The sequence below is a fragment of the Coffea eugenioides genome, chromosome 5 (assembly GCF_003713205.1).
Source record: "Coffea eugenioides isolate CCC68of chromosome 5, Ceug_1.0, whole genome shotgun sequence".
In the NCBI taxonomy this organism is placed as follows: domain Eukaryota; kingdom Viridiplantae; phylum Streptophyta; class Magnoliopsida; order Gentianales; family Rubiaceae; genus Coffea; species Coffea eugenioides.
Window position 1 is genome coordinate 42755669 of NC_040039.1, and position 136161 is coordinate 42891829.

Consider the following 136161-nt stretch of genomic DNA (forward strand, 5'->3'; position numbering starts at 1 on the left):
GAAGAAGCACCTCATTTTTGACTTTGAGGTTTTATAACCAGCTTAGATTCTTAATCAACAAAGTCTAATGGATAAAAACAAAGTGAACATGTCATATAATTAATCATTTTGCATTCATGGGTATTGCTAAAACACGTGAAAAACAAGGTCGGTGTTGTGGAGTAGACGAATAATGCGAAGAAGGGTGGAAGCCCGCTTTGCTGCTCTTTCCTTTCCATGGTGGTTTCAGCCTGTTTTAGGAATTCTTCAATAATTGGACGCGGATTCACAAGCAGACATCTTCAGCTAGTTCTTTGCCTTGATTGAAATTTTTGCCACGGATGAGTTTTAATGATTAAATTGCACAGATTTAGATGGTGACAAATTGAGGAAGGTTTAAATTTTGGGCAATGTAACAATTCAATGTTATGTCAATTAAAAAAAAAAAAAAAAGCTCTCAAAAGTTTTACGTAAACACTAGTTAAGAGTTAACATCATGTTGATCGACATGCATATTGGATTTTAATCTTTTGTTCTTATTATTTTTTTTAAAGCTATTCTTCCTCTTGGTTATTTGCCGCTGTCTAGCTCTTGTCGCCATCATTCAATACCTTTCTCAGCTTTTTGGCCAACTTATTTCAGCACTTTTGATAAAGACAAATTATTTTCTTATAAAAAATCGTATGTTTCAATTCTCACAGTTAACAGAAGAGTGTTAGTAAGTAATCTATAAGTATCTTACAAGCGACCTATAGTCTCAAGGGTATGGAATTGAAATCACCTAAACTTTCTTCTACACATATAAAAAAAAGAAAAGAAAAGACAGTGATAGTTTTCTTAAGCTTGAGGGTTTAGAGAACATAGACATTAGTGCTACATGATTGGTCTCAATGCTTGAATTTTAATATCTTTGAACTTCAGTGTTTCAATTAACCAATTAAGCATCACTTCATGAGGACCACAAATCAAACATAGCTATTGTAGATGACTGCCTGCAGCTGCTAAAAGGATCCCCAACAAAAGCTGTCTACGATAAACGAGAATTCAATCATGCAGCTGATCTTTTGTCAAAATATGCGCTCTATCTATGTCTTTTGAAGAAGGATGTAAAATGTTTAGCATCCCTACTCCCTCTCCATGAATGTACTTTGAGGGAGCTTTTGTTGTAATCTGGTGCCTTTTGTGTTAATGAAATCTTTAGTCTCTTCGGAAAAGAAAGAAAAAAAAAAAAAGGCTGGCGTAGATAGCATCTTCTTGCTGACCACGAGATTGGAGGGGTCCTTGTCAATTAGACAAATACTTCTGCTTTTGTCTTGGAACTAAGTAATTATTTGTTGATAGAAAAATGGTTCAACTCTAAGCTGACAAATAGGAAAACAACAATCATAAAGCATGTGTTCGACGTCACATTATCATGTTGTACAACGTACGCTATTTTAATAGCCATATTCTTGAATGGTTGATGCATTATCAACATCGTGATTAAGTTTAGAAATGTGGTCACATGGAAGCATCCCTAAAAATGCAAGTGTTGTAAAGGATTATAAGTAGATCAACAAAAAAAGCATTCATTTAAACCTACTAATTGCAGATTGTCCAAGAAATTTTAATGATATAATTAATTAAGGAGCAACATTTTATGTGCAAATGTTGAAAAGATTGTGGAACTACTGCTTTATATTTTGTTATTCTTTGTGAAAATTGTATGCCACAAAAAAAAAAGGTAAATTCTTGGAAGGAAGTTCACCAGCTCCTTTCTACTTAATTAAAAGCTGCAATGAGAAGCAATTCGTATGGACCCTTCAGACTGACAAGTGGATATATCTAATACATAATGCTATTAACTTCTAAGAAAATGAATATTCTAATTGGTTTACGTAAGACTTCGAATACGTCGTCAAATGGCGAGCTAAATGATTTCGTTTACTATAAAATAGTGAGGTTTGCGTAAGATTTTGGTTCAAGAGTAGAGAGCTGAAGGTACTAGAAAAATGGGGAGAATCTCTTTCACAGACGAAAATGGAATGAAGAAAGGTGCTTGGAGCGAAGAAGAAGATAACAAGCTAAGAGCTTATGTCCAAAGATATGGTCATTGGAATTGGAGGCAGCTGCCCAAGTTTGCTGGTGAGCTATCGTTCCCTCCTCTTAGTTTGGAAAAGAAAGATGTTGCAAAAGAAAAAGGAAAAAAATGTTAAGCTTATTAAATGGAACACGTAAATCATGAACAGATTTCATCAATTAGACAAGAAATCACTTGCAATAATATCATCATGTTGCATGGTATGTTTTAATCTTGTTTACTTGGTGTATATGAATAAGTGAACTCCTATATAAACTTTAGTTTTCTTTTTTGAGTGATTATTTATATTACTTGGTGAGAAGTTAAGAACCAATGAAGCAGACCAACTAAACAAATTTAGTACAAAATAGTAATTAAATGTCTATCGGCTTACTTAGTTTACGTTTTCTTTTTATGCCTAGGGTGCAAGCATAACTTGATTGGTCGATTAAACCTATTTTTTTGTACCTTTAGAAATATTATCTAGGGTAAAATATACGAAGCCCTTTGTGGTATCACTAAAAGATACATAGTCCCACTATTCTTTAAAAATCCTTACATAATCACCTTATACTTTTAACTAAAGTGAAAAGGTGAATTTTAACCTATTATATCACTCGTAGCAGGTCATATTCTTCTTTATTAACAAAATTATAATTTATTTTCTACTTTACATTTTTTCTCTTTCTTTTCCTTTTTATTTAAAAAACAATTTATTCAAAAAAACCATTTTATTTCCTTTTTAATTAATTTTTAAATTTTCGTATCACTTCCCACCACTATCCCCTTCTATCTCAACCATCCTAACCCTCCACTATCACTCCTTATCCTTCCTTCCTCTTCTTCTTTCTCCTCTTTTCTCCTCTACATTACTCCTTTTCCATCTTCCTGGCTCCCTCCTCCTTCCTCCCCAATATTACCTCTTTCCCATCTTTCTTGCTCTTTCCTCCTTTCCCCCTCTTTCCATTTTTCTCATCTCCTTTCCCATCCTTGTCCTTCTTTCTAGTCACAACAGGAAGGAGGGGCAACTTGGAGGATGGGGAAGAAGGTGAGAAAGAGAGGAAGAAGAAGAGAGAGAGGAGAAGGGAAAAAGGAAGAGGAGAAAGATGGGAGACGGTAATGCGGAAAAGAAGGAAGAAGAGAAGAGGCTGGCAAGAGGTCATAGTGAAGGGGGAGGGAAGGGATGGAGCAGAATTGTGGCCATGAAGGAAGAAAGGAGTGATGGCTGAAGGAGTTGCAGCCATGGAGAAGATGAAAGCTTTTAAATATTTTAATTTGATCTATGAATTTTGAGTCTTAAGAAAAAGGTCCCTCAATTTAGTATGTTTCTTTTACAAAATTTTAAATTGACCCACTACTTTTGACAATTGAAGGAAGAAGGCTCTCAATTGACCTTTTTTTTTAATTTGTAAATTTTTGTGCCATTTTTACGTCACAAACCGGTTAAAAGTCAAATTTCACTTTAATTAAAAGTATAGGGTAATTATGTGAAGGGCTTTTAAATATGGGGTGTTATGTATCTTACGATACCACAAAGGGTTCCATGCATTTTGCCCTATTATTCTTCTATTTCGAAATATCTTTCTTTGTCTTTTTTTGGAATCCTGAAGAAGAAACTAATAAAGAGGCACATTAGTCGAGTTTTATTCTTAAATCCAACAAGAAATAAATAGTCTTAATGAAAGACAAAAGAGATTTGGCCCAATTTTATAGGCCCAGGATGTTAGCCCAAAACAATGATCAACCCATTTAAGGGTTTGATAATGATTAATGAATAAGATTTGAAAAAAAAAAGGACATATTTAACAAAACAATTTTGGCCTATATCTCACATAAAATAATCGGTACTTTTAAACGTATTTTACCTTGGTTCGAGTCAAAATTTTATGTCCACATAATAAAACCTGAATTTTTTTTTTTTTCATTTAGAATCTTCTTGTAACAAATACAACGCGGTTGCTTCTGTAATAGGTGTAGCAAGATGCGGGAAGAGTTGCAGGCTGCGGTGGATGAATTACCTAAGGCCAGGCTTGAAACGTGGGAAGTATACCAAAGAAGAAGAAGATCTTATACGAGAATGGCATGACAAGCTCGGGAATAAGTATGGACCAATACTCCACCACTTACCTCTAAACTTGTATTACATAATTGCTGATTACACATTTTACCTAATATTTAACAAGGTATATATTAGTACAAAATACACTTTACTCTCCTGTGATTTAGCGATTTTTCACATAACTTCCCTATAATTTCAAAAGTTATATATAATTCTCGCATAATTTGGATTAAAGTGTCAAAATGACAGAAATGATCATTTATAGCGGAACCTATAAAAATGTTGAAATTACCCTTGTTTAAAAACTGAAAATGGTTGAAGTGACCAAAATATATAAACATAATATGCATGACACTCTAACCCCGCATGATTTTATATTTTATCATATAACCCTTTATAGTTTTCAAAATACATACATAAGCTCCTTGTGGTTAATAAATAATTTTCAATTTTATATATGGGTACTTTGGACATTTTAGTTGACTCAGTTAAAATTTCGTCATTTTGACATTTTAATCCAAATCATGAGGGAATTATTTATAGACCATAGAGGGATTATGTGAAAAAGTGCTAAACCACAGGGAGATAAAGTGTATTTTGCCCTATATATTACTTAAAATGTTACATTTTGCTTTTGAACATGGATTAATATTTCTAACAAAGTGCACATCTACTAGCAACTTTTGATACTGGACAACTAATCAAAATTTGTACTTGAATATATAAATTTGTACATGTGACATGCATCTACTACTCCATTAATGTATATATTGTCAGTGCAATAAAGATTTAATTCTTTGAATGACTTTTGCAGACGAGAGAATTGAAGAAAATGGAACCTGGGACCTAACTCTTATGTTTTTGGATGTGATGAGGATCAAATCATTTTTAACGTTAGAGACTTAGAAAAACGATAATTAGCAAGCGTGCAGCTCACCTTATGCAAATTCTTTATTACAGTATAATTAGTTGTGTATTTTGAAAAGAATGCACAACAGCTTACCTGATTTGAAAAAATTGCACTAACAGCTTACCTCAATCTTATTCCACATTTCTTATGCCTTCTATTTCTTATTTTTTTGCACCAAAAACAATAGATGGTCAGCCATTGCAGCAAAATTACCAGGGAGAACTGACAATGAAATAAAAAATTATTGGCATACACAACTCAAGAAACGCATGAAAAAAATCCCACCAACAAAGAATCCTGCAGGAATGCCTACTGAAGACAGCTGCAAATCTGAAGCAAATCAGGAAGGCCAGCCTGATATTTCTCATCAAGAAGAGTTGCCTCAAGAAAATGTTGGTCCAGAAGCTTCAGTTTTACAAAGCTCAGAGAGAATTGAAACATCCATAACTCAATCTTCGAGCGAGATGTCAAGCTCAAATTCCAATTGGGTACCAGAAGATGGTATTTCCTCATGGGATCAATCATTTGCAGAAGTAGAAAGTTTCTGGAGTGAGCCGTTTGTCCTGGACACGTCTTATAACCAAAATAACTGCGATTTGTCGCCATTATTTGGGGATCAGGAAGGAGTTTTTGCTTCGTACTCCTCATGCTTGGATGATAACAATGATTTCCTTTACCAATGGATTGAAGATCATCCATAGAAAAGCTAGCTACAACGCTATCCTATGTAGTACTTGTAATTATGGATTGTTACAACTTGCAATATCACCTCTATATATATGTACAAATATCAGTTATATATACGTGTTCAAATTTTTCGAGAAATTTAGTATTTAGTTAATCTGGTTCTATTGAGATTAAGCGTGCATTTGATAAAAATAAAGTCTAAAAATTAAAATCTGAAATCTAAAGTCTTAATCCGTTAAATTATTGAATTGTTAAGTATTAAATATGATACATTTGAGTGTATATCATATTAAGCAATAAGTAAAATAGTTTATCACCTATTGTTTAAAGTAAGTTTTGCCGAGAAAATTTAATTCCACTTAATTAATTCAGATATTCTATTTTTAATTATTAAACACATCTGAGCATGTTAATATCTGAACCCCGTTAAATTTAAATTTTGAATTAGATTGTCAAACAGAGCTAAAAGCCTGGAATTTGCTTTAGCATGGTTGTACACTAGTAGTTGGTATTGTAATTGTAAACCAGGCACACGATTAATGGTGAAAATAACTTCTTAGCTACATTACTTTGCAACCTATTCTAGATAGGGCTAATCCAGGGATTAAGGGCTTGTGAATCTGCTCATCAATATGTAGCTACAAAAAATGAGCGAAAGTGAAGTAAAACAGTTTCATGGTCACGTCAAAACCTTACCAGACTAGCAATAATCAAATTGAAACTTACCAGTATATATATAATCTTATCATATATATATATATATATATATATATAGCAGCAGACTCATTCACAGACTGGGATTTGGAAGTTACTAAATCGAGTGCTTTTACGATGATTCCAGTTTCAGGCCGGCGAGAAGGAATTTCGTGGATGCATATCTCTGCAATGTAAAGAAACCGGCGTGCTTCGTGAAGCGGAAAATCAACTCTACTTTTCAGTGATGGATCCACTAGTTCGATCCACTTCCTTTTCTGCTTGAGCAAAATGCATGCCTGCAACTTATATCTTATGAGAAAGCTGTCCTGTCCATCACATACACTTAATCGTAGTAATTGATGGCAGAATTATTTTGTTATCAATACTACTACAAGTAAAAAGAGTGTTCTAAAGGAATTTTTTTGAGTGTTCTAAAGGAAATAGTAAAGTCGCAGGTCTTGAGAATTATTGACAATTCTCTATCACTAATTTTGTATTTAGATGTGACCAACTGAGGGGAGACCTAAATTAGGATAGCTTTTGAAAAGGGGGGGTCACAAATAGTGAGGATTTTGAAACAATGTATCATATGAATGCGTTATTTAAACAACGCATTTACTGAATGCATTGTGTTAAAAATAAATACATATACAAATCAAGAAGAGATTTGAGGAAATATTGCATTTACTAAATATTTTTCACTGTTGGAAAGAATTTGAAAATATCACTCTTGAAAAATTTTAATTTTTTTTCCAAAATAGTATCACTTTTTTGAAATTCACTCGTGGTCCAATAAAGTACAGAATATATCCCGGCGAATTCACTTCCTACTTCATAGATAGATATGTACACTGGCTTTAAAAATCTCAATCCTTATTCCTATGTTTCAAGCAAAATCACTCCCTATACCATAAATACTTAGGCCGGTTTCAAAACTCTCGAGCATTTGAAGATAAGGGTTGCAATTTTTGTACATGCCTTTGACATTGATAAGGATTAAAACATTTTCTACATATCCGTGACTTCCAAAATAACAACTTTTGTGATGTTACAATAATGCTATATATGAAGACACAAATAGATTATGTCCTCAGAAAATATTAAATAACAAAGGTCTTGTGTATTTGGTAAAAAAAAAATAACAAAAGACGCGATTACAACCATATTGAAGTGTATAATAAGACGAGGTGAGAGTACTACTTCTTGTTCACCTAGTTTAACCAACTATTTTATGAGTAATTGGTTACTAAAAGAACTTTAAGGCTTTACTTAGATATAGGTCAATGAATTAAATCTCTTGACCTATATTCTAAAAAATCCTAGCCACTAATAGAGTTTTAAAACTCTATTTGGATGTAGCATGCATTTTAAAAATCCAAGTTTTTCCAGAAATTTCGCTAGCAAGTGTGTAGGCATTTGTTTGGATTGGTAGCGATTCAGTCTCCTCCAAATTTTCCTTGGACTTCTCTAGATCCCCCTGCCCCTAGTATAAAGTAGGTGTAGTTCTAAAGTAGATTCTATCATGTCTGGAAGAGAGAGAGAGAGAGAGTACTACTTCTTGTTCACCTAGTTTTTTTTTTCCCTCTGCACTGTCTATCTAATAAATCTCACGCCCTTACTTTAGGGTAAAAAATATCTCAAAGTATATTCTCAGGTTATTTAGGAATACTGTCATATAAATAGCAAAATTTTTTGCATGTACAGAGAATGGATAGATTGTTGGAATTCGTCAAAAAAAAGGAGAGAGAGAGAGAGAGAGGGAGGGGCTAACGACTACTTACCCAATGAACGAGGCTATCCTGAGGAGTCGGCCTATCCGTATCCAATGCAACTCGACCAGCAATTAGCTCCAACAGGACAACACCAAAACTATATATATCACACTTGAACGTAAGCTTCCCTGAATCCAGATATTCTGGTGCACAGTACCCTTGGGATCCCAAGACTCTTGTGGTAACGTGGGATTTATCCAGGACTTTAGGAGGCTCGTATCTGGCGAGTCCGAAGTCTCCAAGCTTAGCTTGTAACTGGTTGTCCAACAAGATGTTTAAAGATTTGATGTCGCGATGGATGGATGACGGGCGGGCAGGCGCTGCAATGGAGATAGTGGAGGCCTTTGGCAGCTCCTAAAGCAATGTTGACCCCTGTTTTCCAATCCAGGGGCTGTTGTTCACCAATTCCTTCAAAATGATCGGCCAGACTTCCCCAGGCATGAATTCATGCACCAAAAACTTCTCATTTCCTTCAGATGCGTATCCATATAATTTTACCAAATTCGGATGCCTTAATGTTCGTAGAATCTCTACCTCGTTCTTGAATTCTTATTCTCTTTGTATCGATCCGTCTTGGTGAAACAGGAATTTAATTGCAGCAATCTGATGGTGATGAATCAATCCATTCAATTCAGTGGACACAAATTTTAAGTGCTAATATCAATTCAAATTTATTCAAATACTAGGAGTACTGATTTTTACTAGTAATAGAACTAGCAGTAAGTAGTAACAGGATAGAACAAATAGTTCTACTTATTTGCAGATTGGTTGACTTATCAAAACAAACAAGAAGCGTAGAGCAAACGTGCTCATTTCCCTACTATGAGTAATGCATCAAACAAAATGCCCTGAAGTTACATGTTTCATACTTTATTTCATTGATCATTTGATTCTGGAAATCTTCGTAAGTTAAGTAAGTGACGCGAACAATTTTTTTACTACTAGTAAATTAGTTGAACATGGAACAAGAAAAATTGATGTGAAAGTCAATTTGCATCAATTAATTCATGAAGAACTATGCCAAATCTTACTTGGCCAGATTCGAGGGTTCCTTTGTAAACCACTCCGTAGCCTCCCATACCAATCACATTTTCAACTGAGAGATGTCCGGTGGCAGTTTTAAGCTTACACACAGTAAATTTACCTATAACAGTACTTTGTAAGAACATTGATATAATAAAGATTTAGGTTTGAGGTCGATCATTCAAAGAACAAAATATATAAAAAAATGGAATTAATGGCAAAATTAAGCAATAATAGTAGTTACCGCTGGTTACTTGATCTTCAATTTGATTACCCTCAATCTTCTTGATGCCCTTGGGCTAATTTCTGAATAGGCAAGAACAACAACCCATTGCTTATATAAGCAACTGTATATCTCAGTGTTGCAAAGTGGAAGTTGTATAAGTACGAGAAGCATGAGAATCATTGAATATAAGCAACTGCATGTGTATCTGGTACTCCAATTATTAAGTTATTGAATTGTTAAACAGTAAATTTAGCAAATTTGAGTATATATCACATTATTTGACACAAAAAAAAAGAGTATATATTGCATTAACTGATAAGTGTATAACATTTGAATATATAACGCATAAGTGATAAGTGAATAGTTTATCAAGTGTTTTTGATAGTAAGTTTTGTTTTAAAAATTCGGTGGCAATTAATTATTTTAGATGCTCAATTTTTGGTTATCAAACACATTTGAATATGTTAAAATCTGAATCCATTAAGTTTAAGTGCTGAATTGGGTGATCAAATAGCTCCAAGATAATTCGAATTCGTCAATTCAGAGATGAACTATTTAACTATTTGTTTCAAATATCTCAGCTTGAACTTGGCTTGACATTTTTGTGAGTTACTCGAATGTGACCCAAAGTTTATATAGATTTTTAACCTATTTGATAAAGGCCAAAATTTAAGTAGATGCGGTCTTCAAAGACCCAAAGATTCAAATTGTGCCATACCACTTGGTAAAATAGTGTGGTACAATTTGGGCCATTGAATTTTTGAAAGTAAGTTTTATTCAAGTGTGAGCCTTTGATACATAGGCCATTTTTTTTATTATTCCTTGTACCTTATATGTTCAAAAAATCGTTTAATGAATGACAATTTCAAGTCCTAAAATTCATATTGGTTGACTCAAAGTTAACGTGCTTGTTAAGGTCAAACAAAATGTTAACATGCTTGTTTAATGGGCTGTTTATTTTGGGTCGAACCCATGCAGTGAGGTTTATGAGTAGGCAATTAAGTTGGGCCACATCTGTTAAAGGTGGCCGTGTAAAAATAACATGGGCTCCATTCCATTCAAATAACATGGGCCATATCTGCAATTGAAAGTGCAGCCAATAGCCCGTCATAAGATGGGATATTAAATAGAGGTATTATCCACAATCTAGTTATTGTGATCCGGTAAAGTCCGTCCATAATAAGCGGATTTAAGTATGCAATAACTTTATTTTCAAAAAAAAAAAAGAAGTATGCAATAACTTTGAATGGATTTAAATGAATATCCAATTATATCTAGTTAATTATTGATTGGTAGTGAATTAATTCGACTCATTTATTTATATCCATTTAAAAATAACTATATATTTAAACTCTATTTTAAGTGGGTGTTAAACAAATAAATTTAAATTTTCTACTAATCTAATAATAATAAAATGTCATTATTTCTCCTCAAACAACATGCAAAAAAATTATAAAAAATAAAATTTCAATTACTTGGAACCACTAATTATCCATTTAGAAGTTTCTCAAAAAGTATCCGCTTTTATTGAAACAAGAAAGTCAATAAATTCAAGAACTAATGACCTAAGATTGTAGTCGAATGGCCACTTCAATCCCTCCTTGGGAATAGCCGTATAGGTTGGGGATTCCAAACCCCCTGCTTATGCGTAAATCCAGGAAATCCTGACACTTTCTACTGTAGGAGTGGGTGCAGTTATACTTGTCTAGTTTGATATTGGTGATTTAATTTTCGTTGGCTTTTTCATGGTCCAGTTGAACCTATCTCCTTTCTTATATTTTAGGAATAGGTATAGATGGTTGTCAAAAAAAAAAAAGGAAGAAGACCTAAGAGAGAAATAATGGCACCCAATGCTTTTGATGATATTCTCCAATGACAAATAAGAAGATCCCCACCTTCCTGCCACGCTAACCTACGTTTCTCACTGATAACGCTTTAACCCTTTTCCTCACTTCACTTTCACCATCCCTGAGTTCTCTTATCCCTTTCTCAACTTGCTCAGCTCTTACTATGCCTTGATTCTTCTTTTCTTCAAAATAATCTAAGCAAATTTCCACTGGATTGCCCAACTCTTTCACCACCTGAAAAGCTGAGAAAAGCATTCAGCTGTTGCTCCGCGTGCAACGGCAATGTAGCCATTGGCACGCCACACCATATATTCTCCAAAGTTGAATTCCAACAACGAGACAAAAACCGCCCACTGCCTGGTGCGACAACACGGCTAATTGTTTAACCCAGCCTACGACTTTTACCAAGAAGATATCCACAGCCTAATTGTTGAAATCTTTGATATTTAAATAATTTGTGGGTGTCAATTGGCATCATTAATAATTGTTTTTCCTGTAAATGATTAAGGTTCGTTTGTTACAAACCTGATGCAATACTGAAAATATGCACCAAATTTTTGTTAGACGAATATTTGCCACAGCTATTTGTCAACATTTTGAATCCACATTTGTGTTTTGTAGGAGATGGCAATAATCAAGTGTGGTTAATACTCGAAAGTTCAACATATCATAGAACTTGAAGAGAAATGAATATTTAGAAATAGATTGATGTAGTTAAATTTTGTTGTTATACTTCTTATAATGTTTAAGGAACACTGGCATAAATTATTGTATTTCTCGTGACTTCTGAACTAGTAGAATAATTTTCTCGAAATTCTGCGAAAAGCTAACCAAGTCAATATCGATGTTTTACAATTTACACCTGTGGGTTGAAAAGATTAAATCAAGACACACTCTCAACAGCTCTCTAGCCACTCTACTGCAAGATATATGCAGCCTACAAATCTCATTTTACTGAATTCCTAGTAATGGTCAGAAATTGGAAAGAAATGTTGATTAATTAGCGAGATCAGTTTAACAAGATAAAGGCTGTTTTTTCACTGTTTTATTCAACTGGAACATATTCAAAAGTCTGTGGGGGCAGAATATATCAATGATTCTTAACAAGATTAGCTTAACAAGAGGAGGAGAGTGCCTTGTTCTCAAAACCTAAAGGTTTTTGAGATTCACTGAACAGATAAAATTTTTTTTCAACTGTCTCATTCAACTGCAACATATTCGAAAGACTGTGGAGCAGAATGTATCAATGATTCCACATTTGCACTTGTCCTACATTTAGTTGAATTGAACCTTGTTCATATCTCCATTAACAACAGTTTTCATAGCACCAATTGAGCTGAAGACCGTGAACAAATGTCTTGAATAAGATTCCCCAAAGCGAAATAAGATGACCCACCTTCCTTAGTAGCTAGTCTGCTTTTCTCGCTGAATTCTTTAACCCTTATCCTTACTTCATTCTCAACATCCATGATTTCCCTTATGCCTTTCTCTACTTGCTCGGCTCTCACCAGAGCTTGATTTTCCTTTTGTTGCTTGTAGTCCAAGCTAATTTCTACAGCAATTCCCAACTCTTTCACCAACTGGAACGCATTCAGCTGTTGCTCAGCTTGTACAGGCCAGGCGGCAATAGGCACCCCACAAAAGATGCTCTCCAGCGTTGAATTCCAGCCGCAGTGTGACACAAATCCCCCAACAGCCGAATGTGACAGCACGGCCAATTGTGGAACCCAACCCAGTACTTTTCCGATCGAAGCCGTTCGATCCAAGAACCCTTCGGGCAGCACAAGTTCAAGATTCTCATAATCCCTAGGAAATCCTCCTTTCGTTGCAGGGGGCTGCCTGAGAACCCATAGGAACCGATGACCACTTCTCTCAATGCCATAAGCTATTTCTTGAACTTGGTCCGGATGGAAACTTGCCAAGCTGCCAAAACAGAGAAAAACTACCGAGTTTTTAGGCTGACAATCCAGCCATTTCATCATTGCTGAATAATCTTCACTAGATTGAGTGTGGATTTGGGACCTATTTAGAATAGGCCCAACAGGAAAGATTGGTGGCAAGCTTGATTTACCATAATAAGAATCTAATGAAAAGGAACTAATAGCATTAGATTCAAGATCACTGAAAGTGTTCACTATGATTCCTTTAGCCCTTCTGTAGTCACGGGTCCATTTCAAAACGAAGGTCGACCAATATTCCTTCTGGGTTGCCATAGCTGGGAGGACGCCGATTGGAACTGGTTTTGCAAAACTAGGGAGAATTAAATGGCTTTCCCCTTTAACCAGATCAGATATGTCCTGGTTGTGCTCGTCTTCAAGGGTTTGGAAATGAAGCATCAGACCAAGAAAAGCCGCACCAGAGGTGAAGAATATGTAGGTAGGAACTCCAAGCTCGTCAGATACGTCAATCATGGTCGTGCTAACTAAGTCAATCAAAAACCCACAAAATTTTTGAGTTTTTGAGGCTATGGCTCTCACATGAGGTTTCTGATATTCTAGGAGCTTGAAAGTGAAGAGCCCTCTATGTGTGATGTTCCAATCAGAGGTGTCTTCTGGTGTTGGAAGGTGATGGAAGTGGAGGCCTTCAACATTTGTGGCAGCGATGAGGGACTGAATTCTGGCTGTGCCATGGGGATCAATTGGCAGCTCCATGATCAGGGCTATGATTGATAGTTGATTGTTTCTTGCAAGCATCAGCTTGGCCAGCTCAAGGGCCTGTACCAAGTGCCCCATAAGAGGTGAAACCATCATCAGGAGCTTAAATTTCTCCATTTGATACAGGAGAAGAAGGTTAAGAGGGGATGGAATTGTAGTTCTAGCGCAAGAAGGATGCCTTTGAGGTTAATAAGTTCACAGATTTTGCATAGAAGTTGCTTGTCAAAATTGGGATCTATGCTAGTAATTGAGAGTCCTCAAAAATATATCTTCGTCGGTCCACTTTTTAGACGACGGTTCTGTTGGATCACGTAACCTCGTAGACTTGACTTCAATGCCTCTTCATTGAATTGACTGAGCTCTGCGGCCCTTACAGATGCTGTTGAGTCGATCCGATCTCGAGCTTGAATGCTAAGAGGGCTATTGGACTTCAAGCTCGAGCTCGATCGAGCCCCAAATTTTAAATTCAAACTCGATTCGATATAGTTAAAAATAACTCGAGCTTGAATTCGTATAAGATTCGAACTCTAGTACTCGAGCTAAGTTCAAAAAATGAGCTCGAAAACCTTTGTTTTCTAGACCAAAATTCAGAAAAAATACTGTGCTTTCCTTCAACAAAATAACGACTCATATTAAAGCGTGCATTTTTCTTCATTTCAATACAAATTCCCATCATGTGATTTAAGCACTCTAAAATCCACAGTATCAAACTAGTTAATATGGCAGTTTCTCAATAGCCAAAATAGCCATGTAAGCAAAAAAATAGAGAACTTGATATTAATAGAATTTAGTTACAACACGCTAAACGTACATATTTTAGATCAAGTTCTCTATACAATATTCTATTAAGATCCATTGTCAAGATTCTATACAACAATTCATGTACAGATTTTAATCAAAAATCAAAACACAACTTGGTAGCAGCTATACAACATTCACTTGAGTAAAAAAAAAATCACCAGATTCACTGCACCTCAGATTTTGCATAGAAGTTACTTGTCAAAATTGGGATCTATGCTAGTGATTGAGAGGCCTCAAAAATATATCTTTGGCGGTCCCATATCTTGCAGAAGCATGTGTTTGTATTTGTTTGGAGAAACGTGATTCGCTGGGATATAGGATCTAGAGGACAGCTCTGTTGGATCAGGTAACTTCATTGACTTGACTTCAATGCTTCTTCAACGAACCCAAAAATGATTACCAGAAGCCCGTGACAAGGGTAAGCCAAAAATGACTTGACTAGCGCCTGACCAATTGGTTCGATAAATTGTGCTAGGCTGGTATTTAATCATTCTCTGAAGTGAAGTCTCAATGATCTAAATGAACAGTGTAATTCTTTGTCATTTAACACAAAGCTGTTGAACAATTGATAAAAATACTAGGCATCGTGCCCCGCGAGTTTCGCGGGGTGCCCATTATTGATTGTTTAAGGATAATGTAAGATTTATTTAATAATTAATGTTTAGAGTGTTTTATATGACAGTAGAGTTGGAATAATAAATAGAGGAACAATATATTGGATTAATATATTTATAAATAGATATAGTAATATTGTTGTGATTTGTATTTAATTTTTTAAGAGTAACAGGATGTAAATATTATTTAAATTAATGGAATGTAAATCATTTTTTAATAGTTGAGATAAATTAATAATTCGAAATAATTTCGATATGTTTATTTTTATATTATTAAATATAAGTGGAAGTAGAATAAAGAAAATTTAGGGAATAGATAATTGCTATGTGCAAGAAGTTATAGTGGACACGTTTAATTATGATTGTTGGATAAAGTCTCTGCTGAAGAGCTGCAGATGATAATTGTTTTCATTGAGTAGAGTGAACAGGATGACACTTCCTTCATGTAAGAAGTGTTTTTGTGCGAATATTGGCCAACCTTCTGTTATTTCTATTCCTTCTAGCTGAAAGATCCATCGAGTTTTAGCATGATAGCAATTGATAACTCCTATGTTGTTTGTTTGTATATGCGAGGGTATATCACCAATGAGTACCTGAGATAGAAAATAGGGAAAAAACGTAGTTGTATTATGAAATGAGAGTAGCAATGTAGTGCATGAATTATATTGATTGGAATGTAATTTGTATGAAACTCACCAAAGATTCAAGATCGTGTGTTAGATAGTGGAAGAGTTTAGTATTGAAAAACTAAAAGAAAAGAAATATAGTGAAGAATATAAATTCATAAATATAATATATACAAATTAATGATTTTTAACAATTTGAAATTATAAATTTAGAATCATATATTTGTATTTATTGATCGAATAATTGTTTTTTGAATCAATAAATATTGGATTGATTTAATTTTAAGTTTATATATATTAGATACATGTCAAGTACATATGATTTTCATTCATTTGTATTAATATGAAATAGTATAATCAATTTATATATATTGACTGCATACACATAGAATTTGTATTCATTTGCATATATTAGATGCACGTAGGATTTTTAGCGATTTGCATATTTTTTCATATTTAATATTTTTGCTAATATATACATTTTGGAGAAAATTAATTAAATTTATATATATTAGATACATGTTAAGTACATATGATTTTCATTGATTTGTATTAATACGAAACAGCATAATTAATTTATATATACTGATTGGATACACATAGAATTTTTATTCATCTGCATATATTAGATGTACGTAGGATTTTTAGGAATTTGCATATTTTTTCATATTTAATAGTTTTTCTAATATATATATTTTGGAGAAAATTAATAAATAAGTGAATAAATATAAAAAGAAGGCTATTTTATGTATTAGATGTGCATAGCATTTTTAGTGATTTGCGTATTTTTTTAATTGTTAATATTTTTGTCAATATACACACTTTCGACAAAATTAATAAATAAGCGTGTTAATAAATAAGCGGATAAATACAAAGAAGGAAGGAAAATTGTAAATATACAAATAGTCTCAAAATTATAATTATTTGATATAAATAACACTTATTATACATTAATACAAGGTACTATTATTAATTTATATATATTAGATATGCGTTAAACACATATAATTTTCATTGATATGCATTAATACAAAACAGCATAATCGATTTATATATATTGATTAGATACATATAGAATTTTTATTCGTTAGTATGTATTAGATATAAATAGGATTTTTAGTGACCTGCGTAATTTTTTGATAGTTAATATTTTTTTCAATACACACACTTTTGACAAAGTTAATAAATAAGTGAGTTAATAAATAAGCGGGTAAATATAAAGAAGGATGGAAAATTATAAACATATAAATAGTGTCAAAATTATAATTATTTCACATAATAACACTTATTATATGTTAATACAAAGTATTATTATTAATTTATATATATTAGATGCATGCTAAACATATATGATTTTCATTGATCTGCATTAATACAAAACACCATAATCGATTTATATATATTGATATATATTGATTAATATGTTTGTGTATATAGCAACCTGCATGTTTTTTTGATATTTAATATGTTTGTTAATATACACATTTTAGAGATGCACATAGGATTTTTAGCGATTTGCATATTTTTTTTCATATTTCATATTTTTGCTAATATATACATTTTGGAGAAAATTAATAAAATTTATATACATTAGATACATATTAAGTACATACAATTTTCATTGATTTGTATTAATACGAAATAGTATAATTGATTTATATATACTGATTGGATACACCTAGAATTTTTATTCATTTGCATATATTAGGTGTACGTAGGAATTTTAGGAATTTGCATTTTTTTCATATTTAATATTTTGCTAATATATATATTTTGGGGAAAATTAATAAATAAGCGAATAAACATAAAATGAAGGCTATTTTATGTATTAGACATGTATACCATTTTTAGTGATTTGCATATTTTTTTAATAGTTAATATTTTTGTCAATATACACACTTTTGACAAAATTAATAAATAAGCGGATAAATATAAAGAAGGAGAGAATATTATAAATATAGAAATAGTGTCGAAATTATAATTATTTCACATAAATAACACTTATTTTATGTTAATACAAAGTAGTATTATTAATTTATATATATTAGACGCATGCTAAACATATATGATTTTCATTGATCTGCATTAATACAAAACACCATAATCGATTTATATATATTGATATATATTGATTAATATGTTTGTGTATATAGCAACGTGCATGTTTTTTGATATTTAATATGTTTGTTAATATACACATTTTAGAGATGCACATAGGATTTTTAGCGATTTGCATATTTTTTTCATATTTAATATTTTTGCTAATATATACATTTTGGAGAAAATTAATTAAATTTATATACATTAGATACATATTAAGTACATACGATTTTCATTGGTTTGTATTAATACGAAACAGTATAATTGATTTATATATACTGATTGGATACACCTAGAATTTTTTATTCATTTGCATATATTAGATGTAAGTAGGATTTTTAGGAATTTGCATTTTTTTTCATATTTAATATTTTTGCTAATATATATATTTTGGGGAAAATTAATAAATAAGCGAATAAGCATAAAAAGAAGGCTATTTTATGTATTAGACGTGCATAGCATTTTTAGTGATTTACGTATTTTTTTAATAGTTAATATTTTTGTCAATACACACACTTTCGACAAAATTAATAAATAAGCGGATAAATATAAAGAAGGAGAGAAAATTATAAATATACAAATAGTCTCAAAATTATAATTATTTGATATAAATAACACTTATTATATGTTAATACAAGGTAGTATTATTAATATATATATTAGATATAGGTTAAGCACATATAATTTTCATTGATCTGCATTAATACAAAACAACATAATCGATTTATATATATTAATTAGATACATATAGAATTTTTATTCGTTAGTATGTATTAGATATACATAGGATTTTTAGTAACCTGCATAATTTTTTGATATTTAATATTTTTTTTCAATACACACACTTTTGACAAAGTTAATAAATAAGTAAGTTAATAAATAAGCGGATAAATATAAAGAAGGATGGAAAATTATAAACATAGAAATAGTGTCGAAATTATAATTATTTCACATAAATAACACTTATTATATGTTAATACAAAGTAGTATTATTAATTTATATATATTAGATGCATGCTAAACATATATGATTTTCATTGATCTGCATTAATACAAAACACCATAATCGATTTATATATATGGATATATATTCAATGAGTATTAGATCGATTGATTTGTAAGTAAATGTTCTTGGAAAAGATAATACTTGCATTAATCTTTTGGCAATTAATAAGATTATAAAATTTAAAGATAACACAATTTTGGAGAGCCGGTTTTGTCATTGATATCAAGAATTAATAATGTTTCATTGAATAGCATATATGAATAAATACTTATTTGATGATGAAGTAATTTATTTATCGATTAATCAATATCTTAGTAAAAGCCAACAAATAAATAATGTAATACATAAAAGTTATACTGTTGTGTATATATTAGGTGGATATAGAATTTTTATTGATTTGCATAATTTTTTGAAAATTAATATCTTTCTTAGTATATAAAAGAGCAAAAGAAATTATATTTTGAAAAAGGAAAGATTAATACAAAGTTAAAGAAAGAAATTATATATGTTGAAGGAAGTTAATTAATAAAATTCATAAATTAGTATCTGTAATTTTTGTGAATAGAGCCCGACAAAGATTGGAGCAACGAACGATGCACAGGAAACAAAACGATCAGATAACAGTTGGAGCGGCAAATTTTTGTCAATAGTGCCAGATAACAATTGCAGGAACGAAAGATGAACAGCAAACAAAAGCCTCGGATAACAATTGAACCAACAAAGGATGGGCAGCAAACAAAAGGACAAAATTGAACACAAAATTACAAAGAAACCAAGAGAAGGGCAGAATTGGAAGAAGAAAATAAAAGCAGAAATGAGCAAAAAGGCAGCAGCAGGCAAAACGGCTGTAGGGGAGCTGCGAAAGGACCAAAAAGGACAAAATGAGCCGCGAAACCACAGCAAAACCGGCACAATCAACTATTCATCAGGCTTCGCGGCTTTAAGTAGTTTAGATATAGGTATAGAATTTTGTGGTCTTATGAACATTAGAGAAGCAATTTAAGTTATAAGTACCTTTATCAATGATTAATTGTTCAATCCTCTAACCAAAAGTAGCTAGTTGTTTTAATTGAGAATTGGTTAGTTTCCTCTAAACTCTAATGTTTGGACAATGAATTGCAACAAGGTCGCCATATTAAAGATCTTTACATGCTAAATTCATAGCCTGAATCAAGTCTTGATGCTCCTTTCGACAGAGGTAACAACAACGTATCCTCACAACATTTATCCTCCAAAGTTTTAAGGGTAAATTACCATTTACCTCCTTGTCACATTTTGTCACATAATTCTCCTATGGTTCAATAGTATTTGCTTGACCCTGTGTTGTTTTACGTAAAATAGAAAATGAATAGAAAGCATATCCAGTTTAATGATATCTAGTTAAACTTTTTCCAATTTGACCAATACACCCTCCTGAAATGCATTTGAAATATGAAATATGGCATATGCTAACGTATGGAAAATCCACTTAACTCCTCTTGTGGCTTTGCATTTGACCATATAGTCCCATTGTAGTTTAGTAATACCCACATAGTATTAGTTTAAAATTATGATGTATATGTACATGTCCCAATATTAGTATTAGTATTATTTTGTTTCGATTCAAGAGAGATTCCAAATCTTATAATAAAGAGTAGAGAAATGAGAGAGGTTCAGAGTTGAACCTAGAATCTTATAATCACATGGCTAATGTTTCTCCTTGCTAACCCTTGGGTCATTGTTGATACTTATGTTATTTGTTAAGAGAATTCTTCTCACATTGAAAACTTATTAGAACTTTGTTTGCCAGAGGAAACAATATGTTGTATGTTGGAACAATGTTTCTCACTATTTATTGTTCCCTTGGCAAACATTGTGCTGAAACAAGATTTTTTTTTTCTTTTGTTTTTTTATCTGTAAATGGAAGGTTTTAAACCCAAAACCTTCTACTTATAATTTCTTTTATCTTAATATCTAACCCAACTCTTCTCCTGCTGAAACAAGATATGGCTACAGAGAAATTGAACTAACAATTGTTACATCAAATAATTTATGAGCACATAGTTCCACAATTTCACTCTCATATTCTCCATAGGATCTTTTCTTAGTTCACTTGACCAAAACGAAAAACTGGAATAACATTTACCAGAAAAAAAGTGTTTGATAATCCAGCAAATGTTTAAAACTAATAAATTAAGTATTTTTTTTCTATTAAACTTATTTGACAATAGAATTCTCTCATTTCTGAATATAACATGCATGTAGTATAGTACTTTAGTTCAACTCAAATGTATTGATTATCAAACGGAATGGATATGACTTTGTGATTACAGCAATTAAAACTTCAAGACTGAGATTTCAATTTCAGATTTCACACTTTAATATTTATTTTCTACCAAGGCTCCCCAATACTTGGGAAGCTTGATGGAGGCTACTGCACAGAGTCAGCATCAAATTCTCAAAGGCCACACGAGACGAACAGCCTTCCTTCATAGCTTGCCTACATTTCTTAGTAAACTCTTTGACCTTTTTCCTGGCATCATTCTCACCATCCATGACTTCCCTTATTCCTTTCTCTATTTGTTCTGCCTTCGCCAAAGGTTGATGCTTATTAGCTTCGTTGAAATCCGAACTAATTTCCCCAGCCATTCCTAACTCTTTCACCAATTGGAATGCGTTGAATTGTTGCTTTCCAAACAATGGCCATGCAGCAATTGGCACACCACACCAAATACCCTCCAATATTGAGTTCCAGCCACAATGTGGCACAAATCCACCCACGGCTGGGTGTGACAAAATGGCCATTTGTGGAATCCAGCCCACAACTTTTCCAATCAAAGCTGTTCGATCCAAGAATCCTTCGGGCAAAGCAAGTCCATGATTTCAAATTCCCCTGCAAATTCTCCATTTTTAGCGGGGAGTTGCCTAAGAACCCAAAGAAATCGGTAGCCACTTTTTCAAGGCCTACTGCTATTTCTTTCACTTGATCCAGCTTAAAACTCCCATACTACCAAAACAAAGGAAAACAACTGATTTTTCCGGCTGGATATCCATCCATTCCATCATTTCTGAATGGTCATTAGTGGATTGAGTTTGGATTTGTGACGTATTTAGAACTGGACCAATAGGGAAAATTGATGGCAATCTTGACGTACCATAAGAATATTCCATTAGAAAAGAATTAATAGCATGAGGCTCAAGATCAGCAAATGTGTTGACTAGGATGCCCTTGGCCCTTCTATACTCACGAGTAGCCTTCAAGAACCAGCAACGCCAAATTTCCTTTCTAGTTGTAAAAATTGGGAGGACGCTACTTGGAACATTGTTGGTTAAGCTAGGAATGACCAATTTCATTTCAACTTGGACTAAATCGGATATTTCCTTAGTTTGCTCATCCTCGAGTGTTTCAAAATGGAACATAAGACCAAGACTAGCAGCACCACAAGTGAAGAAAACATAGCAAGGAACATCAAATGCTTCAACTACATCGATCATTGTCATCTTATCATGTCAACTATGATCCCTGCAAAATGTTTGATTTTAGAGACGGTTTCTCGTACATTAGGTTTCTGAAACTCTATGAGCTGATTAATATAGCTTCCTCTATGTGGAAAATGCCATTGAGAGATATCTGGCGTTGGAAGGTTGCAGAAATTGAGGCGATCGACTTTGCAGGAGGTGATCAGAGACTCAATTTTGGCCATGCCTGCAGGATCAAATGGTACCTTCGTGACTAGGAGTGAAATAGATAGTTTATCAGTTTTTTGAAGCATTAGCTTGGCTAGCTCCATGAATAGTGCAAAGTGCCCGATTAGCGGTGCAACAATGATTACTACCTCAAGTTCGTCTATTAGTATTTGGTAAGGAGGGCTTGGTCCTGAGGGAAAGAGTAAAAGCCTAAGAGGGATCTTTTATGAACTCTTTTTCTCATCGAGGAAGAGTACAATGAACAATCATTCATATTAAGGCATGAATTCATGCACCAAGAACTTCTCATTTCCTTCATATGCGTATCCATATAATTTTACCAAATTCGGATGCCTTAATGTTTGTAGAATCTCTACCTCGTTCTTGAATTCTTGTTCTCTTTGTATCGATCCGTCTTGGTGAAACAGGAATTTAATTGCAGCAATTTGATGGTGATTGTTAGGTTCGAAGACAACCTAAGAGGGGGGTAAATTAGATTGATTAAAAAATTAATCAAATTATGAGTACTTTTTTGTTCAATATGAAATTTACCCTTTTTTTTAAGTGATTATACAGTGAATCAATCAATGAAGGAACAATATCACTTGAGAGAAGTAAAAGAGATATGCAATTTAAGAATCACAATATAATAATCAATAAATAAGAAGAGAAGAGTTGCAAACCAATTGACTACCAAGCTCCTCTTGAGCTTGAAGATCAATTCACAAAGCAAGTTTTTTCAAATTGATAAAATATAACTAATCTTGTGTACAAAGGAAAGTTCACTTCTTTCTTGCTCCAAGTTTCACTCGGACAAATTAGGAAATTTTACTATCCATCAGGACAATCCTTACAGAGTTACCCTATTGAAGTATTCACTCACAAATGAAAAGATTACAAGGAGCCTTACACCACCAAGAGTACAAATCTTCCTTGGAGAGTGTTTTGCCATAAAACTACTCTTAATCTTTTGTATCTTCAGTGTGTAAAAGTTGTTTGAAATTTCTGAGCATGTACTATTTATATAAGACCAAAAAAGTGCTTCATTAATACTTCTAGCAGGTAGAAAGTAGCTGAAAATCAACTAGCCGTTGGGAGTATCGGACGTCCGGTACTTCTGATGTTTGCGTTCGATAGCAGACAGAGAGTTTGAATTATCATCTCAATTCTATCAGACGTCCGGTACTTTCGATGCTTGCGTCCGATAGTAGACAGAGAGTTTGAAATATCATCTCAATTCTATCGGACGTCTGGTGAAGATGTTCTGCATCCAATATGATCTGTACTGTTTATCGGACGTCCAGTATTGTCTTTGTGAGAGTCCGACAGCTTTCGACTTCCTTTTTCTTTTTTAATTTCTTCAGAGTTGAAAAGCTTTCTTATTGAAAAGATAGTAGTATTATTTAATTATTTTGTAAACATCAAAAGACAAGGATCAATATCAACATTCTCCCCTTTTTTTATGATGACAAAATAATGGATGAAAAGAAAAAAAAAAGTAGAAACCCTCGCTTACTCATGGCATCCAAAATCATTAAATACCAACACATAGCATCTCCCTCTTACTCATATTAGAAGAACTCCTCCTTACACATAGCATCCATTCTCTCCCTTTTTGTCATCATAAAATCATAGAGTAATTGACAGCAGAAAAATACAGAGAAATAATACCAAGATCCATTAATCCATTAACAACACCAAAATCCAGCAACCATCATCAGCTAAAAAACAGAAAAATAATACTAAGATCCATCAATGTTAATCAAAATGAATTAGTCATTCAACTAACAGTCATATCAACTATCATTCATATCAAAAACATCAAAAACATCAAAAGAAAAATACAAAAGATCATGAAAAATGCATTCTAATATGAAGTGCAAATGTCCTTAGAATACCTAAAGTGTGATCACAAAATTCTAAAAAGTCACAAAATTTAAATTATGAACCATTGTCACTTCTAATTTTAACAATATTTAAACCAAACAGATTTTGAACTTTTACAAATAGAAAAATAAAATTTTTGAAAGTATCATCTTTATGAGCAAGAAAAACCACCCAAGTGTATCTAGAGTAACCATCAACAATAACTAGGCAATATCTCTTACCACTCAATCTAGCAATGTGTAGGATCGAACAAATCAAGATGTAAAAACTCCAATGATTTTGAAGTAGAAACACAATTTTTGGGTTTAAAAGAGACTTTGATTTGTTTTTCAAATTGACAAACATCACAAATTTTGTCTTTTTCGAACTTCATTTTTGACAAATCTCTAACAATATCCTTTTTGAAAATTTCTTTTAACAAATCTATATTGAAATGACAAAACTTTCTATGTCACAACCACTGATTTTTACTTGAAACTTTAAGACATTGAAAGTTAGAGAAATTAATATTTTCAAAAATCACAATATAGATGTCATTGAATCTTTTTCATTTGAAATGATGTTAAATTTTGAATTAAGAACTAAACACTCATACTTCTTGAATAAAACAAATAAATTTCTATCACATAATTGACTAACATTTAGCAAATTATAACTCAAATTATCAACCAAAACAACATTATGAACAAAAATTTTACCATTCTTACCAACATCTCCTACTTTAATTGTTTTAACTTTCATATCATTTCCAAATGTAACCTTACCACTTGATTTTAGTTTGAGTTTGATGAATTATGATAGATCACCGGTCATGTGTCTTGAGCATTCACTGTCTACGAAGCATTTTGATTTCTTAATGATATTCACCAGATTTTCCTATTCAAGAGTTCAAGAACTAATATTTGGTACCCTTTAATTTTTGGGTACTTGAGAGTTAGCATCATATCTAACTATCTACATACATTTTATGTCTTTTCTCATATTTTTCCTCACATAGTAATCACTTTTCATGTGACCTTTTTGACAACAAAAATTACACATAATCAAAGAGTTATTTATATGAACAGATTTAATAAATCTTACTTATCTTCTCTTATAAATAGTAAATTCATTTGCACCAAAATTTAATATATTCCCATGAGTGCCAAGATGAGGTTTTGATTCATTCTCTTGAAAACAGTCTTATTTTTATATTGGAACAATTCATTTAAATTATTCATTATTCTTTTCAAATCACCTAGTTCCTTTTTGAACATTTCACAAAGTCATGTTTTTCTATCAAACTCATTTTGTAGATCAATCTCACTATTTTTCAAATAATCATTTTCAGTTTTCAACTTTTTATTTTCCTAAAAAAGATGTGTATTGTCCTAAAGAAGAAAGTTAATTTTTTGTTTTAATTTTTTGTTTCTAACATAAGATTCTTTCAAGTTATCATGCAATTTTTTAATGAAAGATTCAAGATCATCATCAGTTTCATCATCACTATCAAGTTGAGGGTTATAAGTTGTTACCTCATCATCTCCAATGGCCATGAAAGTCATTTAAGCAGATTTTTTTTTCTCTTCAATTTCACCATCGGAGTTGCACTCATTCCAAATGAATTGGAAGTTGTTGAATCTTGATTTTCTTTCAACTTTCCTTTTCTTCATTGGACACTCACTCATGTAGTGTTCAATTTGGCCGCATTCATAGCATTTGTCACCTTATTTTTTGTTGGCCTCTTGATTTCCTTTGTTTCTTGCATTGTTGAATTGATTGGAATTCGAATTGTTAGGTCCTCCTATTTTGAATCTCCTTTTGTTGAGAATTCTCTTGAAACTTTTTGTGATGAGAGTAAGATCATTATCATTAACATTCATATTTTCTCCATCCAATGAAACTAAGTCATCTTCATCTTGGGATGCTTTTAGAGTAATGTTTCTTTTTTGCTTTCGCATCTTTTTCTTCTTGTATCTTGGTCTTAAATTTCAACTCATAAAAAATTAGAGAGTTTATAAGAGTTTCAATAGGCATTGAATTCAAATCTCTTGTTTCTTCAATAGCAGTTATCTTACTCTCTCAATCTTTAGATAGAACATTCAAGATTTTTCTGTTTTTCTCTCCCAATGAGTATTTCTTTTTCAGAACTTCTAAATCCTTAATAAGATCATTAAATCTACAAATACATTATTTTCATGAGATTCCATCTTAAATGACTCATATTTGGCAACTAAGATATATTTCTTTTATTTTCTAATATTCTCACTACCTTCATGAATTTCTCTCAATTTGTTCCAAATTTCTTTAGTTCACTTATAACTTTTGACCCTAATTGATTCATTTGAGTCTACAGTACTATATAATACATTTATAGCTTTTGCATTTAAGGTGAGATGAATTCTATCATTAGTAGTCAATTCATTTTTTATTTTTGGTCCAGATCTATGAGTATTTTCATCTATTATAGAGGCATCATATGGACCTTCATTAACAATAAACCACAATTCAATATTAATAGATTGTAAGAAGATGATCATTCTTTCCTTCCAATTCACATAATTTGACCCATTAAACATTGGAGGTCTAGTGATAGATTGTCTTTCAAAAAATATGGCATTGTTGGTTGTCATCTTTATTCCTAAGTCGCTTGAACTTAATCTCTAGAAGACCAAACTCTGATACTAATTGTTAGGCCCGACGACAACCTAAGAGGGGAGTGAATTAGGTTGATTAAAAAGTTAATCAAGTTATGGGCACTTTTTTGGTCAATATGAAACATACTCTCTTTTTTAAGTGATCATACAATGAATTAATCAATGAAAGAACAATATCACTTGAAAAAAGTAGAAAAGATATGCAATTTAAGGATCACAAGATAATAATCAGTAAATAAGAAGAAAAGAGTTACAAACCAATTGACTACCAAACTCCCCTTGAACTTGAAGATCAATTCACAAATCAAGTTTCTTTAAGTTGATGAAATACAAACAATCTTGTGTACAAAGGAAGGTTCACTTTCTCCTTACCCCAAGTTTCACTCGGTCAAGTTAGAAAATTTTATTATCCCTTAGGACAACCCTTACAGAGTTACCCTATTGAAGTATTCACTCACAAATGAAAAGATTACAAAGAGCCTTACACCACCAAGAGTACAAATCTTCCTTGGAGAGTGTTTTGTCATAAAACTACTCTTAATCTTTTGTATCTTCAGTGTGTAAAAGTCGTTTGAAGTTTCTGACCATGTACTATTTATATAAAAACCAAGAAGTGCTTTATTAATGCTTCTAACGGACAGAAAGTAGTTGAAAAATCAACTAGCCGTTGGGAGTATCGGACGTCCGGTACATTCGATACTTGCGTTCAATAGCAGACAGAGAGTTTGAAGTATCATCTCAATTCTATCAGACGTCTGTAACTTCCGATGCTTGCGTCCGATAACAGACAGAGAGTTTCAAATATCATCTCAATTCTATCGGACGTCTGGTGAAGATGCTCTGCATCCGATATGATCTACACTGTTTATCGGAAGTCTGGTATTGTCTTTGTGAGCGTCCGACAGCTTTTGACTTCCTTTTTCTTCTTTAATTTTTTCAGAGATGAAAAATTTTCTTATTGAAAAGATATTAGTATTATCCAATTATTTTATAAACATAAAAAAACAGGGATCAAGATCAACAATGCTCAATCAATCCATTCAATTCAGTGGAAACAAATTTTAAGTGCTAATATCAATTCAAATTTATTCAAATACTAGGAGTACTGATTTTTACTAGTAATAGAACTAGTAGTAAGTAGTAACAGGATAGAACAAATAGTTCTGCTTATTTGCTAATTGGTTGACTTATCAAAACAAACAAGAAGCATAGAGCCAACATGCTCATTTCCCTACTATGAGTAATGCATCACACAAAATGCCCTGAAGTTACATGTTTCATACTTTATGTCATTGATCATTTGATTCTTGAAATCTTCGCAAGCAAGTGACACGAAGAATGTTTTTACTACTAGTAAATTCGTTGAACGTGGGACAAGAAAAATTGATGTGAAAGTCAATTTGCATCAATTAATTCATGAAGAAATATGCCAAATCTTACTTGGCCAGATTCGAGGGTTCCTTTGTAAACCACTCCGTAGCCTCCCATACCAATCACATTTTCAACTGAGAGATGTCCGGTGGCAGTTTTAAGCTTAGACACGGTAAATTTACTTATAACAGTACTTTGTAAGAACATTGATATAATAAAGATTGAGGTTTGAGGTCGATTGTTCAAAGAACAAAATATATAAAAAAAAATGGAATTAATGGCAAAATTAAGCAGTAATAGTAGTTACCGCTGGTTGCTTGATCTTCAATTTGATTACCCTCAATCTTCTTGATGCCCTTGGGCTCATTTCCCAATAGGCAAGAACAACAGCCCATTGCCTATATAAGCAACTGTATATCTCAGTGTTGCAAAGTGGAAGTTGTATTAGTACGAGGAGCATGAGAATCATTGAATATAAGCAACTGCATGTGTATTTGGTACTCCAATTTTATGTGTAAACAAGCAAGGCAGAAGAGGATTATGATATGGGATCATGGGATTCTTGAATTTCGTTCAAATGTTCAAACTTGATAGGAAGAGATAGTGTTTGTTACCTAGTAATTTTTGCATAAGTAACAAAATGGTAATCAGCATTTTGAGGAGAGGGTTTATGGTAGCTGTAGCTAATTTTGGACTCTTACCAATCGATAAATATCGCACCCCCAACTCATGAATTTGCACCACTTATTTCTGATAGATGATTGCTGATATATAGGATTCTATAGTTCAAATCGAGCATGCTCATTGGAAAAGCCAATACTCTACTCTAAACGATATATGATTTAAATAATAGGCACATCCTAAGTTTTAGATGTTCCATATTTGTATCTGGTATATCCGTATTTTTTCAAAATCTCTTTGTATAGATAAACTCTTTTATGTTATATAAGAAAATCTCTTTTATGTTATGATAAACTCTTTTATATTATGACAAATATTAAGACTTATGTAGTATAAAATTGAAGTCCGAAAATTAAAATCTGAAATCTAAAATTTGAAGTTTGAAGTTTGAATTTATTAAGTTATTAAATTATTAAGTACTAAATCTGTCACATTTGAGTACATATCACATTATTTAACAAAAAAAAAAGAGTATATATTGCATTAATTGATAAGTGAATAACATTGGAGTATATAACGCATTAAGTGATAAGTGAATAGTTTATCACGTATTTTTTATAGTAAGTTTTGTCTTAAAAATTCAGTGGTAATTAATTATTTTAGATGTTTAATTTTTGATTATTAAACACATTTGAATATATTAAAATTTGAATCCATTAATTTTAAATATCGAATTGGGTGATCAAATAGCACCAAGAAAATTGGAATCCATCCATTCAGAGATGAACTGTTTAACTATTTGTTTCAAATATCTCAGCTTGAACTTGACCTGATATTTATGCGAGTTACTTGAATATGACTCAAAGTTTATATCCATTTTTAACCTATTTGATAAAAGCCAAAATTTAGGTAGATCCAGTCTTTAAAGACCCAATAGCCCAAATTGTGCCATACAACTTGATAAAATAGTGTGGTACAATTTGGCCCATTGAATTTTTGAAAATCAGCCTATTCAAGTGTGAGCCTTTGATGAATAGGCCATTATTTTTTTATTCCTTGTATCTTATATGTTCAAAAAATCATTTAACGATTGACAATTTCAAGTCCCAAAATTCATATTGGTTGACTCGAAGTTAACTTGCTTGTTAAGGTCAAACAAAATGTTAACATGCTGGTTTAATGGGCTGTTTTTTTTTTTTTGGGTCTCACCCATGCAGGTAGGTTTATAAGTAGGCAATTAAGTTGGGCCGGATCTGTAAAAAGTGGCCGTGTAAAAATAACATGGGCCACATCCAAATTCAACTGAAGCTTCTAACTTCAATTTTCAAAATGTGAATGGTCTAAATCCAATCGCTCTAAACCTGTCAAGGTCTGCAATTGAAAGTGCAGCCGATAGCCTGTCATAAGATGGGATATTAAATAGAGGTGTTATCCACAATCTAGTTGTTTTGATCCGGTCAAGTCCGTCCACAATAAGTGGATTTCAGTATGTAATAACTTTGAATAGATTTAAATGAATATCCAATTATATCTATTTAATTATTGATTGGTAGTGAATTGATTTGATTCATTTATTTATATCAATTTAAAAATAATTATATATTTAAACTCTCTTTTAAGTGGGTGTTAAACAAATAAATTTAAATTTTCTATCAATCTAATAATAATAAAATGTTATTATTGCTTGTCAAACAACATGCAAAAAAATTTAAAAAAATAAAATTTCAATTACTTGGAATCTCTAATTATCCATTTAGAAGTTTCTCAAAAAGTATCCATTTTTACTGAAACAAGAAAGTCAATAAATTCAAGAACTAATGACCTAAGATTGTAGTCGAATGGCCACTTCAGTCCCTCCTTGGGTATAGGTGGGGGATTTGAAACCCCCTGTTTGCATGCCTAAATCTAGAAAATCCTGACACTTTTTACCGTGGGAGCGAGTGCAGTTAGACTCGTTCAGTTTGATGGTGATTTAGTTTTCGTTGGCTTTTCCATGATCCGATTGAACATATCTCCTTCCCTATAGTTTATAAGTAGGTATAGATTGTTATCATTTGACCAAAAAAAAAAAAAAATGAAGAAGACCTAAGAGAGTAATAATGGCACCCAATGCTTTTGATGATATTCTCCAATGACAAATAAGAAGATCCACCTTCCTGCAACGCTAACCTACGTTTGTCACTGATAACTCTTTAACCCTTTTCCTCACTTCACTTTCACCATCCATGACCATGAGTTCCCTTATCCCTTTCTCAACTTGCTCAGCTCTTACCATCTCTTGATTCTTCTTTTCTTCAAAATAATCCAAGCAAATTTCCACTGCAATTCCCAACTCCTTCACCACCTGAAAAGCATCAGCTGTTGCTCCGCGTGCAAAGTTGAATTCCAAAGCATGTAGCCATTGGCACGCCACTCCATATACTATTCAAAGTTGAATTCCAACCACAATGCGACACAAAACCGCCCACAGCCGGGTGCGACCGACAACAACCAGCCTACAACTTTGACCAAGAAGATATCCACAGCCGGGTACTGTCACTTTCGTTTTTGAAATGTTTGATATTTAAATAATTTGTGGGTGTCAATTGGCATCAATACTGAATTTCGTTTTTCCTGTAAATGATTAAGGTTCGTTTGTTACAAACCTGATGCAATACTGAAAATATGCACCAAATTTTTGTTAGACGAATATTTGCCACAGCTATTTGTCAACATTTTGAATCCACATTTGTATTTTGTAGGAGATGGCAGTAATTAAGTGCGGTTAATACTCGAAAGCTCAACATATCATAGAACTTGAAGAGAAATGAATATTTAGAAATACACGGACACTGGCAGTTACATTGGAAGTGGTTAAATTTTGTTGTTATACTTCTTATAATGTTTAAGGTACACTGGCATAAATTACTGTATTTCTCGTGACTTCTGAACTAGTAGAATATTTTTCTCGAAATTCTGCGAAAAGATAACCAAGTCCCGCAAAATTATGATGAAAGAATCCTCAATATCGATGTTTTACAATTTACACCTGTGAACTTCATTTTTTTTTTTCAAAAACATTTTTGTATTTCTATCTTGGCAGCCACCTTTTGAGCTTCTTTACAAATATTTTTTCAAGTCGATCCAATGCCAGATCAAGTAGTACTACCAATGCTCAGGTTTTCAAATGCATTATATTACTTATGTCTTTTAAAAAAAAAAAAAAAAAAGTTTCCGTAATCTATGCCATTGGAGAAGACAAAGGAAGCTGGCTGGAGGAAGATTTGGTGCTATCTGAGTAATGTGTGGGTTGAAAAGATTGAATCAAGATACACTCTCAACAGCTCTCTAGCCACTCTACTGCAAGATATATGCTGCCTACAAATCTCATTTTACTGAATTCTTAGTAATGGCCAGAAATTGGAAAGAAAATGTTGCATTAATTAGTGAGACTAGTTCAACAAGATAAGGGCTGTTTTTTCACTGTTTTATTCAACTGCAACATATTCAAAAGTCTGTGGGGGCAGAATGTATCAATGATTCTTAACAAGATTAGATTAACAAGAGTAGGACAGTACCTTGTTCTCAAGAGCTCAAGGTTTTTGAGACTCACTTAACAGATAAAAGGCTTTTTTTTTTCTTTTCAACTGTTTCATTCAACTGCAACATATTCGAAAGACTGTGGAGCAGAATGTATCAATGATTCCACATTTGCACCAATTAAGCTGAAGACCTTGAACAAATGTCTTGAATAAGATTCCCCAAAGCGAAATAAGATGATCCACCTTCCTTTGTAGCTAGTCTGCTTTTCTCGCTGAATTCTTTAACCCTTATCCTTACTTCATTCTCAACATCCATGATTTCCCTTATGCCTTTCTCTACCTGCTCGGCTGGCACCAGAGCTTGATTTTCCTTTTGTTGATTGTAGTCCAAACTAATTTCCACAGCAATTCCTAACTCTCTGACCAATTGGAATGCATTCAGCTGTTGCTCAGCTTGTACGGGCCAGGTGGCAATAGGCACCCCACAAAAGATGCTCTCCAACGTTGAATTCCAGCCGCAGTGTGACACAAATCCCCCAACAGCCGAATGTGACAGCACGGCCAATTGTGGAACCCAACCCACGACTTTTCCGATCGAAGCCGTTTGATTCAAGAACCCTTCGGGCAGCGCAAGTTCAAGATTCTCATAATCCCTAGGAAATCCTCCATCCTTTGCAGGGGGCTGCCTGAGAACCCATAGGAACCGATGACCACTTCTCTCAATGCCATGAGCTATTTCTTGAACTTGGTCCGGATGGAAAGTCGCCAAGCTGCCAAAACAGAGAAAAACTACCGAGTTTTTAGGCTGACAATCCAGCCATTTCATCATTGCTGAACAATCTTCACTAGATTGAGTGTGGATTTGGGACCTATTTAGAATAGGCCCGACAGGAAAGATTGGTGGCAAGCTAGATTTACCATAATAAGAATCTAATGAAAAAGAACTAATAGCATTAGATTCAAGATCACTGAAAGTGTTCACTATGATTCCTTTAGCCCTTCTGTAGTCACGGGTCCATTTCAAAACGAAGGTCGACCAATGTTCCTTCTGGGTTGCTATAGCTGGGAGGACGCCGATTGGAACTGGTTTTGCAAAACTAGGGAGAATTAAATGGCTTACCCCTTTAACCAGATCAGATATGCCCCGGTTTTGCTCGTCTTCAAGGGTTTGGAAATGAAGCATCAGACCAAGAAAAGCCGCACCAGAGGTGAAGAATAAGTAGGTAGGAACTCCAAGCTCGTCAGCAACGTCAATCATGGTCGTGCTAACCAAGTCAATCAAAAGCCCAGATAATTTTTGAGTTTTTGAGGCTATTTCTCTCACATGAGGTTTCTGATATTCTAGGAGCTTCAAAGTGAAGAGCCCTCTATGTGTGATATTCCAATCAGAGGTGTCTTCTGGTGTTGGAAGGTGGTGGAAGTGGAGGCCTTCAACATTTGTGGCAGCGATGAGGGACTGAATTCTGGCTGTGCCATGGGGATCAATTGGCAGCTCCATGATCAGGGCTGTGATTGATAATTGATTGTTTCTTGCAAGCATCGGCTTGGCCAGCTCAAGGGCTTGTGCCAAGTGCCCCATTAGAGGTGGAACCATCATCAGGAGCTTAAATTTCTCCATTTGATACAGGAGAAGAAGGTTAAGAGGGGATGGAATTGTAGTTCTAGCACAAGAAGGATGCCACCTGAGGTTAATAAGTTCACAGATTTTGCATAGAAGTTGCTTGTCGAAATTGGGATCTATGCTAGTAATTGAGAGACCTCAAAAATATATCTTCGTCGGTCCCCTTTTTTTTTTTTCCCAAATTTTCTTATGAAAGTAAGATTTTTTTTGGCAAATAAACCTAATCCCCTTTTTAGACGACAGTTCTGTTGGATCACGTAACCTCATTGACTTGACCTCAATGCCTCTTCATTGAATTGACTGAGCTCTGTGGCCCTTACAGAGATGCTGTTGAGTCCAGCCGATCTCAAGCTTGTATGTTATGAGCGCTATTTGACTTCAAGCTCGAGCTTGATCAAGCTTGATCAAGTCTCAAATTTTAAATTCAAAGCCGACTCGATATAGTTAAAAACAATTCGAGCTCGAATTCGTATAAGATTCGAACTCCAGTACTCGATCTAAGTTCAAAAAATGAGCTCGAAAACCTTTGTTTTCTAGACCAGATTTCAGCAAAAATTGAGTGCAAAAAATCTGTGCATTCCTTCAACAAAATAGCAACTCATATTAAAACATGCATTTTTCTTCATTTCAACACAAATTCCAATCATGTGATTCAAGCACTCTAAAATCCATAGTATCAAACTAGTTAATATGACAGATTCTCAATAGCCAAAATAGCCATATAAGCAAAAGAAATAGAGAAATTGATATTAATAGAATTTAGTCACAACACGCTAAATATACAATCTATTCTATTAAGATCTATTGCCAAGATTCTATACAACAACTCATGTACAGATTATAGTCAAAAGTCAAAGCACAATTTGGTAGCAGCTATACAACATTCACTTGAGTAAAAAAAAAAAAAATCACCAGATTCACTGCAATTGTACAGATTTTGCATAGAAGTTGCTTGTCAAAATTGGGATCTATGCTAGTAATTGAGAGGCCTCAAAAATATATCTTTGGTGGTCCCATATCTTGCAGAAGCATGTGTTTGTATTTCTTTGGAGAAAGGTGATTCGCTGGGACATAGGATCCAGAGGACAACTCTGTTGGATCACGTAACTTCATTGACTTGACTTCAATGCTTCTTCAACACACCCAAAAATGATTACTAGAAGCCATAATTCGGCGAGGGTGTGCACGGGGTGGGTTGGGTCACCATTCCACGTCGGTTGATTGTGGGATCTTTTAAGGATCATGGGAGCACCTTCTTATCACCAATTGGCTGGATGGGTATGTCTTGTGAATCCTTCCTTAGATTGCTTTCAGACCGATTTAACTGTTAAATTTCGTGCTTAGTCTAACTTAACTGTGTGTAGAGTTTCTTTCAGTTTCTGAAAAAAAAGATTACCAGAAGCCCGTGACAAGGGTAAGCCAAAAATGACTTGACTAGCGCCTGACCCATTGGTTCGATAAATTGTGCTAGGCTGGTATTTTATCATTCTCTGAAGTGAAGTCTAAATGATCTAAATGAACAGAGTGTAATTCTTTGTCATTTAACACAAAGCTGTTGATAGAATATATACGTATAGAATTTTGTGGTCTTATGAACATTAGAGAAGCAATTTATGTTATAAGTACGTTTATCAATGATTAATTGTTCAATCCTCTAACCAAAAGTAGCTAGTTGTTTTAATTGAGAATTGGTTTGTTTCCTCTAAACTCTAATGTTTGCACAATGAATTGCAACAAGGTCGCCATATTAAAGATCTTTACATGCTAAATTGATAGCCTGAATCAAGTCTTGATGCTCCTTTCGCTAGAGGTAACAACAACGTATCCTCACAACAACATTTGTCCTCAAAAGTTTTAAGGGTAAATTACTATTTATCTCCTTGTCATATTTTATCGCATAATTCTCCTATGGTTCAATAGTATTTGCTTGACCCTGTGTTGTTTTACGTAAAGTAGAAAATGAATAGAAAGCAGATCCTGTTTAATGATATCTAGTTAAACTTTTTCCAATTTGACCGTACACCCTCCTGAAATGCATTTGAAATATGAAATATGGCATATGCTAACGTATGGAAAATCCACTTAACTCCTCTTGTGGCTTTGCATTTGACCATATAATCCCATTGTAGTTTAGTAATACCCACATAGTATTAGTTTAAAATTATGATGTATATGTAAATGTCCCTATATTAGTATTAGTACTATTTTTTTCGATTCAAGAGAGATTCCAAATCTTATAATAAAGAGTAGAGAAAGGAGAGAGGTTCAGAGTTGAACCAAGAATCTTATAATCACATAGCTAATGTTTCTCCTTTCTAACCTGGGTCTTGGGTCATTGTTGATACTTATTTTATTTGTTAAGAGAATTCTTCTCACATTGAAAACTTATTAGAACTTTGTTTGCCAAAGGAAACAAAATGTTGTATGTTGGAACAATGTTTCTCACTGTTTATTGTTCCCTTGGCAAACATTGTGCTGAAACAGGATTTTTTTTTCTTTTTTTTTTTTATCTGTAAGTGGAAGATTTTAAACCTAGAACCTCCTACTTATAATTTCTTTTATCTTAATATCTAACCCAACTCTTCTCCTGCTGAAACAAGATATGGCTTCAGAGAAATTGAACTAAAAAATGTTACATCAAAAAATTTATGAGCACATAGTTCCACAATTTCACTTTCATATTCTCCATAGGATCTTTTCTTAGTTCACTTGACCAAAATGAAAAACTGGAATAACATTTACCAGAAAAAAGTATTTGATAATCCAGCAAATGTTTAAAACTAATAAATTAAGTATTTTTTCTATTAAACTTATTTGACAATAGAATTCTCTCATTTCTGAATATAGCATGCATGTAGTAGAGTACTTTAGTTCAACTCAAATGTATTGATTATCAAACCGAAGGGATATGACTTTGTGATTATAGCAATTAAAACTTCAAGACTGAGATTTCAATTTCAGATTTCACACTTCAATTTTTAGTTTTTACCAAACCTCCGCAATACTTGGGAAGCTTGATGGAGGCTACTGCACAGAGTCAGCATCAAATTCTCAAAGGCCACACGAGATGAACAACCTTCCTTCATAGCTTGCCTACATTTCTCAGTAAACTTTTTGACCTTTTTCCTGACATCATTCTCACCATCCATGACTTCTCTTATTCCTTTCTCTATTTGTTCTGCCTTCACCAAAGGTTGATACTCATTAGTTTCGTTGTAATCCAAACTAATTTCCACAGCCATTGCTAACTCTTTCACCAGTTGGAATGCGCTGAATTGTTGTTCTCCAACAATGGCCATGCAGCAATTGGCACACCATACCAAATACTCTCAAATATTGAGTTCCAGCCACAGCATGGTTCGCCATATCGGCCGAGTCGTAATTGGAATGGAGGGGACCGATACGATACCGATCCCCGAATTGCGAATATCACCATATCCACAACGACTTGCTCTGACTCGGCCGATATTGACCGATTTGAATCTGTGATGCATGATATCGGCTGATATATTCGAGTTAACTCGGAGTCGACTCTGATATTTTTTTAAATTGTGTCTTTTTTTAGTATTTTCTATTTTTAGTAATTTTTTCAAAATTTTTGTAAATTTTCATGTGCTATAATGTATGTATCACCCAATATTCAACTAATATGCTGCGACGGATGTGGAATAACCGAGACCGCGATGCAATCGCGACCCGAGATAGCGAACCATGAGCCATAATGTGACACAAATCCACCCACGGCAGGGTGTGACAAAATGGCCATTTGTGGAATCCAGCCCACAACTTTTCCAATCAAAGCCGCTCGATCCAAGAATCCTTCGGGCAAAGCAAGTCCATGATTTTCAAATTCCCCTGCAAATTCTCCATTTTTAGCGGGGGATTGCCTAAGAACCCAAAGAAATTGGTAGCCACTTTTTCAAGGCCTACTGCTATTTCTTTCACTTGATCCAGCTTAAAACTTCCTATACTACCAAAACAGAGGAAAACAACTGATTTTTCCGGCTGGATATCCATCCATTCCATCATTTCTGAATGGTCATTAGTGGATTGAGTTTGGATTTGGGACGTATTTTGAACTGGACCAATAGGGAAAATTGGTGGCAAACTTGATGTACCATAAGAATATTCCATTAGAAAAGAATTAATAGCATAAGGCTCATGATCAGCAAATGTGTTCACTATGATGCCCTTGGCCCTTCTATACTCACGAGTAGCCTTCAAGAACCAGCGACGCCAAATTTCCTTTCTAGTTGTAAAAATTGGGAGGACGCTACTTGGAACATCGTTGGTTAAGCTAGGAATAACCAATTTCATTTCAGCTTGGACTAAATCGGATATTTCCTTGATTTGCTCATCCTCGTGTGTTTGAAAATGGAACATAAGACCAAGACTAGTAGCACCACAAGTGAAGAAAACATTGCAAGGAACATCAAATGCTTCAGCTACATCGATCATTGTCGTCTTATCATGTCAACTATGATCCCTGCAAAATTTTTGATTTTAGAGACGGTTTCTCGTACATTAGGTTTCTGAAACTCTATGCACTGATTAATATAGCTTCCTCTATGTGGAAAATGTAAGAAAATAATATAAAAGTACAAGACTGTATTGAGTCAAATCAGAAAAATTCAAGAGAGAATTCTATAGAAATAAGTTTACATAAATGGGGATCAAAACTTGAAGAATTCAAGGCGTGTAATCACTTTCCTTGAAGTTTGATTGCCCCCACTATCTTGCTAATCCCGTTTCTGAGCAAAAACTCTAGGATACAATGAATTCTAATTAGATAACCAAGTAGCAAGTTCTTGGATTTGTCTAGTCAAGAATAAAAATGCTTAAGTTAGTTTTCTGGTGTTCAACATATTGATTTATACACCCATAACATTCACAAAACCGTTAAAAACTATTCATATGTAACCTTTCAAAGGAACATGAAGTTTCACTGTAAAAGGTGCTTCCAAAAGGTGCAAACCATTCCTATTTTGCAAACTGCATTAACAATCCCCCACTTAGTTTGCAAAATAGAAAGTTAAACTAACACTGAAAATTCATGCATCAAGGAAAGTAACTCTCGTCTTAAACTCCCCTTGCTAAAAATTAAGTCTCGGTCTGATTTGGTAGTTCCGGATTAGACATGGGCACATCTAACTCGTAGGAAGACTTTTATTTTGTAACTGAAACTCTGATTTTTAAGTGTGATCACTTAGCGTGGGCACGCTTAACTCCTAAGGAGTCTTTTGGTCACCAAACCAAAATACACATTTAAGTGAAGCCTTTGGTGGCTAGATTGCTTAAACCAAGATTCACAAAAATAAGAAATGTTACTACATGAATCATGTAGCATTTATATATTCACAACCATCTGTAGCACTATTACCGGCCATGTGCTCATCCTATTCATGATCATATACAAGAGATCACCCAAAACTCTTGTTAGAAGCGGCACCACTTCTATGACGATTTAGGTAAACTATATTTCTAGTTTTACAAATAAAATACAAGAAATATGTTTATTAAAAGTTACTTCTCATCCTACTCACTTAAGAGTAACACATAACACTACTAATTGGAATGGTATACACATAAAAAAAAAGTAGTGTTCACTATCACTTGAAACAACTTGTTATTACCCTTTAAACCTTCCAAACTAGGGGTAGTATTAGAAGAAAGGTTGGGTTACCATTGCTAAGTGATTTTAGTATAAGGATTTTAATCTCATTCCGGATATTGTCACATTCACTAACTCTCTTGTTAGAGGTTTAATCAACGGATCCGCCAAATTTTTGTGTGTTCTTACAAACACAATACTGATAACATCATTTGCAAACATTTGTCTTATAAATGCATGTCTCAAATTTATATGTCTAGACTTACCATTGTAAACTTTATTCAATGCGTTAGACATAGTAGTTTCACTATCACAAAAGATAGTTGTTGGAGGCATTGGTCTAGGCCAAAAATCAATATCGAGTAAAAGATCTCTTAGCCACTCAGCCTCTTTACACGCTGAAGATAGTGCAACAAATTCAGCTTCCATGGTTGAATGAGTTATCACCATTTGCTTCTTTGAAGCCCATGAGATAGCTCCACCACCAAGTATAAAAATCCAACCACTAGTCGGTTTTTGCTCACTAATACTAGTAATCCAACTAGCATATGAAAACCCCACAAGAACACTAGGAAAACTATTATAAAAGAGTCCAAGATCTTTGGTTCTTTTAAGATAACCAAGCACTCTACAAATAACTTTCCAATGATCTTTACTTGGATTTTTAGTGTATCTAGCTAGTCTACAAACCGAGTATGAAATATCCGGCCTGGTGCAACTCATTGCATACATAAGACTACCAATAACACTAGCGTATTCTAGTTGAGCTATTGGTTTACCGGTATTCTCATATAGTTTAAAGTTAGGATCAAAAGGGGTGCCAACTTCTTTTACACTTTAATGTTGATACTTCTTTAATATTTTCTCAACGTAATGTGATTGAGACAAGGCAAAACCCCCACTATGTCTTTTAACTTTAATCCCCAAGATAGTATCTACTTTACCAAGATCTTTCATCTTGAACTTAGAAGACAAATACTTCTTAGTTTCTACTACACTTTTAAGTGTGGCACTAACAATTAGCATGTCATCCACATACAAACAAATAATCACACTATACTCACTATTGGATTTAGAATAAATGCACTTATTAGCTTGTTTCAAGCCATACAAAGATTTCACTAGTTTACACACCTTATGTTCATTACTCGGGAGTACAAAACCTTCCGGTTGTTCCATGTACACCTCCTCATTCAAATCACCATTTAAGAAAATTATTTTAATATCCATTTGATGCACATGTAGACTAAAAACAGAAGCTAAAGCTAGTAGTACTCTAACAGAGGTTATTCTAGCCACATGTGCATATGTGTCAAAATAGTCTATTCTTTCTTTTTGTCTATAGCCTTTAGCTACTAACCTAGCATTGTAAGTAAGAATAGATCCATCAGTGGCATATTTCTTGCGAAATACCCACTTACAACTAATAGGTTTAGAACCTTGAGGCAAGTCCACAAGAACTCAAGTATTGTTAGACAATATTGAATCCATTTCATCATTCACAGCCTCTTTCCAAAATGCAGCATCTTTTGATTTCGTAGTTTCATCATATGTCTTAGGATCATCCTCTACACTCAACAAAATTGGAGTTTTATTTAGTAGAGAATCTCTATTTCCTTCTACTAGAAAAAACAATAGCTTGAAAAGACACAAAGTCGGGGGGCAATTATTTTTCTTTTCTTTGTCTTTGACTCCTCCTAGGTTCACTAGGAGTATCAATTCCTCTTCTTTTTGTACCACTAGAAGAGACTACATTTGGAGAGGATGGAACTATATTAACTGTTGAGTCTCTAAGAAACTTATCTTCAAAGAACTCAACATCCCTTGACTTGACTATTATATTTGAACCAAGATCAAGTAGTTTATAGGCTTTTGAATTTTCTACATAGCCAACGAACACACTTTTAAGGGCTCTAGGTCCCAATTTAGTTCCTTTATTATTAGAGACCCTATCGTAGGCTATACAACCCCAAATCCTTAAATAAGACATGTTTGATTTTCTATTTTTCCACACTTCATAGGGAGAAATTCTAGTTTTTAAAGAAGAAATTCTATTATGAACATGACATGCAACTAACAAAGTTTCACCCCACAAATTATTTGGCAACCCTAAACTCACAAGCATGGAATTAACCATATCTTCAAGAGTTCGATTTTTCCTTTCAGCCAAACCATTTTGTTGTGGTGTGTATGGTGCACTGGTTTGGTGTACAATTCCATATTCTTCACAAAATTTTGAGAATTCACTAGGGAAGTACTCACCCCCTCTATCACTTCTCAAAATTTTAATTTTCTTATTCAATTGATTTTCTACTAAAGCCTTGTATGTTTTAAACATACCAAATACTTTTTCTTTGTGTTTCATAAGCTACACATACACAAACCTAGAACAATCATCTATGAATGTGACAAAGTATCTATTTCCTCCTCTAGTTAGAAAATCATTGAATTCACACACATCAGAATGCACAAGATCAAACATTTGTGTTTGTCGTTCAACTTTAGGAAAATGCAACCTTGTAATCTTGGCTTGAACACAAGTTTCACATTTCTTATTTTCAAGGTCATTATATGAAATTAGGCCATCTTTAGACATAAATTTCAGCACTTTATGATTCACATGTTCTAACTTACCATGCCACAAAAAATAAGAACAAGTAGAACAAGTAGAAGCCAAAGAGTAAACAGAAATATCATTCACTTTATTAATACTCAACTTGAACATTCCATTACAAGAATAGCCCTTCCCTACAAATATATCATTCTTTGACAAAATTACATTATTTGACTCTAGTACAGCCTTCAATCCTTTCTTGTTAAGAATGTCTGCAAACACTAAATTCTTAACAATATCGGGAAAATGAAATACGTTGGTAAGGACCAATTTTTTACGGGATGTGAATTGAAGATGCACATCCCCTTTGCCATGAACCTTGGCTCTCACTCCATTTGCCATGACAACTTCATGACTCTCAAGAAGTTCATAACTCTTGAACTGATTCTTATCATTGCAAACATGAATTGCAGCACCAGAATCATACCACCAATCCTTTGAAGGCGTAAATGTCATCATATGAAGTTCAGTCACCGTACCAAAAGTCATCATTGCTACAATTTCTATATACTTATCAACAAGATTAGCACTTGGAGCAACATTTTTCTTTTGTTTCTTGTTGAGTTTACACTTGGCCTTATAATGGCCTTTCTTACCACAATTGTAACAATTTCTATTTTTTTGCTTATTGTCTTTTGAATTAGTATTCTCAGGCCTCTTTCTCTTGCTACCAAAATTCATTTTCTCTTCAACCATATTAGTCTTAGGAGTATTGTCAATTTCTAGTTTTTGAAGTATTCTAGCCCATTCTTCAATTCTAAGATGTTTCAAAACACTAGATAAAATTAAAATTTCAAAAGTGTGAAGCAACTTCTTTTGGTAATTATTCCATAATGGTGGCAGCTTAGCAATTATTGCACCAACTTGGAAAGATTCAGAAACTTCAACACCATAATCTTTAAGTTCAGAAACCATCACTTGAAGATTATGAATTTGGTCCATAAGAGAAAAAGAATCAACCAACTTAAACTCAAAATATTTCTTAATGAGAAACTTATCTGTGCCTTGCTTTTGGGTTGTGTACTCTCGCTCAATTGCAGCCCAGATATCCCTTAGATTTTGTACTCTTTGGAACATATCGTAGTAACTATCCGAGAGGGTATTGAAAATGTGACCTCGGCAAATAATCTAGTTCTCTTCACGCTTTTGCCTTTGCTTTGTCACTTCCTCGGACTCACTCTCCGCTGGAGCAAGAATTTCTGGAAGATTCGGATTGAGAATATAAGCCACCTTCAATGCAGCGAGGAAGAACATAAATTTGTCCTTCCAACGGTTGAAGTTGGTTCCGGTTCCATCCAGTTTGTCCAACTTAACGAAATCTTGGTTCATAACTTTGATGGCATTCTCTTGTGTAGACTCTATTCTTGTCAATCGATCAAACTTCAAGATTGTAAGAAAATAATATAGAAGTACAAGACTGTATTGAGTCAAACTAGAAAAATTCAAGAGAGAATTCTATAGAAATAAGTTTACATAAATGGGAATCAAAACTTGAAGAATTCAAGGCATGTAATCACTTTTCTTGAAGTTTGATTGCCCCCAGTGTCTTGCTAATCCGGTTTCTAGGCAAAAACTCTAGAATACAATGAATTCTAATTAGATAACCAAGTAGCAAGTTCTTGGATTTATCTAGTCAAGAATAAAAATGTTTAAGTTAGTTTTCTGGTGTTCAACATATTGATTTATACACCCACAACATTCAGAAAACTATTAGAAACTGTTCACATGTAACCTTTCAAAGGAACATGAAGTTTCACTGTAAAAGGTGCTTCCAAAGGTTGCAAACCTTTCCTATTTTGCAAACTACATTAACAGAAAATGCCACTGAGAGATATCTGGCATTGGAAGGTTGCAAAAATTGAGGCGATCAACTTTGCAGGAGGTGATCAGAGACTCAATTTTGGCCATGCCTGCAAGATCAAATGGTGCCTTCGTGACTAGGAGTGAAATAGATAGTTTATCAGTTTTTTGAAGCATTAGCTTGGCTAGCTCCATGAATAGTGCAAAGTGCCCATTGGCGGTGCAACAATCATCACTACCTCAAGTTCGTCCATTAGTATTTGGTGAGGAGGGCTTGATCCAAAGGGAAAGAGCAAAAGCCTAAGAGGGATCTTTCATGAACTCCTTTTTTTCATCGAGGGAGAGTACTATGAACAATCATTCACATTAAGGCATGAATTCATACACCAAGAACTTCTCATTTCCTTTAGATGCGTATCCATATAATTTTACCAAATTCGGATGCCTTAATGTTTGTAGAATCTCTACCTCGTTATTGAATTCTTGTTCTCTTTGTATCGATCCGTCTTGGTGAAACCGGAATTTAATTGCAGCAATCTGATGGTGATCAATCAATCCATTCAATTCAGTGGAAACAAATTTTAAGTTCTAATATCAATTCATATTCATTCAAATACTAGGAGTACTGATTTTTACTAGCAATAGAACTAGTAGTGAGTAGTAATAGGAATAGAACCAATAGTTCTACTTATTTGCTGATTGGTTGACTTATTGAAACAAACAAGAAGCATAGAGCGAACACGCTCATTTCCCTACTATGAGTAATGCATCAAACAAAATGCCTTGAAGTTACATGTTTCATACTTTATTTCATTGATCATATGATTCTTGAAATCTTCGTAAGTTAAGTAAGTGACACGAAGAATGTTTTTACTACTAGTAAATTAGTTGAATGTGGGACAAGAAAAATTGATCTGAAAGTCAATTTGCATCAATTAATACATGAAGAAATATGCCAAATCTTACTTGGCCAGATTCGAGGGTTCCTTTGTAAACCACTTCGTAGCCTCCCATACCAATCACATTTTCAACTGAGAGATGTCCGGTGGCAGTTTTAAGCTTAGACACAGTAAATTTAACTATAACAGTACTTTGTAAGAACATTGATATAATAAAGATTTAGGTTTGATGTCGCTCGTTCAAAGAATAAAATATAAAAAATGGAATTAATGGCAAAATTACGCAGTAATGGTGTGAGAACCCGTAATTTTCTTAACTGCTAGGTTTTATTTTCTTTTAATTGCACGCTTTTCCATATTTTATTTATATGAAAATTTTTAAAAATAATTTTATGAGCAAATATAGTTTTTTTTAAACTATTTTTCTAGTATAAGTTAGTTCATGAGAAATAAAGAGTGTATATTGGACGTGGGACCCACTAGTGGCGTTAAGCGCGATAAATTCGGCCGATTAGGTTAAGTTTAGTATTCAGGGAGTAATTTTACTAGGTGCTAAGAGATAATTAGAGATTTTCTAGATGGATTAGTATAGGAGAGACAAAAGGATAATTATCAACCAAAAAGGTGACAAGTGTCACCTTGTGATTTAATCTTGGACTTTGACCACTATTCATGTACGTTACTAATATCCCAAAATTGATCAAAAATTCACCATTTTCTTCATCATCTTGGCTGGCCATTAGAGAGAAGAAAACCAAGAGAGAAAACTTCTTCCTCTACTTCATTTCTTGCTCAATCTTGTGATTCAACCGTTAGAATTCCAAATTTCTCCATAAAAGTCACTTGTTTAGGAAGATTGAAGGTAGTGGTGGAGTGATTAGAGAAGGGAAAGGACTAAGCCATCACCTTTCTTGATATTTCAAGGTATCATGTCTAACAATCCTTTCTTTGTTCTTGATTATGTTAAATTAGTGACTTGTGATGGCTAAAGAGATGTTTTAGTGGAAGATTTTATGATTTTTGGTGGAGATTGATGGATTTTTATTTTATGCTTGATTTTTCTGATTTCATATGTGTAGTGTTGGTTAGTCATGGATTGTTGGTTAGTTATTGTGTAAAATGGAGTTGATATAGGTTGGATATGATTGATTGTGCAAAAATTCTGGTTTGGGGAGAAATTTCCAGGTTAGGGTTTTAAACAGGCCTGTTCTGTCCGAATTTATTTGAGCATGCTAGAGGCCGAATTAGCCTTAGCTTAAAACATGAAAGTTGTATAGAATGACATTTTATAGTTGCCTGTAAAGTTTCAGCCCAATCTGAGCTTGGTAGCTTGTGAAAAGTCAAAAATACCCAGACTGGTCTAGGTAGGAGTTCAGCGAACAGGGTTGTCATTTCACCCAATCTGACCGTGACTTTTCACCATGATCCTTACCCAATTAGATTTTGGCCAAAACATGAAAGTTGTATATGATGGTATGAAATGGTTGCCTGCAAAATTTCAACTCGATCCGAGCACTGTAGCTTGTAAAATGACCGAAATACCCTTGACTGTCCACGAAACCTGTTTCGCGCCCAGATTTCTGTTTTTGTGTAGTTTTCCATTTTTGACCATGAAAATGCATGATTTGGCTTTTGAGGTCTTCATAAGAAATGTAGGGTTGTGTTTTCGTTTTGAAACGCCATAAGATACACTTCAATCGGACTTCGTTAGCCTGAGTTATTGCTGTTTAACAATTGTGCGGTTAGCCAACCTGTTTGTGAGATTCTGGTTTCGTTATATTTCAATTTTGACCTAGCTACACTATGAACTGGACTGAGTGGTTTTCATCAAGGTTGTAGGCCTTTGTCTTAGCTTCGAAACGGTATATTTTTCACCTTAATCCGATAAGTGTAGCCTCGGATGTGTCCATTCCGTAAAACCCCGTCAAATCTGTCTTTTGTTAAACTTCATTTCCGCACTTGTTATTAGCTTGATTTTGTACTTGTACTACCTTGAGCCTATTGATCGGCTATTAAAATGAGGTTGTTCTATGTGTGACTTTGGGACTGTTTGAGGAAAATATTGAAGCCATAAATGGCTGGAAAATGGATAAACACAAGGGGCATGCCGCCAAATTTTCACGAGAAAGATAAGCTAGCCTTTGGAGTTCTAGTTTTGTATCTTGCAAATTTAACTTGGATACACTAAAAACTGGGTCGAGGTGTCTTCATGGAAGTTGTAACCTTTTGTTTAAGTTTCGAGACACTACCTAGTACATTTTGATCCGATAACTACAGCTCCAGTTATGAAAAAAAATCGTGTAACCCGTTTTATATCATTTTCATTTCCACGTACGCGCACTTGCATTTCTCAACCGTTTTTGCCGTTTTGGACCGTTTAGGTCTACTTTTGTTATTTTGTTAACATTCCGGCCGTATTGGCCAATTTCAACATTCTTTTGGCCTTAATGTTATTTTCGACCCTTTTTTATTATTTTTGACCGTTTTCAACCATATTCAATTGTTTAAGTTATAAACTGCTATTGTATGGCCGTTTCACTTATGTGTGTGTATATAATCTGTCAATACAGATTGTGAGGTTTTTGACGGTGACGGTCAAGCTCAGTGAGTTGTATCGTTTTTCGTGCCAAGTTTTATCAAGTGAGTAATTGGGTTGTTTATTGATGTGAAATTGTTGAAGCACCTTGTATATGTTAAATGGGTACTTAGGCGAGGGTGTACTTCATCGCACTCGACCTAAACCCTAATTTACATGCATAATTATACATGACATGTCTACATGAGTTATTTTGGGTTTGAGCCCCTTGAGCTTGTAGCTCGGGATGACGTTTGTGAGTTGGGGTCGATCTTCCGACCTGGATAGACTATTCGAGCCAGCCGGGGCTTGGTCGAAACCAGTCCAACCTAGTCTGAGGTCACCAAGTTCGTAGGTTCATGTTGTGAACCAAGTTTGTGAATCCAGTTCACCGAGAATGTGAACCAAGTTTATGAACCGAGCTTGTGAACCAAGTTCAATTTCGTTCGCTCGAGCAAGTTTGTGAGGTGACTGGACAGTGAGGGTGATAAGGTGAACGGGAGAGTTTAAGTGGAGTCTACGGACCATGAGTACTTTGGTTGACGGAGTGTCAACAGGCGTTCAAGCTCGGGGAATTGAATTGGCTTTGAAGCTACCCGTATCCTACCATTGTGATGTTACTTTTCTGTTATTGATGTGAAATATCCTGATTTACTTGTTTAATTATGTGAGTTTACTTTTTCCCCTAATTACTCTCTAAGCATATAGCTTACCCCATTCTATTTGTTTTCCTTAGCAGGGGGCCGACGCGGGGATCGCTCGGGAGGAGGTTTAGTGTTTTGATTATAGACGAGTTGAACTTGTACTTGTTATAAGTTGACGAGTAAGATGTATATAGTGTCATGGGGGTTTACTTTCTGGTACTCGTGGTATGTATGACTTGATGTACTAGTTTATGTAATTTTGAAGATGTAATCGTTTAAACAGAATTTTCTTTTGGCGTGAATCTATTTTCTAGTTTTATGAGTGAGTGAGTCCCGGCGAGAGTTGGGCGGGCAACTCGCCGACCCCTGGGGTACGCCCTAGGGAGAAGTGGGGCCGTCACAGGTGGTATCATAGCCGCTCCGCTTGGTCTCTGCGCGGAGTGAGTTTGGGCCAAGTGGTGTTATGGTCCTGATTTCTTGAATGTGTCTAAGTGCTCGTTTGAGCATAAGCTATTAATCGTGCATGTTATAAGTGTAAAAATCTTTATCATGGAACTTGAGGAAGATAGATATGTATGTCGGGTAGGAATCTATAATATGGATGATTTACTCTTGGGACCGGCCGGCTCGAGTTGTGAATTATCTTATTTTAGATTCTTGGACCTGAGTACCAGAGGGGGGAGAGCGCTAGAATAAGGGTCTGTATCTTGATTGAATTTGAGGTAAGTCTTGATGGCAAAGGTCAAGGTACGGAAGGTCTTTACATTTGACCTAGTAATTAGACCGATTGAGAGGATTGGATATGGAAGTGTTATCATGGACGGATCTCATACTCGTCTGGTTAGGGTTTTCTGCAGGGTGGCTAGATTGTAGGGTATATGGAAAAATTCACACCTAAGACCTGTTTTCTTTTACTATGACCGTGAGAACTTGGTAAGTATTTATTTGATTTGAGATGGCCTGACTGCAATGATCTAGGTTTTACCTCGCTTTGAATATCTAATATCTGTAGCCTGATCCCCGACGAACTACCTTGCCTGTAATTCCTCAGTACCTATCCATTAATGTTCCCGTATGAACTTGGTTTGATTATTAGCGTACTGAGATTGAGAGTTTTGGAAATAGGTAAAGAGATTTTGAAAACAAAGATGTGGCATAAGGTATGAAACTCTTGATACACGCAGTATGCTTTAAGATTTCAATATGTACATATGTGATATGTGGCATAGCATTTAAGGGACTGGATCGAAAGTACTGGCTCGAGTGAATTTCTTAGAGCAACTTCAGGTTCCTAACTCGTCTGAGGACGTAGAAGATACGGTCCGCCGTCTAACGCGGATTTTAATAGATTCCGTTGATAAGAAAATTTCGAGGACGAAATTTCTTTAAGGGGGAGAGATGTGAGAACCCGTAATTTTCTTAATTTCTAGGTTTTATTTTCTTTTAATTGCACGCTTTTTCCATATTTTATTTATATGAAAAATTTTAAAAATAATTTTATGAGCAAATATAGTTTTTTTTAAACTATTTTTCTAGTATAAGTTAGTTCATGAGAAATAAAGAGTGTATATTGGACGTGGGACCCACTAGTGGCGTTAAGCGCGATAAATTCGGCCGATTAGGTTAAGTTTAGTATTCAGGGAGTAATTTTACTAGGTGCTAAGAGATAATTAGAGATTTCTTAGATGGATTAGTATAGGAGAGACAAAAGGATAATTATTAACCAAAAAGGTGACAAGTGTCACCTTGTGATTTAATCTTGGACTTTGACCACTATTCATGTACTTTACTAATATCCCAAAATTGATAAAAAAATTCACCATTTTCTTCATCATCTTGGCTGGCCATTAGAGAGAAGAAAACCAAGAGAGAAAACTTCTTCCTCTATTTCATTTCTTGCTCAATCTTGTGATTCAACCGTTAGAATTCCAAATTTCTCCATAAAAGTCACTTGTTTAGGAAGATTGAAGGTAGTGGTGGAGTGATTAGAGAAGGGAAAGGACTAAGCCATCACCTTTCTTGATATTTCAAGGTATCATGTCTAACAATCCTTTCTTTGTTCTTGATTATGTTAAATTAGTGACTTGTGATGGCTAAAGAGATGTTTTAGTGGAAGATTTTATGATTTTTGGTGGAGATTGATGGATTTTTATTTTATGCTTGATTTTTCTGATTTCATATGTGTAGTGTTGGTTAGTCATGGATTGTTGGTTAGTTATTGTGTAAAATGGAGTTGATATAGGTTGGATATGATTGATTGTGCAAAAATTCTGGTTTGGGGAGAAATTTCCAGGTTAGGGTTTTAAACAGGCCTGTTCTGTCCGAATTTATTTGAGCATGCTAGAGGCCGAATTAGCCTTAGCTTAAAACATGAAAGTTGTATAGAATGACGTTTTATAGTTGCCTGTAAAGTTTCAGCCCAATCTGAGCTTGGTAGCTTGTGAAAAGTCAAAAATACCCAGACTGGTCTAGGTAGGAGTTCAGCGAACAGGGTTGTCATTTCACCCAATTTGACCGTGACTTTTCACCATGATCCTTACCCAATTAGATTTTGGCCAAAACATGAATGTTGTATATGATGGTATGAAATGGTTGCCTGCAAAATTTGAGTATATATCATATTAAGTGATAAGTGAATAACATTTGACTATATATCGGATTAAGTGATAAGTGAATAACTTATCATGTATTTTTGATAGTAAGCTTTGCTTTAAAAATTCAATGTCACTTAATTAATTTAGATATTCAATTTTTGATTATTAAACATATCTAAATATGTTAAAATCTGAATCTATTAAATTTAAATGTTAAATTGAGTTATCAAGTAAGGCCAAGATAATTTGAATCCATCAATTCAGAGATGAACTGTTTTACTATTTGTTTCAAATATCTCATCTTGAACTCAACTTGATATTTTTGCAAGTTACTTGAATATGACCCAAAGTTTATATAGATTTTTAACCTATTTGATAAAAGACAAAACTTGGTTAGATCCGGTTTTCAAAAATTCAATGGCCGAAATTGTGTCATACCTCTTGATTAGATGGTATGGTAAAATCTAGGCTATTGAATTTTTGAAAATTGGGTTAATTCAAGTGTGAGCCTTTGATAAATGGGCCAACTCTTTTTTTATTATTCCTTGTATCTTATATGTTGTAAAAATCATTAGTGAATGACAATTTCAAGTCCTAAAATTGATATTAGTTGACTCAAAGTTAACATGCTTGTTAAGGTCAGAAAAAAAAGAAAGTTAACATGCTTGTATAATGGGTTTTTTTTTTTTGGGTCTAACCCATGCATTTTATCTGTTTCTAAATCCAGGAGCGGATTGCTTAAGTTGGAATTTGGGTTCTTTGTCCGAGATTGACTGGACCTAGTAAAACTTTTGTACTTTAGGAGTCTGTTAGGTTTGTAAGTAGCCAATCAAGTTGGGCCATATCTGTTAAAAGTGGCTGTGCAAAATTAACATGGGCTACATCCATATCCACATGAAGCTTATTACTTCAAAATTCAAATTGTGAATGGTCCAAATCCAATTATTTTAAACCTATCAAGCTCTGCAATTGAAAGTACAGCCAATAGTGACATGGCAGGTGTTAACCACAATCTAATTGTTTTGATTCGTTCAAATTCGTCCACAATAAGTGGATTTGAATATGCAATGAACTTTGAATGAATTTAAATGAGTACCCAATTATACCTATTAATTATTGGTTGGTAGTGAATTAATTTGTCTCATCTATTTATATCAAATTAAAAATAATTATATATTTAAATTCTATTTTAAGTGGGTGTTAAACAGATAATTTTAAACTCTATAAAAGTTTCTCAAAATGTATCCATTTTTACTGAAACAAGAAAGTCAATAAATTCAAGAACTAATGACCTAAGATTGTAGTCGAATGGCCACTTCAATCCCTCCTTGGGTATAGGTGGGGGATTCGAAACCCTCTGCCATCTTGACACTTTCTACTGTGAGAATGGGTGCAGTTATACTCGTCCAATTTGATGGTAATTTAGTTTTCGCTGGCTTTTTTATAGTCTGGTTGAACCTATCTCCTTCCCTATAATTTAGGAGTAGGTATAGATTGTTGTCATTTGATCCAAAAAAAAAAAAATGAAGAAGACGTTAGAGAGTAATAATGGCACCCAATGCTAACCTACGTTTCTCACTGACAACTATTTCCTCACTTCACTTTCACCATCCATGAGTTTTTTTTTTCCTAAACGATAAGTGATTTTATAGATAATCAAACCCTTTACAATTTCAAGTAAAGACTTGAGAGAACTTACAATCAGTGCAAACTATCACCGAGGAATCCAAAATTCCTGATTTTCAATAAAGTCTAGCGCATAAGCGCTAATCCTATGATTAATATGGTTAAGATTCCTATTAACTAAACAAAATGGGTACATGCGAAACAAAGACTTTAGGCTGTGTATATCCTCCAGCAATGTAGGCAGTCGCATATCCTGAGATTTCCTCTGCTGAATGAGATTGAGCGTTTGCTTATTATGAATCTGAACTTCAATCTTTTCCAAGTTCTGCAATGTAGCTTTACTCATCAGAAGTTTGATAGCTGTTAGCTCATCTATTAGCTTGTGACCAGAGCTTCTTTCCTGTAAAGTCCATCCTCTCATCAGGTTTTGCTTGTCCGTAGAGACAGTGACACTAATCTCAAGTTGAGGATTGTCTTTACTCTTTTCTGTAGCAAACCTTATTCTCAGTATGCCTTCTTTCTCTTCCTGTTGCTGAGTGGATCCTATCTGATCTCCTATTTCTTCTGTGCTTATCCTTGAAGTTTTTATCAAGGCTTCATCATATTCCAGCCATTCCTCCTAAGCTCTCTATATTGTTCTCAGTGGGGGATACTACTTTCCATTGAATTCCTTCTCGTTTCTGCTTTTCCAGATTTGCCAAAGAATGTTAGCAGTTAAAGAGATGTGTTTGTTACCCTCTCTTCTTGAACTAGCCTCCATCACAGTAGTCCACCAACTGCTGAAACAACCTTGCTGATTTAGAATTCCCTCCCATTGGATAGGCGTCATTCTTCACACTTGTTTAACATGATTGCAGTTGAGCAATGCATGTTCTATTGTCTCACTTTCCTCCCCACACACTATGCATGTTGGATCACCTTGTTTGGTCTTGTCATAGATAAGTTATCTTATTAGTAATGCCTGGTTCAAGCATTTCCATAAGAAAATCTTCATCTTGTGCTTGATATTCGGTTTCCATAGGTGCTTCCAACTTCTTTGACTTTGCTTGCTCTAGCTTGTACTAGTTATCTCCCTGTACTCCTGCTCGTGTTCCTTCTATCCTTCAGTTTGTACCCCTATAAGCTAAGCTAACTGAGTAATTTTCATATGTACTATAAATCCAGAGTTTGTTGTCCTCTTTGTTTACTAAGCTTATGGGGATGCTTAGTATTCTTTCTGCCTCTATGGAGCTGAAGTTTCTGAAGCTTAGATGCTTATTCCATCTTTTCTGGATTATCAGATCTTCTACCTTTACCAGGTTACATCATTGTGGCTTTTATGTGGTTACCTTTCCTTGGTGTTTATCTGGAATCTAGATGTCCTCCCATATATAGGTGCTCTTTCCATTGCCAATCCTTCTTCTAGTCCCTTCCTCTATCAGTTGCCTTGCCCCCATCAGTCCTTTCCATATCCAGGATGCATTTCCAGCTACTTTGCACTTGAGAAGTGATTCCTTTGGATGATATCTAGCCTTTAACACTCTACTAACCAGCAGGTTTGGTTGTGTGAGTAATCTCCACACCTGCTTTCCCAGTAGAGCTATGTTGAATGCCTCCAAATCCTTGAATCCCAATCCTCCAGCTTTCCTGTCCAATGACATTTTACTCTAAGATCTCCAGTGCATTTTGTTCTTCCCATTTGCCTCACCCCACCAATAGTTTGCCATTATGGAATTAATCTATTTGCATAGTTTTTTAGGCAACTTGAAGCATGACATCGTGTATGTTGGCATTGCCAATGCCACAGATTTGAGCATCACCTCCTTGCCTGCAGCACTTAACAGTTTATTTTTTCATTTCTTTAGCCTCTGCTGGATACTGTCTTTAATGTACCCAAAAAGCTGCTGTTTGGATCTTGTGACCACCATTGGGAGACCCAAATATTTGCCTTGATTGACCATTTGGATATTTCCTAGTGCTTGACTGATTTCCACCTTGGCCTCCTGCTCCAAATTGTTGCTGAAGATGATTGAAGATTTTTCTAAGTTGATCAGCTGGCCAGTTCCTCTTTCGTACACTTTAAGTATTCTTTTGAGCTCTGCTGCATTCTGGGAATTTGCTTTACAAAATATCAAAGAATCATCTGCAAAAATTAAGTGGGTTAGTCTAGGCCCCTGCCTACTAATTTTCATGCCTACAACTTTTTGTTCAGTTGCTGCTTTTTGGAGAAGGTTGGAGAAGCCCTCTGAGCATAAGAAGAACAGATAGGGTGACAGTGGATCACCCTGCCTAATTCCCCTCTGTGGTATCACGTATTCCTTGACCTCTCCATTTACTATGAATGAGCAAGAAGCTGTTGATATGTATTCCATGATCCAGTTCCTCCATTTGTCATTGAATTCCATTTTCTACATCACAGCTTTCAGGAACCTCCACTCCACTCTGTCATAAGCTTTTGACATGTCTTATTTCACAACCATAAATCCATCTTTCCCTAGCCTTTTGTTTTTGAGATACTGTAAAAACTCATGGGAAATCAAGATATTGTCTAGAATTTGCCTCCCAAGAATAAAGACTAACTAGTTTTTACTGATGCAGAAGTGAAGAACTAGTTTCAATCTATTAGCTAGGATCTTTGCGATTATTTTATACACTGTCATACACAAGCTAATGGGCCTGTAGTGCTTAAGGGATGTGGGAATCATGACTTTGGGGATGAGAGAAATGATTGTATGGTTTACTGATTTGATGAGATCACCTGTGTGGAAAAAGGTTTGAATAGCACCTACCAGATACTTTTTAACTACGTGCCAAAACTTCTGGAAGAAGATGGGAGGCATTCCATCTACACCTGGGGCTTTATTAGGATTCATAGAGAAAAGAGCAGATTTGATTTCCTCTTCATCTACAGGTTTAGTTAGATTGTCATTCATACAACCTGAGATCGTGTGGTATACCATTCAGCACTTCCTCTATATCCCTTGCCTCTGATGTCTTGAAGAGTTCCCTATAGTAACTAGCAATCTCAGCACTGAGCTCCTTTTCATTCTTAGTCCCTGTACCATCCTCTTGCAGTATGTCCATCATTCTGTTCCTTCTTCTTCTCCCTTCCACACTAGCATGGAAGAATCTGGTGTTCTTGTCTCCTTCCTTTAGCCACCGCATCCTTGCTTTCTGGCACCAGTAAATCTCTTCTTCTCTGTAGGCCTCATTCAGTCTATTCTTCAGACAGTTCCTCTTATCCCTCTTACCCTCAATGTCACTCAATTTTAGCTCCTGCAGTTATTTCTTAAGTCTTTCGATATTCTCTTTAGAATTGCCTTGTATCTTAATCTTCCACTTCAGTAATGTTACCCTACACCTTTAACTTTCTTTATGACTTTGAACATCCTTGTGCCCTCATCTCTTTGCTTCCAAGCCTGTTTAAAAATGTCATTGATTTCTTCTCTTTGGAGACATCTCTTATCAAAATAGAACATTTTCTTCCTTCTGATTTGACCTGGCTTGGTATCAAAAATCAGCATGCTGTGATCTGATGCAAAAGAATCCTGATGTTTACAAGTGACCTTTTCAAAGGTTTGAATCCAAGGGTAGCTACACAATCCTCTGTCCAATCTTTGTTTTATTTCCCCAACACCCTTCCAGTTATTGCACCAGGTCCAGGGATGCCCCTCAAAGCCAACATCCATCAGCTAATTATCATTGATAAAGTCCTTAAATGCCTTGAGACTTCCTTCCTCCCTCCAGTTGCCACCCCATTTTTCTTCATTCGACACAATGTCATTGAAGTCACCTACCAGCAATCATCTGTCTCCCCACAGAACTTTCCTAGCCTGAATAACACTCCATTGCCGTTTCCTGATTTGGTCCTCATTACTGGCATAGACTCCTATAAACCACCAATTACATCTACTTTCCTTATCCTCAATCTGAGCTTCAATTGTAAAGGCAGTCTTAAACACTTGTTTTATCCTAACCTTCTCTTTCCATAGTAATGCCATCCCTCCTGCCTTGTTCATGGCATCCACAATAACCGCTTCATCAAATTTCAGGATATTTTTCACCTTTTTCAGGTACCCACTTCTATTTTTGGTTTCACACAAGAACACTATATCTGGAGAGGAGAGGTTGTTCACCTCTCTCAATTGGGGAATTGTCAAGGGGCTCCCCGCTCCTTGACAATTCCACACCAGGACTCTTATTTAACCATTGGGGTCTATAAAGGGTTGGACCCCTCCCTCTCCTCCACAGAATTTGATGAGTTACCCACCACATCCACGTTGTTCCTCTTCCCGTCCTGCAAATTGTCCTCATCTATATCTATATCAAGTTCCCCCAGCATCCCTTTCCTTTTATCAAACTTCCTTTCCCTAACAGTATTAGTGTTCATTTCCTTCAGTGGTTGCCTGTGTTTCTTTGGGGACCTTAGAACTCTCAAGATTCTTCTGGACTGTTTAACCAGAGCCTCTTTAACCTTTGGCCCTCCTACAGTTTCCATATTCATGGGTTCCAATGCTGGTGTGCCCTCTTCCTTACCTTCAGACCATGGCATTTGGACTATCAAGTTACCTTGTTCCTCCTCCATCATCAGAAATTCAGAACATGTTTCTGCTGTGCCTTTTTCTCCTGATTGCATTAGTCCCTCGTTTGTGCTTAGTCCCTTGTGATCCGTATCCACACCTCTTAGTTCCCCAACATCCTGCATTTTTCCTAAATCAGAGCCTACATTCCTAACAAAATCATTATGCTTATCTGAGTATAGACTCATGTCCTCTCTAATGCCACTTCCCCTGGCTTCCTGGTCACTACCTCCTCTTATCAACATCCTAATCTCAGTCTCAGTCTTTTTGGTTTTTGCATCTCCTTTATATATTTGAGCTTCCAATGCTTTCTCCTGATCTTCTGATCTCCTTTGCTCCTTCCATTCCCCATCCTGGAGTCTCCAGTGGTGTTTTTGAGGGTTAAACACCATACCAGCTTGTTTTTTTTGCGAGGAACTCCTCACATTTCCTACTCTCAGCCAAGGACCAAACCGATTATCCTTTTTCCCCAACCCCTTGTTGCCTTACTTCTTACAAGTCCTTTCACTATGCCCTATGATACCATAGTTATAGCAAAAATCTGGGCATCTCTCATACTTAAAGCTGGCCTATTTGGTTAGTTCACCAACCTTGATGATTATTCCTCTCAGTAGTGGTTGGGAGATATCTGCCACCACTAGAAGTTTCAGATATCTTCCTTCTTTACTCCCAGTCTGAGGAACAATCACCTCTCTTACCATGTGAAAGTTTGAGCTTATCTTTTTTCCAGCTTCCTTAGACATCCAATGTACCGGCAAGTTCCATACCTGTACCCATAAGGGTGGTAACCTGAAAGCTTATTATCCTCCTCTATACCTTCATACCACTTACTTAGCACCAGCACTTGGTTGTCTATTATCCAAGGTCCTCCATTCAAAACCCTCTGTCTATCACTCTCTGACGGTAAAATGAATTGGAACAGGTTCGGTCCTAGCTCCACCACTTGCAATTCTCTTGGGTAGCTCCATGCTGCTATCACAAAGTTCTTAATCCCAGTGTAGTTTGACACTTTCTCTCCCATTGCCTTACCAATCAAGCTATTTTTGCACTCTTTAACCCCTCCAACTATATCCTCGTTCACCATCCATGAGTTCCCTTACCGCTTTTTCAACTTGCTCAGCTCTTACTATCTCTTGATTCTTATTTTCTTCAAAATAATCCAAGCAAATTTCCACTGCAATTCCCAACTCTTTCACCTCCTGAAAAGCATTCAGCTGTTGCTCCGCGTGCAACGGCCATGTAGCCATTGGCACGCCACTCCATATATTCTCCAACGTTAAATTCCAAGCACAATGCGACACAAAACCGCCCACAGCCGGGTGCGACAAAACCGTCCGCAGCCCGGTACTGTCACTTTCGTTTTTGAAATCTTTGGTATTTAAATAATTTGTGGATGTCAATTGGCAACAATAATAATTGTTTTTCCTGTAAATGATTAAGGTTCGTTTGTTACAAACCTGATGCAATACTGAAAATATGCACCAAATTTTTGTTAGACGAATATTTGCCACAGCTATTTGTCAACATTTTCAATCCACATTTGTATTTTTGTAGGAGATGGCAGTAATTAAGTGTGGTTAATACTCGAAAGTTCAACATATCATAGAACTTGAAGATAAATGAGTATTTAGAAATAGACGGACACTGGCAGTTACATTGGATGTAGTTAAATTTTGTTGTTATACTTCTTATAATGTTTAACTGGCATAAATTACTGTATTGCCCGTGACTTCTGAACTAGTAGAATATTTTTCTCGAAATTCTGCGAAAAGACAACCAAGTCCCGCAAAATTATGATGAAAGAATCCTCAATATCGATGTTTTACAATTTACACCTGTGAACTTCGTTTTTTTTTTCAAAAACATTTTTGTATTTCTATCTTGGCAGCCACCTTTTGAACTTCTTTACAAATATTTTTCCAAGTCGATCCAATGCCAAATCAAGTAGTACTACTAATGCTCAGGTTTTCAAATGCATTACTTGTGTATTTTATTTGTTTAATTAATGTTTTCGTAATCTGCTAGTGATCAAGCTCAGAAGAAGCACATGCAAATAGCTATGCCATTGGAGAAGACAAAGGAAGCTGGCTGGAGGAAGATTTGGTGCTATCTGAGTAATGTGTGGGTTGAAAAGATTGAATCAAGATACACTCTCAACAGCTCTCTAGCCACTCTACTGCAAGATATATGCTGCCTACAAATCTCATTTTACTGAATTCTTAGTAATGGCCAGAAATTGGAAAGAAAATGTTGCATTAATTAGTGAGACTAGTTCAACAAGATAAGGGCTGTTTTTTCACTGTTTTATTCAACTGCAACATATTCAAAAGTCTGTGGGGGCAGAATGTATCAATGATTCTTAACAAGATTAGATTAACAAGAGTAGGACAGTACCTTGTTCTCAAGAGCTCAAGGTTTTTGAGACTCACTTAACAGATAAAAGGCTTTTTTTTTTCTTTTCAACTGTTTCATTCAACTGCAACATATTCGAAAGACTGTGGAGCAGAATGTATCAATGATTCCACATTTGCACCAATTAAGCTGAAGACCTTGAACAAATGTCTTGAATAAGATTCCCCAAAGCGAAATAAGATGATCCACCTTCCTTTGTAGCTAGTCTGCTTTTCTCGCTGAATTCTTTAACCCTTATCCTTACTTCATTCTCAACATCCATGATTTCCCTTATGCCTTTCTCTACCTGCTCGGCTGGCACCAGAGCTTGATTTTCCTTTTGTTGATTGTAGTCCAAACTAATTTCCACAGCAATTCCTAACTCTCTGACCAATTGGAATGCATTCAGCTGTTGCTCAGCTTGTACGGGCCAGGTGGCAATAGGCACCCCACAAAAGATGCTCTCCAACGTTGAATTCCAGCCGCAGTGTGACACAAATCCCCCAACAGCCGAATGTGACAGCACGGCCAATTGTGGAACCCAACCCACGACTTTTCCGATCGAAGCCGTTTGATTCAAGAACCCTTCGGGCAGCGCAAGTTCAAGATTCTCATAATCCCTAGGAAATCCTCCATCCTTTGCAGGGGGCTGCCTGAGAACCCATAGGAACCGATGACCACTTCTCTCAATGCCATGAGCTATTTCTTGAACTTGGTCCGGATGGAAAGTCGCCAAGCTGCCAAAACAGAGAAAAACTACCGAGTTTTTAGGCTGACAATCCAGCCATTTCATCATTGCTGAACAATCTTCACTAGATTGAGTGTGGATTTGGGACCTATTTAGAATAGGCCCGACAGGAAAGATTGGTGGCAAGCTAGATTTACCATAATAAGAATCTAATGAAAAAGAACTAATAGCATTAGATTCAAGATCACTGAAAGTGTTCACTATGATTCCTTTAGCCCTTCTGTAGTCACGGGTCCATTTCAAAACGAAGGTCGACCAATGTTCCTTCTGGGTTGCTATAGCTGGGAGGACGCCGATTGGAACTGGTTTTGCAAAACTAGGGAGAATTAAATGGCTTACCCCTTTAACCAGATCAGATATGCCCCGGTTTTGCTCGTCTTCAAGGGTTTGGAAATGAAGCATCAGACCAAGAAAAGCCGCACCAGAGGTGAAGAATAAGTAGGTAGGAACTCCAAGCTCGTCAGCAACGTCAATCATGGTCGTGCTAACCAAGTCAATCAAAAGCCCAGATAATTTTTGAGTTTTTGAGGCTATTTCTCTCACATGAGGTTTCTGATATTCTAGGAGCTTGAAAGTGAAGCCCATTCTATGTGTGATATTCCAATCAGAGGTGTCTTCTGGTGTTGGAAGGTGGTGGAAGTGGAGGCCTTCAACATTTGTGGCAGCGATGAGGGACTGAATTCTGGCTGTGCCATGGGGATCAATTGGCAGCTCCATGATCAGGGCTGTGATTGATAATTGATTGTTTCTTGCAAGCATCAGCTTGGCCAGCTCAAGGGCCTGTGTCAAGTGCCCCATTCGAGGTGAAACCATCATCAGGAGCTTAAATTTCTCCATTTGATACAGGAGAAGAAGGTTAAGAGGGGATGGAATTGTTGATCTAGTGCAAGAAGGATGCCCTTTGAGGTTAGTAAGTTCAGAGATTTTGCATAGAAGTTGCTTGTCAAAATTGGGATCTATGCTAGTATTTGAGAGATTTTGCAGATCTACGGCGGTCCCATCTCTTGCAGAAGCATGTGCTTGTATTTGTCTGGAGTAAGGTGATTCGCTGGCACTTGGAGATCCAGACGACCAAACGTTTTTTTTTTTTTTGTCAATTTCTGAGAGAACTCAGACTTTTAGCATATAAATCGAAATCCCCGAACAACCTTCAAAAGCCGGCAACTTTTGAAGGCGTTCAGGGGACTTATAAACTAACCCCCCAAACCCCCCCATAGTCGATGTGGGATAGAACCTCCACAGGGACCCTGCTGCTAGAAAGTAAAGACCCCCCAAGTACCCCGGACGGAGAGTTCTGTCTTTTTGTCAATTTCTGAGAGAACTCAGACTTTTAGCGTATAAATCGAAATCCCCGAACAATCTTCAAAAGCCGGCAACTTTTGAAGGCGTCCAAGGGACTGACCAAACGTAACTTCATTGACTTCAATGCTTCTTCATTGAATTGACTGAGCTCTGGGGTCCTATCAGGGGGCGAATTTGTGGGTTGGTGTTGTTTTGGGGTTGTTTAAAATTGAAAATTGTCCAAAAATTGGTGTTGTTTGTTGGTGAATAAGGACTCGGGCTGGAATGGTTGTCAGTGCCACCGGTTCAAAAGTTTGTGTGCATTGTGCATACAATGTAATATTATTTGTACATAGTGTAATACTGGAATAACAACGAGTAACACTGGAATAACATTTTATGGGTCTTACACATGTTAAAATTTGAACTTTACAAATTTTGTTGGCCAAACTTTGGCCATTAACTGTCAGGGACGATAACCGTCCCTGCCCCTCCTTCGGTGAATCAGGGTCACCACATCTGCGACCTGAGGTTTCTAATAAAAATTCTTTTAATTTTTATTTATTTTGAAGTCGCTTTAGGAATAGGACCCATTATCTTCCATTGTTCTATAGCCGCTCATGAGTAGAGCGCATCCCATTTTGTTCTATAGCCGCTCGTGAGGGTGTGGTGATTTTTATGCATCTCCGCTCACGAGATGAGCAGCAATACATTTTCTTTTCTTTTTTCTTTTCCTTTTTAATAAAATGTAACTTTTAACCGTGACTATTTTTTTTTCCGTAAAACTAATTATGTGTTATTTGGCTCAATTAGGGTTTAAGGTTTAACGTTTTACATGAAATCCTAATTTCCAAACCATCACAGTATAGCCCTTTAACTCTAATTTTCAAATCAAAATTCTTTAATCATATTACTAAAACTCAATTACTAAAATCTTATTATAAACCAGAATTATCAAAAAATTTAATATATGATATTGAAATAAAGTTAATTTTATAAATTTAGATGATAATCTAGAAATTCGCCTTTTTCCCTGGCGAATTTCTAAGAATATTGCTAAAATAAAAATCTATCATAAAATTGGTGTTTTTTAGAGTTATTTCTGATATTAGGGTCATCGAAATAATGGTGAATTTCTAAGAATATTGCTAAAATAAAAATCTATCATAAAATTGGTGTTCTCTGAGAGTTATTTCTGATATTAGGGTCGCCGCAATTACGATATTAAAATTTATAAATTTATAAAATTAACATTATTCTTGATTATCATCTAAATTTATAAAATTAACATTATTCTTATATCATATATATTAAATTTTTGATAATTCTGGTTTATAATAGGATTTTAGTAATAGAGTTTTAGTAATACGATTTAAGAATTTTGATTTTAAAATTAGGGTTAAAGGGTTATACTCTGATGGTTTGGAAATTAGGATTTCATGTAAAACGTTAAACTAATTGAGCCAAATAACATATAATTCGTTTTACGGAAAAAAATCGTTGCAGTTAAAGTTATATTTTATTAAAAAGGAAAAAAAAAGAAAAAGAATGGCGATGCATAAACAACAATAAAACCTCATAGGACAAAATGGGTCCTATTCCTTCACCGCTCATAAATCTTTACAAAAACTGAAAAAAAAAAAATTAAAGCGACTCCAAAATAAATGAGAATTAAAAGAATTTTTATTAGAAGCCTCACGTCACAAATGCGGCGACTCCTTATTCAGCAACCCACCTCAAATAACACCAATTATTGGACAAATTTCAATTTTAACGATATTCCAAGAAATTCACCCCTAGCAGAGATGCTGTCGAGTTGAATCGATATCGAGTGATACCATACTCGAACTCAAACTCGGATGTTATGAGCATTACTTGAGTTCAAGTTCGAGCTTGACCAAGTCCCATATTTCAGACTCGAATTGCACTCGATATAGTTGAAAATAACTCGAGCTCAAATTCATATAAGATTTGAATTCGAATATCCAAGTTAAGCTCAAAAAATGAGCTCGAAAACCTTTGTTTCCTAGACCAGAATTCAGCAAAAATTGAGTGCAAAAAATCTGTGCTTTCCTTCAACAAAATAGCAACTCATATTAAAACATGCAGTGTTCTTCATTTCAACAAAAATTCCAACCATGTGATTCAAGCACTTTAAAATCCACAGTACCAAACTAGTTAATATGACAGTTTCTCAATAGCCAAAATAGGCATGTAAGTAAAAGAAATAGAGAACTTGATATTAATAGAATTTAGTCACAACACACTAATTTGAGATCAAGTTCTGTATACAACATTCTATTAAGATCCATTGTCAAGATTCTATACAACAATTCATGTACAGATTTAGTCAAAAGTCAAAACGCAACTTGATAGCTGCTATATAACATGCACTTGAGTAGAAAAAAAAAATCACCAGATTCACTACAGCTGTCCTGATTTTGCATAGAAGTTGCTTGTCAAAATTGGGATCTATGCTAGTAATTTTTTTTGTCAGTAAGCAGAAACACACACACCCAATTAGATTAGAAACACTCGGAAGTTAGCAGTTAAACAACCCATGAAGAGTAATCTAAGGGGAACCCACAAGAAACCTAGTAATTGGGTGTGTGTGTGTAATTGAGAGATCTATGCTAGTAATTGGGAGTGTTTTTTAAAAACTAATTTTTCAAATGCAATAAAAATTTTTAAAAAGCACTCTAAAAGGTAATCTAAAAATTAGTTTAACTTTTTTTAAAATTTTAAAAAATATCTCAAAATATATTCTAAAAACTCTTCTACTTTTAAATATTCCAAAATATTTTCTGAAAATATTCCAAAATATAATCTAAAAATTCTGCTACAGCAAAATTTTTTACAAATATCTCCAAAAACAGCTAATCCAAACGGAGTATATTTCTTCGGCAGTCCTATATCTTGCAGAAGCATGTGTTTGTATTTGTTTGGAGAAAGGTGATTTGCTGGGACATATGATCCAGAGGACAGTTCTGTTGGATCACGTAAGTTCATTGACTTGACTTCAATGCTTCTTCAACAAACCCAAAAATGATTACCAGAAGCCCGTGACAAGGGTAAGCCTAAAATGACTTGACTAGCGCCTGACCAATTGGTTCGATAAATTGTGCTAGGCTGGTATTTATTATGTAATCATTCTCTTAAGTGGAGTCTAAATGATCTAAATGTACAGTGTAATTCTTTGTCATTTAACACAAACCTGTTAAACAATTGATAGAAATATATACCTATAGAGTTTTGTGGTCTTATGAACATTAGAGAAGCAATTTAAGTTATAAGTAACTTTATCAATGATTAATTGTTCAATCCTCTAACCAAAAGTAGCTAGTTGTTTTAATTGAGAATTGGTTTGTTTCCTCTAAACTCTAATGTTTGCACAAATTGCAACAAGGTCGCTATATTAAAGATCTTAACGTGCTGTGACGTTGATTGAGAGAAGGACCAATCATTGCTCCAACAAATTGATAGCCTGAATCAAGTCTTGATGCTCCTTTCAACAGAGGTAACAACAACGTATCCTCACAAGAACATTTGTCCTCAAAAGTTTTAAGGGTAAATTACTATTTACCTCCTTGTCACATTTTATCGCATAATTCTCCTATGGTTCAATAGTATTTGCTTGACCCTGTGTTGCTTTATTAAAGTAGAAAATGAATAGAAAGCAGCTCCAGTTTAATGATATCTGGTTAAACTTTTTCCAATTTGACCAGTACACCCTCTTGAAATGCATTTGAAATATGAAATATGGCATATGCTAACATATGGAAAATCCACTTAACTCCTCTTGTGGCTTTGCATTTGACTATATAATCCCATTGTAGTTTAGTAGTACCTACATAGTATTAGTTTAAAATTAGGGTTAAAAATAGAAAAGCCCCATGTGGTTTCATATCATACGCGTCGGTACCCCATGGTTTGAATTATTCTAAAAAGTCGACGAAAATCGTTAAAATAGACCGAGTTGAATGAAAAGACGAAAATACCCTAAAGATGCAAAGGTACCACTTTCAGTCAATTGAAGTCTATTCCCAAATTGCCGCTCCCACCACTGGCCAGCCCATAGCTCCTCCTCCACCACTTTCATCTCTCCAATTCACACTTCCAAATTCCATTCATTACTAGTTAAGAGTCAGTAGTCACTCTTGAGTTACTATTAGTTTTCTTTTGGGAAGAAAAAAAAAATGGCCTTATCCTCCCCAGTTCTCGCCCTCTTTCATCTCCAACTTCCATCACATAAATCATTATCATCAAAGTCCTTCACTCGAAAGCTCAGTGTCCACCTGATCAGAGCTTCCGTATCAGAAAGACCATCATCAATTTCCCCACCATCTCGGCAACCCAGCCCACAAAGCTGCCGTTCAGAAAAATCCCGGGTGACTAGGGGCTTCCCTTGATTGGCCCTTTCAAGGACAGACTCGACTACTTCTACAACCAAGGCTGAAAGACCTCTTCACCGGCACTTTCATGCCCTCTACTGAACTCATCGGCGGCTACTGTGTCCTCTCCTACCTTGATCCATCCGAGTCCAACCACGCCAAGCTTAAGAAGCTCATGTTCTTCCACCTCTCATACCGCTGAGACCATGTCATCTCGAAGTTCCAGAAGAGCTACACCGAGCTATTCGACGGCCTCAAGCAGGAACTCGCCACCAATGGCAAAGCCAAATTCAATGAAGCCAATGATCAGATAGCTTTCAGCCTCCTAGCTCGATCCCTCTATGACGCAAACCCCGCCGACTCACAACTCGGCCGTGATGGCCCTAAACTCGTCGGAAAATGGGTGGTTTTCCAGTTTCATCCCGTCCTGAAGGTCGGCCTCCCCAACGTCCTTGAAGACCTGTTGATCCACACCTTCCCTTTACCTCCGGCTCTGTTACCTGCAATTGAGTGAGAGTGAAATGATTTTTATTAAAGTGTGAAGGGTACAATAGGTATATCTGGTGAAAGTTTGTGATAAAACTTTATTTTCCGTAAGAAACACGCGCCTTTCCAGTGCGTTTAATACAAACGCTTTACATTTGACATTTTCCGTCGACTTTTTAGAATAATTCAAACCATGGGGTACCGACACATATGATATGAAACCACAGGGGGTTTTTCTGTACGATAGCTATACCACTGGGGGCTTTTCTGCTTTTAACCCTTAAAATTATGATGTATATGTAAATGTCCCAATATTGGTATTAGTATTATTTTGTTTCTATTAAAGAGAGATTTCAAATCTTAAAATAAAGAGTGGAGAAAGGAGAGAGCTTCAGAGTTGAACCAAGAATCTTATAATCGCATGGCTAATGTTTCTCCTAGCTAGCCTAGGTCTTGGGTCATTGTTGATACTTATTTTATTTGTTAAAAGAGTTCTCACATTAAAAACTTATTAGAACTTTGTTTGCCAAAGGAAACAAAATGTTGTATGTTGGAAAAATGTTTCCCACTGTTTTTTGTTCCCTTGGCAAACATTGTGCTGAAACAAATTTTTTTTTTTTTTTATCTGTGAGTGAAAGGTTTTAAACCCTGAATCTCCTACTTATAATTTCTTTTAGCTTAACATCCAATCCAACTCTTCCCCTCCTGAAACAAGATATGGCTACAGATAAATTGAACTAACAATTGTTACATCAAATAATTTATGAGCACATAGTTCCACAATTTCACTCTCATATTCTCCATAGGATCTTTTCTCAGTTCACTTGACCAAAACGAAAAACTGGAATAACATTTACCGGTAAAAAAATGTTTGATAATCCAGCAAATGTTTAAAACTAATAAATTCAGTATTTTTTTTCTATTAAACTTATTTGACAATAGAATTCTTTCATTTCTGAATACAGCATGCATGTAGTAGAGTACTTTAGTTCAACTCAAATGTATTGATTATCAAACCGAATGGATATGACTTTGTGATTACAGCAATTAAAACTTCAAGACTGAGATTTCAATTTTCAGATTTCACACTTCAATTTTTAGTTTTTACCAAACCTCCCCAATACTTGGGAAGCTTGATGGAGGCTACTGCACAGAGTCAACATCAAATTCTCAAAGGCCACACGAAATGAACAGCCTTCCTTCATAGCTTGCCTACATTTCTCGGTAAACTATTTGACCTTTTTCCTCACCATCCATGACTTCCCTTATTCCTTTCTCTATTTGTTCTGCCTTCGCCAAAGGTTGATGCTCATCAGCTTCGTTGTAATCCAAACTAATTTCCACAGCCATTGCTAACTCTTTCACCAGTTGGAATGCATTGAACTGTTGCTCTCCAACAATGGCCATGCAGCAATTGGCACACCACACCAAATACTCTCCAATATTGAATTCCAGCCACAATGTGACACAAATCCACCCATAGCAGGGTGTGACAAAATGGCCATTTGTGGAATCCAGCCCACAACTTTTCCAATTAATGTCGTTCGATCCAAGAATCCTTGAGGGAAAACAAGTCCATGATTTTCAAATTCCCCTGCAAATTCTCCATTTTTTGCCGGGGCTGCCTAAGAACCCAAAGAAATTGGTAGCCACTTTTTTCAAATCCTACTACTTTTTCTTTCACTTGATCCAGCACAAAACTTCCCATACTACCAAAACAGAAGAAAACAACTGATTTTTCCGGTTGGATATCCAGCCATTCCATCATTTCTAAATGGTCATTAGTGGATTGAGTTTGGATTTGGGACGTATTGAAAACTGGACCAATAGGGAAAATTGATGGCAATCTTGACGTATATGAAGACACAAATAGATTATGTCCTCAAAAAATAGAGAAAAATGCAGTTTTGGTACCCAAACTTTGACGCACGAGCAGTTTTAGTCCCCAAATTTTGGAGGAAAACAAATTTGGTACCCGAATTTTCAAATTTTGAGCACATTAAGTACCCTGAACGATTTTTTCCCAAATTGCTACCAAAAAAAGCCACGTGTCTAGCCACAATTGTATGAAAAAAATGCAAAAAAATTTCAAGTGCTATTCTAATACTAAATATTAAATTTAAGGACTAATAGCATAATAAAGTAAAAATCCAAGGACTAAAATAAAAGAAGAAGAAAATGATAGTGCACTGAAACACGTAGAGTCTTCACTTGCAGTGCACATCGTTTTCACTTCTACTTTAGAATTTGTTCCGTTTTGATTGTCAGAGGTGGTTCTACTGGAGTTGAGCTTGCTGCAGAAATTTCTCCAAAATGGAACAAAAGTGAATTTGAACTTGGGCTAGGGAGATTTTCACCTGATCCGCTGTGGACAGGACGATACTTTTCCCCAGTAGACCCTCTTTGGGAGAAGAATTCATCATCCTCGTCGGAACCCATGTTGCTTGCAGCACCATTTCTGTAGTCTTGGTGGAAATGGTGGTGTTGCTGCTGTTGACGTGGCAGCGGCGGCAGTGGTTGGAGCTCCGGCGAGCCTAGCCGTTGTTACTGAAGTGAAGCTAAAACCGAAGCTGAAGGAACAGTATTATGGTGATCTTCTGAGCTCTGAGGAATATTAGATGCCTCATTTTTAACATCTCTGGAGCTTACTAGTGCTCCCAGGTAGAGAAATTCTGAGCTGTTAGAGGAAGGAGTGTGGCGGGGCAGCTGTGGCGGCAGAGGTGTTCCCGGAAGTGGGTTTTTTGTGGTGGTACTATCGGAAGGAGTGGCGTTGGGCGAGAAAAGGCGAAGACTGTCTGTCTTGGAGAAAGCCCGTTGGTGTTGGTGGTAGTAGCGGAGGCGTCGGTGGTGGTAGAGGAGGATAAAGGCAGCAATTCCGGCGATGAAGACGGTGGAGACAAGGGATACTGAGACAATGACAGCTATCAATTTGTGAGAATGGGCCTGTTATTAGAGAAAGAGGAAGAATGGGGGAGGATGAGGGAGGAGATATTGGCAGGAAAAGTTGACAAAACAGAGGGGAGAGCGGTGAAGAAGCTGGCGGAGGAGACCAAATAGAAGGGAAAAATGGGTTGTTTTCGGACTGAGGATTAGTGGGAGGTGAAGTGAGGAGAAAGCGTACTTTGGTTGGAGCTGAGGTTAAGACTGTGGGGAGGGGAAAGGAGGTTGAGGTAGGGTGGTTGGTGGAGGAGCTGATGGAAGTGAATGGCTAACAGGGAACAATGGTTGATAGAGGATACGGTGACCGTAGTGGTGGCTAGTGGTGGTGGTGGTGGAGGAGGAGGAGGAAGCTGTGGTGAAGAAAGAAGTAAAGAAACAGCAGTAAATGCAAAAGAAAATATTACTAATACTGGTAAAATTCTTCATCTTTAGCTAGAGAAAGTCTTTAATTAACGAGCTCTGTTTTCTCCTCTTCAGTATCTGTTCCATTAACAAAAAAGTAGTAGTGAAAACGATGTGCACTGCAAGTGAAGAATCTACATGTTCCAGTGCACCATTGTTTTCTTCTTCTTTTATTTTAGTCCTTGGATTTTTACTTTATTACACTATTAGTCCTTAAATTTAATAGTTAGTATTAGAATGGCACTTGAAATTTTTTTGGGCTTTGTTCATACAATTGTGGCCGGACACGTGGCTTTTTCCGGTAGCAATTTGGGAAAAAATCGTTTAGGGTATTTAATGTGCTCAAAATTTGAAAATCTTTTTGGTCCAAAATTTGGGGACTAAAACTACTCGTGCGTCAAAGTTTAGGTACCAAAACTGTATTTTTCTCCAAAAAATATTAAAAAACAAAAGTCTTGTGTATCTGGTAAGAAAAATAACAAAAGACGCAATTACAATATGAAGTGTATAATAAGATGAGGTGAGAGTACTATTTCTTGTTCACCTGGTTTAACCAACTGCTTTATGAGTAATTGGCTACTAAAAAAACTTTAAGGCTTTACTTAGATATAGGTCAAGGGATCAAATCTCTTGGCCTGTATTCTGAAAAATCCTAGCCACTAATAGAGTTTTAAAACTCTATTTGGATGTAGGATGCATTCTAAAAGTCTAGACGTTTTTAGAAATTTCGCTAGCGAGTGCGTAGGCATCTGTTTGGGTAGGTGATGATTCAGTCCCCTCCGAATTTTTCTTGGACCTCTCTAGGTCCCCCCTTTTCCTAGTATAAAGTAGGTATAGTTCTAAAGTAGATTCTATCGTGTCCGGGAAAAAAAAAAAAGAGAGAGAGAGTACTACTTCTTGCTCACCTAGTTTTTTTTTCCCTCTGCATTGTCTATCTAATAAATCTCACACCCTTACTTTAGGGTAAAATAAATATCTCAAAGTATATTCCCACGTTATTTAGCAATACTGTCATATAAATAGCAAAATTTTTTGCATGTAGAGAGAAAGGATAGATTGTTGTAAGAGTAAAAAAAAGAAGAGAGAGAGAGAGAAGAGCTAACAACTACTTATCCAATGAACACGCAATGAATTTTCTGTTCCACACCCTGTGCCACTCACTGTCCCACTTTTCATTATATTGCTATTTCTCTTTCATAAATATCATATTTTAGTTCTTTTTTGTTTCATAAAGATTCAATAACTATTAATTCAGTAAAAACTAAATACAACAGTTTCAAAAAAGCAATATATAATATAAAATTAAAAATACAACAGAAAATTCATAAAAAATTTCATTTTTTATGCATTTTGATTTTTGAGTTTGTTAAATTTTGTATATTAATAGGTTACAATTTTGTCATTTATTTTATAATTAATTCTTTCATATTATCTTACTAAATGTGCATTAATTGGCGGAATCTATTCACTTTTGAAAATTTGCATTTATTGCAGGGAGTGGAACAAAATACCATAAAAATGTGTCAAATTTGACGGTAGTCAGCAGAAGATTTTGAGTAGCAGTTAACAAGATGGAGACTAATTCGATTATGTTTCCTTATTTAGTAGAAAATATGGAGAGCAGATCCTCTGTCCAATATTTTATGTCCAATTTCCTGTCCAATGTGAAACTACGTAGTTTCACTTATTATATTTGCTGATGTGGCAACTAAAAATAGGTGGCTATTTGGCTGCCTTATACTTCTTCTTTTTTCATCTTTTTTGTCTTTCCTTTGTTTACACAACTTTGTTACAATTCCCATCTTTTTTAAATATTTTTTTGTATTTGTTGTGTAAACAAATACAAAGTTGTGTAAATAAAGGAAACCCAAAAAAGAAGAAAGAAAAAGAAATATAAGGCAGCCAAACAGCCACCTATTTTTATTTGCCACATCAGCAGATATAATAAATGAAATTATGTAGTTTCCCATTGGACAGGAAATTAGATACAAAATATTGGACAGAGGATCTGCTCTCGAAAATATGCGACAGACTAGGAGAAAAAGAAGGACACTTCATTTTTCTTTGTTTTGGTAGTTTCCAAAGGACAAGGAAGTCAACAAGGACAAGGACTCTTTTCCTGTGCTTTCTTGGTAGCCATATAGGAGTAGACAAAGGAGATATAGACGAATTAGATAGGAGAATAACAAACCACTTTTTATGACTTTTTAGCTTTTGAATTTTTCGTCTTATTTGATTGTTCTTTCAATTGTTCCATCGGATTGATCATCTCAATTGAGAGACGATGTATGAAACAATTAATTCTGCAATTGTGTGTGGGTTTTCTTCAACGGAAATAAACTAAATATCTTTTTCTAGTCAAGGGACAACAGAGGCTCTGGTTCATCTAAAAATTGTGAGATCGAATTAATTTTATTTATTCTCTGTTGGTAGTGTTTATGGTTGTTTCGTTAATTGAATATTCTGGACCCGGACGTTGAATTAATTTAGCAACCTAATGTCAATTGTAGCGTTAAATTCGTAATTGTTAAATTACTCTAAAATAGTGACGACTGGCATGATTGGAATTGTGTCAGGCGAATACGCAGCCTAATCTAAAATAACCCTGGTAGTGTATTATTTGATTAGAATAGGGCTCCTCTAATACGTAAGGCAATTGGGGAAATAAATCTTACGGGCGTACCAAGAATTATTTCTCGATTAGAGTAGTGATTAACGAGCGTATCTTAGTTATCGACACAGTAAGGAGGAGTTGACTGTCACCGCTTGTTTGACAGTTATAACCTATTTATTAGTTAATAATTGGAACTACCTTTGCATCGATAATCAATTAGGTGAACCATTGTCAAAGTTATTTCTTGACTAGAGCTTAGTTATTATTAATTTGATTTTAATAATTTGTTCTTTAATTTTTAGTTGGATATTTACTTTTATTCGAACAGTTTAATTATTACCATTGCTATAAAAAAAACCCCCATTATTAGTTTGAACTTCAAAAGAGACAAATATGCCCAATCCTTGTGGTTTTGACCCTACTTATCACTATTTACAGAAATTACATTTTATTTGAGCAGGTATTTATTATTGCACAGGTTCGACAACCTGTCAATTTTTTGCGCTATTGCCGGGGACTGGCGTTAGTTAATTTGTTTGTTTTTAAGCTCATTTTCGTTTTAATTTTCTGGTAGTTTTCTAATTTATGCCTCGGTCTTCTCATACAGGCGAATTGATTTTTGACCCTGAAGTAGAGAAGACCGCGCGCCGAACAAAAAAAAGACCAGACAACTCAGAGAAGAGCAATTTGGTACTGCATCTCAGAGACCTGATCCAGAAGTTGAATCAACAAGTTCGCTTGGCGATACTTCGAGTGACCCGGATCGAGGGGAAGTCACTATGGCTAATGCACAGACATTAAGGGAGTTGGCTGCTCCTAATTTAAATCAGCAGCTCTTATGCACCACTTTTTCGAATTTAAATGATAACACCCCGTTTGAGTTAAAATCTAGCCTAATTTATATCTCACCATCTTTTCATGATTTATCAGGTGAGGAGTCTCATGAACAATTGCAAGAGGTCGATGTTGTTTGCAACAGTATAAATTCCCAGGAAATTACGGAAAAACAGATAAAAATGAGGGCCTTCATTTTCTCTCTTAAAAACTCAGCAAAAGATTTGCTGTACTACCTACTCCCAGGTAGTATCACCTCTTGGGATCAGTTGAAGAAAATATTCTTGAAAAAATATTTTCCTGCATCTCGAGTTGCAAGTCTGAGGAAGGAGATATGTGGTATCAAGTAACACCCAGGAGAGTCGCTCTACTATTATTAGGAGAGATTCAAAAAATTATACATCAAATGCCCTCAACACCAAATAAGCGAACAATTGCTCATTCAGTATTTCAATGAGGGGCTACTCTTCAGAGACAGGAGCATTATTGATGCTGCAAGTGGTGGGGCATTGGTGAACAAAACCCCTCGAGAAGCATGGGAGTTAATTGAAGAGATAGCCGAAAATTCGCAGCTGTTCGATACAAGGGAGGATGGCCCAATACGTAAAGTGAATGAGATAGAATCATTATCTATCCAACAACAGTTATCTAAGTTAACATCTTTTGTCAGGCAATTAACTGTAGAAATTGCTCCACAAGCCAAGGTGTGTGGAATTTGTACTGTCATGGATCATTCTACAGAGATGTGTCCAATGATTCAAGAAGAGAATGCGAAACAAGTAAACATGGTTGGTCACGCGCCCGCGCCAAAAAAGCCATATGACCCATATTCAAACACGTATAATCCGGACTGAAGAGATCACCCTAATCTCAACTATGGTGGAAACAGACAATCGAATTTTGTGCCAAATATACCGTAAGGGTATCAACATCAATAACAACCTTATCCACCACCTCCTCCTCCAAGTTCAAGTCCGTCTTTAGATGAGATGATGAAGCAGTTAATTGCTAGCAACGCGCAATTTCAACAAAAGACGGACTCTGATTTACAGAATCTAAGGAATCAAAAAGGACAGATGCAAGCAATGTAGAGTTAGATAAATCAGATGACAATATCAATCAACTGTCTGGAGTCTCAAGTTCACGAAAAATTGCCCTTTCAACCTGAACTGAACCCAAAGAACGTAACTGTAATGACCTCAAGGAGCGGGAAAGAAATTCAGGCATCCAAACTCTTGATTTCAAAGGACAAGAATGAAGAAAAGATTGAGAAAGAACTTGAGAAAAATGACAGAAATAGCAAAAATCCAATGGTACACCCTGACCCAATCATTGAAGTTAAAACTAACCCGCCTCCCTTTCCTAGTAGGTTGGAAAGATCGAAGAAACAGGACAAGGAGAAAGAGATTTTGGAGGTCTTCCATAAGGTAGAGATCAACATTCCCCTATTAGATCCAATCAAGTAAGTGCCAAAGTACGCGAAATTTTTGAAGAACTTGTGTGTCAACCGAGGAAGGCTGAAAAGGCTGAAAAGTACGCGAAATTATTGTAGGGGAGAACGTGCTAGTGGTTTTATAGATGAAACTCCCACCGAAATACGGGGATCCAAGTATGTTTACTATCCCCTGTAGGATAGGTAATACTCTGATTAGAAATACCATGTTGGACTTAGGAGTATCAATCAATATAATGACTAAATCTATTTATGCTTCTTTGAACCTAGGTCCGTTAAAATAAATTGAGAAAATAATCCAATTAGCTGACCGAACGAATGTCTAACCTGATGGGTTGGTTAAAATTAATGAATTGGTATTCCCAACTGATTTTTATGTACTTGACATGGATGATAATCATTCTCCCGACCCTTACCTTTGTTGTTAGGTAGACTCTTCTTGAGTACTGTCGAGACTAAGATTGATATTAGTAAGGGTACTCTCGAAAATGAAATTTGATGGAGAAATAGTATACTTTAACATTTTTGATACAATGAAACATCCTGTTAACTCTCATTCTGTATTTGCCATTCATGCTACTAATCTCTCTGTGCAAGAACATTCTATGTTTGCCATTCATACTACTAATCCCTCTGGGCAAGATTTTTTGAATTCGATTGTAAGGGTATGTTTAAAGTTGTCGCGAACCAGTATCATGGGATGAAAGCACTTTATGAGGTGAAAATAAGTAGAAAATTAAAGAAGATGGTTACACTCAATGACTATTTGGATTCCGAAGGAATGTCACTGAATGCGAGAAAATCTGAATTACATCTAGATTGAGAAGTGGTATTTCATGTCTAGCCAAACACGTTAAAGAAAGACGCTTATTGGACGGCAACCCAATTTCTTTTAGCTGTTTATTTAGTTTTAGTTGGTCGCTTCAATGTGTTTTCTTAAAGTTTTTCTAAATTTTTGGTTTAATTTTTCGTTTTTAATGATTCAGAGGTGTCCCCCTGACATGATGCGCCAACGTCAATAGGGCACGTGATAATGTGTAACTCCCAAGACTTTCATCAAAACGGTTTTCACCCTCATGACGCGCCCGTGTCGGGTTGCTTGGAGAACTCTTCCTTTGATCCTGGAGCGGATTGACCGACTTGGCGCGCTCACGTCAATAAGGCGCGTGGTAACTTTTAATTCAACAAGTCTCCATCAGAAGGGTTTTCACCCTGATGACGTGCCCGCGTCACTTGAGCACGTGGTAATGTGCAATTCTCAAAGTTTTCATCAGAAGGATTTCCACCCTTATGACGCGCCCGCATCAATCGGGCACGTGGTAACTTTGAACTCAACGGACATTCATCAGAAGGGTTGTTGCCTCCTTGACGTGCCCAAGTCATGTTCGAGGGAAAGGTATATAATTTAAAAAAAAATAGAAACTTTTTTTTTCTTCTTCTTTCTTTTTCTTTCTTTCTTCCTTTCCTTTCTTTCTCCCCTATTTCCCATGGTTCTCTCTCGACCGAAACCTATGGAGCACCGCTTATCTCCTCGCGCCGCCACTTTCTCACTCACTCATTTTTTTTCTCTCGCTAACCACACCTGCCACCACCAAGTCTGCCGTCGTCTTCCCTACCGCAACTCCCCACGTCGTCACTGTCTTCATTGACCCACGGCCGTCTGTCGCCGTCTTCCACATTGCGTACCGCCGTCTGCCACTCCCCTCACGTGCCTCTCTCATTGCGTGCCGCCATGTCCCTCTCTCTTGCGAAGTCCTATGCACACCACCAACGCATGCCCGCCACTCTAATTCTCCTACTGTCGAGTGATCAACACTTCTGTAACTATCAAAGATTGATGATGGTTGATTAACTCTAATTATCCTATTGTCGAGTTTTAGATATAAAAGTGTATCAAGTTAATTTGGTTGAGTTCAAAAATATCTCTTTAGTGAATATCGATGATTTTGTGATTCTTATAATTTTTGGTTAACTTTTCTAGGTATAGGGAATAACTGCTTGACATTTTCATCTGAACTAGTCCAATTATTAACTTTAGTTCTCCATGTTTGAAGAAATGAGGCTAGTTGCTGCTATTTTATATGATATTTGTTGCCTGACTGTGAATAAAAATTAGCTATACTCCGCTAGTTATTAATACTGAGTAACCGGGAATTTTCACCAATAATGTCGATTCTCGCATCAAAAAGTAGTAATTTTTATAAGTACGTGGTCGTATAGTGATAGGAGCTGAGTAACCGGGCTTCTTCATCTGATAAATATTGGAGTTCAAGTCAAAAGACTCTAATGGCTAGAGACTAAGTCCATTATTATTACTATTGAAAATAGAAAAAAAAAGAAAAGAAAAGCGTGATAAAAAGGTGTGTTACGTGACTAAAGTCAGCTTGCCGATTTTTAGATTTAATGTTGAGATTTTGGTTAGTAGTTGGACCATTTATTGATAAATGTTGATCAACCATTCCTTTTTCTTAGAATAGTTAGTCATGAATTGGAAGAGTCTACAGTTTAGAAGCTAACTGAGATAATGTTTCTTAGATTTTAACCATTGATACTTGATATGTATTTTTCTTGGTATCTTGGCAATAAGGTAGATGGAGCAATAACCAATGTCAAAAATTGGTGTTTGTTTGTTGTTCTCATACTTGAGTACAAATATGATTTAGGTGTGGGGGGAATTGATAGGTTGTAATTTTGTCATTTATTTTATAATTAATTTCCTCATATTATCTTACCAAATATACATTAATTGGCGAATTTTACTCACTTTTGAGAATTTGTATTTATTGCAGAGAGTGGAACAAAATACCATAAAAAGGTGTCAATTTGACGGTAGTCAGCAGAAGAGTTTGAGTAGCAGTCAACAAGATGGAGACTACTTCGATTCTGTTTCCTTATCTAGTAGAAAATATGCGATAGACTGGAAGAAAAATTAGGACACTTCATTTTTCTTTGTTTTGGTAGTTTCCAAAGGAAAAGGAAGTCAACAAGGACTAAGACTCTTTTCCTGTGCTTTCTTGGTAGCCATATAGGAGTAGAGAAAGGAGATATAGACGAATTAGATAGGAGAATAGCATACCACTTTTTATGACTTTTTAGCTTTTGAATTTTTCGTCTTATTTGATTGTTCTTTCAATTGTTCCATCGGATTGATCATCTCAATTGAAAGACGATGTATGCAACAATTAATTCTGCAATTGTGTGTGGGTTTTCCTCAACGAAGATGAATTAAATCTCTTTTTCTAGTCAAGGGACAACGGAGACTCTAATTCATCTAAAAATTGTGAGATCGAATTAATTTTATTTATTTTTCTTATTTATTGGTATTTGCATATTCCCTGTTGGTAGTGTTTATGGTTGTTTCGTTAATTGAATATCTTGGGCTCGGACATGGAATTAATTTAGCAATCTAATGTCAATTGGAGTGTTAAATCCGTAATTGTTTAATTGCTCTAAAATAGTGACAACTGGCATGATTGGATTTGTGTCAGATGAATACGGAGGCTAATCTCAAATAACTCTGGTAGTGTGTTATTTGATTAGAATAGAACTCCTTTAATATATAAGGCAATTGAAGAAGTAAATCTTACGGGCGTACCTAAGATTATTTCTTGATTAGAGTAGTGATTAGCGGGCGTACCTTAGTCATCGACACAGTAAGGAGGAGTTTACTGTCATTGCTTGTTTGACAATTATAACCTATTTATTAGTTAATAATTGGAACTACCTTTGCATTGAGAATCAATTAGGTAAACCATTGCCGAAGTTATTTCTTGACTAGAGCTTAGTTATTATTAATTTGATTTTAATAATTTATTCTTTAATTTTTAGTTGGCTATTTACTTTTATTCGAACAGTTTAATTATTACCATTGCTATAAAAAACCCCATTGTTAGTTTGAATTTCAAAAGAGACAAATATTCTCAGTCCCTGTGGATTCGACCCTACTTATCACTATCTACAGAAATTACATTTTGTTTGAGCAGATATTTATTATTGCACAGGCTCGACAACCAGTCAATTAATAGTTATTGGATTTTGTGTATTACTCAATTAATTCAAGAGTTTTTTAAATGTTGTGTATTACTCAATTAATAGTTATTGGATTTTAAGAAAATAAAAAAGAACTAAAACATGATGTTTATGAAGGAGAAATAACAATATAATAAAAAGTAGGACAGTGAGTGGCACAGAGTGTGGGACAGAAGATCCGTTGCGGAATGAACGAGGCGAGGCAATCCTGAGGAGTCGGCCTATCCGTATTCAATGCAACTCGACTAGCAATTAGCTCCAACAGGACAACACCAAAACTATATATATCACACTTGAACGTAAGCTTCCTGAATTCAGATATTCTGGTGCACAGTAGTCTTGGGATCCCAAGACTCTTGTGGTAACGTGGGATTTATCCAGGACTTTAGGAGGCCCGCATCTGGCAAGTCCGAAGTCTCCAAGCTTAGCTTGTAACTGGTTGTCCAACAAGATGTTTGAAGATTTGTGTCGCGATGGATGACGGGTGGGCAGGCGCTGCAATGGAGATAGTGGAGGCCTTTGGCAACTCCTAAAGCAATGTTGACCCTTGTTTTCCAATCCAGGGGCTGTTTTTCACCAATTCCTTCAAGATGATCGGCCAGACTTCCCCTAGGCACGAATTCATACACCAAGAACTTCTCATTTCCTTCAGATGCGTATCCATATAATTTTACCAAATTCGGATGCCTTAATATTTGTAAAATCTCTACCTCGTTCTTGAATTCTTGTTCTCTTTGTATCGATCCGTCTTGGTGAAACAGGAATTTAATTGCAGCAATCTGATGGTGATCAATCAATCCATTCAATTCGGTGGAAACAAATTTTAAGTACTAATATCAATTCAAATTTATTCAAATACTAGGAGTACTGATTTTTACTAGAAATAGAACTAGTAGTAAGTAGTAACAGGATAGAACAAATAGTTCTACTTATTTGCTGATTGGTTGACTCATCAAAACAAACAAGAAGCATAGAGCAAACGTGCTCATTTCCCTACTATGAGTAATGCATCAAACAAAATGCCCTGAAGTTACGTGTTTCATACTTTATTTCATTGATCATTTGATTCTTGAAATCTTCGTAAGTTAAGTAAGTGACACGAAGAAATGTTTTACTACTAGTAAATTAGTTGAACGTGGGACAAGAAAAATTGATGTGAAAGTCAATTTGCATCAATTAATTCATGAAGAAATATGCCAAATCTTACTTGGCCAGATTCGAGGGTTCCTTTGTAAACCACTCCGCAGCCTCCCATACCAATCACATTTTCAACTAAGAGATGTCTGGTGGCAGTTTTAAGCTTAGACACAATAAATTTACCTATAACAGTACTTTGTAAGAACATTGATGTAATAAAGATTTAGGTCTGAGGTCGATCATTCAAAGAACAAAATATAAAAAAAATTGAATTAATGGCAAAATTAAGCAGTAATAGTAGTTACCGGGGTGAATTCTCAGTTTATGATGGAAAAAAAAAAGAATTCTACAACGAGGGCGGTTCTTGGGTTTGTTTCCACAAAAGAGGGTCTTCGCATTCTGGAAATGCGAGCTCATTGAGCTCGCATTCCGAGGAATGCGAGCTCACATTGAGCTCGCATTCTCGCACTACATACCGCCAAGACCCATTTCGAAAAAAAAAAAAGACAAAAGTGAGTGGGAGAAGCAGAACGCAATATCGAAACATAGCTGCCGAACATCAAAACAAAGATTTCGGAATTGTCGAACAGCAAAACAAAGAAAACAAATAACATGCACTTCATAAAAATAACTTATATAATTTTTTTAAATAACATTGCGTTATGAAATTTCTAAAATTACAGTTGAAATTGTAACAGATATTAATGACTATTAACTATTAGATTCTTATAACTAAAATTCGTCGGTGTCAACAAATAAATACGATTCATTAATAACAAAGGAAAATTAGAATTTGATAAAAAAATTTATTTGATAAAAAAGGAAAAAAAGTTAGTATTTTATTCATAAAATATAGTCAATACCTTACATGTTAACAATTTCATTCTATTTTTTCATTGATATATGAAATAGAAAGAACTATGCATGTGTACTTTTTCCACCATTTAAATGTATTATAATAAAATAACGTATTTTCAACCGTACAATTACCAATTTTTTTTAATATAAAAGAAATATGATTTTTTTTAGAACACATATTTGATGACTTTAGGCACGTGCAAGTTTTAAAATAAAAAAATTTATTCCTCTGCTAATTACAGATTTTAAATAACATTTCTTTAACATTTCTCCGAAATATAAGATTTTGGTAGAGCTTTTAAAATAAGATTTTACTACCGACAGCATTTTAGTAAAGGCAAATTCTACAAAACAAACAACATTTTCTGAAAAAGATACATTTTGGTGGGAGCTCGTAAATTTCATTTTAAATTTTTTTTCTAGCAAGTTTGAATTTAATTTTCTGAAAGTCATACTTATAAATCCGAAATCTAACAAAAAAATTAAATACAATTTTTGGAGGTCAAATTTATCAAATGCGAGCTATTTGAAAAATTTTATTTAGCTCTTACTATTTTCTGGAAAAAATTTAATGAGAGCCCAAAAAAAAAAAAAAATATCAGGGTGAGCTCTATTGAGCTCGCATTCGTGGAATGCGAGCTCAATAAGCAGAGCTCGCATTCGCAAAATGCGAAGACCCCCCCTACGGAATACCCAATCAAAATCACCCCTTTTGTAGAATTTTTTTAAAATTCATCACAAAATTAGAAATTTCTCGTAGTTACCGCTGGTTACTTGATCTTCAATTTGATTACCCTCAATCATCTTGATGCCCTTGGGCTCATTTCTGAATAGGCAAGAACAACAGCCCATTGCTTATATAAGCAACTGTATATCTCAGTGTTGCAAAGTGGAAATTGTGTTAGTACGAGAAGCATGAGAATCATTGAATATAAGCAACTGCATGTGTATCTGGTACTTCAATTATTAAGTTATTGAATTGTTAAATACTAAATTTAACAAATTTAAATATATATCACATTATTTAACACAAAAAAGTATATATAGGAGTAGGCATAGGTTGTTGTCATTTGACCAAAAAAAAAAAATGAAGAAGACCTAAGAGAGTAATAATGGCACCCAATGCTTTTGATGATATTCTCCAATGACAAATAAGAAGATCCACCTTCCTGCAACGCTAACCTACGTTTCTCACTGATAACCCTTTAACCCTTTTCCTCACTTCACTTTCACTATCCATGAGTTCCCTTATCCCTTTCTCTACTTGCTCAGCTCTTACTATCTCTTGATTCTTCTTTTCTTCAAAATAATCTATGCAAATTTCCACTGCAGTTCCCAACTCTTTCACCACCTGGAAAGCATTCAGCTGTTGCTCCGCGTGCCGCGTGCAACGGCCATGTAGCCATTGGCACGCCACACCATATACTCTCCAACGTTGAATTCCAACCACAATGCGACACAAAACCGCCCACAGCCGGGTGCGACAACACGGCTAATGTATTTAAATTTTGTTGTTATACTTCTTATAATGTTTAAGGTACACTGGCATAAATTATTGTATTTCTCGTGACATCTGAACTAGTAGAATAATTTTCTCGAAATTCTGCGAAAAGCTAACCAAGTCCCGCAAAATTATGATGAAAGAATCGTCAATATCGATGTTTTACAATTTACACCTGTGAACTTCATTTTTTCTATCTTGGCTATCTTGGCAGCCACCTTTTGAACTTCTTTACAAATATTTTTCCAAGTCGATCCAATGCCAAATCAAGTAGTACTACTAATGCTCAGGTTTTCAAATGCATTATATCACTTATGTCTTTTTTTTTAAAAAAAAAAAAAGTTTTCGTAATCTGCTGTATTTTGAAGTTGTTAGAGTGATCAAGCTCAGAAGAAGCCATGCAAATAGCTATGCCATTGGAGAAGACAAAGGAAACTGGCTGGAGGAAGATTTGGGGCTATCTGAGTGAAGTGTGGGTTGAAAAGATTAAATCAAGACACTCTCAACAGCTCTCTAGCCACTCTACTGCAAGATATTTGCAGCCTACAAATCTCATTTTACTGAATTCTTAGTAATGGTCAGAAATTGGAAAGAAATGTTGATTATTTAGCGAGATCAGTTTAACAAGATAAAGGCTGTTTTTTCACTGTTTTATTCAACTGCAACATATTCAAAAGTCTGTGGGGGCAGAATGTATCAATGATTCTTAACAAGATTAGCTTAACAAGAGTAGGACAGTGCCTTGTTCTCAAAACCTCAAGGTTTTTTGAGATTCACCTAACAGATAAAGTTTTTTTTTTTTTTTCAACTGTTTCATTCAACTGCAACACATTCGAAAGACTGTGGAGCAGAATGTATCAATGATTACACATTTGCACTTGTCTTATATTTAGATAAATTGAACCTTGTTCATGTAGTAATCTCCATTAACAACAGTTTTCATAGCACCAATTAAGCTGAAGACCTTGAACAAATGTCTTGAATAAGATTCCCCAAAGCGAAATAAGATGATCCACCTTCCTTTGTAGCTAGTCTGCTTTTCTCGCTGAATTCTTTAACCCTTATCCTTACTTCATTCTCAACATCCATGATTTCCCTTATGCCTTTCTCTACTTGCTCGGCTCTCACCAGAGCTTGATTTTCCCTTTGTTGATTGTAGTCCAAACTAATTTCTACAGCAATTCCCAACTCTTTCACCAATTGGAACGCATTCAGCTGTTGCTCAGCTTGTACAGGCCAGGTCGCAATAGGCACCCCACAAAAGATGCTCTCCAACGTTGAATTCCAACCGCAGTGTGACACAAATCCCCCAACAGCTGAATGTGACAGCACGTCCAATTGTGGAACCCAACCCACGACTTTTCCGATCGAAGCCGTTCGATCCAAGAACCCTTCGGGCAGCACAAGTTCAAGATCCTTATAATCCCTAGGAAATCCTCCTTCCTTTGCAGGGGGCTGCCTGAGAACCCATAGGAACCGATGACCACTTCTGTCAATGCCATAAGCTATTTCTTGAACTTGGTCCGGATGGAAACTTGCCAAGCTGCCAAAACAGAGAAAAACTACCGAGTTTTTAGGCTGACAATCCAGCCATTTCATCATTGCTGAACAATCTTCACTAGATTGAGTGTGGATTTGGGACCTATTTAGAATAGGCCCGACAGGAAAGATTGGTGGCAAGCTTGATTTACCATAATAAGAATCTAATGAAAAAGAACTAATAGCATTAGATTCAAGATCACTGAAAGTGTTCACTATGATTCGTTTAGCCCTTCTGTAGTCACGGGTCCATTTCAAAACGAAGGTCGACCAATATTCCTTGTGGGTTGCTATAGCTGGGAGGACGCCGATTGGAACTGGTTTTGCAAAACTAGGGAGAATTAAATGGCTTACCCCTTTAACCAGATCAGATATGCCCCGGTTTTGCTCGTCTTCAAGGGTTTGGAAATGAAGCATCAGACCAAGAAAAGCCGCACCAGAGGTGAAGAATAAGTAGGTAGGAACTCCAAGCTCGTCAGCAACGTCAATCATGGTCGTGCTAATGAAGTCAATCAAAAACCCAGAAAATTTTTGAGTTTTTGAGGCTATTTCTCTCACATGAGGTTTCTGATATTCTAGGAGCTTGAAAGTGAAGAGCCCTCTATGTGTGATATTCCAATCAGAGGTGTCTTCTGGTGTTGGAAGGTGGTGGAAGTGGAGGCCTTCAACATTTGTGGCAGCGACGAGGGACTGAATTCTGGCTGTGCCATGGGGATCAATTGGCAGCTCCATGATCAAGGCTGTGATTGATAATTGATTGTTTCTTGCAAGCATCAGCTTGGCTAGCTCAAGGGCCTGTGCCAAGTGCCCCATTAGAGGTGAAACCATCATCAGGAGCTTAAACTTCTCCATTTGATACAGGAGAAGAAGGTTAAGAGGGGATGGAATTGTAGTTCTAGCGCAAGAAGGATGCCCTTTGAGGTTAATAAGTTCAGAGATTTTGCATAGAAGTTGCTTGTCAAAATTAGGATCTATGCTTGAGAGATTTTGCATATCTACGGCGGTCCCATATCTTGCAGAAGCATGTGCTTGTATTTGTTTGGAATAAGGTGATTCGCTGGGACTTAGGGATCCAGACGACCAAACGTAACTTCATTGATTTGACTTCAATGCTTCTTCAACAAAACCAAAAATGATTACCAGAAGCCCGTGACAAGGGTAAGCCTAAAATGACTTGACTAGCGCCTGACCAATTGGTTCGATAAATCGTGCTAGGAGTACGCGGGGCTGCAGCGGTTGTCAGAACAATCGCTCCGGAAGGTGTAACACCATTTGTACATGGTGTAACATCATCTGTATAAGGTGTAACAATGAAACAACGGCGAGTAACAATAGAACAATATTTTTGTGGGTCCCACACGGCGTGAAAATCGAGTTACAAGACGTGATCTGAGTCGCACAAATTTTTGAGACCTAATCATTCTCTTAAGTGAAGTTTAAATGATCTAAATGTACAGTGTAATTCTTTGTCATTTAACACAAACCTGTTAAACAATTGATAGAAATATATACGTATAGAATTTTGTGGTCTTATGAACATTCGAGAAGCAATTTAAGTTATAAGTACCTTTATCAATGATTAATTGTTCAATCCTCTAACCAAAAGTAGCTAGTTGTTTTAATCGAGAATTGGTTTGTTTCCTCTAAACTCTAATGTTTGCACAATGAATTGCAACAAGGTCGCCATATTAAAGATCTTTACATGCAAAATTGATAGCCTGAATCAAGTCTTGATGCTCCTTTCGACAGAGATAACAACAACGTATCCTCACTACAACATTTGTTCTCAAAAGTTTTAAGGGTAAATTACTATTTACCTCCTTGTCACATTTTATCGCATAATTCTCCTATGGTTCAATAGTATTTGCTTGACCCTGTGTTGTTTTACGTAAAGTATAAATTGAATAGAAAGCAGATCCAATTTAATGATATCTAGTTAAACTTTTTCCAATTCGACCCGGATGCCCTCCCAAAATGCATTTGAAATATGAAATATGGCATATGCTAACGTATGGAAAATCCACTTAACTCTGCTTGTGGCTTTGCATTTGACCATATAATCCCATTGTAGTTTGGTAATACCCACATAGTATTAGTTTAAAATTACGATGGATATGTAAATGTCCCAATATTAGTATTAGTATTATTTTGTTTCGATTCAAGAGAGATTTCAAATCTTATAATAAAGAGTAGAGAAAGGAGAGAGGTTCAGAGTTGAACCAAGAATCTTATAATCACATGGCTAATGTTTCTCCTAGCTAGCTTAGGTTTTGGGTCATTGTTGATACTTATTTTATTTGTTTAAAGAGTTCTTGTCACATTGAAAACTTATTAGAACTTTGTTTGCCAAAGGAAACAAAATGTTGTATGTTGGAACAATGTTTCCCACTGTTTATTGTTCCCTTGGCAAACATTGCGCTGAAACAAGATTTTTTTTTTCTTTTTTTATCTGTAAGTTGAAGGTTTTAAACCCAGAACCTCCTACTTATAATTTCTTTTATCTTAATATCTAACCCAACTCTTCTCCTGTTGAAACAAGATATGGCTACAGAGAAATTGAACTAACAATTGTTACATCAAATAATTTATGAGCACATAGTTCCACAATTTCACTCTCATATTCTCCATAGGATCTTTTCTTAGTTCACTTGACCAAAGCGAAAAACTGGAATAACATTTACCAGAAAAAATGTGTTTGATAATCCAGCAAATGTTTAAAACTAATAAATTAAGTATTGTTTTCTATTAAACTTACTTGACAATAGAATTCTCTCATTTCTGAATACAGCATGCATGTAGTAGGGTACTTTAGTTCAACTCAAATGTATTGATTATCAAACTGAATGGATATGATTTTGTGATTACAGCAATTAAAACTTCAGGAATGAGATTTCAATTTTCAGATTTCACACTTCAATTTTTAGTTTTTACCAAACCTCCCCAATACTTGGGAAGCTTGATGGAGGCTACTGCATAGAGTCAACATCAAATTCTCAAAGGCCACACGAGATGAATAGCCTTCCTTCATAGCTTGCCTACATTTCTCAGTAAACTCTTTGACCTCTTTCCTGACATCATTCTCACCATCCATGACTTCCCTTATTCCTTTCTCTATTTGTTCTGCCTTCGCCAAAGGTTGATGCTCATTAGCTCCGCTGAAATCCGAACTAATTTCCACAGCCATTCCTAACTCTTTCACCAATTGGAATGCGTTGAATTGTTGCTCTCCAAACACTGGCCATGCAGCAATTGGCACACCGCACCGAGTACTCTCCAATATTGAATTCCAGCCGTAATGTGACACAAATCCACCCTCGGCAGGGTGTGACAAAATGGCCATTTGTGGAATCCAGCCCACAACTTTTCCAATCAAAGCCGTTCGATCCAAGATTCCTTCGGGCAAAGCAAGTCCGTGATTTTCAAATTCCCCTGCAAATTCTCCATTTTTAGCGGGGAGTTGCATAAGAACCCAATGAAACCGGTAGCCACATTTTTCAAGGCCTACTGCTAACTCTTTCACTTGATCCAGCATAAGACTTCCCATACTACCAAAACAGGGGAAAACAACTGATTTTTCCGGCTGGATATCCAGCCATTCCATCATTTCTGAATGGTCATTAGTGGATTGAGTTTGGATTTGGGACGTATTTAGAACTGGACCAATACGGAAAATTGATGGCAATCTTGACGTACCATAAGAATATTCCATTAGAAAAGAATTAATAGCATAAGGCTCAAGATCAGCAAATGTGTTGACTATGATTCCCTTGGCCCTTCTATACTCACGAGTAGCCTTCAAGAACCAGCAACGCCAAATTTCCTTTCTAGTTGTAAAAATTGGGAGGACGCTACTTGGAACATCGTTAGTTAAGCAGTGTTCACCATGAGCTGGACCTACTGGCAGTGGTCGCAGGAAAAACTAGGGCACGCGCTCTCAGAACTAGCTTCCAACAAATTGGGACTGACCCAACTAAATTGCCTGCTCTTCAACCAAACTTGTTCTTTTCCATGTTGGTACCTTTCTCGGGTGACTACTGAAAGCGGAACTATACGCCCTCACAGCCAACCCACCGGAAACCCTTTCTAGCGGATTATTACCAAACAGCGCCGTCATGCATAAGGGTGGTCGGAGTTGAAATGTGCATGATATTGTCATCAGAGAAGTATTTTTTTGGGTAAATTATATTTTACCCCCCTGTGGTTTACCCTTTTTTTACATAACCCCCCTATGGTTTCAAAAGCTATACATAACCCCCTCATGGTTTGGATTAAAGTGTCAAAGTAACGGAAATAGTCCATCGTAACGGAACTTCTAAAAATGTCGAAATTACCCTTATAAATACATGACACATTAACCCCCTATGATTTTTATATTTTACCATATAACCCCCTTATGGTTTAATACTTTACCATATAACCCCCTTATGATTTTCAAAATATACACATAACCCCCCTTGGTTAATACATAAATTTCAGCCTTACATAAGGGTATTTTTGACATTTTAGATGACGCCGTTACGAGTGACTATTTTCGTTACTTTGACACTTTAATCCAAACCATAAGGGGGTTATGTATAGCTTTTGAAACCATAGAGGGGTTATGTGAAAAAACGCTAAACCACAGGGGGGTAAAGTGGAATTTGCCCTATTTTTTTCACACCTATTGCTAATTGTTAGACAAGGAAAGTTGAGGGAAAATGAGAGAAAGTAAGTTTCTTGCATTTCTTTAACGCTTGGTTAGCAAGAAACTTATGGGCCTAAAACATGAAAATTTTCTGTAACCGTTTGCTTTTCCTCAAAAATTCAAAGGAAAGTATGTCACAAGGAAGTTTTAATGTACTCTTTTCAACTAATTAGTAGTAAGAGTTTATGCCAACTTTTTCTCTTCTCAACTGTTCATGTGTTTTAAATCTATTTCCGTTCTCAACCATAGTTCATATGTTTTAAAGTTTTTGTTGGGGACCAATACATATAGGAACGGACATACACACATACATACACATATATAGACATCCACATATATGTACACATATACACGTATGTATATACACACACATAAACATGTGTATGCGTGCACATCCATGTGTGTGTACGCATGCACACACATATATTTATATGTAAGGATATATATTTACATATATAGTGAACTAGTCAACGTTCAATATTTATCTAGACCACTAAAGTGGGGGAAATTTGGCTAATTTATAAACTTAGGATGAGCCACACTAACATTAAACTAAATTTTTTTTGGAAAAATTTTGAAAGTTGGCTTAATTAGATTTTGCTTTAGGGACCAAATAAATAAACTACCAAATAAGTAACAAAAAGTTTAAGTACCTAATAGACAATTTTATATTATGTAAATTAGTGAATTATTAAAACTTAACCAAAACTATTAAAAAGGCTTAATATGCCTTTTTTAAAAACTTAAAGTGGCAAAATAGACATTAATTAAACTGAACACCGGGGAATAAAACTATAATTAACCTAATATCTAGATTTGGCCTCGAACAATTATTTAGAATCAAATTTATAAGTTGACGGATAGGTACCTTTAAAAGTTAAAAAACCAAACGAGAAACTTTTAGAGTCATTTATAACCTTTGAAGAAGTAAAATAGCTACATTTATTATCTTCGTTCTTTCTGGCACTAGGTGGACATATACCACCGTTGCCAATATTTCTCACCATTGAATTCCACAATTGTACAGCATTTTGTTTTCCATTTCTTTTCTTGTTGACACATTTAGGCTTTACGCGATCCGATGTAACATCAAAGGGTAATTTTCATAGAGCATATTTCTCATGCAAAATTTCTTTCCTAATAATTTTTTTAGCATTGATAAGAAATACTAAAGCTAATAAATGATAATAAAGCATCATAAAAAGTTTCTGATAGGGAGGGTCCTATAAGAATGGGAAGTGAAACACGTACGAACTACAGTTGAAGATAGGATAAAGTGCACATGAGGCCAAATCTTTGTATGGTAGTAACTAGTTGATAATACTGGTTGTGAGCACTTTCTCTCCAAGAAAGAAACCTGTGTCTGAAAACTTCCAAAGCCTAATCAAGGTTATGCTCTTCACTTGAAACCAAAGACTAAGGAACACAAAAGAATCTGAAACCAAAGAAATCAAAAAGAGCCAAACGGAAGAATGCAGGCAATTAAGGCTTCAACTCATATTGTAAAAGCGAGATAGTCGTTTGAGTGTCTACCCAATTTTCTGGCCCATTTAATTGAAATTGAAACAGTTAAATGAGTGCTAAATTAATGTAAGAGTTAAATGTGTCCATAGGAAATTATTGAAAACTGTATGCATTTGTACCATTTGCATCACTAATTTTAATCAAGCACTCATATTCCTAAACCAACTCTCCACGGTTAAACATATACCAAAAACACGTGTCAAGTAGTCAATTGCAGATAACAAATGTTAGTGAAGGCAGGTTTAAAATAACAAACCAATCAAAGAATGCCAAGTCAATTTAAGTTGTTCACATGGCACTTCTTGATGAAGGTAGTTTTATGTCTTTATTTAGTAGTTAGATGTAATGTTTCACTAGAGATAATCCACCCTCCGTAACTTCCCTACTTTCTTCCCAAATTCTTCGACCCTTCTACTGCTTCATTCTCACCATCCAAGACTTCTCTTATCCCTTTCTCTATTTGTTCTGCTTTCGCCAAAGGTTGATGCACATTAGCTTAATTCATTTAGTCCAATCTAATTTCCACTACTATTTTGAACTCTTTCACCAATTGGAAGGGCATTCAATAGTTGCTCCCCAAACAAATTCCATTTTGTAAAGCACTTCTTGGGGTTTATAGGCATGTACGCAATCTATGTCAAAATATAATGTATATTTGCTCCTCATTTTCATAACTAATTAACCGTTTGGAAAAAGATTTGGTAAAATAATCAAATGGAGAGATTGATAAAATCATACACCATAACTTCTTCTATTTTTTTTTTATATGAGCATGTGGTAAACTTCTTCTATTTGATGTGGTAAACAAATATGAGAACAACAGTTTTAATTTGATTTATAAGGTCACAGAAAAAATCCTCAAATTTTTTCATCTTGCGACACTTGATGGTGGTTAGAGCAGATATACTCTATAAAATTGTCCAAGGCCAAATGAGACGATCCACCTTTCTCCATTGCTAGCCGGCTTTTCTCACTAAATTCTTTGATCCTTTTCCTCAATTTATTGTCAACATCCATGAGTTCCTGTATTCCTTTCTCAATTCGTTCTGCTCTGACCAAAGCTTCATCTGGGTTCGATTGGTCGTAATCCAGACTGACTTCCACAGCAATTCCTAACTCTTTGACCAATTGGAACGCATTCAGCTGTTGCTCTGCGTACAACGGCCAAGTGGCAATGGGTACCCCACAGACTATACTCTCCAATACTGAATTCCAGCCACAATGTGACACGAAACCCCCCACAGCCGGGTGTGACAGAATATCCAATTGTGGAACCCATCCCACAACTTTTCCAGTTGAAGCCGTTCTGTTCAAGAAACCATCTGGCAAAACATGTTCATGATTCTCGTACTCCCTGGCCAATCCTCCAATGTTGGCCGGTGGCTGACGAAGAACCCAAATGAATCTATACCCAGATTGCTCTAAGCCGTATGCTATTTCGTGCACTTGATCTGACTGGAAAGCTCCCGAGCTTCCAAAGCAGAGAAAAACTACAGAATTTTCAGGCTGACAATCCAGCCAATTCATTAGTTCTGAATTGTCATTTGTAGATTGAGTCTTGATTTGGGATCTACTCAGAATTGGCCCAACAGGATAAATTGGTGGCAGTTTTGAGTTACCATAGGAAGAAGATTTGATTGAAAATGATTGAATAGCATAAGTTTCAAGATCGGCAAAGGTGTTCACTATAATGCCTTTTGTCCTCCTGTATGCACGAACCAATAACAGGACCCCGCTTGACCAATATTCCTTGATGATTGCTAGTTTTGGTAGCACTGTGATTGGTACCGGGTTGGCAAAACATGGGACAGTGAAGTCCATCCCAGTTTTCACAAGCTCCGGTATCTCCTTTTGATCCTCATCTTCAAGGGATTGAAAATGTAATACAAGACCAAGAAAAGCAGCACTAGAGGTGAAGAATAAGTAGGTAGGAACTCCAAGCTCCTCAGCTACATCAACCATAGCCATGCACGACAAGTCTAATAAGAATCCTGATAAATGATTAATTTTTGAGGCTATTCGTCTTACATGAATTTTCTGATAATCAATGAGTTGCTGCAAGAAGCCTTGCCAGAGTGTGTGATTCCAGTCAGAGGTATCTTCCGGAGTTGGAAGGTCTTGGTAGTCGAGGCGCTCGACGTTGGTGCTAGCGATCAGAGACTGGATTTTGGTGGTGCCTTCAGGGTCAATTGACATTTTCATGATAAGGGCTGTGATTGATAGTTGATTGTTTCTTTGAAGCATGACCTTCGCCAACTCTAGAGCTTGTGTTAGATGTTCCATTATAGGTGAAACCACCATCACTAGTGCAACTTTCTCCATTGGTGAGAAAGAATTGGAAACAGATTCAAGAAAGGAAGAGCCTGAAAGAAATGTAACTCTTGTAGGCCCTCAAATATCGAAAACAAGTTGCAACGCTGTTGTGAACAAACGAGGAAGACGAACAACTTCCCGAGGCCAGAAATGAAGTAACTAAAGGACTAGGGAGGCTACTTTTCTTTTACTAAACTTTCTTATTGTTTGCTGGTTACAACAAACGTAAAGCCCTTTAAATAAGCCAAAGCAACAGCCAAGTTCGCCATATCGGTCGGTTCCGAGTTGACTCGCCCGAGTCAACCGGAACGGCAGCTATCAGTACCATACCAACATCTGAATCACTTGTTTGATCAGGATTGGAGTTAACTCGGGTTGACTCGGTTGATATTGACCGAGTCAACTCAGATCGACAAGAAATTGGCAAAACTCGCTGAGTTTGGCCGAGTCAAATCGTGAGTCAAATAACCAAAGTCCATGACGGCAGACAAATCAATCACAAGCAAAGTCCAAAAGCATTCGATCAGCATAGATATAAATAGGGCTGAGAGTTTAGCTTCGAGTTTCAACAAATTCTCCCTCCCTAACTGCTAAAGAAGCGAGTATTCTAAACAAATATTTCATCACCTGGACTTCAGAGAAAGCCAACTCTGGCTGGTAATCAAGTTTTCTCATCAATCTCTACTGATAGATCCAAGAACCTTTCGTACTTGAGGCCATTTGGCAAAAATTTTTCTCGTTGTCGGATCCGTCTTACAAGTGCTGCTACTCGGGCTCGGATTTGCAGTGAATCAACTTCTAAAGCATTGCAATGGTGAACACCCACAAATAGAGTGGGAAAGTGGGTTTTGAGGAGGATAGTAAATGGATGGAAAAGTAGAGTTAGGGATGCAGGCAAAAAAGAGATGCGGATCAATTGGAGAAGATGAGAACCTTTTTTCGGATGGAAGGGAAGACGACAATATTTTTATGTGGGGATTGGTTTTAGACTTACTTACAAAGTACCCCTGTAATTATGAATCGGTAGCAAATTTCCCCCTATATTTACAAAAAAAAATTTGCTTTTAATACTATATATTAATAATTAGAGTAGCACCACTTTCTTGAAATACTTACCTAGTATTTATGTTAACATAGGTTTTTTCAAATTTAATTTGATAGTTGTACTGGTTATAGTATTTTTTTTTAGTAATTTTTCTAATTTTTTTTAAAAGCTTTATATGCTCTAACTTGCGTATCACCCAATATTTAATCGATATATTACGACGGATGTGGAACAACCGTGATCACGACCCGTGACGGCAAACCATGGCAACAACTAAAACCGACACGCAGTTGAACACCCAAACCAGCCAATCAGAATATATCCTAAATAAATCCTATTCTGGCTTAAAATATCAAAACGCATATCGACTCAGAAGCCTCCTAAACAGGAAAACAGATGTTGTAGGAAATTTGAAAATAGAAAATAGACATGGTTTAACTACAATTCTCCAACCAAAATTGGTGCTCCACACTTCTTTAGGGAGAGTTTGTAAAATCATCCAGACTAACAATCCACCCTTCCAATCCTAATGGTGTCGTTAGCCGTTGGCCATATTCTTGTGCAGTCCGTTCGTCTCTTCTTTCTATTGCATTCAAATGGCTTCAGTTAACAATGTTTTGTTGCCAAATGCAGACATAACGGTTTTGCAAGATTACTACCAATGATCACTTACTGTTATTTTGGGCCGGACGGATGTTAGCAGTTGGTATCACTGGTTACATATAGAGCTAGCGAGCTATTGTTGATTACTTTTCTTCCCATGGTGCAGGCCCGCTGTTAGCAGCATGCATCAATGGTTAAATTGAACGCTATTGTTTATCGCTAGTGCCTATCGATAATATTATCAGCCCTGATGCATGGCATAGGTACAAAATTTGAATTTAAATTCTATATTTTGCAAACATAGCATTTATTTAGACCCAGAAAAGTATGAAAATAATGTGATCCCTAATGCATGACATAAGTACAACATTTGAATTTAATTTTAAAATTTGCAACTATAGCATACATTTACACCCAGGAAAGTTTGAAAATGACACATACTGTGATTCTGATCATTGCTAATGACTATTTTTTATTATTATCATATCTCTTTACCCCTATCTTTGAGATATTTCACCTGCTAATTTGTAGATACTCAATTATTTGAGGACCTATTCGCAGTTGCAATAGCTTATCAAGAAGCACTTCAACAGTTAAGCATTTTATCAATGTACTTCTTAAGTGTTTAATCGTATTGTTTGGATAGATACTTGCATAAGTACCTTTTTTTCTAGTTGATAATACATAAGTTTGAATTTCTAAAACATATTTATCTCTCCATTTAGTTAAAAATTTATAATAAAATTGTTAAAGTTATTTTTTATTTTTTTAAACATAAAAATTGTTCTAAAAGCACCATTTTTGAATTTATACCAAAAATACTTTAATGGCCAAAATTTTGCTCCTGAATCGTGGGAATGATGCTCACTAAACACGTAAAAGTGTATTTAAAAGATAAAAGTACTTTTTTAGCAAAAGAACCGCAATCCCAAACAAGACCTATAATCTCAAGTGATATAAATAAATTAGAGGGAGTGTTATATTTGTTTGGAACTTCAACTTAAGGTTATAGAGGTGTGTTACCTAACTATTATTCTTGCACCTACTAATGTATTTGCTATCATAAAGTTTTATCTTTTTTTGTTTTTAAATTCGTATTAGGTTGAAACTTCAGCAGATAAACTCTGCAGAATGTCACTTCCATCTTAACTAGTAATTTCGTATTCGTACGTTTTTGTATCTTCAAGTCAATCATCTCTCTCACGAAAAGTAAGTTGTTTTAATTGAGAATTCTTCTGCATTCTCTAACACTAACCTTTGCAAAATTAATTCCAACAAGCTCACTATATTAGGATTTTATTACATTGTGATACCAAACATAAAAGTTCAAAATTGATTGCATGATAGATCATAAATCAATGTTGGAGAAAATTCATGGAATGTATGAAAAAAAGTGTAATTTGTATATTTGGGTCTTAATTATGTCCACATTCTTATGGCCTAATTCTTGTATGTACTTGAATATGTTTACAGCCTTTAGTAGTTCTCCAAAATAGCTGTTTTGTGGAATCAATCTCCATTGTGTGTGTGTGTGTGTGTGTGTGTGTGTTTTTTTTTAAGTTAGATAACAAAAAATGAAAAAATTGGTTTAAATAAGTAAAGTTGAATTAAACATTCAGCTTCATATATAGAAAGTTAACTGCCAATTTTCTCTCCTTAACTTTTTTACTCCTTTATATGAAAAATTGATCAATCTTCTACTAATGTTTATCCAGAGCTGGCCTGAACTAAAACTTTCCATATGCTTTCTGCAGACTGCCTTTTAATTTTTTTTTTTTTAAAAAAAAGACCCTCCTAACATGGTTAATGGTTTCCCCCCACACCCCCCCCCCCCTCCTCCTCGCTAGTTATATTAGAAGCAGGATTTCCTTTTTCTATAACTGCACAAGCTAAGTTTTGCTACTGTTCTAGAAGACTAGGAACTTATGCGTGTATCGTATTCGTCCCATCCGTTTGCTCTCTCTTGTTAATTCTAGAAGACATTGACGTGAAACAAAAGTAGCACTTAGTATAGTTAGTAATCACGCACTTCACTTTTATATTAGGTTTCACACTATAAATACAAACATTGACATTTATTGACCCCCAAATAAATGCAAATAAAGTTATTTATTTACACAAACCCTTTTTTTTGCATGCATATCCACCAGCTTTTCCCCTAGATTCTTTTCTGACAGGACATACAATAAATATATCTGCAAATAACTGAAACACATTTTTCTTTCTTTATTAAAATGTTCTAGATATCATCTTGCTCTAGAAGCATTTGATCCAGCCATTGTCCTGACCTCTTGTTCTTTCCCTTCTTTTCCCCCAGTTGACTAATACGCGGCTTAAATTATACCTATCCGTCGTCTAGACATGCATATTTATTAAATCCTCCCGAACAAGCAAATCATCATTTGTGTCCACCAAGCATTTTATCCTTCTCCTTTCTTATTACACTACTCTCCAATTCTCAACCAAAATGGATGATGATACCAAGAACAAAACTCCTCATCTCCAAGATGATCACCATCAGCTAGCTGCGGCAGAAACAGAAGAAGCAGATGAAGCCCTTTCCCTTAGCGGGCTTATCTTAAACTCGGATGAAATCGAGGTCCAAGATCGAAGAAGATCATCCTTTTCTGATCCATCAGAGCTTTTCGAGTTCTTGAGCGACAAAAACTCCCAGATGTCGCATGCAGAAGATATCATTTTCTGCGGTAAGCTTATGCCATACCAAGAAAACCCCTCTCGTCTGCCCAATGTTCACAATTTCCACAAGCATCATCAACTCACAAGACATGAGAAACAACAAAGCTTCCATCGTAGAAGATCCGAGTCGTTAAGTGACCTAAAAACCAGCCTGTCCAACAGTGCTAGAAGAAACCAGCATCAGTTCATGAGGACTAGCCGGTCTTTAGACTACCGAAAGTTGTATGGAAACAAGTACAATTCCCCCTCGGCAGCGGGCGCTTTCGCCAGGGCTGAAAAAGTAGAGATTGAGCGGAGCTCGTCGACGAGAAGTTCGAACAAAGGTTTTAATGCAACTGGGATGAAAGAAAAGACTGCAAGACCAAGGTGGTACATGATGTTTGGGCCTGTGAAGTTTCCACCGGAGATGGCTTATCAAGATATAAAGAGCCGGCAAGTGCGGCAGAGTCCCGGAAGTTTGTTTACGTCATTGGAGTCCCGCGAGAAGGCCATTGCCAACCGGCCGCAAGATCGGAGATGGTCCGGCTCTTGGGATTTGCTTAGGGTATTAAGCTGTAAGGGCCATGCAAGTGTAGCTGTAACGGCGTCGTTTGGCTGCCTGCAGGCGCAGCACAGTATTTGAATATGTTCTACTTTCATTGATTCTCACTTCGCATCCTTAACATTCAATTTGACGGTTTACAATCTAAAGTTATCAATTATTTGCCATGTTGCATGTCAAAAGTTTACTTTAAACCATTTCTACCCAAAAATTAACATTTTATTTCAAATTACCATGACGTAGTGAACTATTAAAGAGTGTAGTGCACATTATGCCCCTATCGACTAGTCCATCTTTATTTCATATTGCTTAGGAATCCCAAAGAAGTCAGTGAATTCGTGCGTCTTGTCTACTTTAATTTCTTCAACTATGATTTTATTGGTTGATTTGGAATATTTTGATAGCTTTGTATGGTACAAGTGTCTAAAATAAAAGTTAGCGTATGAATGAACATATCCATATTAATAATACAACTAGTGGTTAATGCACATTCTACGTGTTTACATTTCAAATAATTTCTAGCTTGCAAAACTTACCATCTTCTCTATATGGTAATGAACACGAGAATATGAAATTGATAAAATCAAAGACACCCTCTTTTATTAATTTTCCATAGGATTTTCTTTTTCTTATTCTTCTTGGACTAGTATCCATTTCCATATATATTCTTTGCTTTATTAGACTTTAAGTTCAAAAATATTGTTGATGACAATATTAACAACAAAAATAAAATCAGCCAGATTTTGTAAACATAGTATTAAGCTAGTTATTTGTTAAAGAGTAGGTTTTTATTCTTTAAATTTACGTACATTAGTAGAAGGGGGTGGGAAAGAAAGGGAGAGTTGGGTTGGATTGTAAGTAAGAGGTTTTGGGTTCAAGTCTTCTCACTTACCAAAAAAAAAAATTGTAGATTATGAGAGGGATAGTGCTATCATTTTTTAGTTGGTCAAAGTAGTCAAGTATTGAATACTTGATCAAAACTATTGGAAAGGACTAATATGCCTTATTTCTAATTTTACTTTGGTTCTTTTACAAAGAAATAGCTGCTTTGTCGCAATTTGATAGAATTTGATCCTAGCACCAACCATGGAACATGAAAACGGTAGCTCCGTTTCATTGGATTTAGTAGGCACCAATCAGAATGCTACTGGTGTAATGTCCAAATACTTGTTCTCACTTGCATAACAAAAAAGCAATAAAATGTAGAACATTAGAAACCAGATCTGTGCATTACAAGATTTAGGACTATTTTATTACAAGAGTTCATGCTTCGTTTTCAAAAAACAAGAAAAATCAAAATCAATTAAACAATCCCTTTGGAAATTGAATACAAGTGAAGATCCACTGTCCAAAAGCTCTTGAAAAACCAAATCCTGTCTTACATTCTCGGAACTAAATAATTAAAGAAAGGACCATAATGATGCAGTTAATTCTTCAAGTCCAACACCATTATTTTTTCCATACTTTCTTGAAAGATCATAGAGCACATTATGAAACAAAATTGGTAGGATTTAAGGGTCTTAGCTGGGAACCTAGGACCCATTCTGGAAGATTCTGCATATGGTCTGCATGAGATTCTCAAAGCACAAATGAGATGATCCACCTTCCTGCACAGCTGCCCTGCTTTTCCCACTGATTTCTTGAACCCTTTTCCTTACTTCATTCTCACCATCCATGAGTTGCCTTACTCCTTTCCCAATTTGCTCTGCTTTCACCAATTGATGCTGCATTGCTTCATTGTAATCCAAGCTAATCTCCGCAGCTATTCCCAACTCTTTGACCAATTGGAATGCATTCAACTCTTGCTCTGCAGCCAAAGGCCATGTCGCAATTGGCACACCACACCATATACTCTCCAATATAGAATTCCACCCACAATGTGACACAAATCCTCCCACAGCAAAGTGTGACAATACAGCCAATTGTGGCACCCAACCAACAACTTTTCCAATCGAAGCCGTTCGATCCAAAAACCCTTCAGGCAGCACAAGCTCCACATTCTCATACTCAGTAGGAAATCCTCCTTTCTCTTTTGGGGGTTGCCTCAGAACCCAAAGGAACCTTTGGCCGCTTTGCTCCAACCCATTGGCTATTTCCTTCACTTGATCCAATTGGAAGCTTCCTAAACTTCCAAAGCTCAGAAGAACCACTGATTTGGCTGGCTGATTATCCAGCCATTCCATTATTTCTGATTGGTTTTTAATCTTTGATTCGAACCTGTTCAGAATCGGCCCGATGGGATAGATTTGTGGAACCCCCGACTTTCCATAAGCTGAACCTTTCAAGAAAGATTTGAGAGCATAATCTTCAAGCGCGGCGAATGTGTTCACTATGATGCCCTTGGCCCTTCTGTACTGTTGTGCCCACTTGTGCATCCTAATTGACCATTGTAGCTTGTCAGTTATGATAATAGGCAGGACGCTGACAGGAATTGGTTGAAGAAAACAAGGTGCAATCAATTCTTTACTTGTTTTGAACAGTTCAATTGTATCTTGGTTATGATCATCTTGGAGGGATTGGACATAGAGCATAAGACCAATAAAAACAGCACCAGAAGTGCAAAAAATGTAGCTAGGAACCTGAAATTCATCAGCTACATCAATCATGGTTGTGGTCATCACATCAAGTAAGAATCCACAGAGACCTTTGATTTTAGAGACGTATTCTCTGACATGAAGTTTCTGAAATTCTAGTAGCTGATTTACGAACAGCCCTCTATGGGATGTCCAGTTATCTGTGTTTTCTGGTTGGGGGAGGTGGTGGAAATGGAGGCGTTCGACATTGCAGCCGTCGATGAAGGTTTGGATTTTGTTGGTGCCTTGGGGATCAATAGGCACCTTAATGACCAGAAGTGAAATTGAGAGTTGATTGTTTTTCTCAAGTATCAGTTTGGCTAATTGTATAGATTGTGTCAAATGGCCAATTAAAGGTGCAACAATGGCCACCAGCACAGGTTTGTCCATTGGACACTAAAAAGAAGAGGCCAAATGCAGCTTTCCGGATACACTCAACAAAGGTTTGAGCAATATTCCTTCCCATCCCATCCCGTTTATATAGAAACTGCTCATGTCTAATGTGGTTTTGTGCTAGACATGGCCACAGTTTCAAAACCACCGGTTACGACGGTTTTGATTTTTTTTGAAAGATGGAACTTGAATCGGTCGTTACATGGACCGTCACGGTTCTTAAACCTCCAATTTCGGTATGATTTGATTTCGATTTCTTTCGATTATGGTTCTAATTCTTCTAATCATACTTAAACACTTGCTGTTAAAATTTTGATTCTAAGAAAATATGACAATAAATGTAGAAAAAAATAAGAACTTTATTGTATTATCATGTGCAAGGTCAAAGAAAAAATGATGAAATTTTTATATAAAAAAAAATACCTCATTGTTAATTAGATTGGATTGTCTTGAAAATAAATTAGTTATGGGTTTAAACTTACTAATGAGATGGGAACAAAAATTATTGGATTGAAATTGGGACGGGTGGTGTTAGGTGTTGACTATTGATATTGAATTCTAAACTGGCCAAATAAGTTTAGCTAGTAAATATTCTTTTAGATAGTTTGAACGGCACTTAAACCACTGGTTTTAGTTCCGATTCAAACTTTTGGGAAACTTAAATCTGAAAATTTAGTCATGATTATGGTTTCAGCTCTCAAAATTTGGATCTGATACCAATTCAATAAAATGCCGATTCGGTTCCGATTTAAATCTAGATTGTGACAACCCCTATTTTGTGCTTCCTCAATGAGAAAAAAAGAGAAAGATTAGAGGAATCTACTATTGCAACATATGTTTCAACACAAAGGAATATTCTAACAAATATATACATGGCATGTCTAACTAATTGTCAATATGTTGTGGATGAATTGGTAATAACTTGGCTCTTGTGTTGAATGCATTTTGCTTTGAATATCGCTGCCAGTTAAAGGACCATCGTTGCGTACCGCTCTCTACCTCTTATTTTCTTCAATTTCTCTCTACCACTTCATCTTTTCAAAAGCCTTTTCTTAGAGATGGAGACCACTCCCATGGATCTCATTTTGTTTTTTTTTTTTTCTAATAAAGTCTCTTCTATGTTTTCTTAGCGAGCATCCTCTGTTTCTCCTAAGGATTCTTAGTGAGAATTTTCTATTCTTCTTGAGATTCCTATGGAGATTTTTGTGTTTTTTTTTGTTGTTAGATCTAAATTTATTTCAAATTTGGATGTTAGATCCGAAATTTTTTTGGATCTTGGACATATTCCGACGGGCTTTATCCTCACTACTAGAGTTTAAAACCATCGATTAATAGATTTGGCGATTACAACATTTACAGAAGGGAACTGTAACGATTTATCTGTTAAAAGAAAACTTGAAATTTCTTGTATTTTTCAAATTTGTTCATAATTGTTGAAATCTATTATATCTATTAAATTGCAGATCTATAATTTCTAATGCATGTTTAATCTGCCATTAGAATAGTGATGTAGATCAAATTATGCTAGACGATTTTTAATAATTTATTAATAAATTTTCTTTTTATCAAAAAAAAGGATCATCGATAGGTGATTTATAAGAACTACGGTAAGTCGTCTAGTGACATATCTTGAACTTAGTAAATATCACCTACTCCTAAACTTTTGTCAAACAAATAATAAAAGTTAAAGACAAAATTAACTTCAGGAAAAAAAGGTGAAGGACTATGTTGGCCATTTCTCCAATAAAAAATGTCTAACTAATCAATCAATTGGAGTGAATACGTAATGCAGGAACTAATCAGTGTTCATTGCGGTCAACCAAATCTTACGCAAATCACAATCAATATTTGGCATTGGAAGGTGTGGCCAAGATTATCTTTGCTCGTCTTAACTTCAGGTTCTCTCCCGCCTTGGGTCAAGGACGCCGGCTTACTCCTCTCCACAGACAGCGGTAGACAATTTGGAAAAGATCACTCTCTTTCGTGGGAATTGTAAGTTGAATTTGATTACTTCCTCACTTCCTCATTTACAGTTGAAATTTAGAGTGTTTGCCATATAAATCTCCAAACACTCCTTGCTTGCGTAATTGATTACCCAAATGCTGAAAAGTAAAACCAACGTCAGGAACTACTTAATTTAGCCTGCAAAATTACTATTGTTGCACTTTGTCTAAGTGATGTTGATCATTGAAAAATGTGTAAAGAGAATATTTTAAAAAAAAATCCCTTAAAATTTGCAATCAAACGGGACCTTGTTAAATTGCTGTATTATCATAAATTCAAACTAAATAAGCATTGATGTATATTTAAAGTTGGGATAATTTCACAAACCTCCCTTGAGGTTTTTAACAATTACAAAGAGCTCCCTTCAGATATTAAAAATTACATATACCTCCCCCTACTTTTACTGTTCAGTGACAATATAGGTTCAACAAGATAGATTTCCTTACAAAAATCCTAAATTGCCCTTTTGCACAAAACTAAGAAAGAGCAATATAGTATACTCAATTATTTTCTTCATACTTAGCATAAATCAACAAGCCCAATCCCTAACAACCATCCACGTATAAATTCTAAAATCAAGTAGTTGTCCAAAAAACTTCAAATTGTATATACAATATCAATATTTGCCATGTAAAAAAAACACATACACACACGTAAAAACTCCATTGACAACTAATTTTATACCCCAAAATTAAATATCAATGCTCCAATACCTTTTCAATATAAGCTAATCTGACCTAAAATCGCCACTACAACCCTTATATAGTTTTAAAAATATTAATATCTCAAAAGTAGAGAATAAATTCTACCTCCACAATAAAATCATAACAAAAAAAGTTCTAATCCAATGAAAGAAATCCTTATGTAATTATTGACATTATATAAAAGTTTTTCTTGACAACAAACAAAATATTATAAATTCCACATCTTTAATTCTTCTTCCTATTTATATCATCAATTTCATTATTTATTTATCTATCACTGTGAGTTTCTTCATTTTCTTCTAATTCAACACATAATCCACTCTCTCTGTTAATTTTGCAACTTCAATTTGCTAATATCCACAAATTTGAAGATAATAAAAAGAGGGAATATTAATTAGAAAAAAGAGGAGCGAAAATAGACAAGAGATAGAAAAGAATATATGTTTTTGGATTTTGTAAATTTATTGCCTTAAATTTAAAATTGTCTATCAAGTGGAGGGAATTATAGGTATTTTACTATGCCAAGGGAGGTAAGTAAAATTTTTTAAACATGAGGAGAACTGGGTGAAATTATCAAAAACCTCAAGGGAGGTTTCTGTAATTATCCCTTTAAATTTCAAAATTATGCACTATCAAATACTAGAAGTCTAGAAGGACCTGTGCACGTAACGCTCCAAAACAGTAAGTGCGAAACAGGGCCAAATTAATGGATGGTTGAGGATAGCCAACTTTCTTTTGCCTCTAAAACAATTCTCTGAACACGAGTAGCTCATAGTCCACACAATTTTTCTAAGTACAAAACTCAAGTAAAACAAGTAAGGATTTCATTTTCAATATTATTTTGGAAGATGTGCATCTTCGAAATTTAAAATACTAAAAGACTGATTCGATTACAATAATAAACAATCCTTAGACAAATAAGAGAGTTGGTACAGACCTTATTCTATTTCTTAAATACTTGACAGACCAAGGGCATTTGCACTTTCAATACGGCAACCATAGTTAATTGTATGTGGTCCATACCAGCCTACATCAACTTGCTTTAAAGATAAATATATCCTTTTTGCCCTTTTAGTTCAAGGGAACTCTAAAAGAGGCCACAAATTTACCAAACATGAATTCGAACTCAAACTCGTTGAACTTTCGATATAAAAGTCGAACTCGAGTTCAACCTCAAATTCGGTTCCAGTTAAACTCGAACTCTAACCTATTCGACCTTAAAAATATATATAAATAATTATTTTATTTTTAAAAAAATAAATAAATAAATCATTTCATTTTTAATAAAAATAAAAATATTAGGGATATATATATATATATTTGAGTTAATTCACGAGTTAACGAGTTGAATTTTTCTATATTCTATTCGAATTCGATAGTTCGATTTGATCGGCTTGAACATGACTCAAACTCGATATTGACCAAGTTTGAATCAAGTTTTGACCAAGTCGGCTCGCGAGCATGATTCTTTTGCAATCCGAGTAAGAATCAACTAATTAATTTCTAATCATACCCACAAAGAAACTAGTTAATCTCTCAGGTATAAGGAAACTAGTTAATCTCTAAGGTACAAGGAATAAAACTACGCAAAAATATTTTCATCCTAAACAATAATTGTGATCACGCTTCCCATTGAGCATGAGAAGAAATGATGCCTTCGGATATGCCTCTAAAGTTCTATAAGGATGTTTTAATCGCTTCAATTGATTCTCGTCTAAAGTATTTGATAGACGAATTTCAGCACGCCTTCAGGCACTTTAAAATCAACTGTGTTGTTTAAATTTTGGCATTCGAAACCGCGCCTTCACCTCTCCATTTGTGGGATCCGCTGCAAATAGTCTGTACAAGATTCTCAAAGCACAGATGAGATGATCCATTTTCCTGCACAGCTGCCCTGCTTTTCTCACTAAACTCTTTGACCCTTTTCCTCATTTCATTGTTACCATCCATGAGGTCCATTACTCCTTTCCCAATTTCCTCTGCTCTCAGCAATTCTTGATGCTCCTTTGCCTCATTGTAATCCAAGCTAATCTCCACAGCTATTCCCAACTCTTTGACCAATTGGAATGCATTCAACTGTTGCTCTGCAGCCAAAGGCCATGTAGCAATTGGCACACCACACCATATACTCTCTAATATAGAATTCCACCCGCAATGTGACACAAATCCTCCCACAGCAGGGTGTGATAATACAGCCAATTGTGGCACCCAACCAACAACTTTTCCAATGGAAGCCGTTCGATCCAAAAACCCTTTGGGCAGCACAAGTTCAACATTCTCATACTCATCAGGAAATCCTCCTTTCTCTGTTGGAGGCCGCCTCAGAACCCAAAGGAACCTGTGGCCGCTCTGCTCCAGCCCACTAGCAATCTCTTTCACTTGATCTAAATCAAAACTTCCCAAACTTCCAAAGCTGACAAGTACCACTGAATTCTGTGGCTGTTTATCCAGCCATTCAATTGTTTGTGAATGGCTTTTTAAATTCATTTCGGACCTGTTTAGAATAGGCCCAACCGGATAAATTTGTGGTAGTCCTGACTTGCCATAAGCTGAATCTTTCAAGAAAGAATTGAGAGCATGATCTTCGAGCTCAGAAAATGTGTTCATAATCACGCCCTTTGGCTTTCTGTAATATTGGTACCTGCGCATCCTCACTGACCACTGTAGCTTATCAGTTGTGGCAGTTGGCAGCACGCTGATCGGAACCGGTTGAACAAAAGAAGGTACAATCAATTCTTCACTCGTTTTGAACAATTCAATGGTATCCTGATTATGATCATCCTGCAGGGATTGAACATGGAGCATGAGACCAAAATATGCAGCACCAGAAGTGCAAAAGATGTAGCTAGGAACCTGAAATTCCTCAGCTACATCAATCGAAGTTGCTGTGCCAAAGTCAAGTATGAAGCCAGAGAGACCTTCGATTTTTGAGGCAATTTCTCTGACATGAGGTTTCTGGAACTCTACTAGTTGATTCATGAACAACCCTCTATTTGATGACCAGTTATTGGTGTTTTCCGGCGTCGGAAGATGGTGGAAGTGGAGGCGTTCGACACTGCAGCCGCTTATGATGTTCTGGACTTTGATGGTGCCTTCAGGATCAATGGGCACCTTCATGACTAGAACTAGAACTGAGAGTTGATTGTTTTTCTCAAGCATGAGCTTGGCTAATTGGACGGATTGTGCCAAATGGCCCATTACTGGTGCAGCAATGAACACTAACACAGATTTCTCCATTCTAGACTTGTAACAGAGCTGAATAATCAATAATCAAGAAATTTTTTGTGCAATTTTTAGTAACCGATACTCTGCATCATCTCAATTATATAGACTAGTGGCGAATAAAAAAATGGGCAAAATACACTTTATCTTTTTATGATTTAGTGCTTTTTCATATGATTTAGTGCTTTTTCACACAAGCCGTTGGTAAGTTTGTTGAAACCAAAATTGGATGAGGACAATAAGAAAAATCTTACAAAACAACATAAAAAATTAACACAAAACCCACCTTAATGTAATTCAACCATGTACTGTATAGGTAGTCAATGCTTGCTCAGTGGTGGGAATGAATATGTGGCCAAGGTTATTTTTGCTGTCGTAACTCCGAGCCTTGTCTCTTTCACGATTCTTTGGAATTGGAAGTGTTCTTTCTGGTAGAAAGGGGAAGGCAATTTGAATTAGATTACCAAATTTTCATGGGAATGACAATTCGTTTATAGAAAAAATCATTTCATTTAACAAATTTACACTACAGCAGAAAATACATTAAATAAATATGATACGAAACATAAAAATCTGAAATCAATAGATACAACAAATCTAAAAAATCAATATAAACAAAAATAACAATTATACTCCTATATATCTTCCATCCGGATAAATCACTATAGTCCAATATATCTGTGCATGTCTGGTGACAGTCAAATTTGATTTAAACTAGTTCAAGTTCAAAGAGATATTTATATCTGACAATAATAGAGAAATTGCAGATATGAGAAACCAAATTCTAGATCTACAAAATCTCAAATTTCACAAAAAATATAAAAACTAAAAAAAACTCTTACAAGGAAAAACTTGAAAGAGAATAAAACTGTCGTTAGTATAATTTAGAAGAGAAGAAACTCTCACTAGAAGATCTTAAGAGAGAAAAATCTTTCACTAGAAAATCCTTTGCGAGAATTTATTCAAATAAGAGAAACTAAAAACTAGAGAGAGAGCTCCCTACCATGAAAAAAGACCAGATTTGGTCTCTCTCCCACAGGAATAATGAAGAAGATTTTATCTAGAAGAGTCCTAAAGAGAAAGGAGAAAAGAGTTTTAGAGAGAAGGTGGAGTTAAAATTTTTTATGGGAATTACAATTTGAACTTAATTACTTCCACAGCCATCCTTCAAATGTTGAGAGGTATCAACGGGTAGGGAACATGCTAAAAATTCCATTCCCAAATAATTTACTCACTTAGGTAAGACTTTTACTAAATCCTATCAATCAAACTTGGGGCGGTCATGTCAAGTATGAATCCAGAGATACCTCTGATTTTCGAGGCAATTTCTCGGACATGAGGTTTCTGGAACTCTGTTAGTTGATTCACGAAAAGCCCTCTATTTGATGACCAGTTGTCGGTGTTTTCCAGTGTTGAAGGTGGAGGCGTTCGACATTACAGCCGTCATTGGAGGTCTGGATTTTGTTAGTGCCTTGGGGGTCAACAGGCACCTTCATGACCAGAACTGAGATTGATGGTTGCTTGTTTTTCTCAAGTACGAGTTTGGCCAATTTGTATAGATTGTGTCAAATGACCAATTAAAGGTGGGACAACGACCATTTGCTCCATTGCAGAGTTAAAGAAAAGGCCTAAACGCAGCTTTCTTGGATGCGCTCAATAACGGCTTGAGCAAGCATTCTTTATTAAGGACAAAGAAGACAAAGAAGATCAGAAGTAGACAACTTGAAAGTGAAACAGATCATCCTTTTTTATGGAATTGCAAATCGAACTCGATACCACCTCATCAGAAAATTGCCCAATATTGGGAAGTAACCAAATGTCAGCAATTAATAAAATTTTGCTTGCAGATTATTGCCATTGTGATTTTGTCCTACTGATATGGACCATCAGATGAACCTGAGGTTTAAACATGTTAACTATATAATAACTGAAGTAATGAGCCAGTAAACTTTTTAAGAGTAAAATCTTTTGGTTTTAAACACTTCTTTTTTGATTTTTTGGTTTTAAACACTTCTGTTTATCAAGTTGGTGTCATGTCTTTCTATTAGTCTGAGTTCGAATTTCTCCTGGGACATCTATCTGTCGCATAGGACTTGTTTAGTGTATCTTACTCCTCAGTGTGGTTAGCGAGCTATTACATGGAGCAGGGTTTATTCAGTGTGCACTCTCGGGTAGCAGCTGCAGTTCCCTTGTCAACAAAAAAAAAAAAAAAACTGTTTATCATATTTTAAACTAAATAAGGATTGGTCCAAATGTAAAAAACTTAGAATCAGGCACAATCGAATACAAATGTACTTACAATGCATGTATGCTCTCAACAAGAAGAGGGTTTGACAAATAAATGTCTTGTGATGGATCAAAGATAGCCAAATTAATACATTCTTGGTGGTAGCCAAGTTTTCTTCTGCGTGAGGAACAAACCATAAATCCGAGTCATTGTAGTACACACAAATTTTTAGATTGCTCTAAGTAGGGTTAGTTCCATTGTTGTACACACAAAATTTCTGATCCTACCAAGGGAAAAAAAAAAAAAAGCGAAGCCTTTGGATATGCCTCTAAAATTCGATGACGTTGCTCTGGACTCCAGTTGATTCCCACCTGAAGCATTTGACAGACCGCATTTGGCACGCCTTCAAGCTCCTTGACATCAACCTTGGCGTTTACTCTTTGACTATACCACGCTTTCATCTCCCACGGTGGGAGCCGCTGCAAATGGTCTTCACGAGATTCTCAAAGCACAAATGAGATGATCCACCATCCTGCACAGCCGCCCTGCTTTTCTCACTGATTTCTTTGACCCTTTTCCTCACTTCATTCTTACCGTCCAAGACTTCCCTCACTCCTTTCTCAATTTGCTCTGCTCTCACCAGTTCTTGATGCTCCTTTGCTTCATTGTAATCCAGGCTAATCTCCACAGCTATTCCCAACTCTTTTACCAGATGGAATGCATTCAACTGTTGCTCTGCAGCCAAAGGCCACGTCGCAATTGGCACGCCGCACCAAATACTCTCCAATATAGAATTCCACCCGCAATGTGACACAAATCCTCCCACAGCAGAGTGTGACAATACAGCCAATTGTGGCACCCAACCAATAACTTTTCCAATGAAAGCCGTTCGATCCAAGAACCCTTTGGGCAGAACAAGTTCAAGATTCTCATACTCCCTAGGAAACCCTCCTTTCTCTGCTGGGGGCCGCCTCAGAACCCAGTGGAACCTATGTCCGCTGTGCTCCAACCCACTGGCAATCTCTTTCACTTGATCTAAATCAAAACTTCCCAAACTTCCAAAGCTGACAAGCACCACTGAATTCGGTGGCTGATTATCTAGCCATTCAATTATTTCTGAATGGCTTTTAATCTTTGTTTCAGACCTGTTTAGAACAGGCCCAATGGGATAAATTCGTGGAAGTCCTGTCTTGCCATAAGCTGAATCTTTCACGAAAGAATCGAGAGCAAAATCTTCAAGCTCGGAAAATGTGTTCATAATCAATCCCTTGGGCTTTCTCCAGTACTGGATTAACTTGTGCATCCTTGATGACCACAGCAGCTTATCAGTGATGACAGTTGGTAGGACAGTGATCGGAACCGGTTGAACAAAAGAAGGCAGTATCAATTCCTGACTTGTTTTGAGCAGTTCAAATGTATCTTGGTTATGCTCATCCTGGAGGCATTGGACATGTAGCATAAGCCCAAAAGAAGCAGCACTAGACGTGAAAAAGATGTAGCTAGGCAGCCGAAATTCCTCAGCTACATCACTCAAAGTGGAGGTGGGTACGTCAAGTATGAAGCCAGAGAGACCTTTGATTTTCGAGGCAATTTCTCTGACATGAGGTTTCTGGTACTCTACTAGCTGATTTATGAACAACCCTTTATTTGATGACCAGTTATTGGTGTTTACTGGCGTCGGAAGATGGTGGAAGCGGAGGCGCTCGACATTGCAGCCGCTTATGATGTTCTGGACTTTGATGGTGCCTTCAGGATCAACGGGCACCTTCATGACTAGAAATAAAACTGAGAGTTGATTGCTTTTCTCAAGCATGAGCTTGGCTAATTGGACAGATTGTGCCAAATGGCCCATATATGGTGCAGCAATGAACAGTAGCACAGATTTCTCCATTACTAGACTTGTAAACAGGGCTGAATAATCAATAATCAAGAAAAATTATGTGCAATATTTAGTAACTTTGCAGGAGTCTGCATCATCTCAATTATATAGACTAGTGGCAAATAAAAAAATGATAACACAAAAAAGAAAAGAGTAAAAGTAATTGCATTTTGTCACAAATTTTTTCTTTTTGATACGTTTGGTGTAACCAAGATTGAATGAGGACAATAACAAAAATCTTAAAGAACAACATAAAAAATTAATACCATACCTTCATGCAATTCTACTGTGTACTATAGTCTATAGATAGCCAAATGCTTGCCCAATAATTGGAATGAATATGTGGCCAGGATTATTTTTGCTGTCGTGGCTCCTAACCTTGTCTCTTTCGCAATTCTTTGTCTCTAATAGAAAGTGAAAGACAATTTGAATTCGATCACCAAATTTTCTTGGGAATTACAATTTGAATACATATAAAAGTGGAACCGAAGTGGTTAGAATGAAATAAAACTAAAAAATCAAACAAGAAGTCCTCTAGAACGTGAAATGGTATATTTTTTTGTGCTATTGGGCGGTGTAATGGGCTGTTTGAGTCTTATCTGCAAGTGATGTGAGATTGAGACTTGAAATAATGAGAGTGGTAATTTGAGCGCCAACTGATTATATAAAATATGCTATCTTTTTCTTACTCTAAACACAACCAGTACAAAATTGTGTGTATAAACATAAAGATATATCTAGGGATGAGGCATTAGGTTTTTACGAGTCTCTTGTTTGGGGAAGAGATGGATTGAATGATTGGAGAGGAGGGAATATAGGTGAAAAGTCCTGAAAATTATCTATCGGGAATCTTTCATTAATATTAAACCCTAATGAATAACTCATCAGTCATATAGTCAAATTAAGCATCAAGCCAAGTAGTTGCCAGTACCTTAAATAACTATGCCTATGTTTCATTATCTCAAGTAATCATTGGAAAAAGAAAAGAGGTCTTCATACATTTTTCACTTTTGATTTGGATTTCCCTCGTTTATTTGTTGCTCTTGGAGGAAGTGGTAGTGTGAAGGTTCATAAAATTTCAACCTCTGACAGTACAGTGCTTGGAGTAAGGATCTAACTAGCAAGCTTTGATGTCACAAAATAGTGATGGGATTTTCAACCTCTTACTGTGCAAGATGTAACGTGGCAATTCAACATTCTATTTTCTTATGAATTCCAGGATTGTTTTTCAAAAAAAAAAAAGTTATATTGCAATTCAATTTTCAAAACCCTGTAAAATTTGAAAGGCACAATTTAAGTCCCTCCTTTCTCTTCATATTGTACTTACCTACATTTTCTAAAGGCGAATGCCAGAATGAGAAAATGTTAGAAGAACTATTGTATTTGTTGGCTTCTTTATAATCTGTTCTTATAACTTTCCATATATATATATATATATATATATAACACTGGTGGAAAAAAAAAGCCAATATTGAGTGCCTCTGAAATTTGATTAAGCTCCCTGCATAACCAAGGATAAGAATGTATACTTATTTTCATCAATATTTTCAGTTAGTCACTACACTTTAATTAATTCCTTAGATCGAGAACGTGGGTTCATAAACCTAGACATAGTTTTTCCTCAAGAAGCACATGATGTGTCTCCCTGGCTTCCATGTATACACTAGCTAGTATTCTAACTTCAGAGAGATAAAGTCCACTCCTGATGATCAGGGCAATTAATTTTTTTCACCCCAGGCAAATTAAAATATTACACCAGACATAGACGATTATGCAATGTCATATGCTCATCATCATGTTAATTAATCATAGACTATTGTTTGAACGCTAAAACTTTTGGATGCTTACGCAACCTGCAATGCATCATACAATTACTTTGTTGCAAGTTGCACTAGGAAAATATATTGTTTCTTGAGAGTCCGTGCAAGATACATTATAGTTATCATATTATGCTTGAGTTTTTGAATGGATTCATCCCCCCTTTTTGTTTATGCATCAGTGGAATCATCGGGAATAGTGATTAACAGCATCCAACAAGATGAAGTAAGCTGTTCACATGATCACGTATTAAGTGGCTGTTTTCTTTAAGAGAGATGAATGAAATTATTGATGCTCTTCTCTTTTATCCAACAGTTCAAGAATCTTGTGCGAATTTGTACCTCAAAAAAAAAAAGAACAGCACCCTTTTAAATTTTGAGGGTTAATTTTTCCCCTTAAAGGTTAAGAAGAACTGTTTCAAAATTTATAGGTCTCTCTGCCCGGGTTGATACTTGATATATATCATGAACTTTAGGGAGGATCAAGAAAGCCTGCTAGAAAACTCGCTTACTAAAAAGAAAACAATTAAGCATCAAGCCAAGTAGTCGCCAGACTCTGGTTTCCAATCATTCCCATTCCTATACAAGACAAACCAAAATGCACTTTGCCTGTTTTATCGATTCCCAGTATTGAAATTGACAACAAAGCTCGAGGTTTTGGTCCATGATACAGACATGAGATGAAGCGACGATTTCGATCTAAACAGAAGTTGGGTTTTTTGTATAGTTCGAACCTTGGGCCTTGATCATGCATGCCAAGAAATGACCCTGTGGAGGACAAATCATTTCGTTTTCGTCTATTCAGGAAAACTAGCATTTGCACGTTGTCTTGTATCTTGCTTAGGGTTAAATTTATAATTTAATTGACAGGTGCCGAACCTGTACAATAATAAATACCTACTCGAGAAAAATACAGATTTTGTATATAGCGGTGAGTAGGGTCGAATCCACAGGGACTGGGGATAATTCGTTTCTTCTAGAGTTCAAAGTATGGGGGGATTTTTGGATTAAATGCTAACTAAATAAATTAAATGCAGAAAATAAATAAAAGAAATAATTAAGAGAAACTCTAGCCAAGGGTACACTTCAGAAATGGTTCATGCACTGATCATCGATGCAAAAATAATTCCAACCTTTACTAATAGATTGGTTCTAGTTGTCTCGCACGCGCTAAACAACCAACCCTTCCTTAATTTATCGATAGCTAAGGTACGACCGTTAGCTATTTCTCTAACCCAAAAACAACCCTAAGTACGACCGTAGGATTCAATTTCTAGGTTGCATTAATAATTAGAAAGGCCCAATCCTAACTAACAAACACGCTACGAGGGTTTATTTAAGCCAGATCAAATATTCCCCTGACACAAATCCAATTATGCCAGTTGCTACTGAGATAGAGATAACGAACAATTACGGATTCAATTACCCCTATATAGCAAAACAGCCTATGTGAATAATTAATTATTGCGCACTAACCAATCATACACAAAAGCTATAACAATTAAAAGCAGGAAACATATGAATACCAATAAATGGAGGAAACAATTAAAATAAATTCGATCTCACAATAATTGTTGAACCAAGTCTTCAGTTGTCCCTTGACTAGAAATAAGAGGTTAGTTCTCCATTAATGGAGAACAACCATGCGAAAGAGCTAAGAAAAGAAAACTAAAACTATGCTAAAAACCTAAACTAAAAAACTATTCCATCCCCCACCTTCTGCACGTTTCTCCCTTTTTAAAGCCAAAAGAAAGTCTAATGCTTTCCGCCTTTTTCGTGGTCCCCGCACGAATTGAGAGTTAAAGTCCAAGAAGGAAACTCTTCCACAAGGTGGGGCCCATCCGAATTGCTTCTTGATTTTAAGCCTCTGTACGTTCCTAATGACTAAGGCTTCTTATCTCGCTGGTCCCACCAAAATTGAGAGTCCAAATGCTCCAAAGAAGGTCCTGCGCCATTCCTTGTATCATGTTTACTCTTGGTAGGACTCCTAGTCAGCAAAAAGGTAAATGGAAATCCGGTCCTTCTTAGCAATGTGGGCCAAGTCTGTGGAGTATTTAGAAGTCTCCATATTCTCCAAAAAGTACCTCCTTTTTTGTAGTTTTCTGCTCTATTCCCTGAAATTGAGTCCAATACCAAATATAAGTAAATATTAATAATTAAAACAATATTTGGCAAGGATAAAGGGGAAAATTAGCAATAAAATAACCAACAATTAACACCCTATCAATTCCCCCCACACCTAAATCATGCTTGTCCTCAAGCATAAGAACAGCAATTGAACACCAAAATTTGACTATGGCTATTGCTCTAACTATCATATTGCCAAGATACCCAGAAAAACATATATCAAGCATCACAGTTAAGATCCAAGAAAAACCACTCCGGTTAGTTTCTCAACCACCAACTCCTCCAATTTAAAGCAAACTAATCTAAGAAAAAGGAATGGTTGCTCACATTTATCAGTAAATGGTCCAACTATTAACCAAAATCTCAACATTAAGTCCATAATTCGGCAAGCTGACTTTTATTACACACTAACACAACCTTCCCTTTTTTTAATTTTTTTTTTTTTTTTTTTTTTGTAACAAAAGACTTAGTCGCTAGCCATTTGAGCTTTTTGACGCGAACTCCAACATTGGTCAGATGAAGGAGCCCGGTTACTCAGCTTCTATCGCCACGTGACCACGTACTCATAGCAATTACTACTTTTTGACGCGAGAATCAACACTTTTAGGTGAAAATCCCCGGTTACTCAGTAGTAACAACTAGCGGAGTACTGTCAACTCTTATTTATAACCAAATAACACAATATCTAAAAATAACACATGAATAACAGAAGCCAGCCTCAAATTTCCAAACATGAAGAACTAGAATTAATAATTGGACCAATTCACAAGAAAAATGCCAATAATCATTCCCTATACCTAGAAAAGTTAACTAAAAATTAGAAAAGTCAAGTAATTATTGATATTCACCAAAAAGATGTTCCTGAACTCAACCACCTTAACTCAATACCTTTTTATCAATAAACTTGGCAATAGCAGAATTAGAAACAACAATCCAACATCAAACTTGGTATTCAAATAAGAACTGACCACTAGAAAGAAAAAGAAAATAAAATAAATGAAAGATAGGCAAAAACTAACTAAAAATAAAGGACAAGCCCCTAGAAACTACAAACAAAAAAAATACTAGCATCCCAACTGATCTCCCCCCCACACCTAAATGACACATTGCCCTCAATGTGATAATGTAAAAGCAGAAGGAAGGAGAGGGGCAACGGTACTTCCCTGAAGTCATCAAAATAGGGGCGGTTTAGGTGGAAATACGCGGCCAGGTTCTTAGGGATTGGAGCCACCTGGTTGGCGATATGCATTACTCGCTCATCCACTGGGCATCAGCGGCCATCGGTGGGAGAGGCCACTTAGCAAATTCAAAACAATAACAATTTAATAGCCAGTGGTGCCTCCCTCGTAGACAACCCAATCAACAAAATGCACAACCCAGGCACCTTTTCAATGTAGTCCCAACAATACAGCAATTTCAATCAATACTCACTGGTGGCCCCAGTTGGGTCAAATGCAGGAACAATGTAGTCCAAACTCGCAACAAATGCTCTAAAGATTTAGCAATTGAAATCAATAGGTAAAATACTCCCAGCAAGTCAATTAGACGCCACCAACAGCAATAAGCAATGGAAGTGGCACAGTAGCCTTCCAATTCAATCAAACAAATGAAGAAAATACCCAACCAAAGGCACTTCAAGGGACGCAAGACAGAAATCAACAAAGTAGAACTCAAGTGATACCAAAAATAACCTCGACAAAGCAGTGAATTCAACCAATTTGAATACGTAGAATACGGTCAGAAATGCCTCCCAAAGATCAACAGAGAGCGACAAAACTTGTCCACCCAAAATCTGTCCAAATGGCTCCAATTGGATAAGAAATTACACAACTCAACCAACCGAAATTAGCAAATGAGCCAAGAAACCGTCAAAACCAGCAATAGTAGTTCAAGTTTTGGACTACAACTAAATCAAAATGTTTGGCAGTTTTCGATCAAGTAGCCCACCAACTAGAACCAAGTGGCAACAAATGTAGTTATAATACCCCAACCAGTACCACTGGTGCATCCCTCAGATAATGAAGCAACATAAACGGCCACCCCAATCAAGAAAATGGAAACTTCAGGCACCTAAGGACTAGGCGAAAATCTCAACAAAGCAGCTATTACAAACAATAAGCAATGGTGGTCCGAATATTAGTCAATGCAGAAATCATGCAACTCAAAATCTCGGCAAGTGCTCCAATGAGCTTAGCAATTGAAATCACAAAACTGAATACTCCCCAAACAAGGTACTTAGAGTCAACCAATGGCAATACTAATTCAACAAACCAATCCAGAAAATTACTCAACTAAAGGTGCAATAGAGGTCTCAAGCAGCCAAAACCCCCAAATAATGCCCAACAATTCGATCAATACCAGAAAATCACCCCAAACAATGTAACAGTTAAACTCCACGGGCCAGGGACGTCCAACCAGTTTTACTCGAACCAACTAGGAGCAGTGCGAGTGACTAAACAACGCAACAAATTTCAGCAATTGGACACAAACCCACCCAAAATCTCAACAACTGTCTCCAATTGGACAGTTAAATACCCAGTTAAACCCACCAAAATTAGCAAATGACCCAAGAAACCAGCAATTCCAGCAACTAATGGTAAGAATCGAGAGACAGTTCAGGCACCAAAACTCAAGAATCGAATAGGCAGTCCAGCACAGAGGATTAAGAACTGGAAAGCAACACTGCAACCAGTACCACTGGTGCACAGACAGGAAAGAATTAAATTCAATGGCAGTAACACAACCGCAAGAACTTAAACTTTAAAATTAATCAACCAGTACCACTGGTGAGTCACAGGGAAAAATTAATCAACCGGCCAAAAATTCAAATAATAGCAGAAAATATCCCCACTATGTCAGCAATTAAACCCAACTCTGTTCAAAATTTACCCTAGAAAATGCCCAAATTATCACCTTCGTCTATCCATCAAGAAATTCAACCACAACTTTCAGAGAGTGAAACTAATTTGGGGAAGAATTCAATACCTCCACCTGTCAAAGAAATTTGACAGGTGGCTTGCGCTGTGTGGACTGGCGGTGGAGCTTGGAGGTGCAGAGGTGGAGCTGGCTGGAGGGCGGCGCGGGTTGAAGCTGGGGCGCGACGGAGGAGGTGCACGTGAGGCGGATGAGCAGGGGTTGAGGTGACGTGCGGCAGAGAGAGGGAGAAATCGGCGGGGCTCGTGGGCTGTCGCGATGGCAGGGGCGGAGTGGCGAGCCGAGGCGGCGGCTTCTCGCGCAGGTGAAGGGCTGAAGAGCTGGTGGTGAGGCGCAGCTGGTCAGTGAAGAGAGGCGCAGCGAGCTCCTGGTGGCGGTGGAGGCGCGCGAGCTCAGGAGGAGCTGCGCGTGATGGGGAAGGGAGCCGCGGCGTGCGGCGGACGAAGCTGGAGGAGGCGCACGGTGATGGAGCAGGCCGTGGGTGGGGTGCGGCGAGCTAAGCTGAGGGGGCGGCGCTCCTGGAAGGTGAGAGTGGAGGAGAGACGCGGCTTGGCCGCGAGCTGATGGCGTGCGATCTGATGGCATGGAGCATGGAGGCTGCGGCTGAAGTAGAAAAGGACAGGGGGAAAGGGAAAGCAGCGGGGAAGAAGAAAGAAAGAAAAAGAAGAAAGAAAGAAAGAAAAGAAAAGAAAGAAGAAAAGAAGAAAAAGAAAATAAAATGTTTTTTTTTTTTTTAACTAGTCTTACCGAAATTCTCCAAAAATTGAAATTGCTTTTGTAAAAAAAAAAAATTTTTTTCTCTTTTTTTTTTTTTTAGAATAAGGAGCCTCTGGCCTAGGCGTGGGCACGCCTAACTGCCATAGAGCCCGCAGAACCTGATCGAAAATTTCCTCCGTCAGGCGTGACCATCTGGCGTGGGCACGTCTAACTACTATGGAGTTCGCAGAACCTGAGCGAAAATTCCTTTTCTTCAGGCGTGACCACCTGGCGTGGGCACGCCTAACCGCTAATTCCCTGCCACCAAACATCAAACCATTAATTGACACTAACACTTAACTAAAACTTAAAAAATGCACGAAAACTAAAACAAATAGTCTTGGGTTGCCTCCCAAGTAGCGCCCTTCTTTAATGTCTTTGGCTAGACATTTTCATGTGTATTCATGGAGGATAAAATCTTGTGGCTCGTTTCAGTGTTTCATCTTCTATGTAATCCTGATAGCCCTCGTAAATAGAGTAATTCTTGGGCACACGAGCTACGGGCTTCCATGGACTAGTAAATGGCACCAAACAAACAAGTGATGATCTTAAATCTTCATTCACTCCTCCATCACAAGCACTTGCTGGTTTGAGATATTTTGCCATCGTGACTCTTAAATTGTTCCTGTCATGAAACTCAAAATTTTCTGGTATAATAAAATCAATCTCACTAACAGGAATTAAAAAATAAGAGTCAGGAAAATATTCATTAAGGAATGGAGGAGATGTCACCGCATTTGGAGATTGTTCACTGGATTCATTCACTTGAACCATTTGATGTTGGGGTCCCAATTCTTGTGCTTCAACTTTCTTTTCATCTGCATCTTTAGATTCTTCTTCTTGAGACCCTTGCAGTACCATGTCATTTGTCAGAATAATTGCACTCTCATCTTGCTCATGGTCGATAATAGTCGGTGAGGGCAATTCTTCATAAACTGGAGAAATCAATTTGCTTATTTTAGATGCCCATTCACGCCTTCCTTCTTTCATCTCTTCACTCATCTTTTGTGTCTCCTGTTGAAGTTGATGTACCTCCTGTTGAATTTGATATGTCTCCTGTTGAATTAGATATGTGTTAGTAGCTAGTGATTCAACTATTTCTTCAAGAGACATACCTGACATGGATGACGGTTCTTGAGACTCTAGCTGTTGAAAATCTAGTGGCCCTATTGTATAATTATAACTGGAGTTATCCCACCATCCTTGATCATACCCGTTTGGATTAGGGTTATACCACGTTTGAGACCATGGTGAAAAATCTCCATAATTATTGAGTGGGACACTCAGATTATCCTGATATTCGGGGCACATACCGGTCGAATGATCCCTGGCATAACAAATTTCACAGGTTGCAGCAGCCATTCTTTCTCTAATAGAGTTTACTGCCTCTGAATATGCAAACTTAGCAAAAAAACTAGTCTCATCGCCTTCCCCGGAAACAAAATCCAGTCTATCACCAAAATACGGAGTGTTAGAAGCCATAAACTATAATAAAAAAAAATAAGAGAAAAATAAATAAAAAAAATAAGAAATAAAAACAAGGTGAACTCGAAAAGAAACAAATTAATCTGGCACCAGTCCCCGGCAACGGCGCCAAAAATTGACAGGTGCCGAACCTGTACAATAATAAATACCTACTCGAGAAAAATACAGATTTTGTATATAGCGGTGAGTAGGGTCGAATCCACAGGGACTGGGGATAATTCGTTTCTTCTAGAGTTCAAAGTATGGGGGGATTTTTGGATTAAATGCTAACTAAATAAATTAAATGCAGAAAATAAATAAAAGAAATAATTAAGAGAAACTCTAGCCAAGGGTACACTTCAGAAATGGTTCATGCACTGATCATCGATGCAAAAATAATTCCAACCTTTACTAATAGATTGGTTCTAGTTGTCTCGCACGCGCTAAACAACCAACCCTTCCTTAATTTATCGATAGCTAAGGTACGACCGTTAGCTATTTCTCTAACCCAAAAACAACCCTAGGTACGACCGTAGGATTCAATTTCTAGGTTGCATTAATAATTAGAAAGGCCCAATCCTAACTAACAAACACGCTACGAGGGTTTATTTAAGCCAGATCAAATATTCCCCTGACACAAATCCAATTATGCCAGTTGCTACTGGGATAGAGATAACGAACAATTACGGATTCAATTACCCCTATATAGCAAAACAGCCTATGTGAATAATTAATTATTGCGCACTAACCAATCATACACAAAAGCTATAACAATTAAAAGCAGGAAACATATGAATACCAATAAATGGAGGAAACAATTAAAATAAATTCGATCTCACAATAATTGTTGAACCAAGTCTTCAGTTGTCCCTTGACTAGAAATAAGAGGTTAGTTCTCCATTAATGGAGAACAACCATGCGAAAGAGCTAAGAAAAGAAAACTAAAACTATGCTAAAAACCTAAACTAAAAAACTATTCAATCCCCCACCTTCTGCACGTTTCTCCCTTTTTAAAGCCAAAAGAAAGTCTAATGCTTTCCGCCTTTTTCGTGGTCCCCGCACGAATTGAGAGTTAAAGTCCAAGAAGGAAACTCTTCCACAAGGTGGGGCCCATCCGAATTGCTTCTTGATTTTAAGCCTCTGTACGTTCCTAATGACTAAGGCTTCTTATCTCGCTGGTCCCACCAAAATTGAGAGTCCAAATGCTCCAAAGAAGGTCCTGCGCCATTCCTTGTATCATGTTTACTCTTGGTAGGACTCCTAGTCAGCAAAAAGGTAAATGGAAATCCGGTCCTTCTTAGCAATGTGGGCCAAGTCTGTGGAGTATTTAGAAGTCTCCATATTCTCCAAAAAGTACCTCCTTTTTTGTAGTTTTCTGCTCTATTCCCTGAAATTGAGTCCAATACCAAATATAAGTAAATATTAATAATTAAAACAATATTTGGCAAGGATAAAGGGGAAAATTAGCAATAAAATAACCAACAATTAATACCCTATTTTAATAGTTATTAATTTACAAGATTATTGTGTATATACAAATTTTCAGAAGATGCAAATAGAGATACTTGAATTATAAATTCTATTTTATAACAAAAATGGCAAAAAAAAATGAACAATTAGTGTGTAATTAGCTACTTTGATTTTGTCTTTTCTTAACTAGCTATATTTTTCTAAAGAAAATATGTGTAAGGGTATTGTGCATGAATTGAATTATAGAAACACTTTAGAAGACTACAAGAAGGTTATGGTTATGCTATAGATGTCATGCACGTTTTTAGGTTGGATCCTGCCTCTCCTTGATTTCATATTATAAAAAATGAAAAAGAGTATTAGCAGAAATAATTTTGTAAGATCAAGTTATAATTGTGATTTAACAATGTCTCATATAAATGTTTGGTTAAAGAATTAATATTCTCATGTTAGTCTACTTGTTTAATTCTTGTTTAGATTTTAGTCTTCAGTTTGTTTTGAGGGACAATGTTATTCAATTTGTTACTTACATCTGTCAAATGTAATTATATTTTTAATTAGATATTTGTTTCGCAATCCTACCAAATATGTTAAAACTAAACAAACAAAATAACAAAACTTCATTTTTGTTAGAAGATTTAGAGGTCAAGCTGTGACGACCCCACCTCTTCCTAGGACGTACCTTAGGGTTTAGCGGACCGCCTGCACAACTCTCACCAGGACTCACTCACTCACTCCAACTCAAATAGAGTACAACCTCAATAATAAAGGAAATAACTGTTACCAACTTTGGAAAGTACAATTACATTCATTTCTGTCTCAAACATCCATACAACCCCAAATACATCAAAAGATTGGAGTTCTAAATACATTCAACCGTAATCGAGCGACTAGTACGAGCACAATTACAAAATTCAAAAAACTAGTCTACGTTAGTCAGTACAAGTCTCACGCCTCGCTCATACCCCCTGTAAGGAAAACAAATGGTGTGGAATGAGCTAAAAATCCAGTGAGGTTCCAAATAACAAGTTAACCATTATTTAGAAGTGAAAGTATCAGAATAGGAAAATAGCGAGTATAACAAGTCAAGAAAATGAGTAATAACACTTCAAGTAGCAAATCTCAAAATGAGCGAGTATAAAGTGTTTTTGTTTTTCAAAAGAAACAATAATCCAATAAGCAATAATCATTTCAAAGTATAAGGATACGGATGGCTCTCAGGAGCCAAGTTCTCATTGCTTCACTAGAGTTTGATCAAGTAGTAGTTGACACTCCATTAACTTTCAAGCAAAGTAACCAGTCCAGTAGAGCACCATTTCGCTACAATCTCCGTCCACCATCCAAACCTCCTACTGGGCCCAAAATCCTCAATAAATACTGGTGGTAATACTCGAGCATACCGATTAGTCGAGGAGATAACACTCCACTCGACAACACTAGATACCCATGGTTCGTTATCTAATCGACCAAACCCTTGCCGGCTCGACTCGATTAACTAGCCAGTGGGGTTTGGGATCCCCAAGAAGTCGATGAGATAACATCTCCAATCGACTGAATCAAGATTAAAGTACGGAGACGGGAATGAGAGGCACCTCTCACTCAGATTGAGTGTGGTACATACTGCCGCTCAGCACTTACAAGTCAAGCACAAGCATATCAAGTCAATTGCAACAATAAACAAGTGCATATCACATTAGGGCAAGTGCGATAAAGTACACTCTTGCCCGACTATACCAATCAAATATCATTCCATCACATTGGCCAAGTATTGAAATTAAGTGTCAAGTTCAATCAGGTATTTGGAAGCACTCACCAAAGATGTAGTGCTTCTACGGATCACGTTCAGGTATTACTCCTTGTTGGGAGTCCAAATCTGCCACAAAACACCATTTAAGAGCTTTGAAATCACTAAGGTTCGAAACTTAAACGTTTCATTTAACGAGAATCAAGTAATTGAAACTCATTTGGAGAATATTCGTAAAACTCATGCTCGCTCTTAAAATTTTGAAACTTTGAAACGATTAAACTTTGAAATCACCATTCAAGTCGAAGAGACGAGAAAAACGTATTTCTATTAGTCGTTACTTTTGTTTTTTCAAGGGTACAAGTTTCGGCCAAATTCTAGCTTAAATACCTCCATGAAGAGGATTTGAATAACTTAGATAATTCAAGCTCAATTCAACCCCAACTCCTCGCTCAAACTACAAGTGCACACGTCTAGTTCTCGAATGAAAATTTGAGCAGCACGCCCTTTGTATTTACCTATTTTTCAGCCATTTATGGTTTCATTATTTTTCTCAAATCAGCCCCAAAGTCACACACAAGCAATGTTACCATCATAGCCTTTCAATTAGACTCCAAAATCATCCAATTATAACACAAGTGTAATAATACAATCGGAAATCAATTTTGAAGACAAAAAGCTAAACAGCAGATTTGACATCTTATAGCATGTTGATCATAACTGGAGCTACATTTATCGGATTGGGGTATACCTTATACCATTTCGAAACTAAGCAAAAGGGTTACAACTTTTATGAAGACAACTTAACCCAGTTCATAGTTGATCTAGGTCGAATTTGCAAATTACAGAACCCAAAGTTCATGGTCAGTCTGGTTGTCAGCACTAAATTCAAACGGCAATAACTCAAGCTACACAATTCCGTTTGAGGGCTTTTCAGATGCGTTGGAAAGCTGAAACATAGGGATAAAAGTTTTGTGTTTTGGCCAAAGGCTGATTTGATACGGATCAAGGTGAAAAATGAAGCCAAACTTGTGAAATCTCAAAACTGTCCACGAAATGAGGCTTTTGGCAGTCAGGGGTATTTCTATCATTTCACATGCTACAGTACTCTGATCGAGCTGAAATTTTACAGGAAGCTATATAACATCATTTTCTACAACTTTCATGCTTTAACCTAAGCCTAATTTAGCTTTCATCATGGCCGAATGAAACTGGTCAGAACAGGGCAGTTCATCACTAACACAAGAGTACATAGAAGTTCATCAACCAAAACCCTAATCCAAACCCTTCATGCTAACCGAATGTTATATGCTACAAAAATAACAAGGTTTAACCATAAATTTACTTCCATAAACTAAGTATAGGCATTACTACATATGACCATCAAGAACAACCATCATTTCCAACAACCAAAGCTGAAATTTACACTATAAAGCTGGAATTTACTATACCCACTACTAAAACCATAGAAATCTACCTAACAAGCCATAACTTTCACTTGTAAACCAATAAGTAGCACAACCATGAACTAATACCATCCTTACCTAGAATTGGAGAAGCACAACAACCCCTAGGAAACTTGAACCACCAAAACTCTCCACTCCAAGATGGCAATCCACCTTCCTAAGCAACTTCTATGGATTATTTGGTGAATCTATTGGTTAGTTTGCAAGATTGAGCAAGAAATCAAGATCCCCAAAGTTGAAGCTTTTCTCTTGTTCTATCCAAGGAGCTCACGCCCTCCCTCTCTTTTTTGTCTTAATGTTTGGCTTTGTTTGTTTTCCTTTCATTTACTAACAACTTAGATATTTAATTTAAGGTCAAAGATACTTTTTCTCCACCAATCACAATTGAGCTTAGGAAAATCCTAGAAGCTCTAAGGTTCCTAATATCTTACTTTGCTAATCCTCACACTATGGCCCCAATAACGTTTAATCTTTGCAATTATCTCCATAGTTCACGAACTAGTTGTTAAAAATTATCGCACGTACCGCACTAGCGGGTCTCATGTTCAATATACACTACTAATGTCACATGAACTAACTTATAGCGGAAAATGTCTTGGAACTTAATTCCCTTATAATAATAGGTAGAAAATTAATATAATAAATGAAAGTATAGAAAATGTATGCACGGAATTAAATTAGGGCTAGAAAATAAGAAAAATGTCGAGTTCTCACCGTTTTTCCTTAACTCGCACGTACTAGGGTTTTCACTTATAATTCACTAACTTATTATTATTACTTCTAATCATACACTTTTTCTTATTTAAAACTCACTCTTAATCACTAAATTTAGTACACACTCTGTACCGATTACTCACACTACCAAAAGACGTAAAAACCCTAGTTTACCTTAACGATGAAAGTAAAGGGAAAACCCTTGGTTCTATGATTAATTGTAACTATTGAGAAAGTGAATGAGTAGTAAAACTCTTGTAAAATAATGGATTCCAAATAAAAGGGACTTTTTACAAAAATATGAGGGATTTTACAAGTCCTCACAATCACACTACCAAAATGCACACAAAAACACACACCAAGTATGCACAAAAACCCTAACTTATACCCTTCCTTTAGAAAAATTATAACTTGAGTTATAAAGATCAAAAATTTATATAACTTAGCTTGTTAAAAACTAGACTTCAAATACTAAGAATCTTTAGAAGACACCTCAAAGAGATTTAGTTCATAAGTTGGTCCAAATTGAGCCATAAGCTACTACAACATTCCTATGTTTACTTGTGCATGGCAGAAATTTCAGTCAACTTTGCAAATTTTCTGACATTTATAGAGATTGAATCAAATTCTAAATTTTATACCGTAGGAAGCCCTATGAGTCTTGTTTCAAGCAACAAACGAAACTCAATTCCGACTTTCCTATACGAAATTATAGCCAATTTTCCAAAGCTGCGCAGAGTCTCCTGCAAAAATTTCTAGATTTTCTAATAACTTAAGGTTATGAAACTTTTCTTAACAAAATTCACTCCTTTGGCTCACATTCAACCAAGAATCTAAGGCAAGTAAGTTCAAATGAGAGATATAAAGACAAGTAAAATTTCGGAGTCTCACACAAGCTATATGTCATACCAACTTATAAGTTAATATATTAACAGATAGTTTCTTCATATACCATTCTTTCCTAAAGATTAAAAGATACTTCTTCTTACAACATTCTTTTCTGTAGCTTTTTTTCTTCTTTTTTTTTTTTGGTTCTTTGTTGCTTAGAAAGTACATCTAGATATTTTATCCAAATTCAATCAAGACTAAATGTCTTTACCAACTTCAATCTACTAAATGCCTATTTCGTACTTTTATTCGATACGTTGATTGCAGATAGATTTTACTATCATATTTAATTCCCTAAGCCTAAAGAATATTGACTCATTTAAGAATCTTTAAAAAATTCGGTGTGGATTATTAAGAAATTGGAGTTTCTTACTTTGACTTGAGTGGTTCCCTTTTTTCTTCCTTTAAATATTTTTTTTTTTTTGAATTATTCTTTTGTCATGACTGTACTATTACTAAATCATTGCTATTAGTTTACATTAATGGCTAGCGGGCCATATAGTGGATCAAAGAAATAACTTTAATATTTCATACTTATGATTGACAAAGTATTTGTTCAACAATAGACAAGTGCATATGGATGGGTTTGCCAATAGTTGTTATGAAATTGAATTGAAACATGATTTATAATGTTTGTCAGGCCAAAATTTTCAAGTATAGAGAGATGTGTACAGGGATTTATCTTTGTAATTTCTTTATTTTGCTTGAGGTTTGGAGCTTAGTCTTTTTTCATTAGTTTCAAGTGAGAATTTTTCTTTCAAAAAGTCAAAAGTAGTTAGCTTAGTCTTAAGAAAATCTTTTCTTATTATTGTTTAATTTCTCATGTTTGTAATAAGAAATTACTTTTCACAGCTGTTTGGTTTTCAAAAGTCATTACATTTGAAATTTATTCCATATCAAATTTTTTGCATAAAAATGTTTTAATTAAATATATCTCAAAGTATTTATTTTTTTTTGGAGCAAAATGTATTGCAAAGTTGGTATCATCTTAAGTGAAAAGCCTAAAGAAATCATTCCAAATATGCTCTCTCTTTGTTTATCTAATCAACTTGGGAGGAATTTATAAAAGTTTAAGAAGGTTAATATACACATAGTTAGTCAAGATTTTTAATAATGTGGCCACTAATGCCTGGTCATTAAATTTTAACAGAAAGGTTTTTTCAAGTAAAATAACCTATAACCTATAAGGCTATAACCATTCCAAATCAATTTCAATTCTATAAGGGATTCTAGTTCTAAAACAAAACTTAAAGGTTGGTAGTACGTAAAAAGCCCTAATAATACTTGGAATTACATTTATATTTCTAAATAGATTAAAGTCATTAATATCACTAATAAGGATATATGAGGAAGAAAAACTAAACCACTAAACACTAAATCATCAAATCATATTGGTGCTTTTACTATATATATTTGGTATGACTAACGTGGAAAAGCCCACTCATGTTAATTAGAAGGCCTGGCCTCCTGGGTCTCATTTATTGATCTGTTTAACAAATCTACAGACGAAAAGCCCACTCATGTTAATTAGAAGGCCTGGCCTCCTGGGTCTCATTTATTGATCTGTTTAACAAATCTACAGACGAAAAGCCCACCCAAGCAAAAATTTGCTAGATCTGGGGCTCGTTTGAATCACAGCCCGTCCATTTGGAACTGGCAGGGGTGTTGGAAGTGCATCCAGTGCCATCTTGAAAGACCAAAGTGTGCAGTTTCTTTTTTATTACTATCAAAGTGTGGAGATTGAAAGAAGCTTTTCTCTCAAAATTTTTACGTTTTTCATAAATATATTTTTTAATCACCTTTTTATTTCATATATATCAAATCATTATGACATATTTTTTTTTTCAAAAAATAGCAATCCAAACGGGATATGGAAAATACTTAACTAGGCTTGTTTGTTGTTTATTTATAGACCATGTGTGGCATATTTTAGTCCATGATGTAAGAAAATTGATGATAAAAGATGTACAATATTTATGCAAGAATATTCATATAGTTATTGCATGATCTAAAAGTGAACTAGTAGACCAATCCTACCCAAATATCTGATAATGTTGACAAAAGAGAATAAAATCTTACCTTTCAATCTTCTAGTCTAAAAACCATACAATATTCGTGGTCCAAATCTAAACTAATTAAGTCATTTTCTTTTTCATTACTCTTTGGCATCTGGGACATGTGTCGATATGCGTATGCTTTGAACCCTAATATCTTGTACCTTCATTCACAGCGTTCACTGGTTTGAGTTGACAAAGTACTCAGAAAAATCCATGGCTAGCCACCTTTTTGATTACCTCCTTCAGATGCCAGGAATCCACATCCACAATGTAATTAGAATAGATATTTGATTTCCTCATTTCACTGAAAACACAACACCGTCTAACAAGGTTATGTTTACATTTTGTTTTGTTTTAATAATTTGTTACCACTATATAAGCATTTATCAGCTTTAATAGATTATAATTCTAATGTATCTTTTTACTTTTCGAGTAGATAATAAATGAATATATTCAAAGCAACAAATATTATAAGCATACATTGCGGATACAAGATAGCATGTCTGCCCCTACTTCACTTTTTGGAAGACTTGTTACTGTTTTAAAGATAACTAAGGACTTTTTTGGTGTTGTGATTCATCATAAAATACTAAAATCCATAATAATAGAAAAGTGATCACAAAATCTTTTCCTACTGAATTAGCCTATTCTACGACTAATTTAATATGAGTTTTTCTAACGGGCGCTCATAGAGCATTCGTTAACACACCTAATATTCACTTAACCTATCATGTATATATATACACTAACAATTATTACCCTCATTTGTATTTACATACTCTTTTTATTTAATCTTACCTATCTTCGCTTATATTTATTTACTTTCTCTGATCAATTTTACATTTTAAAAATTATGATGTTTCAACAAGTGCCCATGGGGTACCAGTTAGACAGACCGATTTAATATAATGGAGCACTAGACTATGTATAGGAATTAAATCCATGATTTTTCTATTATTTTTTTTTTGTTTGTGTTTTAAGTACAACACGGTTTGCCATATGTGGCCATGAAATTGGCTGCTCTCTCCCTTCATTGTTTCACGTTGGAGGGGAAAGTCAGCTTTACATCAAAGACCTAGTTATCATGTACAAGGCATCAGTAAACTCAGATTCGACATCTGAGGAAACATCCAACGAGTTCAGCCGCCCCATGTGGATAGGATCACGCTTTGTGGCCAAATTATGTATCTTCGATTGAGCACGTTTTCCAAGTGTTATACGTCTTTTATGAATTGACTGTTGAGAAGATTACTTCAGTCTTGAATAGTTCCTAGAGAGTTAGACTAAGAGTGAAGGAAAATGTTGAGGACTCCCCTCATGAACCCCAAGATAAATGTGTTGAAGTGAAGAAAGACTAACGACCCAGAAAAAAAAAAGAAAAAGAAAAAGAAAACTAAAAAGACAAAAACAAGCTGAGAGCAAGTATAGATGCATGTTCGAATTCACATCAATTTAGTCAAATTCTTGGTACTGTCACCATCGGAAGAAAATTTAAGACTCGTTCAGATTGTGAGTTTTTCAGGATTTTTTTGAAATATTTCTTGAACATATTTTCTAATTACCTTTTTTTTTTTTATCTTACATAGAGTACTGTCACTAATTTACAAAAAAAAAAAAGGACCTTAGCGTGTTGAGATGGCAAGCTTTTAGAAAAATCATTTTATAAATTGCTAAAAATTTTCAATATTTTCCACAACCATCTTTTTATACTATCACTTACGAACTTTCCAATAAAGTACTATCATAAAATATTCTTGAAATCATCCCCAAAAACAAATCATCTACTTGCATTTTTCCCAAATGTTGGACCTCTAAGTTACTAAACCACTCCTTGAACCACATATCACTATACTTCCGCACCTTATTTGCTCAAGTATTGCAGCACAAATCTTACTAAAAATAGCCCTCAAAACTAGCTAGCCACTTCTTGCTCTGCATGGCTGGAATTAAGGGCAAACCCGGCGACATCAACAACACAAGAATTGTATTATCATGCCTTAATTTTTAAAATTTTCTGCTCCCCTAAAATTTACGCAGACTATAAAGTGGTCCTCGCCTGGATCCCGAGTCCACACATGAAAAGAACCAAACACCCTGAGTCCACCTTTGGACCAGTTTCCTCGGTCCCTCCGAGTAAGAGGAGGCAATAGAATTTAAAAACCTAAACATGATCTAATGCTGGATTTGTCCACATTTAAGCTAGAATTGATTGCTTGTCTTATTAGAATTTAGAAGTCTATGAAAACCTCCCATGACCTGCGTGGATCTCAATAGTCAATCCTGTACAAGTACTATTTATTTTTTTGAGATCTGCGCATGCATGTGGATAAAACACGTTTTGTGAAGATGATAAAAAAAATTGTTGCCTAACACGTTTTTGTTTATATATAAACTAGTTATCCGGACAACCTGAATTCACTCCTTAAGCACGATAGCTTTTGAGGGATTGAAAATTGAGAAAAAAAGAGTTGAGAAGCAAAATGGTGAGAACTACATGTATTGACAAAAGTGGATTGAAGAAAGGTGCATGGAGTGAAGAAGAAGACAATAAATTGAGAGCCTATGTTCTAAGATATGGCCATTGGAATTGGCGACAGCTGCCTAAATTTGCCGGTTTTTTTCAGTCATCCTCCTCTATGCTGCCACCATCTTGATCCTTCTTCTAGTTTGATTCTTTTAGTCCTTTATTTTGTCAATAAACTAAAATCGATAGATTCGCAAAAAGTGTAACCTTATTGTTCCATAGATTTGTCTGTGTCACTAAGAAGAAGTGTTCTAATATTTCAAATCTTGTTCTGCAATTAGTCTAACAATGCAGGTATACCAAAAAAAAAACTACTGTTTCTTGATATGGTTGTGTCAATCATTCTGAACTTTGCAGCAACTGAGAAATGTTAATGCAGTGAAGTTAGTAAATTGTGGTGTGACACTGAATAATGTATCTTCTTCTAATGAAATTGTGGTGATTTTCAGGTCTATCTAGGTGTGGTAAAAGTTGCAGACTGAGATGGATGAATTACCTGAGGCCTGGTGTCAAAAGAGGCAACTTTAGTGAGGAAGAGGAGGAACTAATACTGAAGTCACATAAAGAATTGGGAAACAGGTATAAAGTTACTATCCCTTCTGATGAACTTATTGACATGTTTTAATGGCTAAACTAACCTTGAATTCATTTTTAATTTTTTTCTGAGAGAGGCAAAAAACTAAAATAAAATAAAGTTTTGGTCCGGCTAGTAGTCATTCCTGATTGAAGTGATTTTTCCACAATTGCAGATGGTCAGCTATTACCGCAAGATTACCAGGAAGAACGGATAACGAAGTAAAAAATTATTGGCACACTCATCTCAGAAAGCGCAACAAACAAGATTCAAAACCAAAGGATAAAATTGAGCAAACTAGCGAAAGATCCCAACCCATGGATAGTGATGCAGATCAAGACAAGGAATCTTCTGCAATATCCATATTTCATTCCACTACTGATCAAAATAGATCAGGATTGGAGACTGAAATTGCTGCTGATACTAACTGCGAGTTGTCCCCCTTGAGCTGCGGTTCAAAACATTTTGACGGTGGAGACTGGTTTGGAGAAGACAGCAACAGTTCAGTGGAATCATTACCTGAATCCTTCGAGAGTTTCTGGACCGAACCCTTTGCTTTGGACACATCATATAGCAATCTTAAAGTAATTAATTATGACTGGTTGCCACCTGTTGAGGAAGAATTTACATACGCTTCCTCCTCATTTCTTGATGAAGATATGGATTGGTTTCACGAGTTGATACAATAAAAGTGGCCTGATTATTCTGCACTAATTAGTATTCAATCAGCATTCAATTAAAATTTTGAATTTGGAAGCTCCGAGGATTATACTTGTTTACCGCACTTCAAGAATACAAACATAATACCTTCACAAGAGTATATAGCTCTCTATGTTTTGCGCTCAATATTGTGTAGTTTTTCAGGTTTTTTGTACAACTAAAGAATCAACATGACATTTAATTTTGTGCAGGATTGCCTGATCTCTTTATGCATATCGGTTTTTAATTTGTAGACCAATAACACTTGCACGTCCAATGTTTTCACCAGTATTGGCCCCTTCATATCCTCAACCTTAATCCTAAGTACTTCTGAGGGAAAAATATAATTGGTTGAGTCATCATGTATATTTGATGAGATAACTATATCCTCTTCAAGCATAATCAAATGACTGGTTTGAATTTACAGAGCATAATCAAAAGCTTCTGAGGAAATCCTAGGAAACAGAGAGAGAGAGAGAGAGCAAAAATATACTATATATGCCTGCAACAACTGAGCCTCCGAATTTAGTACACTTTCCTCGTTAAGACGAGTGTTATCCAAAGCTTCGTGTGCTCAAACTGGTTACCTCCCAATCACATCAAAATTACGTTGAGTAGAATAAAAGTAATTGCTTGGACTCATGAAGCCCAATCCAGGTGTCGCATTTAAGAGATTTGAAACCAAAATATTAGGTTTTTTTTTTTTTACTATTCCAAATAGAAATAGCAAATATCAAGTTGACAATGCTATGCGGTTAAAGTTCAAATTGATAAATAAAGAAAGTGACCGCACCCTTTATTCTCCTACTTTATCTCTTGTCCCTTAATCTAACAAATCCCACCCTCTATTTTTTAAAAAAAATTTCCAATAAAAAGAAGGATGGAATTTAAAAAGACGAGAAAGGAAAAAAAAAATTTTAACCCAAAATCTTTACGTCCTAAAATTTCAACCTCGACCATTATATCCTCTAATTTGTTATAAAGCACTTGGCAATTTTCACTCGCATTTTTGCGATTTTTACTGGTATTGTTCATCAATAGTATTCCAAATACTCTCCCAAGAAGTGTTTAGTGCTCATTGTCTAACTTTGCCAATGGTATGCAATACTCCTAGCGCATCAAAAGCTGTCTGAACTTCAGTTTCAAACGTCTACAAGTACCTCGCTAGCTTGTGAGCACTTTGAAAACTTGAATTTTCACATTAAGCTCCTTAATCAAAATTCTTCAAAGATCATGGCGTAGTTTTACCTTTTCTATGTTTCGATCAACGTAGTGCTATTAATTTATAAATAAGGAAAAGCATGGCCATGAATATGTTAATCAAAAAACATTCAACATCATTTGCCCTCGTCTCTTTGCCAGCTTTTATCCAGCCTCCTTTTACTACTTGTATGGTGGTTGGACAGAACTATGTTCACAACTAAAAGTAAACTTTGACGTTCCAAGCTTCACACATGCATCAGCATCATATGTTCTTGTTAATTCAGAGATGTATCTCCCGTATATGTTGGTTGACAGTTAATTACTCACATTTGACTGCCAAATTCTAGGGGACTACTGTCTTGTCAACTGAGCTGCTAAACCTCATTTCATCGTGAAGTCCCTTCATAAATTGATTTACCGAGCCAGCTATCTCAACTATCCAGAAACGCATACCATTTTACCTAAGATATATTGACGCACGTACTATAGGAGAATTAAGCATCTAAAGCCTGAATTGTAAAGATTAAAGTTGGGTGGCAGTATGTTAAAAAAAAGAAAAATTGGGTGGTATTCATAAAGAGATTTGTTATCTTAAATTTGACCAAAAAATAAAAAAGAAAACGTGTTCTGATTTTGAAAAATCAATCGGAATGTAGGGAATTTGAGATTGACAATTCCTAGCGATGGCAACGGCAATTTCTCTCGCTGTATATGATGATGGAACCATAAAATTCGATAGTTTTTCTCCCGCGTCACTTTCGCATGCTCTTTCTTCGTTGTTTTCTTTTCTGATAACATTTTTTAAGTTTGAAGGATAAGGACATCTCTTCCATTTCCAAATGACTTTCTTGGAAAGTCACCATTGTCCAAAATCAAGCACAAATCTTGAGATTTTAATTATCTAATATTCGTAGGAAACTCCTTGAATGATGCATGATTGTTCAACCCTTTATTTTTATTTTATTTTTATTTTTTACTTTTAGTTCACACCTTGTGGTTGAATAATTTATGTTCTGTCTGTTTCGTAATTGATCAGAGAGAGTTCACACTGTCTATTTCCCGCACATGATGTGTTCCAACATTGCTCTTCAATAAGTGGGTTTTTTTTTTTTTTTTGAGAAAACTAATCTAATTATTATTCAAAATTACAAAGATAGTCCAACTTTTCGAAAGCTTCCCAAAATAAGGTCCTTGCGACTTGGGAGTACTAGCTCGGGTTGTGTCATGAGTTATTAGCTTTACATATTAGATCCTCATCCTTTGTTCGTTTAATTTTACATCTTGTGAGTTGATATTTATACTTAGTTTGCATGTTTAACAATCTTTTATATTTTGTTCGCCTTATTGTACGTAATATGATTCAATACTTACATTCTATTCATATGTTTGTACATCATATGATTTTCATTCTTGCATTTGGTACTTAGAATTGAGAAGATGTCCTTTGGGGCTTACAACTTATTTATTGGGGTGGGATTTCTTTCCAAAAGAACACAATTTGACACTTTATAATTAGCTCATTTTGTTTATACATTACAATCCGCTAGTGGAGGTAATTTTCGCAATTACAATGTCCATTGAAGTCTTCTACTCCAAGTTGGATTATCTTTATAATTTCAAATAAAATTTGAGGTCATCATTGCAAAAAGCCCATCAAAAAGTAATATTAAAACTATTTCCCTTTTTGAATTTCCTGATCCAATGTAACCACGCCGATGACGTTTACTTGCTGACGACACATACAACATGTCAAATTTAAGTTAAAATTCATTTTACTCTACTCTTATCAATTTCGTCCTATTTTAAATAAAAAAAAAATGTACCTCCCTAAGATACTTCCGCAATTTGCTGATGCAAGGTCCTCATATCATTTGATTTGCTTTTGGAATTTCTGAAGCGAAAGTAGATATTTTTGTTTTAAAAAATGGGTAAAGCCAAACCATAGTAAAAAAAAGCACCTCATTGAATATGTAATAGACGCACTTGTTCTCTTACTTCAAGAAAGGACAATTATGTGATTATGATGTTGAGCATCATCACTATTCAAAATCAAATCAGTGTAGGCCAACTAAGTTCTTAGTTCCCGGATAAGCCTAAGTCATGAATCATGAATGAATGGTATTTTCTCGCTAAAATATTGACAGGACTCAGCTGCAAACTAATACTAGTTTGTATGACCTTCTCAAATGTCAATTTAGATGATTTTACACTTTCCTTCCTAGAGCTAGCCTGTTTTTTAACTGAATTCCTTGACCCTTTTCCTGAATCCGTTCTTATCATCGATTTTAGTACTGTCCAAACAATAGTCTATGATTAATTAATTAATTAATTAATTTGCATAATTGTCTATAAATGCCACTTTCTAAGTTGCCCTGATCATCAGGTGTGGTCTTAGCCCTCTGAAGTCAGAATACTGGTGTGTATACATGGAATGGAAGCCAGGGAGAAACATCTTGTGTGCACTTCTTGTGTGTATATAAACTATGTCTATCTTTACGCGTATTCAACATGCATGATTGTAATTAGTTTATGTGGATGCTATAATGCTACACGTGCATGAAAGATATAAGTGCCTTAATTACTAGAATAACCACACAACTTATATAGTGGAAAATTATTCTCACAGAGGATATACGGATTGAGTAATAAAAGGGATTATCAAATCCCTTTTATTTCATGATCAGTACTGTTAATATAACGAACGCATAAGCCAATTTACTGGTGAATTTTGAAAATTACCAGTAGTTCTTGTTAATTAGCGTTCAGATTCTTTTTCAAGATATGAACCCAAGTCCTCTAAAGATATGAAAAATCATCCTGGAATTCATAAGAAAATAGAATGTTGAATTGCCATGTTACACCTTGTACAGTAAGAGGCTGAAAATCCCATCACTATTTTGTGACTTCAAAGCTTGCTAGTTACATCCTTACTCCAAGCACTCTACTGTTAGCTACCACTTCCTCCAAGAGCAACAAATAAACTAATTCCAAGTAAAAAGTGAAGAATATATGAAGACCTCCTTTTTCCAATGATTACTGGAGATAATGAAATATAAGTTATTTTGATACTCATGCATTAACACAAATTAAAAGACTTGGAGAAAATGGATGTAAATACTCAAACTATCCTTAAAAGAGGAATACAAACCTAACCACCATAACATATATTAGTAGAATTGCAAGTATAAAAAAGAGTTTGTGTTATCCAATCTAGCAACATCTTTAATTTAATCTACCAATATTTTAGAAAACCCTCAAAATTTTAAACTATATAAAACAAATCTTCAAGATCTAATCTATATTTGAGGTCCACTTAGCCATGTTTCTGTCTATTATTATTGTTATTATTATCATTATATTGGTCGGTTCAGACACTTAGCCATTTTTCATTGCTTGACCTATTAGAA

At 35.7% G+C, this 136161-nt stretch overlaps 14 protein-coding genes and 1 pseudogene across 14 annotated transcripts; 3 read left to right on the forward strand and 12 right to left on the reverse strand.

Annotated features, from left to right (window-relative positions):
• The first annotated feature begins 1970 nt into the window (after nt 1-1970).
• Nucleotides 1971-5708, forward strand: LOC113771721 (transcription factor MYB30-like). The gene is made up of 3 exons (XM_027316289.1): nt 1971-2103; nt 4010-4139; nt 5195-5708. The coding sequence occupies exons 1-3, from the start codon at nt 1971-1973 to the stop codon at nt 5706-5708; spliced, it is 777 nt and encodes a 258-aa protein (XP_027172090.1).
• A 546-nt stretch (nt 5709-6254) lies between these two features.
• Nucleotides 6255-11513, reverse strand: LOC113771722 (probable serine/threonine-protein kinase PBL10). The gene is made up of 4 exons (XM_027316290.1): nt 11324-11513; nt 9194-9306; nt 8172-8417; nt 6255-6332 (listed from the first exon to the last, which is right to left on the reverse strand). Exons 1-4 carry the CDS (start codon nt 11511-11513, stop codon nt 6255-6257), a joined length of 627 nt encoding a protein of 208 aa, XP_027172091.1.
• Nucleotides 11514-12450: 937 nt separating this feature from the next.
• Nucleotides 12451-84878, reverse strand: LOC113770122 (anthocyanidin 3-O-glucosyltransferase 2-like). The gene is made up of 2 exons (XM_027314491.1): nt 83318-84878; nt 12451-12522 (listed from the first exon to the last, which is right to left on the reverse strand). Exon 1 carries the CDS (start codon nt 84758-84760, stop codon nt 83321-83323), a length of 1440 nt encoding a protein of 479 aa, XP_027170292.1. The 5' UTR covers nt 84761-84878; the 3' UTR covers nt 12451-12522; nt 83318-83320.
• LOC113770119 (anthocyanidin 3-O-glucosyltransferase 2-like) lies at nt 12564-14295 on the reverse strand. The gene has a single exon (XM_027314488.1). It carries the CDS (start codon nt 14027-14029, stop codon nt 12578-12580), a length of 1452 nt encoding a protein of 483 aa, XP_027170289.1. The 5' UTR covers nt 14030-14295; the 3' UTR covers nt 12564-12577.
• On the reverse strand, nt 21424-22539 carry LOC113771723 (UDP-glucose flavonoid 3-O-glucosyltransferase 6-like). The gene is made up of 2 exons (XM_027316291.1): nt 22194-22539; nt 21424-21896 (listed from the first exon to the last, which is right to left on the reverse strand). The coding sequence occupies exons 1-2, from the start codon at nt 22537-22539 to the stop codon at nt 21424-21426; spliced, it is 819 nt and encodes a 272-aa protein (XP_027172092.1).
• LOC113770121 (anthocyanidin 3-O-glucosyltransferase 2-like) lies at nt 32640-34532 on the reverse strand. Its single transcript, XM_027314490.1, has one exon. It carries the CDS (start codon nt 34377-34379, stop codon nt 32940-32942), a length of 1440 nt encoding a protein of 479 aa, XP_027170291.1. The 5' UTR covers nt 34380-34532; the 3' UTR covers nt 32640-32939.
• LOC113771724 lies at nt 37361-38840 on the reverse strand (annotated as a pseudogene).
• LOC113770120 (anthocyanidin 3-O-glucosyltransferase 2-like) lies at nt 59541-61395 on the reverse strand. The gene has a single exon (XM_027314489.1). It carries the CDS (start codon nt 61278-61280, stop codon nt 59841-59843), a length of 1440 nt encoding a protein of 479 aa, XP_027170290.1. The 5' UTR covers nt 61281-61395; the 3' UTR covers nt 59541-59840.
• Nucleotides 84879-86828: 1950 nt separating the features above from the next.
• Nucleotides 86829-88022, reverse strand: LOC113771725 (anthocyanidin 3-O-glucosyltransferase 2-like). Its single transcript, XM_027316292.1, has 2 exons — nt 87927-88022; nt 86829-87827 (listed from the first exon to the last, which is right to left on the reverse strand). Exons 1-2 carry the CDS (start codon nt 88020-88022, stop codon nt 86829-86831), a joined length of 1095 nt encoding a protein of 364 aa, XP_027172093.1.
• A 2923-nt stretch (nt 88023-90945) lies between these two features.
• Nucleotides 90946-92861, reverse strand: LOC113772266 (anthocyanidin 3-O-glucosyltransferase 2-like). The gene has a single exon (XM_027316857.1). The coding sequence runs from the start codon at nt 92436-92438 to the stop codon at nt 90975-90977; it is 1464 nt and encodes a 487-aa protein (XP_027172658.1). The 5' UTR covers nt 92439-92861; the 3' UTR covers nt 90946-90974.
• A 3683-nt stretch (nt 92862-96544) lies between these two features.
• Nucleotides 96545-97396, forward strand: LOC113771726. Its single transcript, XM_027316293.1, has one exon. It carries the CDS (start codon nt 96545-96547, stop codon nt 97394-97396), a length of 852 nt encoding a protein of 283 aa, XP_027172094.1.
• Nucleotides 97397-98565: 1169 nt separating this feature from the next.
• Nucleotides 98566-100278, reverse strand: LOC113772517 (anthocyanidin 3-O-glucosyltransferase 2-like). Its single transcript, XM_027317130.1, has one exon. It carries the CDS (start codon nt 100276-100278, stop codon nt 98848-98850), a length of 1431 nt encoding a protein of 476 aa, XP_027172931.1. The 3' UTR covers nt 98566-98847.
• Nucleotides 100279-104532: 4254 nt separating this feature from the next.
• On the reverse strand, nt 104533-106371 carry LOC113770049 (anthocyanidin 3-O-glucosyltransferase 2-like). The gene has a single exon (XM_027314397.1). It carries the CDS (start codon nt 106224-106226, stop codon nt 104766-104768), a length of 1461 nt encoding a protein of 486 aa, XP_027170198.1. The 5' UTR covers nt 106227-106371; the 3' UTR covers nt 104533-104765.
• Nucleotides 106372-108548: 2177 nt separating this feature from the next.
• On the reverse strand, nt 108549-110340 carry LOC113770050 (anthocyanidin 3-O-glucosyltransferase 2-like). The gene has a single exon (XM_027314398.1). The coding sequence runs from the start codon at nt 110327-110329 to the stop codon at nt 108896-108898; it is 1434 nt and encodes a 477-aa protein (XP_027170199.1). The 5' UTR covers nt 110330-110340; the 3' UTR covers nt 108549-108895.
• A 19894-nt stretch (nt 110341-130234) lies between these two features.
• Nucleotides 130235-131541, forward strand: LOC113771727 (transcription factor MYB14-like). Its single transcript, XM_027316294.1, has 3 exons — nt 130235-130367; nt 130728-130857; nt 131028-131541. Exons 1-3 carry the CDS (start codon nt 130235-130237, stop codon nt 131539-131541), a joined length of 777 nt encoding a protein of 258 aa, XP_027172095.1.
• The last annotated feature ends 4620 nt before the right edge of the window (nt 131542-136161 follow it).

Bases quoted from the DNA above. Each gene is read 5' to 3' on its own strand.
- LOC113770122 (XM_027314491.1), bottom strand. From the start codon at position 84,760: ATGGAGAAGTTTAAGCTCCTGATGATGGTTTCACCTCTAATGGGGCAC.
- LOC113772517 (XM_027317130.1), bottom strand. From the start codon at position 100,278: ATGGACAAACCTGTGCTGGTGGCCATTGTTGCACCTTTAATTGGCCAT.
- LOC113772266 (XM_027316857.1), bottom strand. From the start codon at position 92,438: ATGGAGAAAGTTGCACTAGTGATGGTGGTTTCACCTATAATGGAACAT.
- LOC113770121 (XM_027314490.1), bottom strand. From the start codon at position 34,379: ATGGAGAAATTTAAGCTCCTGATGATGGTTCCACCTCTAATGGGGCAC.
- LOC113771722 (XM_027316290.1), bottom strand. From the start codon at position 11,513: ATGCTTTTCTCAGCTTTTCAGGTGGTGAAAGAGTTGGGCAATCCAGTG. The intron at 8,418-9,193 runs GTAAGATTTGGC...TTGGACAACCAG, and splicing joins GAACCCTCGAATCTGGCCAA to TTACAAGCTAAGCTTGGAGA. The intron at 6,333-8,171 runs GTAAGTAGTCGT...CATTTTTTGTAG, and splicing joins AGGATAGCCTCGTTCATTGG to CTACATATTGATGAGCAGAT.
- LOC113771721 (XM_027316289.1), top strand. From the start codon at position 1,971: ATGGGGAGAATCTCTTTCACAGACGAAAATGGAATGAAGAAAGGTGCT. The intron at 2,104-4,009 runs GTGAGCTATCGT...CTTCTGTAATAG, and splicing joins GCAGCTGCCCAAGTTTGCTG to GTGTAGCAAGATGCGGGAAG. The intron at 4,140-5,194 runs GTATGGACCAAT...CAAAAACAATAG, and splicing joins CATGACAAGCTCGGGAATAA to ATGGTCAGCCATTGCAGCAA.
- LOC113771727 (XM_027316294.1), top strand. From the start codon at position 130,235: ATGGTGAGAACTACATGTATTGACAAAAGTGGATTGAAGAAAGGTGCA. The intron at 130,368-130,727 runs GTTTTTTTCAGT...GGTGATTTTCAG, and splicing joins ACAGCTGCCTAAATTTGCCG to GTCTATCTAGGTGTGGTAAA. The intron at 130,858-131,027 runs GTATAAAGTTAC...CCACAATTGCAG, and splicing joins CATAAAGAATTGGGAAACAG to ATGGTCAGCTATTACCGCAA.
- LOC113770050 (XM_027314398.1), bottom strand. From the start codon at position 110,329: ATGGAGAAATCTGTGCTACTGTTCATTGCTGCACCATATATGGGCCAT.
- LOC113770120 (XM_027314489.1), bottom strand. From the start codon at position 61,280: ATGGAGAAATTTAAGCTCCTGATGATGGTTTCACCTCGAATGGGGCAC.
- LOC113771726 (XM_027316293.1), top strand. From the start codon at position 96,545: ATGGATGATGATACCAAGAACAAAACTCCTCATCTCCAAGATGATCAC.
- LOC113770119 (XM_027314488.1), bottom strand. From the start codon at position 14,029: ATGGAGAAATTTAAGCTCCTGATGATGGTTTCACCTCTTATGGGGCAC.
- LOC113770049 (XM_027314397.1), bottom strand. From the start codon at position 106,226: ATGGAGAAATCTGTGTTAGTGTTCATTGCTGCACCAGTAATGGGCCAT.
- LOC113771725 (XM_027316292.1), bottom strand. From the start codon at position 88,022: ATGACGGCGCTGTTTGGTAATAATCCGCTAGAAAGGGTTTCCGGTGGG. The intron at 87,828-87,926 runs GTACCAACATGG...CGCGTGCCCTAG, and splicing joins TCAGTAGTCACCCGAGAAAG to TTTTTCCTGCGACCACTGCC.
- LOC113771723 (XM_027316291.1), bottom strand. From the start codon at position 22,539: ATGACAATGATCGATGTAGTTGAAGCATTTGATGTTCCTTGCTATGTT. The intron at 21,897-22,193 runs GTACGTCAAGAT...CTTTGCCCGAAG, and splicing joins TCTAATGGAATATTCTTATG to GATTCTTGGATCGAACAGCT.